At 38.8% G+C, this 144,179-nt stretch overlaps 7 protein-coding genes, 1 long non-coding RNA gene and 2 pseudogenes across 15 annotated transcripts; 9 read left to right on the top strand and 1 right to left on the bottom strand.

Moving 5' to 3' along the window:
* Window positions 1-29,889: 29,889 nt before the first annotated feature.
* LOC118809642 lies at window positions 29,890-33,292 on the bottom strand. Its single transcript, XR_005007379.1, has 3 exons — window positions 33,253-33,292; window positions 30,761-31,280; window positions 29,890-30,032 (listed from the first exon to the last, which is right to left on the bottom strand). It is a non-coding gene; the product is annotated as an uncharacterized LOC118809642 (long non-coding RNA).
* Window positions 33,293-36,790: 3,498 nt separating this feature from the next.
* On the top strand, window positions 36,791-106,544 carry LOC118811965 (UDP-glucuronosyltransferase-like). 6 transcript variants are annotated; one of them, XM_036576628.1, is made up of 5 exons: window positions 36,791-37,648; window positions 99,830-99,961; window positions 100,358-100,445; window positions 101,373-101,592; window positions 105,560-106,544. In XM_036576628.1, the coding sequence occupies exons 1-5, from the start codon at window positions 36,806-36,808 to the stop codon at window positions 105,837-105,839; spliced, it is 1,563 nt and encodes a 520-aa protein (XP_036432521.1). In that variant the 5' UTR covers window positions 36,791-36,805; the 3' UTR covers window positions 105,840-106,544. The 6 variants fall into 6 exon arrangements, with proteins under 6 accessions (XP_036432521.1, XP_036432512.1, XP_036432478.1 ...); XM_036576619.1 differs by lacking the exon at window positions 36,791-37,648 and adding an exon at window positions 49,778-50,665; XM_036576585.1 differs by lacking the exon at window positions 36,791-37,648 and adding an exon at window positions 71,975-72,923.
* Window positions 51,299-54,176, top strand: LOC118812028 (annotated as a pseudogene).
* Window positions 55,400-56,385, top strand: LOC118811997 (UDP-glucuronosyltransferase 1A5-like). The gene has a single exon (XM_036576642.1). It carries the CDS (start codon window positions 55,474-55,476, stop codon window positions 56,368-56,370), a length of 897 nt encoding a protein of 298 aa, XP_036432535.1. The 5' UTR covers window positions 55,400-55,473; the 3' UTR covers window positions 56,371-56,385.
* Window positions 59,245-60,197, top strand: LOC118812011 (UDP-glucuronosyltransferase 1A5-like). Its single transcript, XM_036576668.1, has one exon. It carries the CDS (start codon window positions 59,322-59,324, stop codon window positions 60,180-60,182), a length of 861 nt encoding a protein of 286 aa, XP_036432561.1. The 5' UTR covers window positions 59,245-59,321; the 3' UTR covers window positions 60,183-60,197.
* LOC118812023 (UDP-glucuronosyltransferase 1A5-like) lies at window positions 61,986-62,927 on the top strand. The gene has a single exon (XM_036576695.1). It carries the CDS (start codon window positions 62,067-62,069, stop codon window positions 62,925-62,927), a length of 861 nt encoding a protein of 286 aa, XP_036432588.1. The 5' UTR covers window positions 61,986-62,066.
* Window positions 67,659-69,461, top strand: LOC118812015 (UDP-glucuronosyltransferase 1A1-like). The gene has a single exon (XM_036576681.1). It carries the CDS (start codon window positions 68,601-68,603, stop codon window positions 69,459-69,461), a length of 861 nt encoding a protein of 286 aa, XP_036432574.1. The 5' UTR covers window positions 67,659-68,600.
* Window positions 77,343-80,204, top strand: LOC118812002 (UDP-glucuronosyltransferase 1A1-like). Its single transcript, XM_036576655.1, has one exon. The coding sequence runs from the start codon at window positions 78,870-78,872 to the stop codon at window positions 79,764-79,766; it is 897 nt and encodes a 298-aa protein (XP_036432548.1). The 5' UTR covers window positions 77,343-78,869; the 3' UTR covers window positions 79,767-80,204.
* LOC118812037 lies at window positions 85,482-90,261 on the top strand (annotated as a pseudogene).
* A 3,102-nt stretch (window positions 106,545-109,646) lies between the features above and the next one.
* On the top strand, window positions 109,647-120,968 carry prmt2 (protein arginine methyltransferase 2). Of its 3 annotated transcripts, none has more exons than XM_036576561.1 (9): window positions 109,647-110,073; window positions 111,648-111,824; window positions 113,150-113,335; window positions 114,009-114,173; window positions 114,619-114,794; window positions 115,916-116,045; window positions 116,992-117,128; window positions 118,923-119,094; window positions 120,510-120,968. In XM_036576561.1, exons 1-9 carry the CDS (start codon window positions 109,990-109,992, stop codon window positions 120,540-120,542), a joined length of 1,260 nt encoding a protein of 419 aa, XP_036432454.1. In that variant the 5' UTR covers window positions 109,647-109,989; the 3' UTR covers window positions 120,543-120,968. The 3 variants fall into 3 exon arrangements, 2 of the variants coding, with proteins under 2 accessions (XP_036432454.1, XP_036432462.1); XM_036576569.1 differs by having other exon boundaries at window positions 109,648-110,073; window positions 113,150-113,311; XR_005007515.1 differs by lacking the exon at window positions 120,510-120,968 and adding an exon at window positions 117,272-117,720 and having other exon boundaries at window positions 109,649-110,073; window positions 118,923-119,092.
* The last annotated feature ends 23,211 nt before the right edge of the window (window positions 120,969-144,179 follow it).

Genomic DNA, 144,179 nt, shown 5'->3' with positions numbered 1-144,179 from the left:
CATTTTCAGGAGATGTTTCTGAGGATATTAGATATAAGTCAGTCCACTTTCATAAGGAAGGAGAAAGTCAAAGAAAAGTAAGTGAAAAAACAGGACTTTTTCAAAATTGGAGTTAAAAAAAAATGATACAGAGAAAATGAAACTCCTAACAACCACCTGGAAGAGCTGGTAGACCCCAAAACTGCCCCCATCAGATAAACAGCACTTTAATCTTTGAGAGAGAGGAGAAAATCAAGCTGCTTCAGATCTGAAAACATCCACAGGTGTTTCTGTCCATCCTTCCACTGTGAGAAGACGACTCAGCGCTGTGGGTCTGAAAGGATGTGTAGCTGTCAAGAAGAACCTCACTGAGAAAAGGAGACGGACACATCAAACAAAGAAGCTGAACGATGGACTGACCACCCCAGAGTCCAGACCTCAACACCACTGAATGTGTTTGATTACTTCAGAAAATGATCAACCAGCTTCTAAGACTGAACTTTGCTCTGACTTATTCACAGCACTGTATATACAAACCCAATTCCAAAACAGTTGGGACAATAGGAAAATATATAAATGCAAACAGCGATGATTTGCAAACCCTTTTTGACAGAGATTCAACTGAAAGGACAAGTGTAAAGTACAAAGGCAGGTTATTTAACATTTCAGCTTGCCTATTTTTGTTTACATACACTCTTTATAAATTTGATGCCTGCACTGTGTTTGAAAAACGTTGACAGGTGCACAGTTACCACAGTGTTACAACACCTTTTCTTTTAACCACATTTATTAATCGTCTGCAATTGTGAAAGTGGAATTTTCCCCATTCTTGCTTGATATAACACTCAGCTGCTCCACAGTCTGATGTAGCGAAAATAGGTGACACATTAACCCAAAACTCGCATGTGCAAAAGTCTGTACATGTGCAGTGACTACACACGACTAAGCTTTCATAAGAGGCTGATGCTCACTTAGGTAGGGGTGCTAAACATGCTGTGGCTGGAAATGAAGATGTTCTATTGAAAGAATTCAGCCAGCTGACTTAAAAACACTCAATTCAAATCTTGAGGTACTGTTACCATTCTGAATGGTGACCACTGAGAATATTTTAACCCTTGTGTGGTGTTGGTGTGTGTGTTACTCAGTGGTCTGCTGGACCCACCATATTACTGTTTTTCTAAATCAATACAGCCATAATAATTTATGTAAAAATACCAGATTTTTAAAATATAACAAGTGTCCAGCGTAGGGTTCTCCTTTAGCAGCTGTAGCCAGTCAGCAGCCTGTCCATGTTGTCCACCTCACACACACACACACAGACAGACACACACTAACAGCAGGCCATGTAGGAGGAGAACAGAGTGAAGGACACAGCACCTCCACACTTTTACTCCCTGCGGGTTCACCCAACACCACATGTGTAATATAAATGTGTGGGGGGTGAACAGAGTGAAAACACTGAAAACGTGTTATTTTATATGTTCTTCACAGAAAATCAGCAAAGGACAGGAATCTGAGGTTGAAATAATAGTAAATTGTATCATTTTTTCTTTTGGTAAACATTGAAAATGGGTCCCACAGACCTGAACACCACAAGTCTGAGAATTGCTGTAACATTTCTTTATCTGTCATTTTTATTAAGCCAGCTGCCTGCCTGTGATTCAAAAGAGAAAGGAAATCTTTTAGCCACTGCAGGATAAATCACAACCCAGTCCACGTTAAAGGAGAGCCAGTCATCGTCTTCTACATGAGGTAAGTTCTGTTCAGTGAATAATGTGGAAACATGTTGGTTTTTCAAGGCAACATTGAGGAGAGATAAAGATCATTTCTAACTGCAGCTATCCTGGTCGAGTTATTCTTAGGTTATAGAAGTGTGTAATAAAACTTTGGGGTCGCAAGGGGACCCTGGCCATTTAAGGGGTTAAGGCACTCATGTTTCGTAGTAATGTTAGCAAAGTAAAATAATATATAGATCTCTTGTTTCCCTTTGAGCCTCACAACACACTCACTAAATCCTGGCATGAATACCAGGTTGCTAAACTAAACACTGAGACTATGTTACCATAGAATACATGGTTGTTTTCAGTTTTTCAGTGTTAGCTTTAAACATCTGAAGTTTTAGATGTGAAAAGTTGACAGTCTGAGATTCTCACATCAGTTCTTGACAGTGTCAACTACGTCCATTACATCAAAGTCTCCACAGTCCTATACCGCGCTTTATAATGCGCCATGCATTTTGTGCCATGCGCCAGTTTAGCACCTGCACTCTGCTGCTGTAACACATGCAGAATGTGGCTTAGCATTGTCTTGCTGAAACGAACAGGGACGTCCCTGAAAAAGATGACGTTTAGATGGCAGCAGGTGTTGCTCCAAAATGTGTATGTAACCCCTCCGCATTAATTATGCCTTCAAAGAGATGCAGATTAGCCACCATGACAGATGCTGGATTTTGAAATTTACACTGGTAACAATCTGAATGATCCATTTCTTCACTGACCTGGAGAACACAATGTCCATTATTTCCATAAACAATCTGAATAACAACTCTTATTTCAGAAGAGCTTTAGCCCAGAGAAGTCGGCGGTGTTTCTGCATGTTGTTGATACATGGCTTCTCCTTTGCGTATTAGGTATTGCATTTGTATATGTAGCGACAAACTGTGTTTACTGATAAGGGTTTTCTGAAGTTTTTCTGATCCCATGTTGTTACATTCATTACAGAAACATGCTGTTTTTTAATGCAGTGCTGTCTGAGGGGTCAAAGGTCATGGGCATTCAGTAGTGGTTTTTGGCCTTGCCCTTTATGCATTGAGATGTTGTTGGAATATACTGCAGGCATTAAATTTGGAATTAGCACATATTTAGAAAAAACAATAAAGTTGATAAGATACAGTATTAAATTTCTCTTCTTTGTGCTGTTTTCAATTAAATACCCATAAAATAACTATAAAATCACTGATTTCTGTTTCTATTTGCATTTTACCTTCTGACCCAACTTTTTTGGAATTGAGCTTGTAGATAATTTCATTGATTAAAGAATACATTTATTCTCTATAGGTAATGTATAGTTTAATATAGTTGCCCCGTCAAAATGAGTGATAATGTGATTCAACATGCATTCAGGTTGGAAACTTGAGAACAACTGTTTGTCTTCTACTCATAAGAACATTTTAACTCTCTCGCTCCCTCTCTCTGTATCTTTTTCCCTCTCCTCTTTTCCTCTCTCTCTCTTTCTGTCTCTCTTTCACCCTCTCTTCTTTTCTTTTCTCCTTGTCTCTCTCTCTGTATCTCTCTCTCCTCTTTTCCTGTCTGTCTGTATCTCCGTTTTTTTCCCTGTCTCTCTCTCCTCTTTTCCTCTCTCCTTTTTCTCTCTCTCCTTTTTCTCTTTCTCTGTCTGTCTCTCCCTCTCTGTCCTTTTCCCCCCTTTTTCCTTTCTCTCTTTCCTCTTTCTCCCTCTCTCCTTTTTCTTTCTCTCTCTCTTTCTGTATCTCCCTCTGTCTTTCTCCCTTTCTCCTCTTTTCCTCTTTTCTGTATCTTCTTCTCTCTTTCTCTCTCTCTCTCTCTCTCTCTCTCTCTCTCTCTCTCTCTGTATCTCTCTGTATATCCCTCTCTCTTTCTCCTTCTCTCCTCCCTCCTCTCTCTCTCTCTGTCTGTCTGTCTCTCTCTCTCTCTCTCTCTCTCTCTGTATTTCGCTCTCTTTCTCCCTCTCCCCCCTCTCTCTGTCTGTCTGTCTGTCTCTCTCTCTCTCTCTCTCTCTCTCTCTCTCTCTCTGTCTGTCTGTCTGTCTGTCTCTCTCTGTCTCTCTCTCTTTCTCCCTCTCTCTTTCTCCCTCTCCCCCCTCTCTCTCTCTCTCTCTCTCTCTCTCTCTCTCTCTCAGAGGGTATTTCATTAGTAATGATTCTCTGTCTCAGAGCAGATCCAGGCGGAGGTCCTGCGGGTCGGTGGGCCGGGGGGTGAGGGTGGTCCGTGCCGCTGCAGAATAGATTACACCCTGACGGCTCACGCCTCAAACCCATCGCTCTTCATCAGCGGCCGGCCGCTAACACACGGCGCCGGCCGGAGAGGATCAGCGAGGAACATCACGGCGAGGAGCCGAATTCTGCGTGCTTGAGTGTTTAATCTCCGCCATCGTTAACACCTGACCCACACACACCACCACACCACACACACCGCCTCACCACACACACCACCACACCACACACACCACCACACAGCCACCAGATCGTTAAATCAGCCGGTCAAATGTGCGGCCAGCGGCCAGGGGTTAAACGGATACGCAGGAATTAACGGGTCATTCAGAATGAGCGGTAATTACAGTGAGAGTGAGGAGTGAGTGAGGTTACATCAATTTCCTCACCACAAAGCACCTTTCAGATCCCCAACAGCACTAAACTACATTATTATACTGGAAAAATGTATTATACTATACAATATTATACTGGACAATTACTACTGGTCACTACAGACTTTTTTAAAGAAAAACACAAATACACAAATCACTGCCGTCCAAAAACAAAAACATTTTTATTATTATTATTTTTTTTTTGTTCATCATTTGAGCCCAGCAGCACATTGTATTTAAAAATTCATGACGAACAGACCAATAGAAATGCTCCAAAATTATCTGGAAAAAAATCACGTTACATTGACTTCCATTATATTTTACCTTCTCCTGTAAAGTTACCATTTTGGAGATGCTTGGGATGAAATATTACTGTGCCTGAAATATATAGACACCAAGAAATTTTCCACTGTGTAATCAAGAGGCCAGTTTATATATATATATATATATATATATACTACAACCCCTATTCCAAAAAAGGTGGGACACTGTGTAAAATGTAAATAAATATAAATAAAAACAAAATGCAATGATTTGCAAATCTCATAGACCGATATATTATTTACAATAGAACATAGAACACATATCAGATGTTGAAAGTGAGACATTTTACATTTCATGAAAAACATTAACTCATTTAGAACTTGATGGCAGCAACACATCTCAAAAAAGTTGGGTCGGGGCAACAAAAGGCTGGAAAAGTAAGTGGTACTAATAAAAACCAGTTGGAGGAGCAATTGACAACTAACTCATGACTGGGTATAAAAGAGCATTTTAGAGAGGCTTTCAGAAGCAAAGATGGGCAGAGGTTCACCAATCTGAGAAAAACTCCAACTAAAAATTGTGGAATAATTTCAGAAAAATGTTTCTGAACGTAAAATTGTGATTTTGGATATCCCACCATCTACAGTTCATAATATCATCAAAAGATTCGGAGAATCTGAAGAAATCCCTGTACGTAAGGGTCAAGGCCGACGGCCAATATTGGATGCTCGTGATCTTCGGGCCCTCAGGCAGCACTGCATTAAAAATGGGCCTGATTCTGTACTGGAAATCACTGCATGGGCTCAGGAACACTTCCAGAAATCACTGTCTGTGAACACAGTTCAATCCACAAATGCAAGTTAAAGCTGTATCATGCAAAGAAGAAGCTGTATGTTAACATGATCCAGAAACACTGCCGTCTTCTCTGGGCCAAAGCTCGTTTAAAATGGACTGAGGTGAAGTGGAAAACTGTTCTGTGGTCAGATGAATCAAAATTTAAATTCTTTTTGGAAATAATGGACACTGCATCCTCCAGAGTAAAGACTTCCTAGCTTGTTATTAGCACACAGTTCAATGCTGAACAAAATATAAACATATAATAAAACATATGCTGCCATCCAGACACCGTCTCTTTTAGGGAAGGCCTTTTTTGGGAGTTCAGTTAGGTGACCATTACAGTGATCAGTCCTGCTATAAATAAAGGCGTGGACGAATTTCTCCAGATCTGCTTTAGTCAGAACATCTCTGATCTTGCTGATGTTCTTAAGGTGATAAAAAGCTGATTTGCTAACTGCTTTGACACGACTGATAAAACTGAGATCAGAGTCCATCAGTACACCAAGGTTACGTACTTGTTCGTTAGATTTTAGGGCTCTCGATTCCAGATAGGTAGCTAGTCTTTGCCTGTCATTGCTTTTCCCAAATAAACTAATCTGTTTCATCTTTATTCAACTGCAGAAAGTAATATAATTAATATAGCCTTAATATAATTAATATAGACTTTTTAAACAACAGTGAACAAACACAATAACAGTATTTGTTTACTTTTTACAGACTAAATCTCTATATTTATGATCTCTGTATTTGGCACATGATGTTTATCAAATCATGTCTTAAAAATCGTGCCCTGCGTTTACTTACTTGGTGACCATTTAACCAAACTAAACCTTTTGATTAGTTTTTAATATTCAGACAAGATAATGACACTTTCTAATAACAGGATCTAAAAAACATAACATAATCATAATCTAATAGTTGGTTAACGACTGTTAACTGTCATAAAATTGTTACTTCTATCTTAATTAGAATTTTTAACCATTTACTTATTAACATTTAAATAATTAACAAATATATTGAACGATAAACATTAATTATAGCTTGTTGATAAAGATTTCATTACCTGGCTCTCATAATTCATAAACTATAGGACATATAGTTTATATTAAGCATTTAGTTATTTGCATACAAATAATCCCCAATTATTATCAATGACTACTTAGCATTTGTCTATGTCCTATTTTAAAAGATTATTGTAGTAATTCACAATGGTTAATATAAACTTTTGAAATATAATAATAATCAATAATCATAACCACATTCATAATGTTAACTATTACGTAATGATTAATTTGCTATTTACAGGAGCTTTTTATAATGAATGGTTACTACATTTTGACATCACTTTCAATGTGTTTACTTACCCAAAACATTTTATACATAAATTATATGATCTTATATAATTTTATATGTATGACATTATATAATTGATATGCCTTATTAAGATGGATCAGGCTCTGAACATGTGGTAACATCTGTCCAAATCAACAGTCTACAGAAAACAGAAGAAAAAGCCGCAGTAAGGAGTTCATCATGTCAGAATCTGTTAATAAGCATATCAGTCTAACTGATAATAAGGATGTCAGGAGCTGCTAATAAGAGCAAATGATCTCGTGTTAAAGGGCTCAGCCACTGAACAGGATGTGATTTTATTATACTGTAAATGATAACGTGTTAATAAAAGCCTCCTTGTGTTGAGAGTTAGAGGAAGCGCATGTGTGTGATGTTCTGAGCAGCACGTCTCTGCGATCCTCACTCAGCAGGTGGAAGCTATCTTCGCGTCAACACCTCCATAATCCCATTACAATGCTCTGATGAGCGTTCTGGCTGAGGTGTTTGACATTGGTTTCATATAACAACCAGGAAACAGCCTTGAAGATTCAGCAGGAAAGCAGCGACTGAGCTTTTCTATTCGGAGAGAAAGCTTCCTGAGCGCCGCCTGACTTTCAGCACTGCGTTCTGAAATAAACCACTGTCACTGTTTACTGTACGCTGCCCATCAACATCCAGTGAAGTACGATAAACTTCCTGTAAAGGTTTAGTTCATCATAAAGCAGCTCTGTGCTAATCATGTTCATCAGAGTCCAGATAGTGACTTCACAGTTTTATTTCCAAACTATTATTTGAAGTAAATTAAACACAACCAAAAACAATCAATTCACGTTCATGTCCTCAGAGAGTCAGCGCAATGATTAGTAATGTGAATGATTATCTGGGTGCCGCAGGTCATTTTAAAGCCATATTCAGCAGTCTGAAGATTTGCCACAAGGGGGAGCTATTACCATTAACTCAAATCACTTTTGTGAGCCTCACTGAAAGAGAAGAAACCCACATCAGCAGGATCTCACTAATTCACACATTTGTAGTAAGAATTTGATTTATGTAAGGTAAAACTGAATGTTTGCTGTTTTTAATTGCATGTATATGAAGTAAAAAATAGTTTAATTAGTTTAGATTTTTTTGTTTAGGTGTAATTATTTATTTAGCATTTTCCAAAAGAATATGCCATCTAGATATTATATCTCTCTTTCTCTCTCTCTCTCTCTCTCTCACTATATATATATATATATATATATATATATATATATATATATATGCAATTATATGCAAAAGTTTGTGCACCCCTGGGTAAACAGTGTTTTGTTGGTTTCTTGGTTTTCTAAATGAAAATAAAAATCACTGTGGAGAACACCTCTGCACAATTTAACTGACAATTACAACTTTTTCTACTTTTTATATTTTATTTGTTTCCAATATTCTAATCTCACCAAATAAGCACGTATTCTGTTTTTTTTTTTGTGTCTGTGTCTCTCTCCCTCTCTCTTGGTCTCTTCCTTCATAGAGATACCTGCTCTGGAACCAATCAGAGGCCTGGCTGGTGCAGTTAGGGGAGGAGCTTATGTTTTAAAAGAGGCCTTCAAGATGGCCGAAGAGAGAGGACTGATTATGTGTGCTGTTTTAGTTTGTGTTTTAATCTCTTGTGTTGGGGGTGCTTTGTTTTAGGTATTTTACCAGAGCTTCTTTTAACTTTAAAGTTTGTAAGATGGTCTTTTATGTTAGAGGAAGTACTTCAGCTGTGGTATCTTACCTGCACGCTTTTAACTTTGTTTTACAAGAGATTGTTTGTACCACCTGGGGTTTCAAACAGGTAAGAGGGGCGTGCCTATACATTTGCACCACATAGATGTCTACTCTGTCTAGCTCCCTAGGTCAGAGGGCACCGCCACATGTACTTTTGGTTACTGGCAAGGGAAGTTTAGAGTAGTTAGCTTTGGTTTCCTTTTTTTTAGATTAGCTAAATACTTTTGGTTTCAGAGTAGGCAAGCGTGGGTTGGTTTTGATATGTTCTTTTCTTTGGTGCCGTCCACTTTGATTCTTCCAGTGTGGTACTAGGTATCACAGCACTCTGGTTTTATTGATGTTTGTTTTAATAAAAATGGCTTTAAAAGCTCTATTTTTGTCTGTTCCTCACACTTCTAATCAATTCTCACCAGTTCAGTATTTTAATGCCACGTTACCGATCCCACATACCCTAGACAAAACGTGGGGTTGTAACAACAGAAATTGTCATATTTAGGTTTGTTCACAGTAGAGGACGTGTCAACTTATTTTTTAACACAAAAAGGTATGTGTACATATGTATATGTAATTTAATCAGGGATGATGAAACGTTTGCATATGACAAATAAATACAAATAAACATAAACACAGTTAAAGGTAACAGGAACTTCTTAATTTCTTATTTTGAAAAAAAAAAATAGTTGAAATACTGTAAACTAATTTGAAGTTTGGTTCCAGATTTTTCCGGACACCTCCAGACATCACTGATTTTTTTTTTTTATATTTTATTTTTGGCAACACCTCATAAAGCAAGTATTGAACAATAACTACAAATAATATTGCGGTTCCTCACTGATTTAAAATAGTGTTAAATAGTTCATAGTTATATACACAATACACTGTTTTTGCAAAAAAAAGATCTAAACTGGCTTCTGTTTAATATGTCTGTTGAAAATGCAGCCTGGTTGTGATGCCACGCCCATCAACACATGTACATATGACCACCCATCCAGTGAATGTCAGCTTAACCTCATTTCGCTTGTGGAGGGGTCAGCCAATCAGAACAGAGACAGAGATAAAAACAAACCGAACAGAAAGGAAACAGAAGAATGTGGTTTATGGTCTTTTTAAAAAACATTCCAGAAAGCTCCCCAAACTTTTGACAGGCAGTGTAAATGTGTGTTGGTGCACAGCAGCTGTGTGTTTGACGGTAATTGTGTTTTCACAGGTTCCTCCTCACTAAAGCCTGCACAGATACAGGAGTGTAGAACGTAAACTGAGGGTGATACAGCAGCGTGTCTGTCGTCGCGTCTGCTCTCAGATCTGACAGTAGAAATGTTCCCGTTCTCTGAACAGGCCCGATTCTGAGCGGCTGCTGGACATGCGGCGCCTTTTGAAGAACATCAAGCAGAAGAGGAGAAGCTTTTTAATCTTCCACTAGACAAGACGGCAGCTCCCGACACTGACGGAGCTCCATTCAGCAGAGCTACAGCGAGCGCGAGAGCGTGAGTGTTTCGTACAGTTTCAGGACAGAAACGTCCTAAATATGAAGAACAACACAGAACACACTATTTCTACACATCTGATTTAAATTGCACAATTATTTAAATGTAATAATGCAATTAATAGCATATTTATCTGATGAATTACATCCAGATTTGACTTACATCCTGCATGGAAAGGGTTGAGTATGCACAATTGTTCTGATGTCAAAAAATGACAAAAATAGCAAAAATGTAAAGGAGGTTCAGTCACTTTTAATCAAATTCAATTCATAATAAAATGTCCTTTTCTACATACAAACACTACAAACAAGTGTTCTGGATTGATAGTTTAAAATGCAGCAGTAATTTGTCAGGAGCAGCACAAACACCCTGACTCTGTAAAGTAGCTTTTAGATTTTTTAAAAACTGATAAAATCATTTGTTTTGGTTTTTGAGGTTCATATTAGGGTTATATATACAGATGATTCTACTGAACTGGTTCAAAGTCAGAGATGAAACACATTTGTGTTTAGACTAAAATCCTTTTGTTGCTATTTTATTAAAAGACTGAATATTCCATTTTGTCGTTACCAAAACAAATATAACATCACCAAAACCAAATGTTTCAGTAGTGACTGTTTCTGGGGTGACAATTTTAGCTCATCTTGAGCTCAAAAACTCAGCCAGTACATGACCAGCAAACACAGCTTTGAACAGCTGTTTACAGAAAATCTTTTTTTTTTTTTCATTAAAACACTAAAAAGTACTGAACCGCAGAAAATTTGTGTTTCAGTAGTGACAATTCTGAATGCTCCACACTGATTTTCAGACTTTGGGACACAAGACTCCACCCACAGACTAAACCTCTGTCAATTAAACTTATGATAAATCTAAATATTTAAGTTTCACTTTAAAACAAATCAAAAAATATTTAAAAACATAGAAAATAAAGTATATTCATGTTTGTAGCCCAACAAATCCTGACTGTTTTAGATGGAACTCATTCACATTTGACAGGCTACAAATTCTCCACAAGGGGGAGCCATTAGCAGTCAAACAGCTTCTGATGCTTCATAAGAGCAGCTTCACATCAGCGACACTGTGCGTCCTTGTTTGTACTTGTGGTGGCACGTCCAGTCAGATGCATACTGTTTCAATACGAATTCATCATTTCTCATCATGATATCGTCATCATGACATCGACAGTCAACAGCTTTTATCGAACATCTCATTTTATGTCTATATCATGCAGCCCTCGTACTACAGAGAGGAATTTGCACCAGATTGAAAAGCAGTCAGTACAGCAGACAAACATGAAATGCAGTGCACTTCACTGTAGTCGGAACAAAACCTCGTATCTGCAAAATGGTAACTTTACAGGAGAAGGAAAAATATACTTTACTTTTAATGTAAGTCAATGGAACCAGACTTTTTTCCAAGTCATTTTGGCCATTTCTGTTGGTCCATTCATCATTAAATTTACACACAATGTAAAGAACAACAGGTCATTTCAAAAGGTAAAAAATGAGAAAGATGGAGATACAAGGTTTTGTTCCACAGCAGCGAATTATTACATTAATTTTCCATATTGATATGCAGAAGTCATGCCAAAATGAAAAACAAACCTCTATTGCATTGTTTTCATGTTGCTTGACCTCTTTACTGAAAAACAAGGCATGAGGTTTTGCATGTAAAAATTGAAATGCTGCATTGCTGTTGATTATTTTGATTTAACTGTGTTTGAAGTACTGAAAGGCGCTCTTACATTACATTTACATCTGAAGGTGGACTGTATTTGATTCTGACACAAATCCAGCATTTCATTTTTAAAATGCAAATCCTCACCAGCAAAGAGGTCAAGCGATGTGAAAACAGTGTAATAGAGGTTTTGTTTTTCATTTTCGGCGCATTTTCAACATCACTATAATAATGTTGTGTGCACTGCGTTTCAGTTTTTCTCAACTGTAGCGACTGCATTTCGAATTTGGCCCTCATGTGGTGCAAATGTATAACCTCACATTCAGACCAGGTATAAAAACAAATGTCTGTGTGTGTGAGAGATAGAGGAGGCAGCTGGTGAATGGAGGAGCCTCATGAGTGGGTAAATGCATGAAGAAAGGATGATTATGAGGAAAACAGAGCAGATGATTAAGGAGAACGTGTACAGTTTATTCCTCTCTTATCTGCGCCGGTGCTGCGGTTGCGAATGCTGCAGATGTAATTAAGGAGGAAGGATGCTCCTGGCTTATCAGGCCACATACACCCACACAGGGAGCTGTCTCAGGCTCTGAATGACCACTACAGGAACGCCAGCGTGAGCCAAAAACAGCACTAAAAGCTCCGCACTTCTGCTAGATAAGGCCAACAAACACTTACTGCTGAGAGGGGCTTAAAACAGACACGGGCAGGGTGAAATACCCACAGAAGGGGGACTGACCACAGCACATGAATCACCACTTAACACCACTGAGCACCTGACCCGCTCACTTTCACGTTCATAAAATTTTGGTGGAATCGATAGAATAACTGAGATCAGCTCAAATATTTGTGATCTTGTTATTTTGTTATAATTGGGACAGAAAACTGGTCTGTAGACATGGCAGATGAGTGACCTTAGCTGAGTCAGTCTGATTATGATTCTTTAAGAAATGATTCAGTAAATCATGAAATCTTAAAATTGAACTGTGATTCAATTGAATTGTTTATGGTGCTGTTGAAAAAGATTCAAAACCTCATGGAATCTCAACTTTTATCCTGATTCAGTTTGATTATTTAGGATCCATCATGAAACATTAAATATCATTATGATTCAACTTGATGCAATTATGATTCTTTAGGAAATGATTCAATGCATCATAAAATCTCAAACTGCATCTTGATTCAATTAAATTTATTTGTGATTCTTTAGAAAATGATTCAATGCATCATGAAATGTCAAATTTCATTGTGATTCAGCTTGATGCCATTATGATTCTTTAGGAATTGATTCAGTGCATCATAAAACCTCAAATCTCCTTAAGATTCAATTTAATTTATTAATGATTTTTTAGAAAACGATTCAATGAATCATGAAATATCAAATTTCATTGTGATTCAGCTTGATGCCATTATGATTCTTCAGGAAATGATTCAGTGCATCATGAAATCTCAAGATTCTTTATGTGTTCAATCCGATTTATTTATGATTCTTTAGGAAATTATTCAATGCATGATGAAATCCCAGATTTTGTCCTGATTCAATTTGATTTGATCATGATTCTTTAGGAAATGATTCACTGCATCATGAAATCTCAAATTTTGTCCTGATTCAAATTCATTCATTTATGATTCATTTGAAAATGAATCAATTCATCTTAAAATCATCAACTTCACCATGATTAAATTCAATTTGATTTTACGATTCTTCAGGAAAAGATTTAATACATCACAAAGTCTTAAATTTCATCTGATGTGATCCAGAGTTGAAATACAATTCAAACACAAACTCAACACCAATCTGACTGGAGAAATAAAAATATACTGGATAATGAAAATAATACACCAAGGCTTTTTCCAAGTTCAAAAATGAAAATGTGTTTTGGCCAAAAATGAAGTTCATACCCAATTAAATATTATTATAATAGACTATAATTGATTTTAACATTCAAAAATCAATGCAGCTGAATCTCCACCTTCAGATCAATGATGCATCGATGTATTTTCACCCCCTCAGCACATAGTGGGCGCCAGAAAACACAGTTAAAAGCACAGTTAATGAACAGAAACAGAGCTGGTTATATATTCTCAGCTCTGTGTTATGTAGAGAGAAGGTCACACTGGGGATGAAATCATTTTTAAATCTACTGGACAGTCGTCTGTCACCGTATTTGTGCTCCAATTGTAAAAGTGCAGCCTCAGTTTCTGCTTAGCGAGTCACCAGAGACACAATCAGCAGCTCGTCAATTACAACGGTATTGATTCTGTATGTGTGGAGATGAACGGACACGGACATTAACACGCCAGGTGCTGAGGTCAATACTGTAACAGACCTGCACTGCAGGACGAAAGTTCAGGACCAACACTAACTTAAAATTAAACAGTTTTATAGTGAGGTAATGGACAGTATTATGTTTTTAATCCAGAGCAGTGACACTGGAGCTCTTATCAGATGCTGATTCACCCATTCAAATACTCCTTTTCCCATAGAATGTACTACAGAGCCGCAGCCAATGAGGGGAGCCCATGGGAGGGGAAGCCAATGTGGACCTCAAACATGTCCATAAATACTGATGTTACAGCAAAGACAATGTACTTTTTGTAAGGTGGACTTTTTGTGTTTTTAATTAGTTTTATTTAGATATGTTCAAAATCTACACGTGATGATTTTTCAAATGTTCTGCATAATCATATGGTTAAGATGTAATCAGAGCGGTTCAGAGTGGTTTGGTGTGAAACGCTCTGTTCTAGATAAACTTACCGAGTCAGAACTGTTCACAGTGGTGGTGATAGGAACCAGACGTCCACCTCTAAAAGCTCCCTCACAGAAAGTTACTACATGAAATGGTATTGAATTCACTGCCTGATGACTGAGACACTGTTTTATGATAGTGTTGAGAAGATTTTGGCCTTAAAATTATAAAATGTCATGTAATTTTCTTTTTTTTTTACCATATATATGAAGATTATGTACATAAACATAATTCTTAAATGATTCTTCAATAAAGAAAATGGTTCTACAGAGAACCATGAACACGCACAAAGAACTCTTTGGTTAAATGGTTCTTTGCACTGTGAAAGGTTTCTTCAGATTGAAGACCAAAGTGCTGCAGATTGTTCTACATAGCACCAAAAAGGGTTCTTCCATTGTTTCAAACTTGTAATAATAGAAGGATTCTTTTGGGTGCTATATAGAACCCTTCTATAAAGGTTCTATATAAAAACATCCACAGCACATTCTCCATCAGTCTGAAGAACGCTTTCATGATGCAAAGAACCCTTTAATCATGCAAAGGCCTATTTGAGCGTTCATGGTTCTGTATAGAACCATTATATATTATAATATATATATATATATATATATATATATATATATATATATATATATTAGTCACTGTCAGAACAAAATCCTTCATCACAAAAATGGCAACTTTACAGGAAAAATGGAAAAACATTCTTCACTTGTAATGGAAGTCAATGTAACAAAAACATCAATATTTTTATTTTTTTATGTTGCAAGGCAATATTAAAAACAATGATCATTTAGGAGTCAGTACTGAAGTCTTATTATTAGTACTCACATTATTTATGAAAAAATTAGGAACATTACAAAACCTCAGTGACAACAGATCAAATCCGAGGGAAAAATCTGAAGCATCTGAGTCATTTTACAGAAACAATAAAGCAAGTTCTCTATTGTCAATTTAAAAAAACGTACCAGCACTAACGAGGGTCCCCCTCCGTGACCCCAGGGTCAGCTCGCTGAGGAACCCACCAGCCAGAAGAGAGCAGGTTTCCATTTCTCAAGCCTTCTTTTCATTAATGTTAATATAAATAGCAGACGCAGAGTCACTTCACAGCCTCTCATTTAGAGCCATTCACCTGCAGAGAATGAGCGTCTGCCGAAATAATACAGACGCTTTTACACTATTGTGCTGCGTGAAAAGCAGCTGAGTGACGGCAACAATGAGACGTGATTATGCTTTACTTCCATCAGCAGCTTTTATTTCTGTATATTTCACAAACAATCCACACATTAAGAACCCAAAACCTGTTAACAAGCTCAGGAGGAAGCAATACATCACAGTATCACGATATCAGGTAATACTGAAGTCTGAAATAACAGAGTTACTGAGTGCTGCAAACTGCTCTATACTGTAGAAACCACTTATAAACCTGATTTAATCCGACTGTTTACTTCTTTTAAAGAGCTCATGCCACTAAAAAGGCAAATTCTGAAAATTTGAGTTTGATTTTGACATAGTATATGAATATTGTTAAAGTTGTCTCCACACAGTCCGTACATGAAAACTAAGCTCGCTTCAAATTCATTATTGTGATGTCACAAAAACCAACACATTTACATATGTACGTCTATTCAGCCTATATCATTTTAGTCCCGCCCACTCATGCTGAAGTTATAAGGAGTGTTTCAGCCTAGACTGCTTTTTGAAAGAAGCACTGCCAATCAGAGCAGAGCTCATTTACATATCAGTCTTGAAGGCACGGTAACAAAAACGCCTGTTAAATTCTAAGGGTATATAATATATAGTCATGTAAAATTTAATTACTACTAATATTGGTACATACATCAGGGGTGTATGATGATTGGAATCATATCCATGTTGACAGATAATTGCTTGAAAAACATTACGGGCATCGGAACGATGTTTGGATTTGGCAAATATTTGAAACCGATATTTGATGATGTATTTATCATTTAGGTGTTGCTGGGTTACTGCAGTAAAATATCAGCATTTTACTCATTTTACTGCTTTTGTAACTCAACAGAAATAAATGTAATATTTCTCTGCAGTGCTAATCCAGATAGATTTAGTCCCGATTTATACAGTTTATAAATGTTTATGTATCACCATCAGCAGATAATGTACATGAAAAAAGGAGGTGGATTTAGTGATTGAGAAAAGACAGGAGCGGCGCCCCTTGGATGCACATTTTTAAATTAGTCCCAACCTAATTAGGGAACCAGCCCTGTGACTGGAAGGTCGCCGGTTCGATCTCCTGAGCCGACAGTACTTGACTGAAGTGCTTTTGAGCAGGGCACCCAACCCCCAACTGCTCCCCGGGCGCTGTGGATAGGGCTGCCCACCACTCCGGGCAAGTGTCCTCACTGCCCCCTGGTGTGTGCATGCTCACTAGTGTGTATGTGGTGTTTCACTGCATGGAGGGGTTAAAATGCGGCAGTGAAAGTTCCTGGTTGTGGAACTAATAAAGGGTATCTTAATCTACACTGCAAACAATGATATCTCGACAACTGAAACTGTCTTAAATCTATACATCGATATACAGTCGTATGCAAGCATGACACCTTTTAATGATTTTCTAATTGAAAATAAGTGAACACGTCCTCTACAGACACACACCTCTGCACATTTTAATACACAATTACTGCTTATCTACTGAATTTAACATATTGGGGGGGCCACAAATGTGGCTCGTGCTAAAGTTATTCCACATTTTATTTTGTATGTTTTATTTATTTCAAATATGATACATAGCAATTGTGCACTAAAAAGTGTTCTCTGTGGAGGAATTTTGAGCTGCTCTTTCCAAACAACCTGAAGCATCCTTATCTGGCATCAGCGCTGATACACCGATATAGCCGATATATCGTCCAGCACCAGCAGACAGCGCACTGTCACAGCCTCACTGTCTGAGAGAGAAAGTGCAAAGTGACAATATCGTTTATGAGGGATTACGAAGCCTCTGGCAACCAAGAATGACCCCAATATGGGCCCAGATACGCATCACTGGTGTATAAGCCCTAATGCCACAGTAGGAGGATGGGCCGCTCATGTTTACAGACAAACTCACTTAAATCCGCATGTAATCTTTCCCGGAGGAGCGTCGGGGTGACCGGCCCCCTACGATTAACGATTCCGCTCCGGCTTTTACTACTTTTCCCGGCTTCTTTCTGCTCTACTGGCTCTGTCCATTATTTTTTCTTCCTTTTTCTGGAGCCCAATGAAAGTTCTCCTCTCGGAAAAATAAAAAAAGAGGCAAATCCAGTTTGGGTGTGTGTGTTGTTTGGTGAGACTCGGGCCGCAGCAGGTTCTGAAGAATATAAACAGTGGTTCTGTATTGTCCAGTGGGACGGCGAGCTTCTTATCGCCGCCCAGCAGTGCTGGAATTCGGCACCATGATAAAGTGGCGGAGCGGGAAACCTTACAAGTCTGGCACAATCCAAAGACGGATTAGTTTTTTTTTTTTCCTCTGACATAAGCTTCCAGAAGGAAAAAAAAAGAACTAATCAATCAGTCCGTGCTGCCGCATTATCAGAGCCATGAGATTAAAGCATTCCTCTTAATCCTGACACTGTACAATTTATTACGCCCGTTTTCCAGCGGAACGTGCAGCAAAATAATGAAATCAAACTGCGGCTGGACGCAGGAGAGAGCGGGCGGGCTCTCCGGAGGAAGTGGGCTCTGGCTTTGCTCTCTATAAACCGTTAAATGCTACACGTCCTGATGCACGGCGTGAAGAATCAGTCTGGGTACAGCTGCTTCCACTGAAAGGAATAAAACACATTTCCCTGTTAGTCTGGCTCGCTCCTAAAGAGAGGTCGCTCCCACTGGAAGACTGGAGGACTGGAAGATTATGGAATCTTCTCCAGTTCTGTTCATCGTTCTTCATACATTCAACCTTTCTGCATTTCTTCTACAGCTACTAATTAGTGGAAACCTGTAACAATCATTTCGGATGTGCATTAATCAGAGATCACCCTTTGATCATTTAATTTACGGTCAAAATGGCCATTGATTAAAGGTTTTCATTTTTTCGTTTTCAGGGAAAGCAGAATTTAATAATTCCATGTGAATCTGGAATCTGTGTTCTACTAACCAGCTCACAAGATATAAACTTACAAAAGAAACATATTGCTTTTTACTGACCATGTTTTTTTTCTAATCATATACAAAAATACACTTTCTACCAATAAAAATGATTTAAACCGAAGCCTGAACAGCTAAATCTACTCTCAGCTGTGTGAGTCAACGAGTCACTCTTTACCTTTATTCCAGCTTCCATTCTTTTCAGGAGACTCACTTTCAGTTCCTCAAAGAATCTGCAGACACACCTCCAAAGTTCAGTCTTAGAAGCTGGTTGATGATTTTCTGAAGTAATCAAACACATTCAGTGGTGTTGAGGTCTGGACTCTGGGGTGGTCAGTCCATCGTTCTAAAAACACCAGCGCAATGCAGATTTTGCTGTTGCAAACAAACCCTTATATTTTTATTGTTTTCACTCTGGTTACTTTTTGCATTGTGTTCAAATTTAACCAAGAACGGATCAACAGAAATGGCCCAAAAATTACTTGCAAATAAATTTTGTTAAATTTCCTTCCATTACAAATGAAAAATGTTTTTCCTTCTCCTGTAAAGTTACTATTTTAAAGCAATGAGGTTTTGTTCCAACAGTGACGATGAGTTTTAGGTTTGTTTGAGAGTTTTTTCCTCGACCACTTCTATTTTCTTTCTTACGGTTTCTCCCTGAAGCACTCCAGCACTGTTCTGAGTTTCTTTTACTGTGTCTTTACTGCTACATACTTAGAAAAGATGGTTCTTCAAGGGTTCTTTAGCAATGAAAATGGTTCTATATGGAACCATGAACACTCAAAGAACCCTTTGCATGTGTAAAAAGTTCTCTGCATGGTGAAATTGTTCTTCAGACTGATGGAGAATGTGCTGTGTATGGTTCTGAACAGCACCAAAAAGGGTCCTTCTATTGTAACAAACTTGATATTATAGCTTTTTGGTGATACATATTTTCAAAAAGGTTCTATAGAACCATCTACAACACATTCTCCATCAATCTGAAGAACGATTTCACCATGCAAAGAACCATTTAAGCATGCAAAGTGTTCTTTGAGTATTCATGGTTCTATATAGAACAGTTTTTTTATTAAAGAACCACTGAAGAACCATGTTTTTTTAAGTGTGTTCTGTCTGTTTGATGCATTTTGGAGAATAAACAACACAAATGCATTGCTTTAAACTTTATACATCTCAGTTATCAACGGTGACAACGAAATCATGCTATATTTTAATTTTTTATTTTATTTTTGTAGCTCATTGAAACCAGTGGAGAAACAATGTGGGAAGTGCAGATTCTAAACCTTCAGTCCAGACCACACTAGTGTTAGTCAGTAGAAGAGGAGATATTTCGTATGATTTGTGTTGATGAAAGATTATTGTTGTGTGTTCAGTCTTGTTTTGCATCCTTTACATTTTTGCCATTTTTTGATGCTGAGACAGAAACAGAAAGACTCAAATCTGTCCATGAAGAATATAAATCAAATATAATTCACTATGTAACTGTCATAAAGGATGTTATTACAGTTCATTATTCCAATAAAGCCATTAATCTCAGTATAATTCTTCATATACGGGGGGTAAAATGAAGATAACCATCACACAGTTACAGTAACAAAACCCAAAAAGGGTAAGGAGGGATGAAACAGAGAGGGTTATCACAGACACTCCACAGCGACGCTGTGACGGATTTCGGCTTCATGATCTCATTACAGCCTCAAAGCAAACACAGAGACCAAACATGAGACACAGAAAAGTTCCTTAAATAGAGCACCAGATATATTCCAGTTATATTCCGGCGAGTGTGATAGTTTAGCCATGCAGTCAGATCTGTGCTAATCTGTAGGTGTAAGTTTTCATTGCTTGTTCACTACAAACTGGTTGAATCTGATCTTTTATAGTCAAACTTTCGCTTTAATACAGTGTCACCAGAAGGCCTGCAGGCCAAAAATCCTGAGTATCAAAAAATTCATATATTTCAATACCAAGTTCAGTACATATCAGCTAAAAAGAGAGATTTACACTAATTATAAAGAGCCTGTAAACAACAACAACAACAGCAATCAGTATAGAAATAGCGTAAACTGTGCTTTATGACATCATCTTCCTTTATTTATTTTTAACAGTTGTCCATAGTTAATTCCTAAGCAGTTTATTTTGAGTAGGGCTGACTAATATGACAATATATATGACAATATATATGACAATATATATGACAATATATATCGTTATCATGATAGATTATTTTACAATATAATACAACATTCTTTTCTGAACATATGGTGTATATCGTCAGTGCTCATAGACACTGACCAACTGCATCTTTCATTATAAAGAGAGCAAAATTAGTCCCGTTTAACTGGATTTAGTGTCAAACATTGAATAAACATCACTGTGTTTACAGCACCGCTGTCTCTTTTTTCTCTGTTCCAGCTGATCAAATGTCTGAAAAATTAAATATCGGGACATATCGCTTATCATGAAAATGTCTTGAAGAATCGCAATATTGTAGCTTTGCCATATTGCCCACCTCTAATTTTGACCAACATATAAAATCATTCTGCTATTCCTTTTTTAAATTTCACTAAATTGCAAACTTTTAATCGACAGTTAAAGAACAACTTAAGTAAGTGAGATGTGTAAGTGAAGAACCTCCACATGATTTAAAAGGCTCTATATCAGAGAAAGGCCTTTTGCAGAGCTGTACATTCAAGCCGAGAACCATTTAGGAGCCTTTAGTGCACTGTGCTGTATGCAAAACGATGATCAGCGCTGGTCAATTGACGTATTTTATTGATGCTCTAAGAGCTGAAAGAATAATAGTTTTTATATCAAAATTGTAATTTGAAAGAGTGCAATTTTCAAATTGCAAAAGCTGTAATTTTAATTAAACCCTATTTAATCAATAACACCGTCTTATGTTTTAAGCAGATACATTTAACCTAATAACACTGAGCTTGTGAACCGCCTATAGATGAGTTCATCAAAAATAGCCAAAACCCCACACGCAGTGTATCATAACACCAGGCCTCATTCACCAACCATTCTTAAGAAGAAGTTTCTTCTTAAAACCCACTTACGCAGTTTTCACGAAGATTCTGACATTCAGTGTTTTCTTATTTGGGTTTTGTTCTAGGTAAGAACAGAATCTACACACTCGAGCAGAAAGGCGAGAACGGTTCTGCGCTTTAAGAACACAACATGAATCTGATGTAGACTTTTTCTTAGGATCTTTCTCAAGAACACACTTAAGAGCAAACTTAGGAAGATATTGGTGACTGAGGTCCAATATTGCAAATATGCCGGTCTGGCAAACTATGTTCAGAACTCAAGCCTCAAGACAGAAAAAGTGGATTTTTTGATCTTCATGGTTAAAAAAACGGGTCTGGGCCTTTAATTATAGATAATAATCTCAATTTATGCCGTTGGCCCAATACTGTTCTGAAAAATCACAGTTAGATATTTTCACCAAATCATTCAGTCGTGGGAAATACAGGCTAATTCAGAAAGATTCATTTTCAAAATGATTTATTTCACTTGTAAATTATTACAGATCAGTGCAGTAAACTGTAAATGGTCTAAATGAGCATAAAGTTTATTATGTAATTGTACAAGGTCTCAGTATGAACCTCCTCCAGCTGTACAGACAACATCAACACCATAGTCAAACTCATCCCATACTGGATTGAGCATGTCGGGTGTCGCTGCACTCACGGCTCTTTCAGTGCGATTTCGGAGATCATCCAGTGTTGTGGAACCAACGACGAACGCTCTGAGCTGTTGGAGCTTCACTGCCCACGAAAATCACACTGCACAGTTATGACGGATTCACTCTTATTGAAGTGGAGAACGCAGAATGCTTTCTGCTCAGGGGTCTCATCTCCTCTCAGACTGAAGGGAGCCATCTTCCACTGACAGTCAGAAACTCTATGACCCCCTCTTTCAATTGGATTGTGATTGGTTCCTAGACGCCTCACAGTTGTAAAAATATGGCGCTTTGAAATCGGATGAATCTTTTTCAATCACCTTGTTGTGACCCTGATACACACAAGAGTTCACACACAAGAACTTATACTGTGATACAGCCTTCATGTAGCTTACGTACTCCATTAGATGTAAACTATCTGACTAATTTACTGTAAAGGGGGTGTCTCACGTCTTCCTTGATGTATTATGTTTATTACTTGCTTTTTGGTTAAGTTGCTGTTTAGACAGGAACAGGGACTTTTAAGTTGGATATAGGGGCACGTAAGGAGGAGAGGAGGGGTGGCAGCCATCTTGAAGGAGACAAAGGCTGGAGGAACAGTTTGATGGGAACCTCAATGACAGTGTGAAAGGAATATAACTCTCCATTTCTTCCCTCTCTTCATTTCTCATCGTTGTTCTCGGATTCATTTTGATATTTGGGATCAAGCCAAGAAACTGGGTGAGACCTATCTCTCTTTTTTGCTATATTGGCCTGTCTTATTTTTTTTCCAATAGTCTGGGTTTTTTTGGCTTTTTGCTTGTTTCTGGCCATAGCAGTTTTACCGCTGGACGTGTGGACTCCTCTCTGGGGAGCTGAAGTCTCTCTGATAAAGGTATGGACATGTTTGGAGATAAGAACTTTGGTTTTCTGCTCATCCAAATCCAATCTAATTGTTGGGTTTGTATGTTTGGTTGGTGTGTCTGATTGTTTTGTTTTCTGTGAGTTAAAAAGGCTGCACAACTCAGTAAAGGTCAAAATTGAGTTACTCTGTTCTGCTTAACTTCTTTCCATTTTTTATTCCTGATTAATTTGCTTGCATCAACTTACAGTGTCTGAACTGGTAGTGACTGCTGACATTAGTTCAGTCTGTTACACTGTACTGTAAGTCAACACATCCTCTACAGGGAACAAACTTCAATATGTCATTTTTCTGCAAATTTCAGTGCACAGTTTCTATTTATTTGCTGAGTTTAACATTTTGGGAAAAATAAATTAATCATAAACTATAAAAGCTGCCATAACTTTTGCACAGGCCACATATAATGATTAATTTTTTTCCCAGTAAATAAACAGTAATTGTGCATTAAAACGTGCAGACGTGTGTCTCTGTAGAGGACGTGTTCACTCATTCACACAGCCATAATGCGCACTTCTAACTGCAATATGCAGTAATATAAACACGACCATGTTCCGTTATTCTGTCCGTATCGTTCAGCTGTTCGTGGATGTTCTGCTGTGAGCGGAGCTGCAGTGCTGATCCTCATAGTCCCGCGGTGTTAACGCGCCGGTGTTAATGCGCTGGCTGAATGTGGCAGATGTCTGGGTGTGAATACTTTGCCGTGACGCTCTGACCCTCTTATTGCTCCCTGAGGAGACACACAGATGCTAGACTGCTCTCCCTCCGCCTGCTTCAGTCATCACACACAGGAGCACATAAACATAAATAAACGTACAACAGACAGTATAATGCGTTTGTACAGTACTGTGCAGTTCATTTACAGTCAAAACAGACACTTTTTAATTTCTTTTAGAATCTGCATTTACACAAAACTTCTCCACTCGTTTCAACGAGCTACGAGCCAGAAAAGGTTCACATACAATTACTACATGACTTTATCACGAGTGATAATCAAGACATCTATGGGCTGAAGCATCCAGTTTGTATCATTTAATCTCCATAATTTAAGCCTCTTTTTTTTCCTGAAATTTACTTTTTTTTTAACTAACAGTTTTATCTTTGGGATCAAAATTACTTCATGTGGTAAGAAGTAAATTAACTGGTTTTATTCAACCTAAATGAATACTTTAAATAATTCTTTCAATTAAAGTAATGTTTTGAGTTAAATATAACTAGTTCAATTGTTTGTTACTACATGAAGTAATTTTTACAGTGAGTCATTTTTTACAGTGTAAAGCAGAAGGATGTTTTTAAAGATTATAAAATTCATATTATAGTGACTTCAATATCATCCCAAACTCTCTCTCACACACACACACGCGCGCAATCTAAGCCGCTTGTCCTTCTGGGTTGCGGGGGGAGCTGGAGCCTATCCCAGTGGTCATCAGGCAGAAAGCAGGAAACACCCTGGACAGGGCAGATACACAGACATACACATTCACACCTAGGGGCAGTTAAGCATGTCCAGTTGGCCTGACTGCATGTCTTAGGACTGTGGGAGGAAATCCACACAGGCGAATATGTAAACTCCACACAGAAAGGAGAAAGGAGAGGATAAGACGAAGGAAAGTGGTGGAGGAGAAACTCTTAAACCAAACCTTGCTGATATTGACAGATCCGTATCTCGCAGTGGGAATATTCAGGAGCGAGTCGGAGTCATAGGGAAATCTGTATATGTGGTTTATCTGAATCTTAATGAAAAGAAACCTCAGGAAACAGAAACCTGCACTCCTGTGGTTGGTTGTTTGGACATTTGGGGTCATGGTGGTGGAGATATCAAGAACATTCAAATAAAGAACGTGTTTTTTTTTGTTTGTTTTAAATGTCACTCAAATGAAAATGTTCTAGATTCAGTCTCAGGTTTCCACTCAAAACAGCCACTGAGCACAAGTTATTGATTTTTCAGGGGATGTTTCTGAGGAGATTAGATCTCAGATAATCCACTTGCATAAAGTCAAAGGAAAATGAGTGAAAAATACAGGAGTTTCCAAAACTGGAGTTCAAAAAATGATTAAAAACTACAGAGAAAATACAAAAAATAAAAAAAAAATGTTTTATTGTCAAAAGAAATGATCTTACGCGTAGTCACTATATGTAATATTTCTGTTGAGATTGTTGTAGAATATTATAAGACTATTTCACTTATTTCTAGACATTTTTACTTGTTTATCAAGTAAGTTTACCAAGTCAAATGATCTCACTATATTGGTGGATAATTTAATTTAAGAAATAAGTTTGAAACAAGCAAATTTATCTACCAGTACAGTGAGATAATTTCACTTGATAAAATTACTTAAGTAAGTTAAAAAGTTAAGAAATAATCTTATAATAAGTTTACAACACTCTGAAGACAAGAAATATTTGAGATATCGACTAAATTTAAGATCATCTGACAAGAGTAACAACCACCTGGAAGAGCTGGTCGACCCCAAAACTGCCCCCATCAGATAAACAGCACTTAAAGCTTTCATCTCTGAGAGACAGGAGAAAATCAAGCTGCTTCAGATCTGAAAACATCCACAGGTGTTTCTGTCCATCCTTCCACTGTGAGAAGACGACTCAGCGCTGTGGGTCTGAAAGGATGTGTGGCTGTCAAGAAGAACCTCACTGAGAAAAGGAGACGGACACATCAAACAAAGAAGCTGAACGATGGACTGACCACCCCAGAGTCCAGACCTCAACACCACTGAATGTGTTTGATTACTTCAGAAAATCATCAACCAGCTTCTAAGACTGAACTTTGGAGGTGGGTCTGCAGATTCTTTGAGGAACTGAAAGTGAGTCTCCTGAAAACAATGGAAGCTGGAATGAAGAGTGGATTATTGTTTACATTAAACTTTCTTCTTCATTTTGGAAGTGAATTATATCTAATCTGTGCAGAAATGAAAATGAATCATTTAATCATTAAAAAAAAAAAAATGTAATCATTTAAACCAAACAGCTGTTCTTGATGGAAGTTAAATAAATGAAGGGTGGTCTCAGACTTTTGCACAGCGCTGTATCTATGTGTGTGCATGCAAACGCAACATACATACACACTTAAAAATGATGGTTCTTCAAGAGTTCTTTAGTTCTTTAGTGGTTCTAAACAGAATCATTTTTATATTGAAATCGCAATTTAAGAGAGTGCAATTTTCAAACTGCAAGAGCCGCATTTTTTTCAGAATTATAGCCTACATTATCAAAAACATCTAGTTTTAAAAGGGGGAAATTTAACCTAATGTCACAAAGCTTGTTGTGAACTGACTATGGAGTTAGACCAATCAGAGGCAGCCAAACCTCCATCTGTTGTGACATCACAAACTCAACCTTCTAGATGTCTGGTACGCTACATTCAGGGGTCGAGCCTCAAGCCAGAAAAAGTGGATTTTTTTTTTCGTTTTCTTGGTTAAAAAAAAAAAAACGGAAACTGATGAAAAATAAATCACAGTTTAAATCACAGTCGCACTGTTAGTCAGAAAAACCGATTCCACATTTTCCCCAAATCGTTCAGCCCTAATATAGAACCATGAACACTCAAAGAACCCTTTCCATGATTAGAGGGTTGTTTGCATCGTGAAAGGGGTCTTCAGATTGATGGAGAATTTGCACCAAAAAGGGCTCTTCTACTGTTACGATGTCAGGCTTGTTACAATAGAAGAACTCTTTCTGGTGCTATATAGAACCCTCTTCAAAAAGGTTCTATATAGAATCATACACAGCACATTCTCCATCAATCTGAAGAACATTTTCACAATGCAAACAACCCTTTAATCATGGAAAGGGTTCTTTGAGTGTTCATGGTTCTTTATAGAACCATTTTCTTTACTAAGGAAGCCTTGAAGAACCATCATTTTTAATGTGTAGGTATTTATATGTTTGAGTATTTGTACGCATGTTTGTATTGTGTATGCGTGTGTGTGTGTGTGTGTATGTGTGTGTGCGCGCCCCAGAGAGCACAGACAGGAACAGCAGCCCACCGGGGGTCTCCCTTTAGAGGATAAGAGAGAGGTGAGGACGGTCTCTCTGGATTAAGGCAGTGGTAAAGTTGGTCCCGTAAGCGTGAATTCTGTTCCCCGAGGTGCTGATACTGACTTCAGCACCCAAAGACGCAATCTGCGCTTTCTGGAGTGTATCTTTCACACACACACACACACACACACACACACACACACACACACACACACACACACACACGTCCGTCTCACGCCAAACCCTGCAGTTAAAGAGCCCATACAGTGGAGAACGCATTGATTTTTATGCCTTTTCTACTTGGAGGACTTGTAGTATGTAAACACTGTTAAAGTTCCAAACGTGCCGTTCACTTCCGGAACATATCATCACTGTCCAAAGAAAAACAAGTATCCCCAAAATAGTAACTTTACAGGAGAGGGCAAAAACACTGACCTTTCAATGTAAGTCAATGTAAAGAGGTTTTATTCCCAGTGATTTTAGAGCATTTCTATTGGTCCATTCATCATGAAATTCTCACACAACATGAAGGACGGCTGGTGTTTTGAAATGATGTAAAAAAAAATAAAAATCAACAAAAATGGAGATACATGGTTTTCTTTGGACAGTGACGATATATGTGAACTACACTGTGGCCACTGTTTGTGTGACATCATACAAACCAGTGTATTTGCATATGTTCAGCCTATTCAGCTTACATCAGTTTAGCTCCACCTATTCTGATTGAAGTTATAAGGTGTGTTTCAGCCTGGACTGCTTCTTGAATGAGGTGCAGCCAATCAGAAGAGAGCTCATTCACATATGCTAGTCTTAAAGGGGAACTCCACCAAATTTCCTGTGTAATTAAATGGTTGAGATGTAAACAGAGTTATTCAGAGTGGTCTACTGTGAAATGCTCAATTCTACTCACTTTAAAATGACAGTTTTTCAAATTCTTTAGTAAAGTAAATGGTTCTATATAGAACCATGAACACTCAAAGAACCCTTTGCATGATGAAAGGGTTCTTCAGATTATTTTTCAGAAGAAGAATGTGTATAGAATTCCATGTAGAAAATGTTTCTATATAGCACCAAAAAATGGGTTCTTTTATTATTACAAGCTTGTCATCATAACAATGGAAGAACCTTTTTGGTGCTATATTGAACCCTTTTCAAAAAGGTTCCATACAGAACCATACACAATACATTCTCCATAAATCTCAAGAGCCCTTTCACCATGCAAAGAACCATTCAATCAGGCAAATGGTTCTTTGAGTGTTCATGGTTCTACCAAGTGTGTAGAAAAACTTAGAGAATTGTTCACAGTGGTGGTGATAGGAACCAGACGCCCACCTCTAAAAGCTCCCTCAGAGAAAGTTACTAGAAGATTTTGGCCTTAAACTCCATTCATGGTGGAGGGATACATCATATGCAGGGTGCTGTGAGGCAAAATAGTCCCCAATCACTATTTTTCCATCATCATCATTCCATATAAACTCAGAAGACTCGTGTAGGTTCACTGGTGGTTCTGGATAGTAAATAAAATGTCTATATCTGTGTTGTAGTCATGGCGACCCCTGGTTCCTATCACCACCACTGTAAAGAACCATTTCACACCAAACCGCTCTGAATCACTCTGATTACATCTCACACACTGAATTATGCAGATAATGAATTCCCATTAAAAGAACAGTAGCAAAAACAGCCTGTTTAATTCTAAGGGAAAATGAGAGGTTGTGTATTATGAATAAAATGAATTATGGCTAAAACCACACAAACGTCATAAGAGGACCTCAGGAGAGGAAATGAAACAAAAGAAGTGCCAATATTGAATATCGCTGCTGTCGGAAGAAAAACTTGTATCTTCATTTTTGTTGTTTTTTAGTTTTTGATAAAATTTGAAAATACCCGTCGTCCTTTACATTGTTTGTAAATTTCCGGCCCAAAATGACTTAGAAAAAAGTCTGGTTCCATTGACTTACATTAAAATTAAAGTATGATTTTTCCTTCTCCTGTAAAGTTACCATTTTGGAGATATGAGGTTTTGTTCCGACAGCAGTGATATGTTCTCTAATGCACAGTGTGACTTGGTATTTTAATGTAATTTAATTTGAAAATTGAAAATAGATTTTTGACTGAAAATTGATTTTTGATTGAAAATCAAAAATAATTCCCTCATATTTAGCCGGGCATTGCAATATTAAACACATTATAAAATGTACATTAATTTGAACTGACTGCTCCATCACTCGCTTTACTACACGGATTTCATCTCATTTACAACATTACACTGATCTAAAATGTCCTTTTTTAAAAAGTGTGCTGCTCTTTTCCTGAAATGTAAATGAGAGAAAGGGGTTCCGCTGCCTCTGTCACTGTTAAACGACCATGATATGCTTCATTTAGACGCAATTAAGAAATTTAATTGCATTCTGCATGTTCATTTAAACCATGGCATTGTCCTCGCTACTCAGCCCAATGAAATCAAGGTCTTTCAACTGGACTGAAACAGAGGATACTCCACGACTGTCCGTATAATTACACGCCTGTTATCATTTGTGGAGTGCGCGGCTTGAAATTTTCCCAGAATTTCAGCAAAATCAGACGCCTTACATCTCGACACGTCTGAAAACAGCCTTTAATAGCCCTAAAAAGCAGAAAAAGGGAAAAAGACGCACCCAGACGAGGCTTTAAAGACAATAAATCCGCAGCATGTCAGTCTCTTTCATTGCGAACAGCCCACAACTGCGTCCACATCCCTGGGATTCAATATAAACGAGTGTTTTTCCATCATATAAAAGTGAAAAAAGCGCACTCACCTTGTGCAAACAGAGCAGAATTAAGAAAGTCTGAAGTTTTCTCATCTTGGACGCTGGATTTTTCCCTCTGATCTCTTAAATAAGGCGGATGAAGCTGAAATCCAGATGTTTTGCAGGAGCATCAGTGCACACCATCGCTGTAACGACCTGCATTGAAGGGGAAAAACATGTAAACATAAACACAACGCATATAATTATAAAGCTAATCAGAATAATTATATTTCGCAATTAGTCATCAAATCAGATTGTGACATTATGTGCCATTCAGCCTTGAAAAAGCCATCAAGGTTCCTGGAATCCAAGGTTCTTGACTTGGACGTACGGTTCTAGGAAAGAAAACCTCTTAATTGGGATGTGGAGGTTCTTTAAACTTTTTAAAAGGTTTTTAAAACTCATGCATCTCATTATCCACTGGAGGAAATAAAAGAACTTGAGAACTGTGAACACTTGAAGAACCATTTGAATGGTTCTTTGCATGGTGAAATCGTTCTATGATGGAAAAACCAGTTAGAGAACGAATTTCAAAAATGGCTCTAAAAGGGTTGTTACAATAACGTTTTTAGCATTATGCAGAACCAGTTTTTGCTGCTTGAATTAAACACTCTTAAATGCACCAGCACCTTAAATACACCGTCAAAAAATCATGCACGCGCACATGTCACCTGATACCTGTCAATCAAAGCGTTTATCATTTATCTTAGCATAAATAATGAGAACGAGGCTGAAGTTAGTTGGCTTCTTTGAGGAATTCGCGGTTCCACCTTAAATGGCTGTACCATTTAAGGTGGAACGGGAAAATTCCAAATCAGAAGCTGGCGAATAGGAATCTAACTAAAGATAGATAAAAGATGAGTCCAAAACGAAGTCCAACTCACCTTCCTCGCCGTGAAACATCACTGAGAAGTTAGAAAGAGGGAAGCAGGGGGCTTTTATGGCAGCCCGAGCGGAGTCCCACTGGTGCGGTGCTGGAGGTGGCGAGTGAAGAGCCGGGTTCAGCGCGATGGGACATGAGCTTTAAAGTGGAAAACGCCGCTTCAGAGGCTTTTACATGCTGCCGCTGCCTCCCCTGCTGTCCTTGGCTCAGGAGACGGATGAAGGATCACTCGGAAGCTCCTACATAGTTACAGGGTCTGGAGGTCCTTCTGCTCTGGTCCCACCAGCCTGCTGGAGTGATGATGGAAGCGCAAGGCTGCTGTTCAGACTTTAGCGCCTGCCTGGAGCTCTGGAGCTCAGACACGCGTCAACTTTTAACCCGTTAGCAGCCTCGCTCTGACATGACGCGGACATGGACCGTCCTGCAGAGGTTTGGCCAAACCAAAGTGATTCCCAAGGGTGCATCCCCAGCACCAACCAGCTGATGTCCTTGATTGGCTGGTGGGGTTGGCTTGGGCACTACTGGGTTGGACCAGAAGACCATTCAGACTTCACTTTGGTTATGCTGGTTTATATGAAGTCATTATAGGTGATTTATGGTCATTTGAGGCACAATGAAGAGCACAGTGGGCTGGAAAATGTGCAAATGATTAAGGGATGTGGCTCGTTAATGCAAATAGGGCATTTATAGTTTGGTTTGTTTGTTTGTTTGTTTGTTTGTTGCTATTTGAGGCTTTAAAGGTGATTCATAAAGTTAACTTGAGCATTAAAGAGCCAAAAAGACCATACAGTCTTCCAACACACGGAACACACTGTGAACCACGTTAACAAATGTGTCAATAGCGCCCCCCTGTGACTAAATCCAAGACCACACCTGAATATCTTTCCTATTATTTGCTTTATTTTGCTGTGTGTATATATATATATATATATATATATATATATATATATATATATATATATATATATATATATAGTTAACGTGGTAATAAGCCATTAAAGTGGTTTAATAGAAACGTGCTATAATGGAAAATTCTAATAAAGATGATATTAATCAGAATATAGCACTGAAATATTTTATATAAACACTTTAAAATTATGGTTCTTGAAGGGTGCTTTAGTGAAGAAAATTTCAAAGAACCATTTTCATGATTAAAGGTGTTTTGCATCTTAAACAGGTTCTTCAGATTGATGGAGAATGTGCTGTGTATGGTTCTAAAAAGGGTTCTTTACAGCACCAAAAAGGGTTCCTCTGTTATTACATGTCAAGCTTGTAACAATAGACGAACACTTGTGGGTGCTATATAGAACCATTTTCAAAAAGATTCTATATAGAACCATATGCAGCACATTCTCCATTAATCTGAAGAACAATGTCACCATGTAAAGAACCATTTAATCATGCAAAGGGTTCTTTGAATGTTTATGGTTCTATATATAGAATCATTTTGTTTTCTAAAGAACCCTTAAAGAACCACTTTTTCTCTTCAAGTGTTCTTTAGAAAATGGAATGGTTCTATTTAGAACCATGAGTTCTATATAGAACAATTTGCATATGTAAATGGTCCTTTGTATAGTCAAATGGTTCTTCAGATGGTGAACATGTTATGTATAGAATTATATAGAACCAAAAAGGGTTCTGTTGTTGTTACAATATCAAGCTTGTATACAATAGAAGAACCCTTTTTGGTTCTATGTAGAGCCCCACTTTCTCTGTAGCTTTTAATGAGTTTTTGATCTCCGGTTTTGGAAACTCTTGTTTTCCCAGTTTTACTTTGACTTTCTCCTTTCTTACACTGTTAGTAATAAAGGTTCTGTTCAGGTACATTTTTCACTCATCAAGGTACAAACAGTGTAAATGTTCCCTCAAAGCTCCAACAGTGGTTTTAAGGTCTGATTGTGAACCTTAAAACAGTTTCTCCAGGTGAAAAGTTCGTATTTGTACCTTTTCATAACCGAATGTTTTAAACAGAACAGTAAAATAAAAGCCTGGAGACGAGACGGGGTGTGTGGAGTCAGTACAGCTTAGAACATATCATTTCAGTGGATTATGGTTCAGTTATGTTCCCTGACTAAAGGTACTGAGATGGAGCCTTGAGGGAACCACCCCAGTGATAGTTTAGTACCTTTATGTCTGAGAATGTATGCAAGTGAATTATCTTCTATCTAACTATTTAACAATATTAAAAATTAATAACTCGGAAGTTCAGTAAATCAAGGCAGGTCTCTGACTTTTGCACAGCACTGCAATATATATCGATATAGCAGCGTCACCATTTTATTTACCTTATTAAAAAAATATTCTTGCATTTTAAGGTGAAAAGACAGGAATGAGAACTCTGGGTGCATAAAAGCATGTAATGACATAATCAAACAGTGAGGCGCTGTGATACATCATTAATAGTGAATGGAGTAGTGGAATCAATAGAGATGCTAAAATCACTACATATAAGATGTGTCAATTACTTAATTCTGTGAGAAATAATGAACTTACGTTATGTCTGACTTGTTGGGCACCTTCTGATCCGAGTCTGAGTATTATCAGGGCATACGAGCACTCTCAAAGCCAAGTAAGCATGACCATGCACTTGTTATCAGCTATCAGCAGAAACTGTCAATCAAACTGTCCTCCAAAGAGCGAGCTTTTGTCAACAAGCTTGTCAGTTTCTAGATAAAACGCTTTCATGCCAAATCAGTACTTTACGAAATGCTTTTATACCTGCAGGTGAACAAAAAGCACTTTGGAGAAAAAAAGTGCAACACTGAACAAATTAGAGCAAAAACTCAGACAGAACCTTTTCATTAATCCAAATGCAGCCTTTTCAGATTAGATACACTATAGTTGTCCAAATGTATCCATACAGTCTTACTGATGAGTGATTTCAGCTAGTTTAAAGTTCACTCATTGGGCAGTTGCGCTCATAGAGCCTGTATAAACTCCATAGAAAAGCACTAAAGCAGCTGCACATGAGCAGCTGGTCACTATGCCCAACGTGGGCTAGAGGGGTCTAAAGGCCCCCCCAGCATTGGGCTGTGGAGCAGTGGAACTGTGTTCTCTGGAATGATGGAGCTCCATCATTGGGATGAGTTGGAGATCCAGAACTGACCATCCAACATCAGTACCTGACCTCACTAATGCTCAATCAAATCCTCACAGCAAAGTTCATTGTAGAGACTCATTGCAGTGGTGGTAATAGGAACCGGGGTCACCATGACTACAACACAAATATAGTCATTTTATTTACTATCTAAAACCACCAGAATGTTGATGATACATTGCATAGTCAACTAATAAAAGCGATTAATAAATCCACTAGTTGGCGCTAGGGGCAGCAGGACAGTGTCTGGCACAGCAGTGAACAGGCAGGAGGAGAGAACAGGAATCAGTTTTTCTGCTGAAGACAAATAAAAAGTGCTTTATTGGTGAGGAAACACTGCACAAGATGAAACTAGTTCCACTTTAAGGTGCGTAAAACTGCACTTAAATACAGGCTCGTAAGCCAGAGCTGGTGGGTTTTGGGAACCACTATCTCCGACAGGAAAGGGCTGTTTGAGTGCCACTGATAGCAAGTGGATAGTGGACCACTGTTGGCCTCCTGAATGCAAGGCTGGTGGTCCACTAGCATTTTGCTCAGCGTTTTCCAGGCAGCCCACCAGTGTTTAAGCAATTTACTGATTTTTCCTTCATTTCTTTCTTTAGTTACACTTGGTAAATTAGTTTAGTAGATCATTTTAATCCAGCACAGTGTCAGCAACAACATTTCTATAAAAATATTTTATATCAGGCCTCGTCATTATTTTTTTCACTCAGTTGTTTGTAGTGTTTGTCTCAGTTCATTTTCCAAAATAAAAGTCTCATTTAAAAGTGCATTTAAAATCTGTTTGAGGAGATTAAAAACTAGTTAGAGCTTGTATACCGGACAGTAATCTGGGTGGACCAGCAGTGGAAAACAGTCGGCAGGGAGCCAACATTATCGAGCCAGTGGACCGATGTATGCTTGCTATCTGGGATAGAACGCTTAGCACAATGTGAGCAACAAAAACAAACATCTACTAAATAAAATGGAGCATCAAACACATGAGGATATTTTGTTTACTCGCTACCTACAGCTTTAAACACAATTCAGGAACAACTTAAAAAGAAACGCTGGTTCAGAAACTTGGCCTGTATCTGGCTCTGAAAGGCTCATTGGTGAGTGGACAGTAGTAGACCTCTTGCTACTAGCATTTACCTTAATACACAAGTTCCTCCCCATCCAACTGATGCACAGAATCTGCTTACTGAATATGTACAAAAAAATGGTGAAAAATGGTAAATCTCATTCTATATGTAAAACCTGTGTATGTGAGGTTTACATGCAAAACTGTGTGTACGCATTGTTGACAAATGAAACTCCAGTGACCTGATTTATAAAAGCATGTATGGCTTTGGTCTTAAATGCCCACATTTAAGTATCAATGTACAGTGTGTGTTTTTATAAATTGATCTTAAGAAACACTTTAGAATGAAGGGTGTTTTCTAAAAGAGGCCCCAGGAGACGCTTATAGGTCACGCTTATTTTATAATAATTCAGATCAGACTAAGAATTTTAGTGTCACAATGGAAAGAAATAAATACCATCGTAATACATATGATATTATGATTCCTATTAATGATTAAGCAGGCTTTTGTTTTTGGTCCCTCCTTTTTTTCACAATCAGCTCCACAGCCTAGCAATGCTTTAACAACCTCCTGGGATACTATAGCAGTGACCTACCAACACCTTTGCAACCACCTGGGATACCATAGCAATGGCCTAGCAATACCATAGCAACCATCTGGGATACTATAGACATGGCCTGACAAAGTCATAGCAACCATCTGGGTGGGATAGCACAACAACAACCTAGCAGCACCTTAGCAACCACCTGGGATACCATAGCAATGGCCTAGCAACACCATAGCCACCATCTGGGTAGGATAGCACAGCAACAACCTAGCAGCATCTTAGCAACCACCTGGGATACCATAGCAATGGCCTACCAACATCTTAGCAACCACCTGGGATACCATAGCAATAGCCTACCAGCACCTTAGCAACCACCTGGGATACCATAGCAATGGCCTAGCAACACCATAACAACCATCTGGGATACCACAGAAATGGCCTAGCAACATCAAAGCAACCACTTGGGATACCATAGCAATGGCCTACTAAAACCTTAGCAACCATCTGGGATACCATAGATAGCACAGCAACAATCTAGCAGCACCTTAGCAACCACCTGGGATGCCATAGTAAAAGCCTACCAACATCTTAGCAACCACCTGGGATGCCATAGTAAAAGCCTAGCAACATCTTAGCAACCACCTGGGATGCCATAGTAAAAGCCTAGCAACACTTCAGCAACTACCATGCAAAACCCTGAAAACAAGGTGGAATAGCTTAGCAACTTCAAAGCCAAACTGCCCTGATTTGGTACATAAACCCAGTCAACAATGTTCTGCACCTGCTTTAAGTTTTGGAGCACGGTTAGCTGGATTTGTCAAGATAACTTAAAATGTATTTGTTTTGTGTTTAAATATTAACATATAAAGCAGGAGGCATTAATATGTTGGGTGTAACTGTTGGTGTACTTTGTGTACACAGTTCTGTGTTTGAATTGCTGTCTGTAAGCTTTAACCTCCCCAACTTGTCAGACCAAATTAGCTCTCCTTATGTAAGCCAGCATGAACTCCAACTCTGTGTAGTTGAGCCTATTTTGTAGAATTAAGTTCTAGGAATTCTTCAAAAATTAAAAGTCTCTTTAAATGGAAGAGAAATGCATTTTAAAGCAGAGATTTGTTCTATTTTTATTAAAAAAAAAAAACCAAAAAAAAAAAACCCTGAAGTTCAGTTGAGCCCAGTCAAAGTCAATTGAACTGCTGTAAACATTAGCTCTCTTGGTAGCTCCACCCCATCACATGCACCAGCTCCCCTTTGAAATAACACCCTTTTCTCACAATGGAAGGAAGCCAGATAATTTCCCCCTTTCACCACTGAGAACAAGACAGTGCATTGTTCAGGATGGCTGGCGTGCAGGTGTTGCTGAGTTTGCTCTGCTTGAGTTCAGCCCAGGCTGGGAAGCTCTTAGTGGTTCCAATGGATGGCAGTCACTGGATTGGGATGAAGCCTGTGGTTCAGGAACTGGGAAAAAGGGGGCACCAGGTGGTGGTCGTCATTCCAGAAGTCAGTATGACACTTGGGTCTTCAGAGCGTACCACCACTATCACCTATCCTGTACCTTTCACTGAAGAGGAGATGTATGAGGACTTTAAAGCTGGCATGGCTAAAATCATCAGCCAAAACCTTGTTACTGATCTGGACAAGCTCCGGAATTTCATCCTGCTTCTGGATATAATCAGTGAAGTTTCGGTTAGGAACTCTGAGAGTCTGCTCTTCAACAAAACACTCATGCAGAAACTGAAAGACTGGGAATTTGACGCTGTTCTCACTGATCCCTTTGAGCCAACAGGAGCCATTATTGCTGAATACTTTTCCATCCCGTCCATTTTCATACAAGTTAACCTTGCCTGTGGTGTGGACTTCCCAGCCACCCAGTGTCCAAGTCCACCTTCCTACATTCCACAACGTTATACGTTTTATACCGACCAGATGAGTCTCTGGCAGAGGACGGTGAACTTGATGAGGAACTTTCTGCAGCCGATGGCCTGTAGATACCTGTATAGCAGAGCAGACGAGATTGCCTCACGATTTCTTCAGAGAGAAACGTCCATGGTGGAGATCATGAGCCGTGCAACTATATGGTTAATGCGCTCCGACTTTGCCTTTGAGTTTCCTCGACCGGTGATGCCAAACATGGTAATGATTGGAGGAATTTCTGCTGCTAAACCCAAACCTTTGCCACAGGTAAGCCTTAGAAATGACACCAATGATTCCTTTTTGTAGCTGTGTTCCTTGGTGCACGACACTCTTCAGCTTTTTCTGCGCTCTTCAGGTTGGAGCAGTGTTTGGTCTCTGAAAACTAGCCAAACAAACCAAAAGTGATGACTTACTAAAGATTTTACAGTGAGATGTGGTGGGATGGTTAGTAAAAGCCTGGACGTCAGTGCAGAATTTCATTAGTTGAAAAGTGAAGATTTGTTAACTAGAAGGCATCATTCAAATCATAAATTGCTACAACCCAGTTGATTAATGGATTTTTACACATGGTGATGAATTACTGTCGTTCCCAGGAAACCATAAATAGCACAGGTGCATCCCTTAATCTGAACACTCATTAAAAATTTGAAGATTTATAAACATGTGCAGTTGTAAATGCCCTCATTGCCTCCAGGTTTCTGAACTCTGCCCCTTCTGTTCGCAACCAAGGATGCTTTCTAACTTGCTGAACAGGGAATAGACCACTGTAGTTGTTGTCATTCTGTAGTCCTCGTTATGCCCATATTAGGAACTCCGGGTCTGAGCTCCATTTCTCAATGGCCAGAATGAATAAGGTTTTTGAAAAATCGCCTCTATCTTACCCTGTGTTAAATAAAAATGTTCAGAACCCGATACGCTTTGTCTGTAGATCTTTTCAAATCAAGCTAAAAGGAAAGATCTATCGGGTTTCAGTGAGCATCAGGTGAAGAACAGAGAACTGCAGGGAAACCTGCTTCTTTTGTTGTGACTTCTTTTCATCTGCCCTCAGTCTGAACATGTAAATGTACACAGACAAAACCCGCTTAAGGAGGCTGCCAGTCTAATGACGTCAATTCAATGTGCAGTAGCTTTAGCTCACATGTAACAATATCCTTTTTTTAACAACTTCGTAATTCAGAGGATCCAGTGATATTTGGGAGAAAAATGTTCACAGGACAAAACGTATCGGGTTCTGAACATTTTTATTTAACACAGGGGGCGCTAGAGGAGATTTTTCGAAAACCCTACTCATTCTGGTCATTGAGAAATGGAGCTCAGACCCGGAGTTCCTAATACATGGTGCCGACTACAAAATGACGACACGACTGCAGTGGTCTATACAACAGAAACAATCAGCTCCTGCAGTGACATTAAAGATTAAAAAAATAAACTAGCAAAATCTTCAAATCTTCAGATTATGCTAGTGATAGCTAATGACTTAGCTCAAGACACCAAAGAATGGGTTAGATTCTGCTGATAAGGTTATATGTAATTCAACTTTCACTTATTTACTTTATTTACCTTTTCTTTCCCTCACAATCCTGAACAGTAACGATAATAAATCTAATTTCTTCTATTACCACTAAACTTTATAAACTGTCTCTGAAGCACTTTGAATTGCCATAAGTATGAAAACTGCCCTATAAATAAAGTTGTTGTTGTTGTTGTTGTTTTCATTATTATTATCATTATTATTATTATATAGTATCATAAAATAGTTTTTGTGCTTTAATGTGGAATGGAAAATTCAATAAGAAGCTGCTGGTGAAAAAAGTCCATTTCAGTTTCAGACAATCATCATCATTTTGCTGTCTTTTCTGCTAACGTTGTTCAGCTCAGTCATTTTGGTTTCTGTTGTTGTCTAAATTCTAACCAAACTGTTTTTAGTTTGCTGAGCTAGTTTTGGTGCTAAGCTAGTTTTTATTTCAATCCCTTGTGCCCATTGATCCCAAAAACTTTTTTCAAATATGATTTTTTATTTAGTTTACAAGTACTTTGAAAATCTTTGTAACGCTGCACTCAGGGGCATCACTAGCCCCCTAAATATTTTTAGCCCCGCTTGCTGAATAAATAAACATTACTTAGTCTGAATCATCGTTTTGTGTATTTTTATTTGTATATATGCCTGTAGATAGGTTTTTCTGTATATATTCTTCTTTTTATATTGTATCACCCTTATTATTATGTGCTGTGTGACTGATACTGGCTGCTAAATTTCGGGATCAATAAAGTATCTATCTATCTATCTATCTATCTATCTATCTATCTATCTATCTATCTATCTATCTATCTAATTGCCTGCCTATCTATCTATCTATCTATCTATCTATCTATCTATCTATCTATCTATCTATCTATCTATCTAATTGCCTGCCTATCTATCTATCTATCTATCTATCTATCTATCTATCTATCTATCTATCTATCTAATTGCCTGCCTATCTATCTATCTATCTATCTATCTATCTATCTATCTATCTAATTGCCTGCCTATCTATCTATCTATCTATCTATCTATCTATCTATCTATCTATCTATCTATCTAATTGCCTGCCTGTCTATCTATCTATCTATCTATCTATCTATCTATCTATCTATCTATCTATCTATCTATCTAATTGCCTGCCTGTCTGTCTATCTATCTATCTATCTATCTATCTATCTATCTATCTATCTATCTATCTATCTATCTATCTAATTGCCTGCCTATCTATCTATCTATCTATCTATCTATCTATCTATCTATCTATCTATCATTTCTTTTTTTTATTCACAACTTACTGTAATAGCAGGGCTCGTCCAATCATTTCAGACCTCATACGCTGTAAGCCAATCATATCCGACCTCATATGCTGTAAGCCAATCATTATCAGCCCTGGGGGACGGTCTCTGTTTATGCACCGCAAAGTTACCGTGGCCGAGCTGAAGGCGGGATTTTGGTTAAAATCTCACTAAAATAAACATCAGACCTCCTTCAGAATGTTTAATATACAGAGTGAAGCAGTTAAGCAGAGCTAACATCCACTACAATATGGATCTGTGGTCAGTATAGCTGCATATCTGGTTTTACTTGGTTGTTTGTTTACTGTAGCGTTAGCTAGCTAGCTAGTTAGCTGTGGGTTTAAGTGAGGTAAAGAAAGGAGGCTAGGCTAACACTGACTTAGCTAGCCTAGCTGACAAACCAAGGATAGAAATGACGTAGAGCTCTGTATATATTCTTTATTTTTAGGTTTCTCCTCAGTATTTGCCATATATATATATATATATATATATATATATATATATATATATATATATATATATATATATACACGTTAATATCAGTGTACAGGACGAGGCTGACGTTGCTTCCTTTTCGCCAAATTATTGTTCGAATTTTCCCGCTTGGAGGCGCCAGAACGTAACTGCCGCAGCATTTAAGGTGGAACGGAAAATTCTAGTTAACCAGAACCCGATTGAAGCCCGATCCCATTTCACCCCTCGCCTTTACCCATCCGTTTTCTGCATTGTCCTCCGAACGGAGGTTTTTCAGAGACTCCAAACAGAATGTTATGAGAAAAGGAGCAAGATGGCTGAACAAGAGACCAAAAACCCACAAATGTGAGAATTTTCTCCATTAAAAATTACAGTAACCACTGTTTTATCTTAGTTTAATGTCTTTTTAATGTATCATGGTCCTTTTCTTCGTAACCAGCATAAAATATCGCTAGTAGTGCTGATGTCTCGGTAGCTAGCTAGATAAATGTCCCGATCCACCTTAAACGGTGCTGCAGTTACACTCTGCGGCTAAACCGCGGCACCATTTAAGGTGGAACGAGGAAATTCGAACGATACGCTAGCGAATATCTGACTTCAGCTTCATATCACTGAAGAATTAGGGGTGGGTGATAATAAATAATTGCCCCCCTCTTTGAAGGCATATGATGCCCTAAATGTAACTAAAGCCCAGCAGTGAGGAGCTGAACTTTACCCTCCTCTGCTGTCACTGCAGACTGGCAGGGTCGCCTACAGAGCAGCGCTGGTAGCTGTTAATGAAGTGATGCTCTTTTTATTTGAGGGTCCCATTTCAGAGGGAAGATTTCAACCACTACCCTGTAACTCAGCTCCAAGAGCAAGGTGGCACTCAAAAACAAGAAGCAGAGGTGAAAATCAGAAATGGGATTGGGCCTTAAATTATGTGTGAAAAGGTCATCATAACAGTTTTTATCCCTCTATTTATCAACCTGTGTATGGAAATTACGAAGCAGCAGCTCCATCAAAGGCCAGTCAGATGAGAAGATTTTTACCAGTTTAAACAGAAATTGAATTGATTGATCATTATTTCCTTGGGTTCTTGTAAATCTGAGTTTAATAAAGTTAATGTATTATGGAACACAGGAAGAGAAGGAGTAAAAGAAGCAGAAGGAGACTGACAGGACTGAAGGAGCAGATCTGGTGGAGGTTAGTGATCAAGAAGAAAGTGAGGGAGAATTGTATAACCTGTCAGTTAAAATATAATATAATGTAATATATATAATAAAATATATTTGTCATAATGACCATAAAATTCTGTCGCCTAGCTTATTCAACATGCCTACAGAGCAAAATCACACTTTTTTCTGAGACTGAACTGAACTGTAATCTTTGAATAATATATTTTGGACCTTGCAGCTTAACTGAGAGAGAGGAGACAGCACTGCTTGACTTCAGTACCTTTTCTTGATCTGTGCCTGTGGTAAGTGGATGGATGTAGTGTTTGTTATACAAGCTCTTTACTGTGCCAATATGACCAAATAACCATTTCTTGATATAACCAACACAGCTGATGTACTTGACGTTTTCTGTCGGTTGCTGCTCTAAAAGTGCATTATAAACATTTTGGGACCATTAAAAAAAAGACCCCCATAGTACAGGCTTAACCTCCTATCTAGTGAGGCCTCTGGTTGCACTGCTCTTTGTGTATACCATTATATCAGCCATGGTTATCTGTGGACCATGGCTTTTGTATTTTGATGACCCATTTTTAGTTTCTTGGCAGAGGCTGACAGACGTTGATTTAAAGTGTCCTGGTATATCTTGGACTCTATGGTGCCATGTATCGTAACAAGGTTCCCAGGGCCTTTGATGGGCATCCTGTTCTTTTCAGTGTAGTCATCCTTCTTTTTACACCAAACCCATCTTGAAGGTTTGTGGCCAAAAAGCTCAATTTAGTTTATCTGATCGTAGAACACGGTTCCACTCAAAGTCCCAGTGGCGTTTAGCCCTCCAGGTGTTTGTTTGTGGTTAGATGACAAGAAAGCCTTTTTCCTGGCATGCTTTGACATGGAGGTGGCGTCTGATAGCAGTTTTAGAGGGTTGGTGTCCCAAAGATGCTACTGTTATCTGTAACTCTCCAACAGTGATCTTTGGGAATTTTTTTGCCTCTCTTACCTGCTCAGTGCGAGGGGGCAAAATAAACTTTAGCCCTCATCCAGGCAAGTTTGTCACAGTTCCAGTTGATTGGAGCTGTTTAATTATTGCCCTTACTGTAAATATGGGCATTTTCAGGCAGGTAGGTTTTTTTCATAGCCATCCTCTGAATTCGTAGGGGTGCTAATAATTGTAGCATATTTGGTTTTATTATTATTTTTAATCTTGCTGAGGGATTTCTTTTGTCTCAGAATAAATATACATCAATTAAATGTTGGAAGTTTCAAGTTTTTCAGTGTGAAATTAAAAGTAAAATTTCTTATAACTCTTTTCACTTATCTTTACCAGGGGTGCCAATAATTGTGGAAGGGACTGTATTCCATAAATTGCCTAGACACAAAGTATACAAATATTTGTTGTATTCTTGCTGCATCTTGGGTAGATCTTTCTTTCAAGAACTGTCCATAGCTGTCTTACTGAGGTTTCGACCCCAAAATCTTAATTTAGCGTAAAAGCAAAATGAATATTTTTAGATTAAGTTTCCATATTAAATAATGAGCTACTTAATACCAGTGATAATTGTTATGTATACTTTTGCACTATGTAATGAGTACCACCCCATAACACCTTATCAAAACCTGAATTATTTATATAGGATTCTGTTAAAATAGCTATACAATTGTGCTTAGCTGTGGTCTTAAACATTTCATCTTATTTTTGAATGCCCTTTATTCTGACGTATGACAAACAAATCTCAAGTCTTGAGTATAACAGCAGTACTGAGAACCATGAGTGATTTTTTGTAGGTGCTGTGCATGCTGGGGTTTCATCGTGTTCATTTTGATGCTTCATATGGTGGAGAAATGGAAGGAATTCCTTAAAGAAATTCTGTAGCAAACAAATGCTAATATCGCTTAACGAATTAAATTAAATACCCACCAGTTACTGTGATGCAAAAGTCTTCTAGATTCCATTTAATTGTTTAATAATAGAAATTCTCTTCGGTGTTCAGTGAGTCACTCTTTACCTTTATTCCAGCTCCCATTCTCTTCAGGAGACTCACTTTCAGTTCCTCAAAGAATCTGCAGACACACCTCCAAAGTTCAGTCTTAGAAGCTGGTTGATGATTTTCTGAAGTAATCAAACACATTCAGTGGTGTTGAGGTCTGGACTCTGGGGTGGTCAGTCCATCGTTCAGCTTCTTTGTTTGATGTGTCCGTCTCCTTTTCTCAGTGAGGTTCTTCTTGACAGCTATACATCCTTTCAGACCCATAGCGCTGAGTTGTCTTCTCACAGTGGAAGGATGGACAGAAACACCTGTGGATGTTTTCAGATCTGAAGCAGCTTGATTTTCTCCTCTCTCTCAGAGATGAAAGCTTTAAGTGCTGTTTATCTGATGGGGCAGTTTTGGTGTCTACCAGCTCTTCCAGGTGGTTGTTAGGAGTCAAAATTCCTCTGTAGCTTTTAATCAGTTTTTGAACTCCAGTTTTGGAAACTCCTGTTTTTCCAGTTTTACTTTGACTTTCTCCTTCTTTATGCAAGTGGATTATCTTATATCTGATCTCCTCAGAAACGTCTCCTCAATAATGTGTCACTTGGACATTAAATAAATGAAGAGTTGTCTCTGACTTCCTCACAATACTGTATTATGTATCAATTCACTGGAGTCACTATTTAGTTTATCTCATTAAAACAGTGTTGTCCTTGCATTTTAGAGCAAATAGTAGACAGAAATGAGAACTCTGGTTAAAAGCATGTCATGACAAGATCTATCCACAGGGAGGCACTGTGATAACTGTGTCTAATAGCATGTTAGAAACATAAATGCTTAAAATAGAGATGGCTTAATATTAAGTACAAGTCTAAATATACTCATTAATGTATTCCATTACAATACATGGAAAAACGTAATGTATTCAGAATACATTTACATTGCACTCCACAAATATTGGCACCCCTGGTAAACATGAGCAAAACAGGCTGTAAAAACATTCATTGCATTTCATTTTGATCTTTCATTCAAAATATTAACAACAGTCTTCTTTTTGGAAGTACAATGATTGAAAAAAAAAACCCTAAGTCTTATCAGGAAATGAATATTTTCCTAAAACTTGTATGTGCTACAATTATTGGCACCCCTTTAAAACTTTTGCAAAGATAACAGCTTTAATCTTTTCCTGTAAAGCTTAATGAGTCTGAAGAACACATTGCAAGTGATCTGAGCCCATTCCTCTATACAGAACCTCTCCAGATCCTTCAGATTCCGAGGTCCACCCTGTGGACTTTCCTCTTCAGCTCATGCCATAGGTTTTCTATGGGGTTTAGGTCAGGGAACTGGGGTGGCTATGGCAAAACCTTAATTCTGTGGCCAGTGAACCATTTTTGTGTTGACTTTGAGGTGTGTTTTGCATGATTGCCCTGGTGGAAGATCCAAACTATTACCCAGTTTGAGTTTCCTGGCTGAGGCAGTCAGCTTTTGATTTTATTTCTGCTGGTACTTGATGGAGTCTGTGATACCATGTATCCGAATAAACTATCCAGGGCCTCTGGAAGAAAAACAGCCCGACAGTGTCACAGATCCACCCCCATACTTCACAGTGAGGATGGGGTACTTTGCTGCATGGCTATCTTTGTGTCCACAAACTCACCTCTGCTGTTGCCAGAAACTTTTATTTTGGTCTCATCTGACCGTAGAACATGGTCCCACTGAAAGTTCCAAAGGCGTTTGTCAAACTGTAGACACTGTAGTGTGGTAGAGGCTTTCTTTTGGCAACCCCTCAAACAACTTATGGTTATATAGGTGGTTCTGACCCCAAGACCTGACTAATGTCTGCAGTTCCCTATCTGTGATCATCTGTGATCCTTGGAGATTCTTTGTTCACTTAAACCCTCCTCCTGACCATGCGTGAGGTCATTATAGACATACATAGACATGCGTCCTCTTGCCTGCAAATTATTAACACATTAAACTTCTGAATTATTGCCCTGGTAGTGGAAATTGGCATTTACAACTGTTTAGCTGTTTTCTTGTAGCCATTTCTTCATTTTTGCAGTTCAGCAACCTTTTGTCGCACATCATTGCTGTTTTTTCTGGTCTTTCTCACAGTGATGGATGACTGAGCGAATTTGGCTCGTGTTTCATCTCATATATTTTTCCCAGAGAGTAAGGAAGTCATGGCTGACTGTGATACTGGTAAGTCGTCTTGGAATGAGGACAGCGGGAGCAGGGAGGGGTGACATAGACTTTTCCTTTATTTTGACAAACTAACAAAGGGAATGAAAGCAACTCGGCTTATCAGCTCGGATAACTTGAATTCTTGGCTGGGACTTTTCAGTCTTCAGGTTTTCTTCCTCTGTGTCTTCACTAGTCTACTCTCTCTGTGGGCTTTTCTCCCAACTGAGAAGAAGTACAGCTATAAATAGGCTGGTAGAGAAGACACACAGATGAAGCGTATCAGCTAGTTAGTCCACTGGTTCGCCATGACTGGCTCTCCGTCTCACATGTGATTCTCGACCTCGCTTGTCAGTGTTTCTTTCTGTTCCTAATCACTCAGGTGAAAAATATGAATGGGAAGATACTTCAGTTAGCTTTCATTCTTAAAAATTTCTAGGGGTGCCAATAATTGTGGCACACAAAATTAAGAAAAGTATTTTTTTCATTACTAGATTTAAGTTAAGATTGTTTCATTGTTATACATTAAACAATACATATATACATAATACATAATACATAAATATACAATATTTTGAATGAAAGGTCAAAAAGAATTAGGTATTTATTATAGAATATTTTTATAGCTCATTTTGCTCATGGTTACCAGGCGTGCCAATATTTGTAGAGTGCACTGAGTTAGGCAAATAGGGACATTTTTTTTTTTAACTTAATTCATGCTGATCCTCACTGTTGGCAGTTTTCTTCATGTAAATATTTTGTTAACGTTTCATGATAAATTTGCTCATCATTTAAATCTTTTAAAGTTCCAAAAATTATGTATTATTTTAGTTTAATCATTCCTCAAATTAGCTCAGTAACACTGAGATTAATAACTGATCATCACATTGATTTATCAGTCTACTCGGGTTTTAGCAGAGCTCAGTAACGCTGAGATTAATAACCGATCACATTGATTTAACAGTCTAATCAGGCTTTAGCAGAGCTCATTAACACAGATTAATAACTGATCACATTGATTTATCAGTCTACTCAGGCTTTAGCAGAGCTCAGTAACACTGAGATTAATAACCGATCACATTGATTTAACAGTCTACTCAGGCTTTAGCAGAGCTCAGTAACACTGAGATTAATAACTGATCATCACATTGATTTATCAGTCTACTCGGGCTTTAGCAGAGCTCAGTAACGCTGAGATTAATAACTGATCACATTGATTTATCAGTCTACTCAGGCTTTAGCAGAGCTCAGTAACACTGAGATTAATAACCGATCACATTGATTTATCAGTCTACTCAGGCTTTAGCAGAGCTCAGTAACGCTGAGATTAATAACTGATCACATTGATTTATCAGTCTACTCAGGCTTTAGCAGAGCTCAGTAACGCTGAGATTAATAACTGATCACATTGATTTATCAGTCTACTCAGGCTTTAGCAGAGCTCAGTAACGCTGAGATTAATAACCGATCACATTGATTTATCAGTCTACTCAGGCTTTAGCAGAGCTCAGTAACACTGAGATTAATAACCGATCACATTGATTTATCAGTCTACTCAGGCTTTAGCAGAGCTCAGTAACACTGAGATTAATAACCGATCACATTGATTTATCAGTCTACTCAGGCTTTAGCAGAGCTCAGTAACACTGAGATTAATAACCGATCACATTGATTTATCAGTCTACTCAGGCTTTAGCAGAGCTCAGTAACACAGATTAATAACCGATCACATTGATTTATCAGTCTACTCAGACTTTAGCAGAGCTCAGTAACGCTGAGATTAATAACCGATCACATTGATTTATCAGTCTACTCAGGCTTTAGCAGAGCTCAGTAACACTGAGATTAATAACCGATCACATTGATTTATCAGTCTACTCAGGCTTTAGCAGAGCTCAGTAACGCTGAGATTAATAACCGATCACATTGATTTATCAGTCTACTCAGGCTTTAGCAAAGCTCAGTAACGCTGAGATTAATAACCGATCACATTGATTTATCAGTCTACTCAGGCTTTAGCAGAGCTCAGTAACACTGAGATTAATAACCGATCACATTGATTTATCAGTCTACTCAGACTTTAGCAGAGCTCAGTAACGCTGAGATTAATAACCGATCACATTGATTTATCAGTCTACTCAGGCTTTAGCAGAGCTCAGTAACGCTGAGATTAATAACCGATCACATTGATTTATCAGTCTGTTCAGGCTTTAACAGAGCTCAGTAACACTGAGATTAATAACTGATCGTCACATTGATTTATCAGTCTATTTAGGCTTGAGTAGGAACTTCAGTGTTTGTAAAGAGGATGTCAGTTCTTTTTAGAATTTGTCTAATGAGCATGTTTGCTATGTTGATATGCCATAGTTAATAATTGAACATGCATTGATGACATTTTGAATATTGTATGTTTTTTTTTTTTTATTTATTTTGTGAGTAACTATTCTAAAAGTGTTCTCCTAAAAATGTGTAAAAAAAGTAACTGTATTCTCAATTCTGCCTTTAGAAAATGCAACCTGGACTGAATACAGATACTCAATTTCTGTATTCCGTATTTGTATTCTTAATACTTGTATTTCATTATATCCCAACCCTGATTATAGCAATAGTCAGTGGAGTAATGGAATCAAAGGAATTGCAAAAAACAAGCACAAAATATAAATGTGTCACTTACTTAATTCCGTGAAAAAATATTAACTTAAGTTAGGTAAGACATGTCTGACTTGTTGGGCACCTTCAGAGCAGAGTCTAAGTTTATCATTTCACATGACCACGTTTAAAGCCAAGTAAGCATGACCATGCACTTGTTTTCAGCACTTGTTTCAAACTGTTCTCCAAACAGCGAGCTTTTGTCAACAAGCTTGTCATTTACTAGATAAAACGCTTTCATGCCAAATCAGTACTTTCCAAAATGCAGGTAATCAAAAAGCATTTTGGGGAGAAAAGTGCCACAAATTCCAACAAAAACCCAGATAAACATTTTCATTTACCCAAATGCAGCCCTTTCAGATCAGATACACTGTATTTGTTCAAAAGTATCCAGACAGTTTAAGCTGATTAAAGAGCACTGTTGTCATTTCCCGGAATCATGACAGAATAAAGATGCAAATGTTGCATAGTTGGATAGACAACATGAACACCAGAAGAGGTCACCATCTAAAGGATTTGAAGGTAGTGTTTTGTTTCACTCTTAGGCTGTTCATGACTTTGCTAGAGTGGTGAATGTTCTTTTTCAAAACTGGCCCTGATAGAAAAAATAAACTGATCATCAGTTGATCAGAGGAGCCTGAACCACCTGGCCTAATAAATGACTTCTTGGCAAGGCAAACAAGAATGTGCAATGTGCTCCTCAGTAAATGGAACTTAGCCCCATACCCCTTCACTCAGCCACTGATCATAGCAATCTCATAGCAAAGCAAGAGTAATTACCTGGATTTACTATAGAAATCAATTAAGTTAACAAACAGAATCAACAGTGTTCTGTACCTTCTTTAACTTTTAAAGCTTTTTTAGCTTTACATTCAGAAATTTTCCCTTTTCAATATTACTTTGTTTTTTTTGTTGCCCCCCCCCCACCCCCCCCCCAACTTGCCAGACTAAATTAGCTCACTTTATGCAAGTCATCATGAATTACAAAATGTCATTCTGATCCAGCTCTGTATAGTTGAGCTAGGGCAGTTCTGTGAATTCTAAGGGTAAAAGTGCAAGTGAACAGTTGTAAACATTAGCCAGCTCCACCTCATCATGTGCACAAGCTCCCCATTGAAATAAAACCCTTAACTCCCACTTTACTCACAATTTCTTTCTTTGACCACTGAGAACAAGACAGAGCATTGTTCAGGATGGCTGGCGTTCAGGTGTTGCTGAGTTTGCTCTGCTTGAGTTCAGCCCAGGCTGGGAAGCTGTTAGTAGTTCCAACAGATGGCAGTCACTGGATTGGGATGAAGCCTGTGGTGGAGGAGCTGGGAAAAAGGGGGCACCAGGTGTTGGTTGTCATTCCAGAAGTCATTATGGCACCTGGATCTCCAGAGCGTACCACCACTATCACCTATCCAGTACCTTTCACCGAAGAGGAGATGTATGAGGAATTTACAACCATTGTGCTGGATATCATCAGCCACAAAATCGTTACTGATCTGGACAGGCTCCGAAATTTCATCAAGGTTCTGAATTTGATTCGTGTAGTTTCGGTTAGGAACTCTGAGAGCCTGCTCTTCAACAAAACACTCATGCAGAAACTGAAAGACTGGGAATTTGACGCTGTTCTCACTGATCCTTTTGAGCCCACAGGAGCCATTATTGCTGAATACTTTTCCATCCCATCCATTTTCATGCAAGTTAACCTTGCCTGTGGTGTGGACTTCCAGGCCACCCAGTGTCCAAATCCACCGTCCTACGTTCCACAACGTTTTACGTTTTATACTGACCAGATGAGTCTCTGGCAGAGGACGGTGAACTTGATGAGGAACTTTCTGCAGCCGATGGCCTGTAGATACCTGTATAGCAGAGCAGACGAGATTGCCTCACGATTTCTTCAGAGAGAAACGTCCATGGTGGAGATTATGAGCCGTGCAGCTATATGGTTAATGCGCTTCGACTTTGCCTTTGAGTTTCCTCGACCAGTGATGCCAAACATGGTAATGATTGGAGGAATTTCTGCTGCTAAACCCAAGCCTTTGCCACAGGTAAGCCTTAGAAATGACACTCTTGTGACTGATGATGCCTTTTGGCAACCATAAAATTGTTTAATATGTTGATCTGTTACCCCCAGAAAACTAAAAAAAAATCACAGGTGCATCCCTTAATCTTAACACTCATTAAGAATGGGAAGACTTTATACATTTATACGAATTGTAAATGCCCTCATTGCCTTCAGGTTCACCACCAGTGGCTGTGTTTACATGCAAAGATTTTTGCCAATCCGATTGAATACAATCCGATTACAGATTCAGGCTGAGGTGTTTATATACACACTCTATTCAACAATTTGATGGAAAATCTTCATTTATATGCTCACTACAAGTAATCCGATGCAAAATAACGCGCATGCATGAAGTAGCGTTTAGAGTAAATGTTACCATGACAGCGAACATGTGAGGTCCAGTCCGCATGAGATGAGTTTCCAGTTGGCGCGCTGGAGTTTAAATTGCTTTAAAATGATGTCAGACCCAGGAAAACGTTCTTCACATGTCCTTATTAAAGAAGGCCGAGAGGAAGACGTCGTGTTCTGAGACACATAAGATGGACGTCCGTCCCACCACCGTCTTTTAAAGATCAAAGCTTCATCTCCTCTGCAGTCCAGTTTCTGCTCCGCCATGCTGAACGTTATAAACTTTCGCCATGACGCGACGCACATGCGCAGAACGTACTTACACGTTCCGATTGGAATGTAATCGGTTTCAGGCATTTACATGGCTATTATTCTTCTATTTATCGGATTATTTAGAGGTTTTCCCCATCTCGTTCAATTGGATAGAAATTGTATTCCGAATGGCCTCAATCGGACTAGACTATTCCGATTGAGGTGTTTACATGGACGTGTTCTATTCTGATTGAGCTATTAGTCGGATTATTAACGGATTATCAGGCTGCATGTAAACGTGGCTAATGATGCTTTTAAACTTTGCTGAACAGGGAATACAGCCCTCTTGAACATATTAAGCAAATGAGTCTTAGCACAACAGAAAAAATAAGTTCCTGCAGTGACATTAATTTTTGAAAAATAAACTAAAAAAATCCTCAAATCTTCAGGTTTTGCTAGCGCTAGATTATGATTTAGCTCAGCACACCACAGAATTGGTTATGGTCGAAATTGATTCTGGTGTTCTGTCACTCAAACCACAGCCACTTAGCGTCACTCGTTCAAATTTGAGTCTTTATTCTCTGTTCATGTTTAAGTGAAATAGTTTAATCTCACAATGAAAAAGTCCAAACTTTAAGTAAATTTATTCTGTTTACCAATAAAGCAATACTTCACAATGTAGCACATCTTAAGGTTTGAGAGTACCAGAGGTGTGGATTCAATTCACAAAATTGATGACCTGAGACTTGACTCGACAAAATCGTGAAAGACTTGCGACTTTGATTCAGCCTTGAGCCTCATGATTCAGAAAGACTCGAAACCCAAAGTGAGCGAAACTTGGAGAGTCTGACTGCAGACAGGATTCACAGCCGCTTACTTTTCCTGTGAGTGGAAAGAGCTGAAATTGCTGGGACACTCTGGACTAGTTGTCAGTGGTTTTAAAACTAAATCTTCCAGACTCGTAGGCATGTACAGCTCTTTTTATTTAGGCATGATGATACCACATACTCCAAAAAATGAACATATTGCTTATTTTAGGTGGAGAAATGCAGGAATTGGTATGAGGTTCTTCTGATCAAATACTTCGTCATACTTCAGCATCACTAGTGGCAAGAGCTACCTGCAGACCCTGCAATGAAATTTTGGGGTTTTTGGAGCCTTCTTTTAGCATCTTATGGTGACCTCTCAGATGAAATTGCTTGGGCTGCCTGGTCTGGACTAGTTAAAACCTTTTAAGGACCCATACAAACTTGCGGCAGACGGCGGCATAAAGCTACGCAAACATTGCCATGATGGCGTTGTGCCAGCGAAAATTGGTGATTTATCAGAGGACAGCTTTAGCAGTGTATACTGTTCATTTAGGGGAATATGCTTTGCACTTCTATTTTTGTTGTGTAATATTGTGGTCATTGGAATTCATCAACGAGACATTTGGCATCCATGGCTCCCCAAAAAGTGAACATATGGCTTATTCCACTGCTGCGATTGATGGCAAAAGTTGGGAAAACTGAACTCTTGATGGAGTGTTCCGCTCATCGTTGCCACTGCCAATGGCAGAATTGTTTGTTGTGGCTTCATTGAAAACAATGAATATCTGTTTTGCCGTCTATGTAGCGCAAACATGTTGACTGCAGCATAACTTGGTTAAAATAATGCATTGCAGTAATGTCATTATTCTCTCCCTGTAATGAAGTAGTGTAGAATATTGCAGTTTAAATTCTTACAATTCTATTTAAGATTATTCATTTTTACTGCCATTACTTTATATGTCTGTAAGAGAGCAGTACTAATTATGCTCTTTTATGCTTTTAAATTATTAATTTTCTCTGGGTAAGCATCTAATAACACTAATCTAATATGAAACTGATGGATAAAGATCCCTCTGCTGAAGGAGAGAACTTTGCAGACTAGACTCCATTTACCTTCAGAATGATTTACAGTTTATTCATAAACATTTTAATTTGAGGCAACTGTTTTAGAACTGTTTCTGACACTTTTGGGTACAGGGATATGAAAGACTGAAACACTAGTCTTTTTGGTAGTAAGTGTGAAATTAAATTGAGCTTGATTGTTAATGAGAAAGAGCAAGTGAACTGCTTTTAACATTTGCTTTCTAGCCAGCTCCACCCAGTTACGTGCACCAACTCCCCTTTGAAACTTCACTTACTGTGAAATCAAAGTTATTCTCTCCTTTCATCTTCTCTGTTCCACACTGAGAACAAAACATGGTGTACAATAACAGGGCATTGTTTAGGGTGGCTGGCGTGCAGGTCTTGCTGGGTTTGCTCTGCTTGAGTTTAGCTCAGGCGGGGAAGCTGTTAGTGGTTTCAACGGATGGCAGTCACTGGATTGGGATAAAGCCTGGGGTGGAGGGGCTGGAAAAAAGGGGCGCCAGGTAGTGGTTGTCATTCCAGAAGTGAATGAATCTTCAAAGCATACCATCACTATCATCTATCTAGTACCTTACACCAAAGCCCAGATGTTCGAGAGCTTTACAGCTGGCATGGCTGAAATCATCAGCCAAAACCTTGTCACTGATCTGGACAAGTTCTGGAATTTCCCCAAGCTTCTAGATCTGATTAGCGTGGTTTCACTTAGGAACTGTGAGATCCTGCTCTTCAACAAAGAGCTTGTGCAGAAACTGAAAGACTGGGAATTTGACGCTGTTCTCACAGATACCTTTGAGCCTACAGGAGCCATTATTGCTTAGTACCTTTCCATTCCATCCGTTTTCATGCAAGGTAACCTTCCATGTCCAAATCCAGCTTCCTATGTACCACAGCGTTATACATTTAAACCCAAACCTTTGCCAACGGTAAGCCTTAAAAATTACATTATCAAGGCTGTTTTTTTACACCAACTTCATGGAAGCTTCTCATAAATGTGAGGTTATTCTTGATCATGTTCTTTATGCTCTGTTGGTTTGGATCACAGGCATGGTGTGGGACTGACAGTAACTAATCTGGTCCAAAACATAACCCTACATCTGCCCACAAACTTTTCTATAACTCAAATGAGTGGTCACCCACCCTGCTCCTGGAGATTTGCCCTGCAGACTTCTAACCCTAATCAACCCAATGATTCTTACAAAATGCTTGATTAGCTGAATGAGGTGTGTTAGATTTGAGTTGCAGGTCAAACCTGCAGGAAGGTAGATCTCCGGGAAGAGCATCAATGACTGCTGACTTAAACATACCCAACCGTAAGTATATTCAGAAACATTGAAACATATCTCATGCTGTCTAAGGAAATGATTAGCATCTTTGCTAGTTTAATTAGATTGTTCAAAAAGTTCATATTAGTAATTTTTCAGCTATGTACAATAACATGTAGACCTCAATACTAAAAACTAGACACAAAACTCATCAGATCTGTTCAGTATTTTAAGTCATATACTCTGTTTACAGTAAACTTTGTCAGGTTTTCTGAGATTGTTGCTTTTGAAAATTGGGGCTTTCTAGATATTAATTTTAGTAGAACTTCATTCTGAATATATTTTTTTAGAATTTCATTTTGGAAGTCTATTTTATCATGTCATTATTATTATTCTGGATAATAAAGCATTAATAATTTAAGGCATCGCCAACCCTCTAACTTTGACAGCACAAAGCTTATTTAAAGCTAAAGTAAAAATGTAACCTGAAGACTTTTTATCTTGACACAGACATGTTTATTGTTATTGTGGTTAATGTTTGAATCCTCATTAGCTGCTATTCTATATATGGGCAAGCCACTACAGTAGGGTTTCTTCTTGAGCATTATGTTATATGTGTGAATTGTTGTCAAAGCACCTACGAGTTGGACCTTGTAGTGCAAATCAGCTTTGACTCTCTTACTGTCTTAAATGCGAGTGTTTTATTAATGTTTCTATGCATTTGTATACTGCTTACAAAGTGTGCCTGAATTTGAAAATGGATTTTGCTAGAGGTAAAGTGAATGTAATGTGAAGAATTTTGTCTCGTCTATGCTGTGGCTGTTGATCATTTGATGTCAGGTACTTTTTCTGGTTATAGTAAAAGCTGACCATTTGTATAGCAACCACTATTTACAAACTAAGCCCATCCCACATGATTACTCAATACACAGTTACACCTACTCCTCGAGATACATAGTGAACTTTAATCTATGTGGGACAGAGTCCAAGACTGCTTTGTTTTGGCATGATCTCTACGGCAGGTTTTGGGTTTTTTGATGAAGATGGCTGGCTTACAAATGCTGTTGTTCTTCTTCTGCCTGGGTTCAGTTCAGGCTGGGAAGCTGTTAGTGATTCCAGCAGATGGGAGCCACTGGACTGGGATGAAGCCTTTAGTGGAGGAGCTGGGAAGGAGAGGAAATCAGGTGGTGGTTGTCATTCCAGAGGAAAGTCTCAGTATGGGTCCTTCAGAGCATACGACCACACTTACATTTCCTGTACCCTACACTAAAGCTCAGCTACAAGAACAAATGTCATCAGGTATGGATTATGTTGTTAGTACAGACACGTCTGCTGATCTGGGAGGGCTTCTGGTTTCTTTCTTCAGTATGGAGATGCTCAAGACATTCACAGTACAAAATGCAGAGAGCTTACTGTACAGCAAGGATTTAATGAAGACACTGAAGGACTGGGACTTTGACGCCATTCTCACAGACCCCTATGAGCCTAAAGGAGCCATCGTTGGTGAATTCCTCAACATCCCGTCCATTTACATTTATGTTAACCATCCGTGTGGTGCTCATTTTTTGACCAGTCTGTGTCCAAGTCCAGCTTCTTATGTACCACAACGACATACTCACTATTCTGACCGGATGAACTTGTTCAGGAGGACTGTGAACACGGTAAAAGCTTTGCTGCAGCCCCTGGCCTGTAGACGTCTGTTTAGCCATGCAGACGAGATTGCCTCACGATTTCTGCAGAGAGACACATCCATGCTGGAGATCATGAGCCATGCAGCTATCTCATTAATGCGCTTTGACTTTGACTGGGAGTTTCCTCGACCAGTCATGCCTAACATGGTCATGATTGGAGGATTTTCTGTCACTAAACCAAAACCTTTGTCACAGGTAAGCTTTAAAAATGACACTGCCATGGCAGATTCTTCCAACAAGTAGGTTGGACCAGTCATGTGAAATCGTTAATAACTAACATTGTCTTTGGTCCAGAACTGCTATTGTTTCCTCCAAACATGTCCTTGGTGATTGCAGCCAAAGGCCTCCATTTTTACCTTATCAGTCCACAGCAGTTGTTTCAAAATGCCTCTGGCTTATCTATATGTTATTTTGTATATGTCAGACATTGACTTTTGTGATAAGGTCACAATGTTTTTCTTCTCATGAGACCTCCATGAAGATCATGTTTGGGCAAACAACTCTGTAGAATAGAACAGTGCACGTCCTCCTCTGTGCCATCTAACCCTTCCTTCCAGTCCTTTGCTGTCATATTAGCTTTGCCTTTGTGGCCAACATATGAGCAGTCCTATCAGAACGTTTTCTCGGTCCCCCAGATCTTGCTTTGACTTCCACAGTTCTCCTTAACTGCCATTTCTTAGTGGAAATTACTGTGACATGACACAGAAGCAGAGCCTGATTGGTCCTCTTGTGTGTTTGTAGTGCTGATTGGCTCACAGATAGAACCTTATAGAACTAAGTAAGGGGTTTAACTTTGGAGACGGAACCTTTTTGTTTTCTAGATAAAAAGTCCAAAAATGCACACAATTTAAAAACACACCTCACATAATGTTATGAGGTTGTCACAGAATTCGAATATGTGAATAACTTAATTATTTATTTATTTATTTTTGACAAAAATGTCACATAGAGCCTTACAATCCCAAGGCAATTCAATTTAATTTATACTCTGGATTTGTCATCAGCTGAAAATTCCTATTGACAATTCTTGACCTGCTTCCCCAGGACTAATGAGTTAATTAAGGCCTAGCAATAATAGTTTGCTGCGGGGGTTACGTTTACTACTTCTGACTTTAAAAATAATTAAAAAAAAAAAAAAATTGTAACTTACCCAGGGAATGCCAAAGTTTTTCATACATCTGTAACAACGCTGTTTCCACCAATCGTACACATGCTGGCTAAGTAACAGAATATGCTGTAGTTTGGGAAAATGCACCGTTTACTACAGTAACTACAGTGATGCTACAGAAGATGACAGTAGGCTTCTGACTGATGCTGAATTTCATCACAATGTGTTTATTACTTTCAGTAATTCCTTAACATTATTTCCACTGTGTGACCTGAGAACCTGAACCTGAACATGAAAATCACACATTTTCCAGAGTTAACAGTTTCCAATCTTCATCACTGACGTCCAGTTAGAGCAGCAGTGTCTGCATGTTCGAACTAATGAGTATATATATCATATGTCATGTATACAGGCAGTGACTGTTTATATCATATATATCATATATATAGCCAAAGAGTGTTTGTGTCATATGTATGTATCATATATACAGTCAGTGAGTGTTTATATCATGTATACAGGCCATGAGTGTTGGTCATATATACCATATATACAGCCAATGAATGTATAAATCAAATATACAGACACTGAGTGTATAGGTCATATATATTATGTAGACAGTCAGTGGTTTAGCTCCTTTGTGACCGTAGCCTCTCTCGTTCACACAGCTTGTGGATTCTTGTCTTGTGGAGGCTCTCGAGGGAAACTGGAGCTCCATTTTGCTGTTGCTCTTATTAGTTTACTGCTCACTGATTTATCTGTAGTTCTCACAGAAACACTGTCCAAACTAACTGTTTTGGGTGACAAACGAACTCAACAAGGCAATAAGTAGAAACAGCTATTATCAAGAGAGGCGTCAAAGGAGGCATTTCTCCTTCACCCTCCTGCTGTGCCAGAAAGCCTCAGCTGCCTGCCCCACTCACCCTCCTTTCTCAGAAAAATATACTAAACTATCACTGGGGTGGCACCTTCATGTTTTTCTTAATCTATTCATAATAGCCTGTTACCATGATAGGCTTCCAACAATAGACATTGTTTTCCATGGACATTGTTTTTCACACTCAGTTTCTAACAGTAGGGATTGGTCTTCATTGGTCAGTCTAAATAGTTCTGTTCAATTACTGGATCATTTCTCTATTCAGTATTCATTATTGTTTATTCATGGTCAGTTCTTCATTATTTTTATTGCTCTCTTTGTGTTTTGTTTTTATTCGGTGTCGTTCAGAGGAGGATTGTTCCCTTTTTCAGACTTGGTTCAACTGAAGGTTTCTTCTTTTTGCTTTAAGGTAGTTTTTCATTGCCTCTGTTGCGCTTGATGATGTTAATTAGGGTCTCGACCCGTATTGCTGTAAAGCTGCTTTCTGACAACGCTCATGCAAACTCCCAAAGTGCTATGCAAATACATTTGAACTGAATTGTATGGAACTTGCAGTCTTATGTTCAGTATTTGACCAAGAGTACTACAGTCACTGAGTCATCGTAGTACTATGTAAACAGCTAGGCATCAGCTTGCACTGATACTGATGGGTAAAAATATCAAACCAGGAAAATGTGTAAACAGCATTAAAAGATTGTGGTGTTAAAAATTGAGCTTTGCGTAAAGCACTAAAGCACAGGGTAATGTTGAAGTTTAACCTGAAGTCTTTTGCATCTGACACAGAAACATGAGTCATTGTGGTTAATGATCGATGACTCAAAGGTGCACTTTGTTAGGTTAGGTTGCCAAAACACCTGTTAGTTGGACTTATGGTGCAAAATGAGGTTATGCTCTCTAAATTCATGTCTTATTATTTTAATAAGTGCTGATGTTTTAATAGCTTAGAAAGATTTGTGTTTCTGTGTGTGCGTGTAATTTGAAGTTTGGTTGAATTCGTTTTCCACTAAAAGTAAAGTAAACAGATCTTGGCTGTTCCACTCTGGAGACTGTTGACAGTAGGCAGCTTTTTATATTTAGTTGAATATTAACAGATATGCTTACTAAATGCTGCATTTTGAGCAAAGGTTCACCTACTTGAGTGATACAATAGGCTTATCCTGCATGGGACAGAAGTCAGAATTACAAAGCTGAACACAAGGTATTGGGATTTTGATGAAGATGGCTGGAATGCAGATGCTGTTGTATCTTTTCTGCCTGGGTTCAGTTCAGGCTGGGAAGCTGTTAGTGATTCCAGTAGATGGGAGCCACTGGACTGGGATGAAGCCTTTAGTGGAGGAGCTGGGAAGGAGAGGAAATCAGGTGGTGGTTGTCATTCCAGAGGAAAGTCTCAGTATGGGTCCTTCAGAGCATACGACCACACTTACATATCCTGTACCTTACACTAAAGCTCAGCTACAAGAACTTGTATTGCCCTATATGGATGATTTTCTTAGTATAGACACATCTATTGATGTGGGAGGACTTCTGTTTTCTTTCATCACAGTGGAGATTCTTAAGACTTTTACAGTAAGAAATGCAGAGAGCTTACTGTACAACAAGGAGTTGATGAAGACACTGAAGGACTGGGACTTTGACGCCATTCTCACAGACCCTTTTGAGCCTCTGGGAGCCATCGTTGGTGAATTCTTCAACATATCATCCATTTACATGCAAGTTAACCATCCGTGTGGTGCTCACTTTCTGGCCAGCCAGTGTCCAAGTCCAGTTTCCTATATCCCACATCGATATTCTCAGTATTCCAACCGGATGAGCTTTTTCAGGAGGACTGTGAACATGGTGAGAGCTTTACTGCAGCCCCTGGCCTGTAGACGTCTGTTTAGCCATGCAGATGAGATTGCCTCAAGATTTCTGCAGAGAGAAACATCCATGCTGGAGATCATGAGCCATGCAGCTATCTGGTTCCTGCGCTTTGACTTTGCCTTTGAGTTTCCTCGACCAGTGATGCCTAACATGGTCATGATTGGAGGATTTTCTGTCCCTAAACCAAAACCTTTGCCACAGGTAAGCTTTTAAAAATGACATTGCCATGATTGATTCTTCCAACAAGTTCATGAAAGCTTTTCATAAATGTGAAGCTTTCCATGATTGTGTTTTCTGTGCTGTTTAGATTGGATCAGTTGTCGGGATGATTTGTCACTGACTTGGTCCTTGGTGCAAAACATAGGCTTAACCCCACATCTGTTCACACACTTTTATTTCACCTCAAACCAGTGATCACTAACTGTGCTCCTGGAGATCTGCCTTCCTGCAGACTTCCAACCATAAACCATCCCAACTGATCTATCTAAATATCTCCTTTCAAAGTCCCTGATTAGCTGAATGAGGTGTGTAGATTTGGGTTACAGGTGAAACCAACAGGAAATCAGGATTTGTGACTGCTGACCTAACCACAAGCATATTAACTCCTACATTAAACCATAACCAAAAGTACAACACATAATCACAAAATATCTTGTGGCCTTAAAGAAATTGTTTGCATCTTTAATCAAATTAGAGGTTTAGATAATCATACTGTAGTGATATTGTGCCACCACAAGTAATATTCTGTTATTATTTCAAATATTATAGTGAATTTGACATTATATGTCCTAATATGCTATCCAATGCCTGTCACTGTTCCTGGATGTTTCAGACATGAAGTTGTGCAGCCACTTCTCAAAAACATGGACATTTCTCAATTATTCCTCTTTAAAGTGCTTGGAAAATTTGTTCTTTCACATCTTTGGGCTCATTTGACTAACCATGGAAATTTCAAAATCAGTCTAGTTTATTTCAGTTTATTTTTCAGATATGAAGTCAATTAATGTATGTAATATATTTTTTAGAAATAGTCAATGAGTTTATACATTATACATATCAAGTACAGTCAATGAGTGTATGTATCACACATATGCCGATTATACCCTTTTGAAAATCAGGGCATTCTGAATATTGATTTTAGTAGAAATTGATTCTGAATATGCATTTTTTAGCACTTCATTCTGGATATCAATTTTATTAAGTCATTATTATAATTCTGGATATTAAGGCTTTAATAATTTAAGGTTAGAATGCATCCCGAAGACCTTTTATCCTGACACATCCACAGTTGTTGTGGTTAATGATTGAACCCTCATTAGCTGCTATTCTATATATGGGCAAGTCAGTACACTAAGGTTTTATCTTGAGCATTGTGTAATATATGTCAGTTGTTGCCAAAGCACCTACAAGTTGGACCTTTTTTGGGGAACCAGTTTTTACTCTCTGATTGTATTAAATGCTAGTGTTTTGATAGTTTTGAACTGTTAACTAATAATACTAATGTCAGACATTTTAACTAGACTTTTTTTGTGCTGTATTAAGTGAGGAGCAGCCTCACTTATGGGCAGTTGGGTCACTATGGCCTGTCTGATGCTTGTTATCTTGTCTCTGAAAAAAAAAGCAGTAAGTTCATTGCGCTTAGGGGCTGAGAGAAACTCAGGATCCAGAAATGTCAGGGGCTTTGTCAGTCTATCAGCAGTGGCAAATAGGGTATGGGACTTTTTTATGATTTTGTTTATAATGTCAGAAAAGACTTGTGTTTCAATGCATGTGTAAACTTGAACTGTGCCTGAAGTTGTTATGGACTTTGCTAAAGGTAAAGTGGATGTAATGTGAAGAATCTTGCCTCTTGTACTGTAGGGGCTGTTGATCACGTGTTTTGGCAGGTTCTTTTTCTGGTTATTTTTTAAAGCTGATTCTTTGTATAGCAGCCACTATTTACCAAAGCAAGCCCATCCCACATGATTACTCAATGCTTTTTTGAACAAAGGTACACCTGCTCCTAGAGATACATAGTGAACTTTATCCAACACGGGACAGAGCTCAGTACCGCTTTGCTTTCAGTGTGATCTCAATAAGGCTGGTAGCAGGTTTTTGATGAAGATGGCTGGCTTACATTTGCTGTTGTTTCTCTTTTGCCTGGGTTCAGTTCAGGCTGGGAAGCTGTTAGTGATTCCAGCAGATGGCAGCCACTGGACTGGGATGAAGCCTTTAGTGGAGGAGCTGGGAAGGAGAGGGAATCAGGTGGTGGTTGTCATTCCAGAGGAAAGTCTCAGTATGGGTCCTTCAGAACATACGACCACACTTACATTTCCTGTACCTTACACTAAAGCTGAGATAGAAGAAGTTATGTCATCAGGTATAGAAGATATTGTTAGTACAGACACATCTACTGATCTGGGAGGACTTCTGATTTCTTTCCTCTCTGTGGAGAAGCTTAAGACATTCACAGTACAAAATGCAGAGAGCTTACTGTACAACAAGGAGTTGATGAAGACGCTGAAAGACTGGGACTTTGACGCCATTCTCACAGACCCTTTTGAGCCTAAGGGAGCCATCGTTGGTGAATTCCTCAACATACCGTCCATTTATCTTCATATTAACCATCCTTGTGGTGCTCATTTTCTGGCCAGCCAGTGTCCAAGTCCAGCTTCTTACATACCACAACGATATACTGAGTATTCTGACCGGATGAGCTTTTTCAGGAGGACTATGAACATGGTGAGAGCTTTACTGCAGCCCCTGGCCTGTAGACGTCTGTTTAGCCATGCAGACGAGATTGCCTCACGATTTCTGCAGAGAGACACATCCATGCTGGAGATCATGAGCCGTGCAGCTATCTCATTAATGCGCTTTGACTTTGACTGGGAGTTTCCTCGACCAGTGATGCCTAACATGGTCATGATTGGAGGATTTTCTGTCACTAAACCAAAACCTTTGTCACAGGTAAGCTTTTAAAATGACATTGCCATGGCAGATTCTTCCAACAAGTTCATAAAAGCTTGTGAGGTTGTGGGTTTTTTCTTAATTGTGTTTTCCACACTGTTTAGGTTGGACCAGTCATTATGTGGGATGTTTATTAACTAATCTTGTCTTTGGTCCAAAACTGCTCATTTCTTCTCCCAACATACCTTTGGCGATTGTGGCCAAAGGGTTTAATTTTTATCTTATCAGTCATTTTATTTTAAAATGCCTCTAGCTTATCTAGATGTTAGTTTGTATATGTCAGACATTGACTTTTGTGCTGAGGTCACAGGCTTTTCTTCTTATTAACCTCCATGCAGATCATGGTTGTGCAAAAAACTCTATAGGACGCAACGGTGCACTACCACTCCTGTGCCATCTAGCCCTTCCTTCAGTTTGTTTGCTGTCATATTAGCTTTGCCATTGTGGCCAGCATACAAGCAGTTGCATCTGTGAGTTTTCTTAGTCCTCCAGATCTTGCCTTGACTTGCACAGTTCCCCTTAATTGCCATTTCTTGACATTTTGGACAGTGGACATTGCATGCTAGTAGTTCTTTGATATCTTTCAATAGTCTTTTGCTGCTTTGTAGGCTTTAATTAGCTTTACTTTCACATCCTGAGTAGCTGCTTAGAGGCGCCCATGGTTGTTGAGTGTTAGCACAAGTGTTGAAGTGTCAGACAGTTTGTTTTGATCTGGAATTGTCATCAGCTGACAATTCCTAATGAAAATACTTGACCTGCCTGCCATGCGTGTCTGCATGTTCCAACCAATGAGTTTATACACCATGTATATGCTATACAGTCAATGAGTATATTTCATATATATCATATATCAAGTCAATGAGTGCATTTGTCTGTGGTGTATCTTAGTGTATATCTCATATTTATCAAATATATGGTCAGTGAGTGTATATATCATATCTATAGTCAATGAGTGTGTATATCATATATCCAGTCAATAGGGAAGTTTATTCATATAGCACCTTTCATACACTGCTGTAATTCAAAGTGCTTTAAAAATGAGAAAATACAGAGTCATTTAAAGTAAAATAAAAGAGAATAGAAATTAAAAATATGATTAAAACAATGGATTTGAAAGAGAAAATCATTAAATTGAAAATGAAATTAGGAATTAGGATATTTAAAAAATAAATTAAAAGTTAAATTTGAATTTAAAAAATGCTGTGACAGAGGAGCAGGTCTCGAAATGCTAAGTGTTCAAACAAATAGGAACGTTTTCAGGCCGGATTTTAGTCTCCTCTGTCAGGGCTCTTCTAATGCTCTCTGTATAGTATCTAAATGCTGCTTCTCCATGTTTAATCTTCTCCTATGGTAGGACTAACTCAATATATTGCTGACAAGCTTAATTTGTGTGAAAGGCACAGTTGAATGTTTTCAGTCTATTTTTTAAAAAAGGTTAATATTCTGAGCACATCTCACAGCTTCAGGAGGTTTATTCTAACTGACGGAGGCATAATGGCTCAATGCTGCCTGAGGCTCACTTTGGGCCTTTATTTCACCAGCCTATCAGTAATGTAAGTAGGACCTTGTCCATGTAATGATTTATAAATAGGAAGCAGTTTTTGAGATCTGTTATGGATTTGATATGGCTGTTGAAGTGAGTTCTGAGTCAACTTGGACTCTGAGGTTTTTGACTTGTGTTTTTGCATTTAAAGCCTTACAACTTAGGCAAGCAATCACCTTCCATCCATCCATCATCTAAACCGCTTATCCTTCTGGGTCGCGGTGGGGTGCTGGAGCCTATCCCAGCTGTCATCGGGCGGAAGGCAGGATACAATTACAGACCAGTTACAGGAGTTCAAGCAATCACCTTCCTTTTTCCAAAAATTATTACTTCCTTTTTTTGTCTTTGTTTAGCCATTGAGGCACTTCCGGTTTCAATGAGTTTGATGCATGTACACAGAAAGTCTATAAGACTGTAGTCGTCAGGTGAACAGGTGATGTAAATCTGGCTGTCGTGCAATTTTATGGTCCTGCAGAATTTGGCCAAGTGCATTTTACTTGAGTCAAAGTTTAGACAGATGTCATTTAGGATCTTAACCAAAGCCATTTCATTACTGTGATATGGGTGAAAACCAGGCTGAAAATGATCAGAGCAGCTATTTCAGTTTAAGAAGTGGTTGAGCTGCATAAGTACAACTTTTTCCTGTGATTTTACCCTAAAAAGGGAGATTAGAAATGGGTCTGTAATTGCTAAGGGAACTGCAATTGCAGCGGGATCTAGATCTTCTTTAAAAGTGGTTTAAAAACTGGTCTTCAGTGATTCTGGAAAAATACCTGAGGTTGATGAGTTATTTACTATTTGAAGAGGATTTGTTTTCAAGCAGTCAAAAATGTCTTCGAGGAACTTTGCAGGTAAGACGTCAAGGCAGCAAGAGGACAGCTTTAAGTTTTCCTTGAGAATTTTGACACTGATAATACTAAATTCAGACATTGTAACTAGATTTTTTCTGTGCTGTATTATGTGAGGAGCAGCTTGATTTACTTGCAGTTGGGTCACTGTGGCCTGTGTGATGCCTGTTATGTTGTCTTTGAAAAAAGCAGCAAATTCAAAATTGCACTTAGAGACTGAGAGAAATGCAGGTTCCAGAACTATAGGGGGCTTTTGTTAACAGTGACAAAGTTCGAGTTATTTGTGTTTTAGTTTATAATGTCAGAAAAGAAGGACTGTCTGGCTATTTTTGTTTCTGAGTTGTAATTTTAAGGCTTTGTCTGTACATATCATAGTGAACGTCGAGGCTAGTTTTTCTCTATTTGCGTTTAGCTTTTCCGCATTGTGTTGTTAGAGCTTTCACTGCTTCTTCACCCCTCCAGGGAGACTTGTGAGATTTTCGTCTACAATAAGTGTATATATCATATACAGTCAATGAGTGTGTATATATTATGTATTGTACATACATCAATGAGTGTATAAATCATATAGATATCCTATATACTATCAGTGGTTCAGCTCCTTTGTGATTGTAGCCTCTCGCTCTCGGCCACACAGCTCATGAATTCCTGTCACAGTGGAGGATCTCGAGGGGAACTGGAGCAGTTTGCTTGTCACTGAAACACTGTCCAAGCCAAATCTTTTTGGTGATAAACAAGCTCACCACGGCAATAAGTACAAACAGCTTTAATCAAGAGAGCCATCAATGGAATGCATTTCCTATTCACCCTCCTGCTGTGCTGAAATGCCTTACCTAAATTATCACTGGGGTGGCACATTCATTTCTTTCTCAATCTGTTCATAATAGCCTGTTACCATGATAGGCTTCCTACAATAGTCATTGTTGTCATGGACTTAATTCTCAGTCACACTCAGTTTCTAACAATAGGGATTGGTCTTCATTGGTTAATCTAAATACTTATGTCCAGTTACAGGATCATTACTCTATTCAGTACTCATTATTGTACAACCCCAATCCCAGTTGGGACGCTGTGTAAAATGTAAATAAATATAAATACTCATTTAGAACTTGTTGGCAGCAACGCATCTCAAAAAAGATGGGACGGGGTAACAAATGGCTGGAAAACTAAGTGGTACTAATAAAAAAACAGCTGGAGGAGCAATTGGCATCTAACTCACATGACTGGATATGGAAAGAGCATTTTAGAGAGTCAGAGTCTCTCAGAAGCAAAGATGGGCAGAGGTTCACAAATCTGTGAAAAATTGTGGAACAAGTTCAAAATATGTTCCTCAGCGTAAAATTGTGAAGACTTTGGATATCCCACCATCTACAGTACGTAATATCAAAATATTCTGAGAATCCGGAGAGATCCCTGTACACGAGGGACAAGGCCGACGGTCAGTATTGGGTGCTCGTGATCGTCAGACCCTCAGGCACCACTGCATTGAAAACAGGCATGATTCTGTACTGGAAATCACTGCATGAGCTCAGGAACACTTTTGGAAATCACTGTCTATGAACAAAGTTCACTGTGCAAGCCACAAATATAAGTTAAAGGCATATCATGCAAAGAAGCAGCCATAGGTCAACACGGTCCAGAAACGCTGCCGTCTTCTCTGGGCCAAAGCTTGTTTAAAAAACTGTTCTGTGGTCAGATTAATCAAAATTTGAAATTCGTTTTGGAAACCATGGACAACGTGTCCTGCAGACTCAAGAGGAGAGGGACCATCGAGCTTGTTATCAGTACACAGTTCAAAAGCCTGCATTTCTGATGGTCTGGGGCTACATTAGTGCCTATGGTGTGGGCAGATTACACATCTGGAAAGGCTCTATCAATGCTGAACTGTATATAGAAGTTTTAGAACAAAATATGCTCCCATCCAGACAGCGTCTCTTTCAGGGAAGGCCTTGCATATTTCAGCAAGACAATGCTAAACAACATATTGCATCCATCACAACAGCATGGCTCCACAGAAGACTCTGGGTGCTGAACTGGCCTGCAGTCCAGACCTTTCACCAATAGAAAACATTTGGCACATCATGACACGAAAAATCCTGCAAAGAAGACCCAGGACTGTTGAGCAGCTAGAATCCTACATCAGACAAAAATGGGACAACATTCCTCTCCCAAAACTCCAGCAATTGGTCTCCTCACTTCCCAGACGTTTACAGGCTGTTGTTAAAAGAAGAGGGGATGCTACACAATGGTAGACACGGCCCTGACCCAACTTTTCTGAGATGTGTTGCTGCCATCAAGTTCTAAATCAGTTAATCTTTTATTTGATATGTAAAATGTCTCACTTTCAAAATCTGATATGTGTTCTATGTTCTATTGTGAATAAAACATGGGTCTGAGATTTGCAAATCATTTGCATTCTGTTTTTGTTTACATTTATTTACATTTTCCACAGCATCCCAACTTTTTTGGAATTGGAGTTGTAATCGATGCCTGGACCCATATTTTTTTAAAGCTGCTTTGTGATGACACTAATTAGAAATAGTGCTATACAAATGCATTTGAACTGAATTGTATGAATCTTCAATATTTAAACAAGTGTGCAACAGTCATCGCAGTGCCATGTGAACAGCGTGGCTTCAGCCTTCATTGAACAGATGGGTCAAAATATGACACTAGAATGTGTTAACATTATTAAAACATTTGTAGCCTTAAAAACTGAATGCATTGTAAACACAGTTTTGCATAAAGCACTAAAGCACAAACTAATGTTAAAATGTAACCTGAATTCTTTTCTGACACAGAGACGTGGGTTATTGCGATTAATGATTGATGACTGAATTTTGAAGTCTTATGTAATGTTTCTGAAATTTGTTGGGTTGCCAAAGCACCTGTTAGTTGCAAATGCAAATGAGCTTTAACTGTCTACATTCAGTCTGGTGTTTTAGTAGCTGAAAGAGATTGATGTTTCTGTACATGGTGGGTTAATTTTTTGCTTGAAGTAGACAAATCCTGTCTGTTCTAGTCTGGTGGCTGTCAAAGGTAGGATGAAGTTCACTATATATCACTGAAGTAGGTTTACCTTATCTCTAAACTCGGTGTTGAGTAAACGTGTGGGTTAATATACAGTTCATGTTAAAATGACTGTACATTAACCCACATGCTTACTCAGCACTGCGTTTTAAACAAAGGTACATCTACTTCAGTGATATATAGTGGACTTCATCCTATGGAGTACAGCCTAGGACTGCTTTCTGCATGATCTCCACAATCTGAACACAAGGTATTGGGATTTTGATGAAGATGGCTGGCATGCAGATGATGTTGTGTCTTTTCTGCCTGGGTTCAGTTCAGGCTGGGAAGCTGTTAGTGATTCCAGCAGATGGGAGCCACTGGACTGGGATGAAGCCTTTAGTGGAGGAGCTGGGAAGGAGAGGGAATCAGGTGGTGGTTGTCATTCCAGAGGAAAGTCTCAGTATGGGTCCTTCAGAACATACAACCACGCTTACATTTCCTGTACCCCACACTAAAGCTGAGATAGAAGAAGTTTTATCCTCCAGCCTTTACGATATTGTTAGTATAGACACATCTACTGATCTGGGAGGACTTCTGATTTCTTTCCTCACTGTGGAGACACTTAAGACTTGGACAGTACAAAATGCAGAGAGCTTACTGTACAACAAGGAGTTGATGAAGACGCTGAAAGACTGGGACTTTGACGCCATTCTCACAGACCCTTTTGAGCCTCTGGGAGCCATCGTTGGTGAATTCCTCAACATCTCGTCCATTCATATTCATGTTAACCATCCATGCAGTGCTCACTTTCTGGCCAGCCAGTGTCCAAGTCCAGTTTCCTATATCCCACATCGATATACTCAGTATTCTGACCGGATGAGCTTTTTCAGGAGGACTGTGAACATGGTCAGAGCTTTGCTGCAGCCCCTGGCCTGTAGACGTCTGTTTAGCCATGCAGACGAGATTGCCTCACGAATTCTGCAGAGAGACACATCCATGCTGGAGATCATGAGCCGTGCAGCTATCTCATTAATGCGCTTTGACTTTGACTGGGAGTTTCCACGACCAGTGATGCCTAACATGGTCATGATTGGAGGATTTTCTGTCCCTAAACCAAAACCTTTGCCACAGGTAAGCTTTTAAAAATGACATTGCCATGATTAATTTTTCTAACAAGTTAATGAAAGCTTTTCACAAATGTGAAGTTTTCTGTGATCATATTTTTTGTGCTGTTTAGATTGGATCAGCTGTGGTGTGGAATGATTTTTAACTAGCTGTGCTCTTGGTGCAAAATGTAATATTAACCCTATATCTGCCCACGCACCTTTACGTAACTTAAAGCAGCAATCGCCAACCATGCTCCTTTTTTTCCTATTTACAGTGCCTGACAAATGATTCTTTTGCATCTGTGGGCTCATCTGAGAAAAAAGGGATTTTTCAGAATATTCCAGTCTAGTTTTAACCCTCTACATAGTACAGTGACATTATCGGCCATAAGCTCCTCGTTAAGCGTCTTAAACATGTGTTGAGTTTTTAATGGAGCAGAGCTAAATTGGTTCACATCCTATCTTTGTTATAGGATCTTTGCAGTTTATGTTGTCGATTTCTCTTCATCTGTCTCTACCATCAGCTATGGTGTCTACTGTTGTGGTGAGTTATTAGCTTGTAGTGCTTAGGTGTTAGCATGCTATTTACTTATTTGTAGAGCTAGGCCTTCATTTTTTGCCATAAATGTCAAAGCTCGGAAACAAGGAAAAAACACTTCTACGATAATATACGTGTGTATATATATATATATATATATATATATATATATATATATATATATATATATATATATATATATATATATATATGTATGTATATATATGATAACTGGTACATGTAAGCTCAAGTATACATTAAAGTGTATTCGAGCTTATCTGTATCAGTTACAGTAACTCAGTAAAGAGTTCTGACATAGAGCTGCCGCCACTGTTTTCCATTCCTAACAACTAACTGAAATCTGCTCAGACCACAGTTCATATTCACTGTCTGTGACATATGTAGAACTTTCAGAAGACATGGATATTATATTTTTTCTCACAAAATTAGTCCCACCCATTGTAAATTAATGCCTGATTGGTTGATTCCTCTGCACATCCAGTTATGTTGGTAGTTAATCTAATTTGTAAGGCTTTCAGTTCAGTTCCCAAAGTCCCTAACCAATGGGAGAGCTTGCTTGACTGCATCTGTGTGGATAACATTAAGAAAAAATCCTGATTGGATCATTGTCCATTGGCAATTTGTTTTCCAACCAAAACTTAACAATGAAACAAGAGTATTGCTACAGTACTTGCAGAGTTTAAATACAACAAGCACAAAGATTCTATTTAATAAAAATGTATTTTTTCACAGAAATCATTTGGTTTTATCTAAAGGCCTAGAAGGCCCTGGCAGTTCCCCTCTGTTTCGTGTTGTAGTGCTGCTAAATACTTAGCGGTTGATGTTACTGTGCTGTGTGTGATTAGCATGATTTGTAAACTGTTTTATGTTTGCACGTGTTCTCATATTGATCACTGCCTGTGCTGCTGCTTTTGTGAATACGAAACAGAGAAAGGTAATTCCTCTACCTCACCCCTGTGCTCTGACCAGCACTTCAGAGTGAACCACACCTGTAGTACAGGCCTTAGAAACATCCCTAACTTAATCAATTTATTCTTTTTTTACTCCGTACATCTGGTGTGACGTCACTACGATGTCAACATCTTTGATGTATTAAGGGGTTGATTTTGTGAGGTATAAATGTATATATCGCTGTTGTCTGAAGAAAACCTCATATCTCCAAAATAGTAACTTTACAGGAGAAGGAAAAAACATACTCTACTTTTAATGTAAGTCAATGGAACCAGACTTTTTTCCAAGTAATTTTGGGTCGTTTCTTTTAGTCCATTCATCATGAGATTCAAACACAATGTAAAGACCAACAGGCATTTTCAAAATGTCAAAAACTGAAAATTGTGAAAAATGGAGATACATGGTTTTCTTCTGACAACAACGATATGTTTCTCATATAATAGCTGTATAGACGTGTATTGAGAAGTGAGAGTGCATAGGCACCTAAAGGTTTAATGTCTGATTGAGTACAGGATTGTAAAAAGTTAGTATTAGAGTATTACTGTAATAGGAGCTTATGAGGCAAAGTAAAAAATTGACCAGAAGGCTTTTTCAGTTTAACACAGATGTATTCATGGTTATTGTAGGTAATGATTGAGCTTAGCTGCTGTTCTATATATGGGCAGAACAGAATATTAGTGCTTCTTCTTGAGCATTATGTAATATGTCTGACTTGTTGGGAAAGCACCTATAAGTTGGACCTTACTGTCCAAATCATTGCCCTGAGTGCTGGTGTTTTATGTGTTGGTGGTGGTCTGCTGGTTTGTGAGTTGGTTTGAGTCATTTTTTGCTTTAGATAAAGCATATATAATGTGAAAAAATGTGGCAGATCTTGTCTGTTCTAGTTTGGCAGCAGCTGATTGCGTGCTGGGTCTGGTTTTTCAACTTTGTCCTCTCTCTGTCTTTTTTTTTTAAACTATGTGTTTGTATAGTAGCCCCCCCTACAATAGCAAGCCCATCCCACATGCTTACTCAACACCATTTCAGAGCAAATATATAACCACTCCAGGAGATATGTAGTGAACTTTATTCAACATGGGACAGAGCTCAGTACCGCTTTGCTTTCAGTGTGATCTCTATAAGGCCGGTAGCAGGTTTTTGATGAAGATGGCTGGCTTACAGTTGCTGTTGTTTCTCTTTTGCCTGGGTTCAGTTCAGGCTGGGAAGCTGTTAGTGATTCCAGCAGATGGCAGCCACTGGACTGGGATGAAGCCTTTAGTGGAGGAGCTGGGAAGGAGAGGGAATCAGGTGGTGGTTGTCATTCCAGAGGAAAGTCTCAGTATGGGTCCTTCAGAACATACGACCACGCTTACATTTCCTGTACCCTACACTAAAGCTGAGATAGAAGAATTCATGTCATCAAGTATGGAAGATATTGTTAGTATGGACACATCCAGTGATCTGAGTAAGTTCAGATTTTTTTTCTTTAGTCTGGATGTGCTCAAGACATTTACACTCAAAAATGCAGAGAGCTTACTGTTCAACAAGGAGTTGATGAAGACGCTGAAAGACTGGGACTTTGACGCCATTCTCACAGACCCTTTTGAGCCTCTGGGAGCCATCGTTGGTGAATTCCTCAATATACCGTCCATTTATATGCAAGTTAATCATCCCTGTGGTGTAGATTTCTTGGCCAGTCAGTGTCCGAGTCCAGTTTCTTATGCTCCACAGAGGTTTACTCACTATTCTGACCGGATGAGCTTTTGGCAGAGGTCTGTGAACATGGTCAGAGCTTTGCTGCAGCCCCTGGCCTGTGGACGTCTGTTTAGCCATGCAGACGAGATTGCCTCACGATTTCTGCAGAGAGAAACATCCATGCTGGAGATCATGAGCCATGCAGATATCTGGTTAATGCGCTTTGACTTTGCATTTGAGTTTCCGCGACCAGTGATGCCAAACATGGTCATGATTGGAGGATTATCTCATAGTAAAACAAACCCTTTGCCACAGGTGAGTTTTAAACGTTTTTTTATATGCTTGACGGTTAACTCTGCAGGTCTTTTGGCTATTCATCAGATGTATGAGCTTATCAACTTATTGATAAGATTACAGTTTATTGCAGTGGTTTGAATTAAAGGAGCAGGTGAAGCAATACAATGAGTAATAAAATTAGCTTTGCCATGTATCTACCTCATCTTGCTTTTCCAGTAGATTGATTTCTAATAAAAGACAAGACAATCATATAGTCAGTAACTTGTTTTGCAAGCTGAAAATAATGTCCTAACACTTTGATTTCCCTAGCTAAGCATAAAGCTGCATTAGCTTTACCAGCTAGCAGTTGAACCCCAAAGCTGTGTTTCTTAGGTTTGATTTCAGCTTAAAGGCATATTAGTTTCCGAATGTTTTGATTATTCCAGCTATACTGGAATTGGTAGGAGGGTTCTCAAGTAGTGATTCATGCCTTTTTACCAAGCAGTGAACTGTTCACCAATATTTATTGTGCATCCTACAGTTGTGAAGTGTTTAAACTGTGTAACTCAAACTTTTGCCCAAAAACTGTCCATATTATCTCGTAGTAAAAGAAAAAGAATAAGCATTTACGCTTATTTATTCTTCCGTTAGGCAAGTAAAGCGGTGCTCCCCTGCAGGATAAACACTACAATAGCCCAAAATAATACCAGTTAGTTTCTGCTTTGTCATTCTAGACTCTGAATGATTCTGGTCATTATTCTCTCTGTAGACTTGTATTCATTTCACAGAGTGAACAAACCAGTGTAGCACAAACTAACTGCCTTTAATCCACTGAAATCCTGTTAGAACATCTACCATGGCTTACCTCAAGCCACAGATCTTTAACTTATACATAGGGCAATGCATCTAGTGTAGTTAGCATGACACAGGAAAAAGTGCCTCGCTCCAAGGAGTGAACTGTTGTTTTTGGAGTAAATGTCGTCTTTATCTGGATTGTGGCAATAAAGTGACCTCGTGCACTTTGCTTTGACTCACTGCACTGGAAAAAAAGCTAGTGTGTTTAAAGCTTAAAGCTAATGTGTACATAATTTCCATAACTCTGTTACATCAACACAATTTATGCAAAAGTAAGTAAACTGAAAGACTGCAGTTGTGTTGATACATCATTTATTTTAGGATTATTGGGCACCATTTAGTTATTATTATTATTTTTTTTCAAAATCTTCTTGCTTTTCCAGTAGATTGATTTCTAATAAAAGACAAGGTACAGACGAATCTTGTAGTCAATAACTTGTTTTGCAAGCTGAAAATAATGTCCTAACACTTTGATTTCCCTAGCTAAGCATAAAGCTGCATTAGCTTTACCAGGTAGCAGTTGAACCCCAAAGCTGTGTTTCTTAGGTTTGCCATTTATCTGGGCAACATTGCTTTAAGGAGGGTTTGATTTCAGCTTAAAGGCATATTAGTTTCCGAATGTTTTGATTATTCCAGCTATACGTAAATCTCATTTAGCTTCACCAGCTAACAGTTAAACCCTTTAGTTATGTCTTTAGACAGTAGTAACTTACTGATGATTTGAGTTCAGATTTAAGGCAGAGTGCAAACTGGTCATCTTCTGGTCAGTGCAACTTTTTGCAAGCTTGAGGATTGTGAAGGAGTGCACTAATGCTGGGACTAGTCTTGCTAAACATAAAGCTGAATTAGCTTCTCCAGCTAGCAGCTGCATCACTTAGCTCCATCTTCAGGGTTGTCATTTTTACACGTACCAATGCTTCATTATATGATATTTTGATTTCAGATCACAGACGTAGAGCGGATTGGTGATCTCCTGGTCATTGGAACTTTTTGCAAGCATGAGAGTAACGCACTTCTGCTAAGACTAGTCTTGCTAATCATTAAAGTGAATTAGCTTTACCAACTAGCAGGTGCACGGCAAAACCATGTTTTTAGGCTTGCTATTCAACTAGGCACCGTTGCCTAGGTTAAAGTCTTGGTGCAGTTCTCCAGTTGGCATTTTTCTGCATGCTGAGAATAATTTCCTAATCCTGGGATTAGAATATACGTTGTTAGAGAACTACGTAGCATCTAATGGAAACACACATTGTGGATCTATCATTCATTAGATAACAGTTCTGTTTGTCAGAACGTGTACTGACTGTTTTTAAATGTAATCTTAACCTCTTATTCTCCAGGGTATATTTTGGTTTGTCCATCTAAATTTACATGACCAAATCGTAAGGCAAATTATTCAGTAACTGTATGAAATAAATGCAAATTTTTATTTTATTTATTTATTTATTTTTTGTAAAAGCTCCCCTCAAATTAACAGATACATGAGAAATATGTCCTGACCTCATCATTAATGGCCATGCTTATCAAGTAGCCCCCAGCAAGCTGATGATGCCCATTCTTGTCTGCCTCTAAACAGCCGTCAGTGTGTGTAACTCTAGTTGCCCTCTTTAACCTGAGGCAAATGTGAGGCAGGAGGGCTGCATGATCATTTTATATTTTATTGTTCCAAAGTTTACTTGTATCACAAAAAGCTGAAGAATACAATTGTATGAAAAACATCTACAAGGTATTCAGATCCAGAGGTCTGCTACTCGACCTCAGCTAAACTGGGCCTAACAAAATGTTGGATTTCTTCACATACAGCATCCAGCTTGGCTCAGGTTTGGTTTCCAATCAGTGCTTTTCCAATGTAATACATTTGGGTTTATTTGAATTACAACAAAGCGAGTCAGTCTTACTTAACTGTCCACCATAGACGAAATAAAAAGCTCACTAAAGGAGGAATGTTTAAAATTCCAAGCGAGATGGCGACCTGGTCATTACATCAGATAAAAAGCATGTTGGTCATGTACAGAGTAGCGTCTGTAAAGACGCTAGTAATCTTGATAGTATCTTGAGCTCTGATAGCAGGTAGGCTGGCATGTCCTCTCTTCAGTGGCACACTGGTGCCACCAATTTGCATATTGCTAACTGCATGTCCGTGTAGAATACACTTGATCATGTGGTTTCTGACACTGTATGACACACTGTTATTGATAAACATGGACTTAATTCTGGACACAGTTCAGTCTGCAGGACGGCTGCTGTTACTATTGTTAGCTCTGCAATGTGCTTTTAAAATTAGATCTATGGAGTGCTTTAAAAAGTGATTGGTAGGAGGGTTCTTAAGTAGTGATTCATGCCTTTTTACCAAGCAGTGAACTGTTCACCAATATTTATTGTGCATCCTACAGTTGTGAAGTGTTTAAACTGTGTAACTCAAACTTTTGCCCAAAAACTGTCCACATCATCTCGTAGTAAAAGACGCTTATTCATTCTTCTGTTAGGCATAAGAAAAGCATGAACCAAAGTAAAGCAGTGCTCCCCTGCAGGATAAACACTACAATAGCCCAAAATAATACCAGTTAGTTTCTGCTTTGTCATTCTAGACTCTGAATGATTCTGGTCATTATTCTCTCTGTAGATTCGTATTCATTTCACAGAGTGAACAAACCAGTTTAGCACAAACTAACTGCCTTGAATCCACTGAAATCCTGTTAGAACATCTACCATGGCTTACCTCAAGCCACAGATCTTTAACTTATACATAGGGCAATGCATCTAGTGTAGTTAGCATGACACAGGAAAAAGTGCCTCGCTCCAAGGAGTGAACTGTTGTTTTTGGAGTAAATGTCGTCTTTATCTGGATTGTGGCAATAAAGTGACCTCGTGCACTTTGCTTCGACTCACTGCACTGGAATAAAAGCTAGCTTTGAGTTTAAAGCTAATGTGTACATAATTTCCATAACTCTGTTGCATCAACACAATTTATGCAAGAGTAAGTAAACTGAAAGACTGCAGTTGTGTTGATACATCATTTATTTTAAGATTATTGGGCACCATTTAGTTTTCAAATTAAATTACAAATAATGTTGTAGAAAGGTTCATTCATGTGGCCAAGAGGCATAAAACCAAACACAAAATAACAATGTTTGATATTTTTAATATTTTATATTTGATCATTTGATTAATATCTATGTATTACTGCCATTTTTCATATGTATTTATTATCATGTAATGTCATATCAGGGTATCATATATTTAATAACCTGATAATACTTATTAACAGGTAGATTTTGTCATTTTGTGTGTAGTTTTGTATTTTTTATTTTTTTAATGAAATTCTTGATTGTCAATGTGACCTTTTTTTAATTGAATGCAGGTCTTGGTGATGATTATAGTGAGAGAGTGTAGAAATATTATGTCATCTCTTGTAGCACCATATACTGTCTATGTGCTGGACTAACTTGTTCATTCCAGTGATCTGTGTCACTAAAATCAGCAAGTCTGGGTGAAAAGGCAAAAATATAACATCACTGTTAGGCCTGAGTGTCATTCAGAATCTGATCCGATACCAGTTCCTGAACAGTCATATGTAAAATGTCAAAAAACCAAGAAAAACAAAGTTAACTTGAATCAAGCAAAATTATCTGTCAGTATGGAGAGTTATACTTAGAGAGATTTCTTAAAAGTATTAGTAAAAATTTAATTGGTTTAAGGTATAGTGGCTAGATTTAAGTAACACTATTTTGATCTGAGGTTGTAATAATTATCTAAATTTAACAAAAGTAGCATATGAGTCTTGTTTTAAGCATTTTTTGAAAGTTCATTTGGCTTGAGAATGCTTGAACAGCTTCAGCTCAAAACTAGAGAATCTTTGCTGTAAAATTCACAAAAATGTGCTTAAAAGTGCCTTGAATCAACTCTATAATGCTTAAAATAAGATTCCTGAAAATACTACTAAAAATGAGACATGCAAACTTTCACAGGAATGACAATAACCTGCTTTATTAGCTCCAAACAGATAAAAAAAAGACAGAATCTAATAATTCTTTTTGCTCATGTGGTGGCCCAGCTAACACTGAAATCCTTAAAAGCCAGAACGTCTTAAAAATGATTGACAGATCTTGCTTTTTTATTTTGAGATGAACAGGCAACACTAGATGTTGTACGTATGAGGTTTATCACTATGAAAGAGGAAATGTAAAGACAACTTCTGTCATTTTAAGAATGCAATGTTTTGGACGATTATAGAGCTACACATCTGTCCGGTTAAATTATGAAAATAAGTAAAGTTTTCTTGAAATTTATTCTTTTATAGTGTAGAACTTCAAAACTGTTCAGATCTCTCAAAAAGTTTCTCATTTCTTTTGTGTAAATAAGATAATTCTAGACAGAGATTCTAAAAGCTGGCTGATTAATCACATACATACAAATGTAGTCTAGAATAGTTTATCTTTGAATGAAAAAGCAGTGATTTTAATCATGAAGATTTCAGGTTTTTTTATTTGTTTATTTGATTTGTTTAGTTTTTGCAGTGTATGGACAAATCTTCCTTCTGGATTTTGAAACAAGCAATTTTACTGGCTCAATGACGCTAAAAAGGCCAGCTATTTAGGTTCTGAAACTTGGTGTTGAATGACAATGATTTTGGTGCTGATGTAACTTGGTACTGCAATTGTTGAATTTAATACTCAGCCCTGATCATGATACTGGAAGGCATTTGTGCAGTGCACAATATGGATCACAGTATATGTTTTTTCTGAGGTTTGAGGTCAAGTTGGAACAAACAGCAAAACAAAAAGACTTTGAAAAACTATGAGTTATGATTTTTAATTAACTCTATTATTCACTAACTACTATGGATTATTCAGTAGCCTCTATTAATTATTTAGGAAGAAAATAATGTGCACAATCTGTGGTTATGAGAGTGCAGTGTGGACCAAAGGGTCCTTGCAGTTCAAGGCACTGAAACTTCTCACCTATTTTGTGGACTCTGAACTATTGTGCGATGACACCACTGCACACACAGAATTATATAAGAGCTCACAGTCAGACCGAGTTGAGCTCAGTCTGCCTCAGTGTTGCTGGGCTGGGCCCTTTACTGTCACATTATAGTCCTGGCAAAAGGGGTTTTTGAGAGGCCTGGTAAGAATGCATTGTGTTACAGTTCTGGGGCTGCTGGCTTTGCTCTGCTGCTCTTCTATAGGGACAGTACAAGGGGGGAAAATAGTAGTCATGCCTGTGGACGGCAGTCACTGGCTCAGTATGAAGATTCTGGTGGAGGAGTTGTCTCAGAAAGGCCACGAGATGGTGGTTTTGGTTCCTAAGGCTAACTATCATATCCGGAATGGCAGCTACACCACTAGGACCTTCAAGGTACCCTACACAGAGGCTGATCTGGATGCTTCAATAGATATGATTAAAAAGTGGATGCTGAAGGCTCCAGGACTTTTCAATGTTCCAGAAATGTTCAAAATAGGTATGAATTTCACAGAGTTGCAGGTGAAAGGCTGTGAAGCCCTGCTGTATGATGAGTCTCTGATGAGGAGCCTGCGGGAGCAAGGCTTCGATCTCATGCTAACTGACCCTTTCCTGCCTTGTGGTACGATCATCGCTGATGCTTTCTCGATTCCTGCCATTTATTTCTTGCGTGGGATCCCCTGCGGACTGGACCTGGAAGCAGCCCAGTGCCCCTCACCCCCTTCTTATGTCCCACGGCTCCTTACGGGAAACACAGACACCATGACTTTCCCTCAAAGGGTTAAGAACATGCTCATGGTGGGAGTCGAGTTGATCCTCTGTCAGACTCTTTATGGCAGCTTTGATGAACTGACCAGCAGATATCTGAAGAAGGACACCTCCTATAAACAGCTTCTTGGTCATGGTGCGATTTGGTTCATGAGGCACGACTATACGTTTGAGTACCCTAAACCCCTAATGCCCAACATGGTGATAGTTGGAGGCATCAATTGTGCCAAGAAGAAGCCCCTGTCAGCGGTGAGTAGTGCTGAACAACATCTGTGTTTTTCTCTTTATAGTTTGATTTGATCAGAATTTGACTTAAAATGTCAGCACTGTGGTAGATTTAAGGCATCAAAAATGTTGAAAGAGTTACCAAACTTGTGTTGCATCCATGTGCTAAGAACAGACTCGGTGTTCGTCAGCCAGTGTTGACAAGTGCACCATCACCCCCTGCTCTGAGCTCTGCCTTCAGTTTCTCATGGTTTCCCCTGTGTTCTTGTTACGAGATCACGTCTGACCACATGAGAGAACTTCAGGGCTGCTATGAATTTCTAAAGGAATAGTTTGAAAAATCAGGTTTACACAGTTTTTAACTTACTCCAGATGTAGTCAATCAGCTGAGACCGGTTTGTCTCCACATTTCGCTTCTTTACTTTAGAGCTGTAGCTAAAACGCTAAAGTTGCTAACAAATCCTAGAAGTTAATAGTCATACAAATCTTTTCCTTTAATAGATCAACAAAACGTCTCTAAAAAGCACATCCAGGTCTTTTTTTAAGGTCACTCAGACTTTGGATGATTTGCTCCAGAGAATTTTTACAGTTGACAGTAATTGGAAAATTGTTGCCAAAGTATTGCTTTAAATCAGATGTATGCAGCACATTAATGCTTAGACTAGCTTTGCTGAGCTAACTTTACCAGTTAGAAGTTGCACCTCAAAACTGTGTTTTAAGGCTTTTATTTCAGATTAAAAATGTGGTGTAGTTTGTTTTGTTTTTTTTTTTGTTTTTTTTTTTTGCAAGCTGAGAATAATTTCCCAGTGCTTTAATTATTCTACCTAAACATAATTCTGAATTATCTTCACCAGCTAGCAATTGCACCATCTTCAGGCATGTGGGGCTCAACAACATAGACACTTCATGTATTTTTCTTTGTCACCTCTCTGTAAACACTATTGCTCTGCTGACAGTTTGAATTGAAGGCATTGTGCAAACTGGTGGTCTTCTAGCAATTCTTCTTGTAAGCTGGTAATAATGTTCTAATGCACTGATTAGAGAACCTAAACATAAATGCGATATTAGATTAGGGTTACTTGAGAGCTATGCAGCATCTAATGGAAACACACTGTGGATCTGATGTTCATTAGTTAACAATGCTGCCATTTAAGCCTGTTTGTCACCACGTGTGCTGACTGTTTTTAAGTGTAGTCCTATGTCTGAGCACAGCGTGCGAGATGCTTATCTTTGCTCAAACATGAGTCAGTTTGCTGAAATTACTGCACTGCATGAGCAATATTTCCTGACCTCATCATTAATGGCCGTGCTTATCAAATAGCCCTGTCAGCGAGCTGATGCTGCCCATTCTTGTCTGCCTCTAAACAGCTGTCGTTGTGTGTAACTCATGCTGGCCTTTTTAATCTTTTAACACAAGATCCTGAGGCAGATATGCTCCATCAGAAGTCACTGCCCGTTAACACCATCAGAGAGCAGGGCTGCGTGATCGCTTCATATTATACTGTTCCAAAGTTTACTTGTTTATCACAAAAAGCTGAAAGAAAACATCACACAAGTATTCAGATCCAGAGATCTGCTACTCGTACCTGACAAAATTATGGATTTCGGGCCGGCTATGGGGCCAATTTCAGCTTGGGTTCTCCTCAGATTTGTTTTCCAGTCAGTGGTTCTGTCATTCCACTCAGCATCTAAAGGAAATTAGCATAGTGCTAACTGCATGTTTGTGTGGAGATGTTCAGTATCTCTAATACCCTTGATTATTGGGTTTCTGACCCTGTATGACTCACTGTTACTGATACACACATACTTAATCATGGACACAGTTCAGTCTGCAGGACGGCTGCTACTGTTTTAGCTGTGCGATGTGCTTTAAAAATTGGATGTATAGAATGCTTTAAAAAGTCTTTGGACAATTCTCCAGCTGTGTTAGGATAAACGAGGGCAGTTTGGTCAACGTAAAAGAGTGAAGAGTAGCCTCATCTTTCTACATTTTCTCTGAAATGCTGCATCCTGCTGACGTAATCTTGTTATAATCAAAATCCAGACTCACTGGAGTCAATCGTGACTTTCTCTGGCTGATAATAAACAACAGATAATGCAAATTAGCAAATAGGCTACTTTTATCAGCTTTCTGTCCTCAGACAGACCAGTGTGATTGCTAGTTTGTCTGACCTTCACTCAGAGATTCACCTCTTTTCACTAAGTAGTGACCCGTTAACCAGTATTTACTGTGCATCCTACAGTTGTAAAGAAATCACAGCCAAAAGGTGCATTTACGCCTATTTGTTCTACAGTTAGACATTAATAAAGCAGGAACCAAAGTGAGGCGGTGCTCCTCTGCAGGATAAACTCCTACAATAACCTAAAATAATACCAGTCAGTTTCCACTTTCAGTCATTCTAGACTCTGAATTCCTCTGGTCATTATTCTCTCTGTAGACTCGTATTCATTTCACAAAGAGTAAACAAACCAATTTAGCACAAACTAACTGCCTTGAATCAACTGAAACCCTGTTAGAACATCTACCATGGTTTACTTTAAGCCACAGATCTTTAACTCTTGAGTGACTGTTGTCCATATATGGTAACTGGAATGCACTTAGTGTAATTAGCATGACACAGGAAACATCGCCTCATCCACTGTTGAGATCTAGATCTTGAAACAAGCAATTTTACTGACTCAATGATGCTGATAAGGCCAGCTACTTACTCCAGGTACTGAAATTGGTGTTGAATGACGGAATGATTTTGGTGATACTGATGTAACTCGGTACCACAAAATTATTGAATTTAATACTCAGCCCTAATCAGGATACGGGAAGGCATTTGTGCAGTGCACAGTCTGAATCACAGTGTCTGGTTTTTCTGCGGTTTGGGTTGAAGTTGGAACAGACAGCAAAACAAAAAGGTTTTGAAAAACTATGAGTACAATGGTTTTTAATGAACTAACATTAACTACTATGGATCATTCAGTAGCCTCTTTTAATTATTTAGTCAGAAAATAATGTGCATGTTCTGTAGTTACGACAGTGCCATGTGGACAAAAGGGTCCTTGCAGTGCAAAGGGTCCTTGCAGTTCAAGGCACTGAAATCTCTCACCTATTTTGTGGACTCTGAACTATTGTGCGATGACACCACTGCACACACAGAATTATATAAGAGCTCACAGTCAGACCGAGTTGAGCTCAGTCTGCTTCAGTGTTGCTGAGAGGATCCTTCACTGTCACACTGTAGTGCTTTCAAAAGGGGTTTTTGAGAGGCCTGGTAAGAATGCATTGTGTTACAGTTCTGGGGCTGCTGGCTTGGCTCTGCTGCTCCTCTATAGGGACAGTACAAGGGGGGAAAATAGTAGTCATGCCTGTGGACGGCAGTCACTGGCTCAGTATGAAGATTCTGGTGGAGGAGTTGTCTCAGAAAGGCCACGAGATGGTGGTTTTGGTTCCTGAGGCTAACTATCATATCCGGAATGGCAGCTACACCACTAGGACCTTCAAGGTACCCTACACAGAGGCTGATCTGGATGCTTCAATAGATATGATAAAGAAGGGGACGTTGAAGGCTCCAGGACTTTTCGATGTTCCAGAAATGTTCAAAATGATTATGAATTTCACAGAGATGCAGGTGAAAGGCTGTGAAGCCCTGCTGTATGATGAGTCTCTGATGAGGAGCCTGCGGGAGCAAGGCTTCGATCTCATGCTAACTGACCCTTTCCTGCCTTGTGGTACGATCATCGCTGATGCTTTCTCGATTCCTGCCATTTATTTCTTGCGTGGGATCCCCTGCGGACTGGACCTGGAAGCAGCCCAGTGCCCCTCACCCCCATCTTATGTCCCACGGTTCTTCACGGGAAACACAGACACCATGACTTTCCCTCAGAGGGTTAAGAACATGCTCATGGTGGGAGTCGAGTTGATCCTCTGTCAGGCTCTTTATGGCAGCTTTGATGAACTGACCAGCCGTTATCTGAAGAAGGACACCACCTATAAACAGCTTCTTGGTCATGGTGCGATTTGGCTTATGAGGTACGACTATACGTTTGAGTACCCTAAACCCCTAATGCCCAACATGGTGATAGTTGGAGGCATCAATTGTGCCAAGAAGAAGCCCCTGTCAGCGGTGAGTAGTGCTGAACAACATCTGTGTTTTTCTCTTTATAGTTTGATTTGATCAGAATTTGAGTGAAAGTGTCAGCACTGCGGTTGATTTAAGGCATCAAAAATGTTGAAATAGTTACCAAACTTGTGTTGCATCCATGTGCTAAGAACAGACTCGGTGTTCGTCAGCCAGTGTTGACAAGTGCACCATCACCCCCTGCTCTGAGCTCTGCCTTCAGTTTCTCATGGTTTCCTCTGGCGTTCTTGTTATAAGATCATGTAGGGCCCCACAATATAACTTCAGGGCTGCAATTTATTTCTAAAGGAATAGTTTGAAAAATCAGATTTACCCAGTTTCTATCTTACCCCAGATGAAGTCGATCAGCTGAGACCGGTTTGTCTACAAATTTCACTTCTTACTTTAAAGCTGTAGCTGAGAGGCTAATGTTGCTAACAAACCCTAGAAGTCAGTAGTCACCCAAATCTTTTCCATAAATACACAAAACGTACATCAACAAAACGTCTCTAAAAAGTGCATCCAGGTCTTCAGTAAGGTCATACATTGAAGTTTTTTTTAGTTTTTTTTTTGTTTTTTATTTTTTTTGTTGCCAAAGTATTGCTTTAGATCAGAAGATCGGATTTGGGCCACTTTTACCTGCTGTGTGAACAGAGCCGAAATTACAGCCAAAAGGTACATTTATGCCTATTTGTTCTACAGTTAGACATAAATAAAGCAGGAACCAAAGTGAGGCGGTACTCCTCTGCAGGATAAACTCCTACAATAACCTAAAATAATACCAGTCAGTTTCCACTTTCAGTCATTCTAGACTCTGAATTCCTCTGGTCATTATTTCTGTAGACTCGTATTCATTTCACAAAGAGTAAACAAACCAGTTTAGTACAAACTAACTGCCTTGAATCCACTGAAACCCTGTTAGAACATCTTTAAGCCACAGATCTTTAACTCTTGAGTGACTGTTGTCCATATATGGTAATTGGAATGCGCTTAGTGTAATTAGCATGACACAGGAAACAGGCATCGCCTCATCCACTGTTGAGATCTAGATCTTGGAACAAGCAATTTTACTGGCTCAATCATGCTGATAAGGCCAGCTACTTACTCCAGGTACTGAAACTTGGTGTTGAATGACGGAATGATTTTGGTGGTACTGATGTAACTCGGTACCATACAATTACTGAATTTAATACTCAGCCCTAATCAGGATACGGGAAGGCATTTGTGCAGTGCACAGTCTGAATCACAGTGTCTGGTTTTTCTGAGGTTTGGGTTGAAGTTGGAACAGACAGCAAAACAAAAAGGCTTTGAAAACTATGAGTACAGTTTTTTTCTATGAACTTCTATGATGTTATTCACCAATTATTATAAATGACTCAGTAGTCTTTATTAATTATTAAGTAAGAAAATAATGTGCACATTCTGTAGTTATAAGCGTGCAGTGTGGACAAATATGGGTCCCATTTAAATCTCTGACCTGCTTTGTAGATGCTGAACTATTGTGCAATAACACCACTGCATGGACAGGATTATATAACAGTTCACAGTCAGACTTGAGCTCAGACTGCTTCAGTGTTGCTGAGAGGGCCCTTCACTGTCTCACTGTACTGTTTTTGAGACAGGCATGGTGAGACTGCAGTGTGTTACATGATACTGGAAGGCGGGGGTGGGGGGTGGGGGGGTGGTATGAAAGTTTGTGAAGGCCTACTGTACAACAAGCCTCTGACGAAGAGCCTTCAGGAGCAACACTTTGACCTCTTGCTAACTGACCCTTTCTGGCCTTGCAGTGCAGTCATTGCCAATGCTTTCTCGATGGTTCCTGCCATTTATTATTTGCGTGGGCTACCCTGTGAGCTGGACATGGCAGCAGTCCAGTGCCCCTCACCCCCTTATTACGTGCCATGCTTGTTCTCAGGCAACACAGATGCCATGACTTGCCCTCAGAGGGTCAAGAACATGTTCATGGTGGGACTTGAGTTGACCCTCTATCAAACTCTTCACGGCAGCTCTGATGAACTGTCCAGCAGATATCTCAACTGCCTATGAACAGCTTCTTGGCCATGGTGTGATTTGGCTCATGAGGTATGACTTCACTTTTGAGTACCCTAAACCCCTAATACCCAACATGGTGATAACTGGGGGCATGAATTGTGACAAAAAGAAATGGTGAGGTCTGCTGAGCAACATCTGCCTGTCTTTATTGTTTGCCTACATTGTGAATGATTCCTGTTGAGTAAACAGTTTGTCCAACATTTCTTCCAAAATTAAGGGTATTAATAAGTAGTTTGTCCCCCTTTTCTGCATTAACAACATTTGCTCTTCTAAGAAAGCTTTCCATTAGATGTTGAAAAGCTGCTGCTGGAATTAGATTCCATTCAGACACATGATTAGCGAGGTGGGCTATAAGGTTTGGCTTACGAACACCCTAGTTCATCACAAATGTGTTCAGCGTATCTTTATCAATTCCCATGAATACGATTCCTGTGTCCCACAGTCAGTGCTGACCCATCTAGCTGACATTGTATGTCACTGTATGGTGATCTTGCGTTTAGCCAAGCACCAATTCTGTGTTCTCAGCATTTCTGTGAAGATTACATGACTATGTGCACATTTTAACAGGCAGTGAGTGAGCCTTAAAATAGTGATTATAGAATAGTTAATAGTTTGTATGACACTGTAAAGGTCTTGCTTATGTCATTTAAAGCCCTTAATGGCCGAGCCCTGGCATTTCATGCTGTTATTTAATTAAGACCATTGTATTTTATCTCTCCAATATTTTATTTACATTTCCATATAAAGCACTTAGAGATTTTGTAACTAAAATGAAAAATAGTATATACATATAGTTTTATTATTATTATTATTATTGCTTAGTTACTACAGTTACTGTGCAGTTTATGCAAATACTATTCAGTGTTTTGTTATTTACAGGCACTCAGTAATTGGTATGTCTGTTTAATGATTGTTTACTGTTCTAGAAGTAATCAGCACACTCATACTTAGAAAAGTTATTCCTTGTGCAAATGATATACAATTACATTTATACAATTTAGCAGAAGATGGTTTACAAAAGTGCTTTATTGTCTACTTTATTGAACTGTAGGCTGAAGTCCAAAGATAAGAGTTAAGGCACTGCCAGAAACAGCAGTCAGTGCTGCTACCTACATACACAATACACAGAGATTACAGAGCTTCTTAAGTGCAGGATTTAAATGCTAAATAGACAAGTCTTCAGTCTGTAGATTGACAAGTGTTCAGACAGCAAGGGACTCCAAGAGAAGTTGCACCACTTTGGTGACCAAAAAAAGACAAAAGTATGGGTTTAAGGACGAGCAGGAGCTCAACACCTCTGCCTTCTGTGCTATAGACTGGGGTTCAATCCCCTGCCTGGGCAAGCACCCTGCACTATACCAATAAGAGTCCTTGGGCAAGACTCCTAACACTACCTTCACCTTCCTGTGTAAAAATGATCAAATTGTAAGCCGCTCTGGATAAGAGTGTCTGCTAATTACCGTAAATGGAAATGAACTCACCAAAGTAACTTGACAAGTTGTGTTAGTATGAATCAGGGCTGTTTGAGTAACACTGAATAGTGAGGAGTAGCCTCGTCTTTAATAAACGTTTCTACATCTGCTCTGAAAACACTGCATCACGCTGACATAGACTTCAGTGTCCAGCCTCACTGGAGTCCAGTGTGACTGTCTCTTGCTGATAGGTAACAGAGAGCTCCCAAATAGACCACTTTAGTTGATCTTCCTTTCTCAGATTTGATTGCTGGTTTAAATATTGGCTCACTTTCATTCAGAGATTCATCTCTGTGTACTAAAAAAGAGCTATTGAATTAACAAACAGCTACATTTATTATCAAGTTATTCCATATTAAGGTTATGAAATATTAAATATTCTAATTATTAGCAAAGTTAGAAATAGTAATTTTGTGTGCTGTTTTTTTGGGGGGGCCTCAAGGCTGATTTAATGAATATTCTGATTTTAAATTACATTTTTACACTTGCACTGGTGGAGAGCAGTAAAGCTCTAATTGAGGCAGATTTATCAGCTTAAATCAGTTTGTGTGGAAACTACTGTAAAACTCATACTTCTTCCATTTCCCACGTAGTGAGGAATTATGGAAATATTATATCTTGCCTTATAGCCCCATCTACTGTCTTTTTGCTGAACTCACTTCTTCCATTGTCATGAGGACGTAACCTGAACGCTCTCTCAGTTCATGCCAGTGATCACACTTTACTTGAACCATGAACACAAACATGGCAGGGATATAAACTGCCCTGACATGACTTTTATGGCATGTTTATGGCATGGTTATGTCCATGTTCTGTTGCAGAAGCAAAGTGTAACCAAAACAACCACTATAAAATGGGCAATAGTTTATAGAGTTGTTATCAAGTGAGACCAGCAGCACAGAAGTACTGCATTTATGTAAAAGTTTGAAAATGCAATTCGAAAAATAGACTATTTGAGAATGAAGATGAAAAATGAAAAGAATTTTAAAATTAAATGAAAGAAATAAGATGATGTAAATATTGAGCTGCCATCCAATCAACTACTTGCTACTTTACAATGGTTGTCGTGTACAGTCTCCCTGTCGTGTACAGTCTCCCAGTCTCCCTCTTTTTTATGATGATCAATAAAATCAACCTAATAAAATGTAATTAACATTTTATGATGCGTAATTTCTGTACAAATACCAGCTACGTCATCATTCTATAACACATCATCAGACCAGCTTTTACCCACTGAATTCTAGACTCACTGTCCGGTTATTAATGTTAAGATTTAGTAAGATTTAATATTCAAAAATGAAGCTAATGTGCAAGTTCTGCATTTAAGCTGAGCTGTGAGGAGTTGAAGTGTAGACTGTAGCTGTAGATCAAAGATAATATCTATGGCTCTTACTAGCTTTTATCAACTAATGTATACAGCAGTGTAAAAACCCTCAGTGTCATTTTTGATTCTGCCCTTAAGTTTTAGAAGCGCTCCTGTGAAAGCCAGGAGTACTCAGATGCATCCTGTCTTTTAAAGAGCTGGAAACCATTCATCCAAATCATTCATGCTTTTATTTCCTCTTATGCAATTCGCTGACACCGTGCAGCCAGTGCTCATATTATTAACTCTAAGCTGGATTTATCTTTGGGGAAAATTAATAACACTTCCGAAAATCTCTGCTATTTCACTCAGTGGTGGGCAAAAATGTTACAAAGCCGACATATTTCCTGCGAATATTATTGGATCCTCTGAATTATGAGGCCATTAAAGACTCCAAATGTGAATATTACTACGAGCTAACACTGCTCTACACAGTCATCCACAGACTGACCTCACCATAATACCCCACACAAACCAGCAGGCTTTGTCCAGTGTGGTAGTTTGGAGGCTTTAGTCTAAAATTCTTTTGCATAAAGAGACCCTGTACCTTAATTATATTTATTTTATTTGAGAAAGTCATTGAACATTCAATTTTGTCACTAACAAACCAATAACAACGCTACCGAAACTTTGCCAAGCGTTCTCAACCACTGACCGGCGGACCACTACTGGGCTGAAAGGCAACTTCTGGTGGTCTTTGTTCCCACTGTGGTAGGGCAAGTGGTCTATAGTGAGCCAATAATGCATTTTGTAATTAAATTCTTTGAAAAAATGTGTTCAAATGATAAACAAGGTTAATACAAGCCCTGCAACAACAGTGCATGAAGCAGCTTCATCATTTTTTGCCCTTCAGTGTTTCATGAGTGGGGAAAAAATGCATTGCAAAAACCTCGTATTCAATTTAAAATCATTCCACCTACTGGGTGCCTAACCTTTTGGTATTTTACGTTCATGTTTTTCTGTGAGTCCTTATGCTTTCTGGTGATAAACAGCTGGGCCATGAGATGGAAAAGGATGAGAATTCCTGAAATAAGAGGTAGTGAAGCATTAAAACAAGGAGAAAGACATGTCCCAAACAGATGAAGCCAGTGAGATAAAATGTCATTTACTCAACAAGGTCGTACTGACCAAACCAACATTTTCAAGTAAATATCATGATATTTAATTGAAGCCACTCATTTTTTAATTGCATTAAAGGTTAATGATTAACAGTGCAGTTATTTTGAGTGTGGTGGTCAATAAAAACCAGTCTCCTGTGCTAATCTCTTCAGCTGCTAAAGGCAACAGACTAATAAACTAAATTTCAATGTGCTGATTCAACGCAAACACACCATTTAAATACAAGACATCATGAAAAAGTTACCAACAATTGAAAATAGTTGAATAAAAGTGGGATATATCCTGTTTGAAGCACAACCGACTTAATCTTTTTGCGGATGTGTTTTGTGATTCCAAGTGGAAAATCAATCAGACTTTTATTTGACTTGATTTGACATTGTTTCAGTGCTAATACTCTAATACTTTGTTTTAGACATATTGTAAAAATAGGTTTAACTCAATTAATCAGCATGCTTTGTTTTCTTAACACCTACAAGATCTAGTTTTATGCTTTTTGACTTGTACCCACATACAGACCACTAGACTTTAAAGGGTTAAAGTCTTTTGCCTAGTTTGTGGACTTTGAACTACTCTGAGATTACACCACTGCACATAGGTAGGAAAAGCTCACAGTCAGACTGAGCCGAGCTCAGTCTGCTTCTGTGTTGCTGAGAGGGTCCTTCACTGTCGCATTGTACTGTTTTCAAAAGGGTTTTTGAGAGAGGCCTGGGAAGAATGCAGAGCGTTACGGTTCTGGGGCTGCTGGCTTTGCTCTGCTGCTCCTCTATAGGGACAGTACAAGGGGGGAAAATAGTGGTCATGCCTGTGGACGGCAGCCACTGGCTCAGTATGAAGATTCTGGTGGAGGAGTTGTCTCAGATAGGCCACGAGATGGTGGTTTTGGTTCCTGAGGCTAACTATTTTATCCGGAATGGCAGCTACACCACTAGGACCTTCAAGGTACCCTACACCGAGGCTGACCTGGATGCCAATATTGACAAGTTTAAAAAGGGGACGTTGGAGGCTCCACAGCTTTCTAACATCTTTGAAAATATTGGACGGCTTTTGAGCTTCACAGAGATGCAAGTGAAAGGCTGTGAAGGCCTGCTGTACAACAAGCCTCTAATGAGGAGCCTGCGGGAGCAAGGCTTTGATCTCATGCTAACTGACCCTTTCCTGCCTTGTGGAACGATCATCGCTGATGCTTTCTCGATTCCTGTTGTTTATTTCTTGCGTGGGATGCCCTGCGGACTGGACCTGGAAGCAGCCCAGTGCCCCTCACCCGTTTCTTATGTCCCACGCTTGTTCACAGGCAACACAGACATCATGAATTTTCCTCAGAGGGTCAAGAACATGTTCATGACTGGGTTTGAGTCGGTCCTCTGCCGATTTGTTTATGCCAGCTTTGATGAACTGGTCAGCAAATATCTCGAGAAGGACACTACCTATAAACAGCTTCTTGGCCACGGTGCGATTTGGCTTATGAGGTATGACTTCACCTTTGAATACCCTAAACCCCTAATGCCAAACATGGTGATAATAGGGGGCATCAATTGTGCCAAGAAGAAGCCCCTGTCAGCGGTGAGTAGTGCTGAGTAACATCTGTCTTTTTCTTTTTAATAGTTTAGTTTGATCTCAGTTTGAGTAGAAATCACAAATGGTAGAACGGATAGACAAGGTTTAAACAAACAAGTTCTTATCTGGAGTAAGTCTTATTTGTTGCCTCCAGACACCAAATTGTCAGTGTAAAACAAATAAGAGTGCATTATGGTGTTCCACAAGGCTCCGTTTTAGGGCCCTTAATGAACTCAGTATAGTGATCTGGGTCAACATCAGTAGGCTTCCTGGAAAGAAATCATAGAATCCTTTAGATTTAGCAGAGTTTGAAGTCTGTTTGAAGTCAAGTTTGCAATATGAGTTGAGATCAATTGCTGATCATTCAAAATCACGCAGATACTGACTTTATGCATGTCAGATGGAAAGACCAGGGAATCCTCAAAGGAGACTATAAGATCCCAGAGAGAACATAGATTTCAAGCAGTTCGGCATTTCTTGATTATGCTTCAGCCAAGATGAGAGTAGAAAGTTGAGAAGGAAGAGAGTAAAGCAGGAAAAGAGAAGAGGACCTAGCACTGAGCCTTGTGGAACACTGGTGGAGAAACTGCACTGAGCCAGTGTGGATCTTCTCCATGTCACCTGATAAGAGAACCACTCCAGGTTGGACTCAAACAGCTGTAAGACAATGCCAGAGTTACTGCAGTGTGTGCCAGTTTTGGCCAACTTGCATCCTGGAGCTGGATCTGGTTGAGATAAAGAGACATCTGATTGTAGACGGCACATTCAAAGATTTTTGAGAGAAGCTTTGATAGCAAATGATAGCATGGAAATCTAGAAAAGAGGAGAAAAACGAGAAATTAAGAATTAAGACAGGATGAAAATGAAGAGTGGAGTCTGAGTTCGTCTTCAGTTTAAGCACTGAAGCTACAAGGCTAATGCAGCTAACCAGCTTATACGTCACAAATTACCATGGTGCTACCTGTATGCTAAATCTTCACAAACGTGCCTTAACGTGTGTGGAGTTGTTCAGTTTTTCTAGTAGACTTGATCATGTGGTTTCTGACGCTGTGACTCGTTATCTAGAGGACAAAATTATGGACTAAATTCAGGCTGCAGTGCTAGATGTGATTTTGCAATGCAACGCGAACTCATTGAACCTTTGTACTGAACTGTGGTGAAATCCTCTGCAAACAAGTATACAACCCATTTAAAATCCACTTCCATATTCCTCTAGTCTACTCTTTTAACATCCGAAACACAGGCTCTCTGGTGGATATATATATATATATATATATATATATATATATATATTACATCTCTCAGTTGATACTAATTCATGGACCATATATGTAGGTGGCGGTGTTAGTTTGTCAACAGTGGTGAAGAGCATTTGGCTATTGTTAATGTTATGGTCAGCCAACTGACACATTTGAATCACGGAAATTCTACGCTCCATTTCTTTTTCAGTTTACTATTAGATTATGTGATCAATTTTTATTTCAAATGAGTTTCAAATATCTCTCTATCTAGCTGCCTATCGCATTTTCTGTCTGCATTTATTTTGTATCAGGATATCAAATAAAGTAGATTTAGTCTCTTTTTTGTAGTTTGAGTGTTGAAGCTTCTTTGAGGAATCTCCAAATCTCTAAAGGCTAAACGACTGAATATGAAAAGTTCATTTGAAAAAAACAGATGAAGTCCATCCTTCAAAAAAAAACGAGCTGACTGTGGTGAGTTATTCTAACACACAACACATTTTGAAACCTAAACATGTTTAGGCACAAAAGCCTTAATTGTTCATTGTCCAGGCATCACAGGTTCACATTTTACAGCAGAAACGGTCAAACACCAGCATTGTTCTCCAGCAGAACACGATAAATCCAGTTCAGCCAATCAGCGCACAGTATTTGGATTCAGCCCTGTGTACACAGTTCATACCTGACATAAAGATCGATATTTGGGTGTAAAAGCCAAAATTTCCTAACTCACATAGTGACTATATAGGGAGCAGTGAGCCGTTTGAGATTAGGATTTAGGACTTCAGGACTTTCAGAGTTCTGATCTTATAGATGCTTAACATTGAACATTAATGGCTGTTTGTGTTGCAATTTTCACATCTTTACCTGCTTGTTTTATGGTAAAGATTGTTAAATACTGACTTTAAAAGGAACTTGTACCCAATAAACGGTGTGGTTAACATGGAAATGACTATCGGAGTTACCTGCTTTTGCCAAAAAATTAAATTGAAATGAAATAAAAATTCAATAGTTTAATTTTGTAAGTTACCTGTATTTTGTTATTTTTACTTAACACAACCTAACTGCAGTTTGATTAATAATAACCAGAATGCACAATAACAAAAACATGATTTATGAAAATCCATTAAAGATATCTGTTTGTGCAAATGAACTCATCTTGTTTTTTACAGATGACCTTTTGGCATGTATAAGTGCCGCTGTTATGAGGACCACAATGTAAATAAGCCTAAACCTCGATCATTTTTTAAAAGCTTTTAGGTTCTGTATGAATGCAGTCTTATGTATATTTTTTCAAATTATCTAGTAAAAAAGGGGTAAATGTGGTATTCAGGCTGAAGTAAGTAAACAGCTTAAATCAGTTTTTGTGAAAACTCACCTGTAAAAATAACCCCATTTCCCCATAACAAGAAAGTATGGACAGTATAGAATTTCTAGTCTTATAGCACCACCTACTGTCTTTGTGCTGGACTCATTATCATAAGAACATAAACTGAACACTCTTTCTCATTTCATTCTAGTGGTCAGTGGCATTTTTAAGTTCACACTTTACAATTGATAAAGTGAATTATATAAGATGATTTCACAATAATATTATTAATAATAATAATGATAATAATAATAATAATAATAATAATGTCACCTTTCATTCATTAAAAATGCAGCTCAATGGCTCCTTCTTGTTACTATGCACTTTGTTCAGTTACTATACACCATTTCTTGTCTACCATTGTCTTTGTAATTGGTCTCCCATTGAATAAAATGCCATCAGACCAGCTTTTAACCCATAAATCCTAGGCTTAAATACTCAGTTTTTAATTTTAAGATTAAACATTCAGTAACTACTATAATTACTTTACTCAGTACATGCTATGAAAAATATTCTGTAATTGTGAATTGTTCTGAGGAGTGATTATGACACTCGTATGAAAAACCATGGCCATTAATATGTAGCCTTCACTCTTCTGGGAAGCTTTCTACAAGATTATGTGTGTGTATGTGGTCAGTCATGTATCCTTACAGGATGCATGCAGACATGAAATTGTCAGTTTAAATGTTGGTTTTCTGAACATAAAGTGCAATATAGTGTCCCTCAAAGCTCTGTTTTAGGGCCCTTAATGTTTCCCTTTATTACAGTCCCTTGGACACATAAATTGTGAAGGCACAGTGTTGGCTTTAACGTTTAAACTGATGATAATCATTTATGTGAAGTGACACAGCCAGATTAGTGACACAGTTACACATCATGGATGACTGTGCTAAAGGCATAAAAGCCTCTCAGGTAAATATGATCGTGCTTTAAATCCAGATTGTGCTGATATGTAATGTAGACCATTGTATTTTATCTCTCCAGTTTTACTTACATTTCTGTGTAAAGCAGAGATTTTGTAACTAAAATGAAAAATACTATTAATACATAGTTTTATTATTAGTGTTTAGTTACTATGCTTACTATACAATTGCTATATCCTGTATGTTGTTATTTGCAGATTCTCTAAAATTATGTCTATATAATAATAATAATAAGAAGAAGAAGAAGAAGAAAAATGTTATATGGCGCCTTTCACAAACACAAGGTCACTTTACAGTGTCGGGGCAGGGAGGGTATTAAAGAGCGTGAAAGCATTCAGAAAAAAGGTAGGTGTTTAGCTGAGCATTGAAGATGGAAAGAGATAGAAGAGCAAATAGATGATGGTAAGGAGTTCCAGACGGTGGAGGCAGCAACACTAAAAGACCTGACCCCTATAGTGGAAAGCATGAATCTAGGAACAACTAGAAGACCAGAGTAGGAGGACCTTAGATTGTACAATGGGGTATGAGGATATAACAAAGCTGAGAGATGAGAAGGTGCAAGGCTATACGATGCTTTAAAGGTTAACACAAAGATTTGAATGTGTTCTGTATCTGGGAGCCAATAGTTGGTAAACCATAAAACAGAATTGTGGTGGTTTAACCCAGATGTAGTGTAAGCATGCACCAGAATTTTGGCATCTTTAAAGGTAAGCATAGGGCAAAGTCTAGCAATATTGCATCAGGAATTCAGTATGTGGAACAAAGGTGTGACATGAGTCAAGTAGGACATCAAGGTTTCATGCAGTAGAGGATGGGCTGACTAGAGTATCATTAATAGCATGAATGCAATCTGAATAGGCAGTGGGTAACTTGGTACCAACAATCAAAAGTTTACTGATTGTTTAGTGTTGTAGAAGCAATCAGCATATCCATGACGTTCTCTGAAAACCTCCCCCTTATGCAATCTTTATTAATAATTTAGCAAAAGATGGATTACAAAAGTGCTTTATTGAACTGTAGGTTGTCCAAAGATAAGAGTTAAGGCACTGCCAGAAACAGCAGCTAGTGCTGCTACCTACATATACAATACACAGAGTTTACAGAGCTTATGTGCAGGATTATTGTTCATTAAATGTTTTTCTAAAGAAACTGGTCTTCAGTCTGTAGACTGCAACGCACTCTAAGAGTATTTAGACAGCAAGGGACTAAGAGAAGTTCATTGCACCACTTTGGTGACCAAAAATGACAAAAGTCAAGTTTAAGGACGAGCAGGAGCTAAACTCGCCAAAGAAACCTGTCAAGTTGTGTTAGTATAAATCAGGGCTGTTTAAGTAACACTGTATAGTGAGGAGTAGCCTCGTCTTTGGTAAACGTTTCTGCTCTGAAAACGCAATGTCATGCTGACATAGACTTCAATGTCCAGCCTCACTGGAGTTGAGTGTGACTGTCTCTTGCTGATAGGTAACAGAGAGCTCCCAAATAGACCACTTCAGTTGATTTTCCACTCTCAGATTTGATTGCTGGTTTAAATATTGGCTCACTTTCATTCAGAGATTCATCTCTGTGTAGTAAAAAAAGAGCTATTGAACTAATGAACGACTTGACTTCATTAGTATATGAGTAAATGAGTACAGGGGACTCCCATACTTTGCAGTAGCTGCACTGAACTGTGCTTTGCTTGTACATGACATCAGTTATATCAGTTGGTTACACATAAAAGAAGTTTTACATCAAGACAATTCCAAAATTCAAATGCCAAAAAACAAAGTACTTCCACACATACAGGCCACTAGAATAATGTGTTAAAATCTCTCACCTACTTTGTGGACTTTGGACTACATTGTGAGATCACGCTGCTGCACAGACACAATTATATAAGAGCTCACAGTCAGACCGAGTTGAGCTCAGTCTGCTTCAGTGTTGCTGAGAGGGCCCTTCACTGTCGCACTGTAGTGCTTTCAACAGGGGTTCTGAGAGGCTTGTGTAGGAATGCAGTGTGTTACGGTTCTGGGGCTGCTGGCTTTGCTCTGCTGCTCCTCTATAGGGACAGTACAAGGGGGAAAGATAGTGGTCATGCCTGTGGACGGCAGCCACTGGCTCAGTATGAAGATTCTGGTGGAGGAGTTGTCTCAGAAAGGCCACGAGATGGTGGTTTTGGTTCCTGAGGCTAGCCAGCATATCCGCAATGGCAGCTACACCACTAGGACCTTCAAGGTACCCTACACAGAGGCTGATCTGGATGCCATTATTGATGAATTTAAGGAGGTGTCAATGAAAGGTCCAGAGCGTTCTGATATTTTACTGAACATGAAGGCGCTTACAAACTTTCACAACATGCAAATGAAAGGCTGTGAAGGCCTGCTGTACGACGAGCCTCTGATGAGGAGCCTGCGGGAGCAAGGCTTTGATCTCATGCTGACTGACCCTTTCCTACCTTGTGGTGCGATCATTGGTGATGCCTTTTCCATTCCTGTTGTTTATTTCTTGCGTGGGATCCCCTGCGGACTGGACCTGGCAGCAGCTCAGTGCCCCTCACCCCCTTCTTATATCCCACGCTTGTTCACAGGCAACACAGACATCATGAATTTTCCTCAGAGGGTCAAGAACATGTTCATGACTGGGTTTGAGTCGGTCCTCTGCCGATTTGTTTATGCCAGCTTTGATGAACTGGTCAGCAGATACCTTAAGAAGGACACTACCTATAAACAGCTTTTAAGCCATGGTGCAATTTGGCTTATGAGGTACGACTTCACCTTTGAATACCCTAGACCCCTAATGCCCAACATGGTGACTGTTGGGGGCATCAATTGTGCCAAGAAGAAGCCCCTGCCAGCGGTGAGTTTTGCTGAACAATATGCGTTTCTTCGTTTGATTTGTTCACAATTCAGGTAAAAACATCACCACAGTGGTAGATTCCAATGGAATTGTTTAGAAAATTGTAGGACCTCAGTGACACAACATCTGTACAGTCAGTGCGACAGCAAGGACGGACAACCTTAGTCAACTGCCTCATCACAGCTGAAGCTGGTATTCCTTAATGTCCGTAGTAATTTGGCATGAAGTTGATGCAGCTGCATTGGCCAGTTTTACTGGAATGTGAAGATGAGCTTTATGTATCTGCTGCTGTGTGTTATCCACTCTCACCTTAAATTATAGCTTTTAATTTTTGTTGTTCACTATTAAGAGTCTCAGTGAAAACTGCAATAATCCTGCTCCTTCATCATGACTTGCAACTCTGCTGAAAGATGTTTATCTTTAGTGAAACCTGGGTAAAGGATGAAGGACCATAGTCCAGATCTGACCAGCTGCACTGTTGTAAACCTAGAAACTAAGTGTAAATAGTGCCACATGTTTTGTGACACTTTTTTTAACCTTTTTAACTCCTTGAGACCACCGGTGGATCCAAAACGCATTGTCATATTCTTTACTTCATAACTTTCATATTTTATAAGCTACATTCTAAAGGTGGGGGTCATATGAGAGCTGTAACTGTCTTCTTTCCAGTCAGATAGATGGGTGATGTAATTTTAAAACTTTATAATAAAAGAAGCTGAACTCACAATTTTTTTTTCTACTGAAAGTCGACCCATTTTTCCACAAATCTAGGCTATAAACTATAAACAGATGGCGTCTCTTCAGTGATCTGCTCTGTAAAAATTATTTTTATAAAATAATACAAAGAGCGTCGAAGATTTTTGGCTTTCAGCATTAAATTGTAAGCATATAGCAATATGTGTATGATCATAAAACACTATATTCTGTTAATTTGAGGGGAGCTTTTACAAAAAAAAATTAGTTATTTCATGCAGTTACTGAATAATTTGCCTTATGATTTGGGCATGTAAATTCAGATAGAAAAAACAAAATATACCCATGAGCACAAGTGCTTAGTTTTATAAAATCTGGCAAAGTCTGAAAGGTCAGAAATAATATGAATTTTCTTCATGTGGTGGGGTTTGAGTCTTATTTTTTTTGTCAAAAACATTTCCAGATCTAAGATTTAAATCTTGGCAAGCACAGAACAGTTTGCAATTTGTGGAAAATCTCACTCTGGAACCCCCTGTGACACCACTGTTGGATGAGAATAGTCATGTTTAAGCACAGATGTAATCATTGTTATATTTTTCATTTTGATCAGAGGAAAGCATTACATGAACAATGGCTTCTGAGCTGTAACTTCGCCTTTCTGTGTCCCCACCTTCAAACACCCAGCATGGCCCAAAAGATGAATGGAGTTTGAATTTGTTGAATTTCAAAGTAAGCAAGAAAGCTTTACTTTATGCGCTCTAAAACACGGCTGTGGAACTGACTTTGACTTCATTTAACTACACTCTTAAAAAATATGGTTCTTCAAGGGCCTATTAGTAAAGAAAATGGCTCTTTATAGAACCATGAACACTCTAAGAACCCTTTGCATAATTGAAGGCTTCTTTACACCATGAAATGGTTCTTCAGATTGATAGAGAATGTACTGTAGATGATTCAATATAGAATTAATCGAAAAAAGGTTTTGTGTTGTACCAAAAAGCGTTGTGCTAATGATACAGCTAACAGTGGCTTATTTGTCTGGGATGTCCTTGATTCATTTTTTAACAACCGAAGAAATTGTGAAATATTTTTATTGTGCAAGTAATAAAAACAAAAGTGAAAAAAATGTATATAATATGATGATGATGCTCTCTAATACTAACCATGCAAAGGCTTTACTGGGCCTGACAAAACAGTGCTAAATGTTTCATGTCTAAACTTCTACAAGGCTGAAGTTGGCTTCTCATTCACCAGCTTCCTGTTCACATTTCCTGTTCCACCTTATATAGAGCAGCATTCACATCCTGGCACCTGTATTCCATTTAAGGTGGAATCTTTAGTCTACAATGTCACCTTTGGAAGAACTTGCACATCCTCATGAATCGAACACTGTCTGCCGTCCTTATTGCAGGATCTGGAGGAGTTTGTGAACGGCTCTGGAGAGCATGGCTTCGTCGTGTTCACTTTGGGCTCCATGGTGTCTGAACTGCCGGAGGTCAAAGCCAAGGAATTCTTTGATGCCTTCAGACAGATTCCTCAGAGGGTGAGGAGAAACATTTTATACACAACCATGCATCACTAATAAACAGATCAGTTATTGCACTGTATGTCCAGAAGTTGTCTCCAGCGTTTCTTCTGAAATGAAGGGTATTAACTAGATTGTCCCCTTTTGCTTCATAACAGCCTCTACTCTTCTGGGAGGACTTTACTAGATGTTGGAATCAGCCAATTTGGACACTTTAAGCTTGTACTTTAAGTTTTGCACACAATTAATGAGAAAAGACAAATTATTTATTGCAATTATTTATGTGTTAATTTGGCTAACATTTCTAAATTGTGACAAATCTAGTGAGAAACTGATTACTAATAAACCCAAAGAAGCCAATGAAAAACACTAGATGACACTTCACTAACGTAGAGGTTCCACTCTGATGTCCAGGTCCTGTGGCGATACACTGGAGTGGTTCCCAAAGATGCACCAAAGAACGTCAGACTGATGAAGTGGCTTCCTCAGAACGATCTCTTAGGTTTGTTTTAATCCTCATATCACGTATCTCATTAAACCCAAATGTCTCGAATCAGTTCTAGTGGAAGTTCATCTTGAAGATTCATCAAAGAGGCTCCTTAGGAAAGATCTGTTACCAAAATGCTCCATGAAGAGCATAATCAAAAGAGGCTCCTTGGAAAAGATCTGAGATGATAGTATACTTGTCAAAATAAGATGCGATGTTGGAGGAGTTCTTGCTTTTTTGCATGATCCATCCTAATGGCTGTGTGCATGGATAGAGGGCAGTTCCTCGCAGGCCAGCACTCTAGGATTCTGGAGTTTTTGCTGCATGGTTGTAAAGAATTAATTGGACTTAACACTTTTGATTGCCATTTTAATAATGGTCACTTTAAGACATGGGTGCTCAGTCCTGTTCCAGGAGATCTACCACCCTGGAGAGTTCTGATCCAAAACACATGGCTCTGATATTCAGATACTCCTGAAGGCCTTCATTAACTGAATTAGGTGTGTTTGATTAGAGGTGGAACTAAGCTGGACAGGACCAGGATTGGGCATCCCTGCTTTAAGACGTGAAGCACTTCATGGATTTTGCTTGGGACCAACTCACTCATGCCTTATCTGGCTTGAGATTCCCCACAAGGGCCACTATTAGCCATCTACCACTTTGTAGCACAATTGAAAGAGAGGAAACTGGCATGAACCCACACCAGCGGGATCTCACATATTTAAACAGTCATACGTTTTGTGTTTTCATGAAGTAAAGCATGCACAACCATCTGCTGCTGACAGAAACTACATGAAATGTTCACTCTGTCAGAGTAATGAGACCTCAGTTGGGCTGTGGAGATGACCACAGGCAAAACAAAACAGCACTAAAGCTTTGGAAGACTTTAGCTTCACATCAGTCACACTGTGTCACCTTGTTCATTTGATGTTTTTACAATAGCTCACCCTAAGGCCAAGGCTTTCATCACACACGGAGGAACCCATGGGCTGTATGAAGGGATCTGTAACGGAGTGCCCATGGTGATGATTCCACTGTTCGGAGATCAGGGAGATAACGTCCAGCGCATGGTGGCTCGCGGTGTCGCAGAAACCCTAAACATCTATGACATAACTTCAGAGAAGCTGCTGGTGGCCCTGAGAAAAGTCATCAATGACAAAAGGTACAGTAAACTGTTTATTATTAGAGTTGAAATGGGAAATTATGAACGCCAACTAGAAATATCAGGCCCAGAGACGGCGGCAGCGTTTCTGGATCCTGTTTACACCTGGACCTACAAACAAAAGAGCCTGTCAGTCGAGATTCATTGCAGATAATGCGGTAATGCAACAGAGAAGCCTGCTTAACCGGGAAATAACACCAGAGATGTTCAGTCAATTCGTGCAAGTTCAGTCTCGAGTCTCTGCCATGTGAATCCAAGTCAAGTTTCAAGTCCTTAGTAGAGAATTTAGTTTAGTCTTGTTATTAGTTGTAGGCATTGCATTTAAAAAAAAGTAAATTTGACAAAAAAACAGCTTTTAAATAATGAAACTTTCTTTATTGAAAAACCCTCTATAAAAATCTGACAGAACTGAAATGCTACGTGCAGTAAATGTGGTGTTTTAAAGGACAAAGGCAAAACTTATTGTTAATTATTAATTTAATAATTAATTAGTTGTTAAATTGTAGTTTATATAGCACATAAGCAACAACCCAGTGTGTAAAGAAGTTGGGACGCTGTGCGAAATGTAAATAAAAACAATGGAATGATGTGCAAATCATTTAAACCATATATTTAATTGAAAATAGTAAAGACAACAAATCAAATGTTGAAACTGAGAAATGTTATTGTGTTAAATATATATATATATTAGAGATGAAACGATATTAAAATTTCATATCACGATTATCATGACCAAAATGATCACGATTATCGGTATTATATTGTTCAAATGTGTTGAAAAGTAAAATAAATAAAAAAATAAATACTGATACACACACTGAAACTCGTTTCACCAACTTTTATATTAACACTAATAGAATTGGCAGCAATATGCACTTTTTGTTTGCATAAACATTGAAAATGTTTATGCAAACAAAATTATAAGGTCAGTACATTTTTAGTATCACTTTTGTATTACTTACAATACTTGTAATACTCTGTAAACAAAAGAATAGCAAATGTATTATTATTACTGTTGTTATTATTATTATTATTATTATTAATAATAATAATAATAATAATTATAATTATAATAATTACAATAACTAGGGATTTCCCTGCGTAGAGAATTAAATCTCCACCAACTCTGAGGTGGGTCTTAATGGAAAATTACTACTTCTAAGACGTGCTGCACTCGGGGGATTTCTGTCCGAACTGCAGCTGCAGCATTATTGTGCCGTTGTGGCGCTGAACCCCTAATCAATACAGCGCACCAGGAAAAACAGCCAAAATCACAGAGGAACTGCGTGACCGCGCTGTGAGCTGCAGACAGTGTAGAACTCACAGTGTGTCTTCACCTGTGGAGCTGCTTCTCTAAAAGCATTTTAAAATAAAACATAACTTAAAATTAACGCGCATCTGAGCTGCAGCAGAAACACTCCTAAAGTTTAATCTCTGAAACTCTGCTTCTCCTAAAAGCGGCACGCAGCGTTTACTCGCGCGAGGTCCCGTCTCAAAGCACACTATCTTCCCTATGTAGTGCACTTCGTGGATCATGAAATAGCAAATTCTTCACCCAAAGAGTGCAGGAAACGTTCGACCAAGTCATTTATAATCAACATTAACAACAGGCTACAAATCCCCTATTTAAAACTCAGCTGCTTGTTAATGATGATCATGTTTGAACAGTAGCGCACTACGTAGGGGACACTGAATGATTTGAGACGGTGTTATTCTCAGACAGTAAACACTGCAAGCGGGACAAGAAAGGGGAGCTGCGCAGATTGAACTTTTGTAGCGTCTCGTTCCAGAGCTCGTGTGACTGTTAACTCAGAGCTCATTTTGGAGACTCTGCTCCACAGAAATGTGTGTTAAAAGCTTTAGTTTCGATTCACAGTTGATTCACTGATTGTTTTTTTGGTTTTTTTTGACGCTAAAAGCTTCATTTAACATTATTAACGAACCATAAGCAAAAGTTAAACCACACAAACCGTGACATTTCTCCTATTTCGAAGTCCACGGACTTCTCCGTTAAAGTTAACCTTGCATTCTTGCAGGTAGCGGGTGGTGGTCGCGAAGATGACTCGTAAGGTTTGATGTGTTGCCCCCTTTCGCCGCTATTTTCTTTAGGCCTGTTCTGCAGACAGGGTGGTCATCTTCAATTAACTTTCCTTCTGCATCCTTATAAAACCCAAAACATGACCAAACGTCAGACTTGGTCTTCTTAGAAGGCTGAAATATCTCCGAATCTCCGAGTTTTTCACACCGCGGTAATCGACCGCGGTTTTAACGATACTTTAAAGTTCAAACGGTACTACTAACCGTCATTAATTTTACCGCGGTTTACCGTGAAACCGGTAACTGTTTCATCTCTAAAATATATATACATATATATATATATATATATATATATAATTTGAATTTGCGTCGTTAACTCGAGTCTCAATCTCTAAAAAACACACTTGAAATTTGCTAAGTTGCTAAGCTAATTTGGTTTGGTATGTTTAGTGAAATTGCACTTAAATCGCTGTATGTTAAAGTAATAAGACAGCAAAAAATGTGTGAAGTTACCTTTTGTATCCACTGGTACTGCAGGCTACTATTGTCATTAAGCTGATATATATTTTTTCTTTTCATTTTTGACGACTTTGATGGAACCAAAATGTTGGTCAGCCAACGTTCATATTTCGTCAACAAAGATGTTCAGTCCTTGGAAGGCAGCAGCATGGCATTAGTTTAGCCAGCACAACCACAGTGAAAAGTGCTTCCTCACACTGCTGTAGAATATTCTGATTGATTGATTGATTGATTGATTGATTGATTGATTGATTGATTCTTTTAAGCTAGACAGTGGATCAGGACTGATATAGAACATGGACATACAGTGAAAGAAATTGCATATTATGACACAGATGGGCTTTTCACACATCTTGAATGCCATGTATGTTGTGTTTTTTTGACTGCAAGTCACCCAGCCTGATAGCTGTTGTGATGGACGCAATCTACTGGGGATTCCCGATACTATTGACAGCGAGCCTAAGCCTAATAAAATGCACAAATGTACCTTACATATGGGCTGTAGAAAACAGACATTTCCAGAAAACAAGAAGTACAGAAGTTGCAGCCCAAAAAACTGCTTAATTAGTAATAGAACTGCTGTGGATCTTCTTAGTCCGGCCATTATCTGTCAGCACAGGAACTGTGATTGTTAGACTCTGTTCTTCTCTGTTTGGGTCCTTAAATAAAATGCTAAAGCTCCCAACCCGCCTTAAACGGGAGTTCCATTGATTTTTTTTTTTAAATTTCTGCATAGTTCAGTGTGTGAGATGTAAACAGAGTGATTCAGAGTGGTTTGGTGTAAAATGGTTCAGATGTCTTTACAGTGGTGGTGATAGGAACCAGGGGTCGCCATGACTACAACACAAATACAGACATTTATAGATATAGACAAATATAGACAAAAGCAAACCTCTGACAGCAAACGTGTGTCGGAGAAAAACAAAATTTCATCCAAACTTCTTTTTCAATGCCAGTCTTTGCTGCAGAATAGGATATTTGTAGTGGAACACTTACCAAAGTTCCATAACTCCCAAAATACTCCCCACTTTGCCCGGCGTCCTCCATCTCAGCAGTTTTTGGCCTCACAATGTCCTGTTTATGCCCCTCCACTATGAATGGGTTTTAATACATTTCAGACACAAACATCTTCTCAAAACTATCATAAAACAGTGTCTCAGTCATCAGGCAGTGAATTCATAACCATTTCATGTAGTAACTTTCTGTGAGGGAGCTTTTAGAGGTGGACGTCTGGTTCCTATCACCACCACTGTGAACAGCTCTGACTGTAAGGTTTGGTCATTTCACACCAAACCACTCTGAACGAATCTGTTTCCATCTTAACCACTTAATTATGCAGACAGCTTGAAAAAATAGTGAAAAAGCCTTTGTGCTCACTCTGATTAAAACTCTCCCCTTTTTTTCTCCACAGCTACAAAGAGAAGATGATGAAGCTGTCTGCGATCCACAGAGACCGTCCCATCGAGCCGCTGGACCTGGCCGTGTTCTGGACCGAGTTTGTGATGAGGCATAAAGGAGCAGATCACCTGCGGCCGGCTGCTCACGACCTGAACTGGGTTCAGTACCACAGCCTGGACGTCATCGGCTTCCTCCTGCTCATTCTCGTGACTGTCATCTTCGTGACCTTCAAGAGTTGCGTGTTCTGTTTCAGGAGGTGTTTGAGGAAGAGTCACAAGAAGAAGAAGGAGTGAAAGGAGACCAGTGAGTGAATCAGGTTTTCAGGGCTTTTCTCAGTGTTTCTGTAGGAATTCTCTGTTTGTAGTGCTGTATAAGGTGGACTGCAGTATCTCTTAAACACTTGAACACGTTCCACTACCTCCTTCTAGCACTGCAGGCTGTAGATGGATCACAGCGCTGTAGGTTGTGTTTTCTTTTTTTTTTTTAGTATTTGAATTTTTAGATCTTGACCATTTGGTAATGGTCTAATTGTGAGGGGTTTTTTTGATGACCATATGATTTGATGTGCTATGATCTGTATTATGATTCTGAAGACCCTGATTTAGTGAAATATTAATATAGTATAGATTGTATTAGATTTAAACTTGGGGAAAATGGAAGGGCAAACATTCCTATTTTTTTTCCATTTTTCAAAGATCGGGATATCTTCTAAACTTAGTTTTGGGTTTAGTTTTATTCTGGGCTGTGAGAATTCATAGAATCTATGTTTTTAACAAGTTTATACGTTTTAATGTTTATAGAAACATTTTAATGCATGGACTTCATTTCATTTACATCAAATTGCTCTGCTGACATTAATTTTTACATTTTTGTTTCATGACCACATGTGAATTAGACTTTTTTCAGAGAATATATATTTCAGAAATGGTTCACATAGATAGCTAGTTCTGTTCTGACTGTTCTCTGTACATATGCAAAAATAAAATGCTTATTTTTCAGTTTTGTGTATTATTTTGTGTGTTATTTGACCTGAACAAGGTGCTTGAAGTTTATTAATTACTAAATTCTGTTTGACCAATATTGAATTGAAAAAGAATATCTGATGCTTTATCTTATGAACTTCAATATTTCATGAGACTAGAGACACAACCTCATCCAGTTTTGAATGCAGAATTTTTTGGCCATTCTTCCATTATATACAATTATACAGGGCATTCTCTGCTGCAATTTGCACTAAATATTTTTTCAGTGGGAGACAGTTCTGGACTGCAGGCAGGTCAGTCTAGCTGTCACATTCTCTGATTATGCAGCCATGCTGTTGTAACATATGCAGAATGTTTCTTATTGTTGTCATGTTTAAATAAGCATGTCTGCCCCTGAAGAAGACAGTGTCTAGAAGGCAGCATGTCCTTCACAGTGCAAGTTACCCATTCTATGAGCAATATTACCCCCACGTACCATGACAGACGCTGCATTTTAAACTTTACATTGGTAACAATCAGGAAGGTCCGGAGAACACAACGTCCATTATTTCTATAAACAGCCTGAAAGGTTCTCATCAGACCCCAGTACACGTCTCCACTGAGCATCAGTCCATTTCGAGCCCAGAGAAGTCAGCGGCGTTTCTGGACCTTGTTTATATGTGACTTCTGCTGAGGATAGTATGGTCTGAACTTGCATTTTTGGTGTTTATTGACAGCAGTTTGTGAAAGTATTCCCGAGCCCATGTGGTGATCTCCATCACAGAAACATGCCTGTTTTTAATGCAGTGCTGCCTGAGGGCTCAGAGGTCATGGGCATTCAGTTGTGGTTTTTGGCTTATTTCTCTGGATTCAGTGAATTTTTTGATGTTATTATGCACTTTATAGGGTGAAATACCCAAAATCCTTGCAATTGCAAAAGGAATGTGATTTTGAAGATGTTGGATTATTCATGGATACATTTTTGGCAAGTTGGTGAGCCTCATGCAATCCTCACCCATAAAGGACTCAGCCTTTCCTGGATGTGAACTTCTGAGCTTTTTAGGACATGTTGCAGATGTCAGTTTCAGAATGAGCATAAATTTACAAAAACAGTGAAGATGATAAGAAACAGCATTAAATATCTTGTCTTCGTGGTACTTTATTTTAAATTTAGGTTAAAGTAGCTTTATAAATCACTGCTTCCTGTTTTTATCTGCAATTTTTAAAAAGTTGGTCCTGAATCTGGGAAGAAAGTTGCTTAACAGTTACAATACTGTCAAAGTTTGACACAACTTAATATCAAATCAAATTTTCAGCCAAAAATTGATAAAGAAATCATTTTAAATGGCTTGCTGCAGACCACCTATACAAAAAGGAAATATACTTCCCAATATTTTTTTAACCATGCAGCAACATTGTAATATTTTTCTATATTGCTGCTGTCTGAACATTTTTGCTGTTTTTGACATGATTTGAAAATTCCTGTTGCCCTTTATATTGTGTGTAAATTTCATGAAGAACAGACAAAAAGAAATGGCCCAAAATGACTTGGGGTGGGGGGGCGGGGGGGGGGTCTGGTTGCATTGACTTGCATTAAAAGTACAGTAGGTTTTTTCCTTTTCTTGCACAATTATCATTTTGGAGATACAAGGTTTTGTTCCGACAGCAGCGACATGTATGTGTGACTTTATATGTACATATTAAAAACTGGTACTATTACATATATTTCAATCTATGCACATGTATTGACATATACTGTACTTTTAACATGAGCAAATACATATATTTTAATTACATTGGAGTGATGAGTTTTTACAAAAGAAACTGAAGTAGCATGATTTGTTTCCTCTTTCTAAAACACTGATTGAATGTCTACAAAATACATTGATGAAATTTTATTCCAATTTTTAAAAAAATTAAATATATATGGAAGATCTTAATGAGAATAATGCATTGCTTGTGATTTAGTGTTTAAATGTTTTGTGCTTTACAATGTATAGTTTAATGTCATTTTAAATGTTCTAGATTGTGATCATTCCAGGATGAAGCTTTTACACAATAAATCGATTAATTAGAGAGATTATCAGATAATGGCCGTATTTGTAATAACAATCACAATGTTAGCTTTAGTCAATGTGATAAATACTCCTCATTTAAACAACATCAGATACATCTAAATATATCAGATATTTAATCTGATTCCTCTGTAACTTTAACATTTTTTTTGGAGATATGTTAGATTGTCTCCTTTTAAGAATATCACACGCGTTTATGGATTTTCATTCCTGTATTCTAAGGAAAATACATGTGCGTACACTGTAAAAAGTGTCTCGCCAGATCTGCTATAAAAAAATTGGTAACAATCGAACTAGTTTTATTCAACTCAAAAAACTACATTGATTGAAAGAATCGTTCATTCATAGTATTAATTTACTTGTTACCACATGAAGTAATTTTTTAAGTAGATCTGACGAGACACTTTTTACAGTGTGTATTTTATTTGCTCATATTAAAAACACTGTCATGTTTTAAAATCTGCTAAATACATTTAAACACATGCCAACATATTGAAATATAGATTAAATATATGTCATTCTTTGGTTCTTTTTTAATATTTACATGTACGTCAAGCATGAAAATGAGTTTGTAGGTGAATCTCGAGAACTTCAGTCAGAAATCCTTTTTTTTAATCACTAGACAAAATAATTTACTTAAACCTTCAGGTTAAGATTAAGACCAGGCAGGTTACACTCTTTAAAAATACGGTTCTTCCAGGGTTCTTTAGTAAAGGCAATGGTTTTATTTAGAACCACCAGTTCTACACACTCTTTAAAAAGACGGCTCTTCAAGGGTTCTTTGATAAATGCAATGGTTCTATTTAGAACCACCAGTTCTATACAGTCTTTAAAAATTAAGGTTCTTTAGTAAAGACAGTGGTTTTATATAGAACCAAGAACACTTAAAGAACCATTTGCATGATTAAATTTTTTTTTGTGGCATAATCATTCTATATAGCACAAAAAGGGTTCTGATTTTGTGCTATATAGAACCATTTTCAAAAAGATTCTTTATAGAACCATAGACAACACATTCTCCATCGATCTGGAGAACTATTTCACCATGCAAACAACCATTTAGGCATGTAAATGGTTCTATATATAACTTGTGGCTCTAAATAGAACCATTGCCTTAACTAAAGAACCACTGAAGAGGGATCTGTTTTAATGGTTTAGCTTTAAAATATCGAATAAAGAAACGCGCTGTACTGGTAAACCTGCTGGTTTTATATCTCTGATTCAGTGTTTTATTGTTTTTCTATTAGGTTATTTCTGTGTTTACCGTGGCTGTGTGCTGCAGTACCGCTTGTTGGCCGCAGGTGGCAGTAAAGGGCGACGCAGCTCCGTTGCCTGCTTTCGGTTTCCGTGGGCTATTCTAATTCGTCTCTTTTTGTTTGTTTGTTTGTTTGTTTGTTTCGCTGGAGATGTTTGAAGATGAACAGGCGGACAGTAAAAGCCCGGAGGAGTTTGTAGGATTAGAAGATTTCACAGCCAGCGGTGCGGAGCAGGTCTGTCTCACTCGAAGCTAACATACAGTTAGCTTCCTGCTCGAATCCCCCGTTCCACCTTAAATGGGGCGGCAGTTACATTGTAGTGCCTGAGACGCCATAATGGAACTGCCGCACCATTTAAGGTGGAACGGATGATTCGAACAGAAAGCTGGTGAATACGCTTACACTAACGTTTTAATCGGTTTAATCTGCCTCCCTGATAAATTAAACACAGTATATTAACAGCTTTAACCGCCGTCAAGTCCACAGGATGTAAAAAACAAACATTGTTCGTCTTTTGAGAGGCGTTTCAGGTCATATTGTGCTGCACGATATGTAGCTATCGCGATGTTGGCGTTTACAGTACCTGAAATCGAGGTCTGCGATACACAAATGAGCCTCTATCCATTTGTTTGGAAGGGGAGCTCCACCAGTTTTTCAAAAAAGTCTACATAATTCAGCATTTAATATGTAAACAGAGTCGTTCAGAGTGGTTTGGTGTGAAACGCTCTGTTCTAGAGAAACTAACTGGGTCAGAACTGTTCACAGTGCTGGTAGGAACCAGACGTCCACCTCTAAAAGCTCCCTCACAGAAAGTTACTACATGAAATGGTATTGAATTCACTGCCTGATGACTGAGACACTGTTTTTTGATAGATTTGTGGTAAAGTTTTGGCTTAAAATGTACAACAATTTCCAAAAAGGTTGTGAAAAATGTAAATGAAAACAAAATGCAATGATGTTCAAATAATTTAAACCGTATATTCATTTGGAAATAGTACAAAGACAACAAATCAAATGTTAAAACTGAGAAATTTTATTGTTTTTTGAAAATATATGCATATTTTGAATTTGATGGCATCAAATCACTCAGCTTGTTATCAGTGCACAGTTCAAAAGCCAGTATTGGCATGGGTGACGTGCACATCTGTGAAGGCACCATTAATGCTGAACGATATATACATGTTTTGGCAACATATGCTGCCATCCAGACGACGTCTTTTTCAGGGAAGGCCTTGATTATTTCAGCAAGACAATGTAAAACCACATTCAGCCTGTATTACAGCAGCATTGCTCTCTATTAAAAGAGTCCGGGTGCTAAACTGACCTGCCTGCAGTCCAGATCTGTCACCACTGATAACATTTGACGCATTATGAAATGAAAAATATGACAAAGCAGACTCTGAACTGATGAGCAGCTGAAATCCTGTATCAAACAAGAACAGGAAAACATTTCACTGTCTAATCTACAGCAGTGTCTCCTCAGCTCCCAAACGCTTACAGAGTGCTGTTAAAGAAGAGGTGATGAAACACAGTGGTAAACAGGCCCCCGTCCCAACTTTTTTGGAACGTGTTGTTGGTGTCAAATTCAAAATGGGCATATATTTTTCAAAAAACAATTAAATTTCACAGTTTCAACATCTGATATGTTGTCTTTGTACTATTTTCAAATTTGCACATCATTGCATTTTGTTTTTATTTACATTTTGCACAGCATCACAACTTTTTTGGAAATGGGGTTTTATTTTAAAAGCAAAAAAAAGTTCAATACAGTATAACCTTGTTGTCTGTCTGTTCTGATCTCCTCTCAGCTGAGTTTCTCAGCTGGAGAGAAGATCCTGGTCCATGACCGAAGCTGTGCTGACTGGTGGTGGGCGGAGGTGGGGGGCTGTTATGGATACGTGCCCTCCAGCTACCTGCACCAAGCAGCTGCTGAAGTGGAGGACGCCTGGCAAGATGAGGAGTATTTTGGGAGTTATGGAACTTTGGTAAGTGTTCCGCTACAAATATGCTGCTCTGCAGCAAAGATTAGCGTTAAAAAAGAAGCCTGAAGAAAATTTAATATTTCTCCAACACATGTTTTCATGCTGGAGCTATGAGGCTAATGTAGCTAACAGGCGATTAGCATGTCTAAATCATCACACACATTGCCTTAAACTGTGTGCAGCTTAGAGTATTCATAATTTTTGCATAATTAAATGGCTAGGATGTAAACAGAGTCATTCAGAGTGGTTTGGTGTGAAACGCTCCGTTCTAGATAAACTTACTGAGTCAGAACTGTTCACAGTGGTGGTGATAGGAACCAGACATCCACCTCTAAAAGCTCCCTCACAGAAAGTTACTACATGAAATGGTTATGAATTCACTGCTTGATGACTGAGACACTGTTTTATGGTAGATTTGAGAACTTAAACTCCATTCATGGTGGAGGGATACATAACATGCAGGACGCTGTGAGGCAAAATAGTCCCCCAAAGAAAACTTATTATTTCAGATTTTCCACTATTTTCCATCATCAACATTCATATAAACCCAGAAGACTCGTGTAGGTTCACTGGTGGTTCTGGATAGTAAATAAAATGTCTATATTTGTGTTGTAGTCATGGTGACCCCTGGTTCCTATCACCACCACTGTAAAGACATCTGAACCATTTCATACCAAACCACTCTGAATCTCTCTGTTTACATCTCACACACTGAATTATGCAAAATTTTGACGAATCAGTGGAATTCCCCTGTAAGTAATCTGTAATAGTCTTGCTGAAAGTCAAAGTGAATCAGAACACATTTTTCTTGGTTAACATGACGCACGTCTGAGTGAAACAGGCTACTCAGGCAGAAAATATGACATGATTTTATTCTTAAGGATATGAGTGGATTGAGTAAAGCGGCCGTTCCAAACCAAACGCAGAGTCAAACTCGACGGGCTGTTTTAGAAACAAGCCAAAAAAAAAAATAATAATAAGTACTCTAGTTTTTTGATGTCTGTTTTTTGTAGTTTATAGAAAGTGATTCATTATTTGTTAAAAGCCTAATTTTAATATGTATTTATTTATTTATTTATTGTTCACTTTTTTAGACGGGGAGAAATACCGGTTGGCAGGCTAACCTGTTAGCATCCACATTGCTCTCATTTTTCTTTCTTTCACCTCAGAAACAAGAGAAAAAGACTTCAGGAAAAAGTAAATTTGTGTACATGCATAATTACCTAAAGTTCTGCTGTTTATGCTACAAGTGAACCATTCAGATTATCCAGACTGACCTTCAGAGCAGCGTCATCAGAAGCTTCCTCCTTCTTGTTCCCTGCTGTTAGAGGCTTCACCTGGAGATGCTGTCGGACAGGCCGCGTACAGAGACGTACAGGCAGGTTATCGTGAGCAATAGCGCCTCCCTGAGGGGGAAGGTGGTGATGGATCTGGGCTGCGGCACCGGCATCATCAGCCTGTTCTGTGGCCGTCTGGCTCAGCCTGCAGCGGTAAATACCAGCAGAGGAGACACGGTAGAACTTCACAGCACATTTATATGGACCGTTCTGCTGAACTGTGTTTCTCTGTGTTATTCAGACCTTAGATATTTACAGTGATTGTGTTCTGATTTATTTAAACTCAAGACATTAATAGAGACAGTAATAAACTAAATAAATACAAAATCATCATTTATAGGGTGCTTTGTATTGGAAGGGGTCACCTATTCAGTCTACAGCAGTTTAGCTCCACCATTCAGCTACAGCAGTTTAGCTCCACCATTCAGCTACAGCAGTTTAGCTCCACCCATTCAGCTACAGCAGTTTAGTTCCACCCATTCAGCTACAGCAGTTTAGCCCCACCATTCAGCTACAGCAGTTTAGCCCCACCATTCAGCTACAGCAGTTTAGCTCCACCATTCAGCTACAGCAGTTTAGCTCCACCCATTCAGCTACAGCAGTTTAGTTCCACCCATTCAGCTACAGCAGTTTAGCTCCACCATTCAGCTACAGCAGTTTAGCCCCACCATTCAGCTACAGCAGTTTAGTTCCACCCATTCAGCTACAGCAGTTTAGCCCCACCATTCAGCTACAGCAGTTTAGCTCCAACATCCAGCTACAGCAGTTTAGCTCCACCGTTCAGCTACAGCAATTTAGCTCCACCATAAAACCCCAGAAATCACAGATGCTCCGCTCCGTGTTGCTGTAGGTGTACGCTGTGGAGGCGAGCGCCGTGGCCGAACACACAGAGAAGCTGGTGAAGCTGAACGGCTGTGAGGGAGTGGTGACCGTCTTTAAGTCCAGAGCGGAAGAGCTGACGCTGCCTTCGAAGGTGGATGTGCTGGTCTCAGAGTGGATGGGAAACTGTCTTCTGGTAAGTCCAGCTCCTTGTTTCTACACTCACTGTCCATTTTGTCAGCTCCACTGACCATATAGTGTCACTCTGTAGTTCTACAGTTACAGACTGTAGTCCATCTGTTTCTCTGATACTTTGTTAGCCCCCTTTTACCCTGTTCTTCAGTGGTCAGGACCCCCATGGACCCTCACAGAGCAGGTACTATTTGGGTGGTGGATCATTCTCAGCACTGCAGTAACACTGATGTGGTGGTGGTGTGTTAGTGTGTGTTGTGCTGGTGCGAGTGGATCAGACACAGTAGTGCTGCTGGAGTTAAACACTCTGTCAGGAGCTTTTCAGGCTCTCAGTAAATGACGCTCTGTATACGGTACAAACAGTGTGTGTATCAGCAGTAAGATGGATGAACAACTGGCTCCATGTTTTCTGACTGAAATCATCATGTTCTGTTGCTCTGTGTCTGCAGTTTGAGTTCATGGTGGAGTCGGTGCTGTGTGTTCGGGACCGCTGGCTGAAGGACGGAGGGAGGATGTGGCCCTCGTCTGCCTCTCTGAGTCTGGTACCCTGCCAGGCTCACCCTGACTACACACAGAAAATGGAATTCTGGGAGGATCTCTACGGCCTGGACTTCAGCTGCCTGCAGTAAGAACTGATTATTCTGTTAACTAACTAACTTACTTACTTACTTACTTATAAATGGACCCTGTTTATTCTGTGTCCACTCACTGTTTACTTTCTCTAAAGATAACTGATGTTTGTTGACCCAGAATAAAAGGGCTTTTACTCAGTGACCAGCTAACTCATCCACACTTATAGAACTTATGAATATGGACTTATTATACATTTTATTATTTTGTAAATATTTTGTGTTACTATTTCAAATTAATAACATTTTCTAGAAATTTCGACTTCTGATAATGATTTTTTTTTTCAAAATTCCGACTTGTCAACATGACTTATTTTCTCAAGATTTTGACTTATTATGGCAAAATAGCATACTTTCTAGAAATTTAGACTTTTCTCAAAATGATGACTAATGACTATTTTTAAGAATTTGGATTTGATATGTCAACATTTTTTTCTAGAAATTTTGGTTTATATCAAAGTAAAAACTTATTTCTAAATAATAACAAACGTAACTCAACGTAATGATTTATTTTCTCAGGATTTTGAGTTACTGTGTCAAAATAATGTTTTCTTAAAATTTCTACTTATTTCAAAATGATAAATTATTTTTAATTATAGTTATTAAGTCAAAATAATCACTTATTTTCTCTCAGTTTTGGCTGATCTCAAAATGATTACCTAATGTTAAAATACTGAGTTATTACATGTAAAAGGTTTGAGAAAATTGAAAATATTTTGTAATCTTTGTCAGTATTTTAAGATAAAGTCAGACGTCTGATAAACTCAGAGCCAGAGAAAACAAGACGGAGCGAGACAGAAATGGAGAGGAAAAAAACACAGAGATTTTCTTTCTCCTCTGCCTGGCAGGAATGATCTTCTATAGGTGTGTAAAGATTTAAAAACTACTCAGTTTAAGGCTGTTAACCCAACAGAGTGAGAGTCACGTCTTGCTTCTGTGCTTTTAGCCTGTAGTGTAACTGAACTGATGTACATTAGTACATAAACATCTTATCCTGTCAGACCAGATCATACAACACTCAACAACCCAGTTCAATTATAATCTAACGTTTTCTAACTGGACGTGTTGAGGGACGTTTGATTACAGTGCTTTACTGAAACAGTGTTTGTTGTTTCAGGCCGGTTGCGCAGGAGGAATTCTTCTCTAAGCCGAAATTCAGCCATGAGCTCGACCCTGAGGACTGTCTCTCCACCCCCTGTGATGTCATCACTCTTGACATGCACACAGTTCGCGTATCAGACCTCGAGGTGAGAACAGTTGTTAACATACATAGTTTAAAGTTTAAGCTTCAAAGGAACAGTTCTGCCAAAACTGCACAATTTTCCACTTAACTCTGAGGCAGATCAGCCAAGACGTTTAGCGTCCAAATGTCTCTTCTTTATTTTAGTGCTGGAGCGCTAAAAACACTAAATGTCAAAAGCCGTTTTTCCACTGCAGATATAGCGCCCCCTCAATGTAGCTGATCATCATAGTGATGGCGCATGAAACTGCCGAGACGTGAAGAAGATAAATGTTGTTCAGAAAACTGTGATGTATTTTTTTTTGCCAATCACTTATTATTATATGCAATTTTGAACACCACAGTTAAATAATGTTTCATTGATTTTCTAAGTGAAAAGAAGTGAACACTTACTCTACAGAGAATATCAAATATGCATTTTTTATGCACGTTTTAGTGGACAATTTCTGTTTATTTGCTGAGTTTAACATAGAAAAACATACATAAAGATACATACAAAAGTAAAATACATGTAAAGAGTTTAACAAAAGATTGAAAAACATGCATTTTAAATGTGTCATGACTTTTTGCACAGGCCACATTTTATTTTTTCCCCCCAAAAGTATGTTAGATTCAGTAAACAAACAGTAATCATGCATTAAAATGTGCAGAAGTGTGTTCTCTATAGAGGATGTGTTAACTTATTTACACTTACAACTCCAACAGCATGGAAAGTAACCAGGGGTGTGCAAATCTTTGCATACGACTGTAAAGTAAACAGTCAAAACTGGACGGTTGTAATTGAAAAGGTTGGAGACAGAAAAATGTGCACTATTTTGAAAGCTGGAAATGCACTAGATTCATGCATTAATGGGTTAATTTAAAAATCAGACACAATCCCGCCCCCCAGGACAAAAAAAAAGAAGGGTACCCCTGTAGAAGTCTGAGTGTTGTATGTTTTTGTTGTGTTGTAGAAGCTGAGAGGAGAATTCCGGTTCCCTGTTGAAAAGTCTGGAACGTTGCATGGTTTCACTGCCTGGTTCAGCACTTTCTTCCACAGTTTACACGAAGGAGGACCAACACTAGAGCTCAATACAGGACCAAACTCTGAGTACGTCACCCAGGGACTTTTATTCTGGTATTATTAAAGGGAAAACTGGATCTTTTAATAACCCAGATGATTCTATTTGAGTCAGTCAGCAGTGTGTGTGAGATAAATTAACATGGCTGCACTCTGTTCACTCTCTTCTCCAGCAGTGGATAGTAGAGTTTACTCTCTAGAACCATCAACATCACCAAAAGGAGGTCTATGACAGACTATAGTCTATCTTTTCATCCAGTGACACTGGCAGAAGTATATTTGGGGAGGCCAACTTGCTACATACAATTTCCAAATGCGCGAATGTCCTGCAGTGTCAGAACATCAGAAAGCAGCCTGTTCCTGACCGCAGTGCGGTCATCACCCTATTTACTCCAACACTATGGCAGTACAAAACAGTAGCAGTCAACTGGAATACTGGATTCACATAAACACAACCAACACTACGGCACCATTCTGCATAAAGCATGTAACTGCTCACCACAGACACGTTTGCCCGACAAGTTGAAATATAGACAGCTGAGATGGACAAAGAGGAGGAAAAACAACATAGCAAACCTAAAAACTCAAAACTAATCATCAAAGGCAAAAGGATGTTGCCATGGTGTGTATGAAGAATGTTTATGGTCTTTAAATGTCTTATCTTTGATGCATTGAAATAATGTTATATGTCAGCTTTGATATTTGCACAAAGTCAATGTCAGCTTTTGTAGTAAGTTTTGGATTTGGTGGGTAGAAAATGACTGGGACAGAATCTCAAATCTTTTAAACATTCCCAGTTACATCTTCTAACTGCAACTGCAGCTTAAAATTCAAACACTGGTGTGCTGATAACAAACCGAACGCTTGAGGCAATAGTGGATAGCAACAGTTGCTGTGCAGTGATTGGAGGGCTGAGAAAAGAAGACAAACTCGCAGAAAACAAATCACATTTTATTATCGTAAAAAATGCAGCTTAATAATTTTTCGTTCTCAATTTGATTGGAGAGACCTGTGAACAATCTAGGTACGCTCTTAAAACGGGCTGTTCAGCAAAGGAAAGGGTTGTAAATAGAACCATGGACACTCAAAGAACCCCTTCACATGGTTAAAGAGTTATTTGCAACATGAAATGGCTCTTCAGATTGAAGACGAATGTGCTAGATGGTTCTGCACCAACAAGAGTTCTGCTATTATTATGATACAAGCTTGAAACAATAGCAGAACCTTTTCTGGTGATACATAGAATCCTATACAACACATTCTCCATCAGTCTGAAGGACTGTTTTACCATGTAAAGAACCCTTTAATCATGCAAAGGGTTCTTTGAGTTTTCATGGTTCTTAATTGAATCACTGGCTTTACTAAAGAACCCTTGAACCTTTTTTTTTAGGTTGTAGCTATTTATAAAGCAAGGCAAGTTTATTTATATGGCACATTTCATACATAAAGGGAATTCAGTGAGCTTTACATATAACTGTAAAATAGTGTAAGTTAGATTTATTAAAAAGTGGCATAAATTATGTAAAATGTGTCTTATTCTCTGTGTAAATGAAATGTCAATTCTACTGTACCAAATAGTAAATTAAAATCGTTAAACTGAATTTAAATTTTCACTTTGAGCCCAGAATTGCATGTATGAGAGAGAAATTTAGATTCAAACATACAGACACATCACTGCTGTATGTTTTGGGTTTCATTTTAATTTTGCTGCTGATCTGTTCCATTGGGTCCTGAGATCCAGGTCTGGTCTCAGAGGAAAACAGTCTGTGTGGCACCGAAGCTTTAACCTTTAATAAGTGTGTAAATAATGAACTCTCTCTTCAGGCCAACTCACTGGAAGCAGACTCTGTTCATGTTGGACGCACCAATCCCAGTTGAGGAGGGGGACTGTGTTGGCGGAGCCATTGTCCTGCACAGAAACCCTGTATGGAGACGGCACATGGCCATCACTATAGAGTGGAGTATAAAAAGCAAAAACGCTGCTGTGTTCTCTGAGGTAACGGTTCACGTTATTTGACCTTCTATCTACTTCAGAGGAAAATAAAACTGCTCAGATAAGACAAACATTCAGCTTTAAAGCGTACAGTGAGGAATTGGCTCTGTAATCAAGAATTAATGCTGGTAATTTCATATAAACATGATTTTTAGTCATGTTGACATCGATTAAACCAGGGGTCGGCAACACACGAGCATGCGGCTCTTTTACTGTCCTGTTGTGGCTCCACAGCAGAATCAGATTTGTAGGTAAAAATAAAATAATCCTCCTTTACAGTAAAATAAAGCTCTGCTGATCGTTCAACACAGTTTAACAATAAATGGTCTTAAACTCTGGAGTTAATGTAGAACTGCTAATTCACCCTTTAACCCTGAAGATCAGCGCAGACTGCTGGTCACCATAGCAACACAGACAACAATCTCGCCTAGCTAGTAGCTAACGAAACGGCAAAGAGAGAGGTTTAAGATGAACATCGATAATTTGGAGATGAATGGACTGATTTGTGTTTATAATCACTCCAGCTGGATTCCTGATACGTTTAATCTGCAGTGAGAAACTGACAAACACTAAAAAGTCACTAAGCTGAAGTCGCTTCTTATTCGCCAGCTTCTTGGAATTTTCCTGTTCCACTTTAAATGGTGCAGCAGTTACATTTTGGCACCTCTGGCACTATTTAAGGTGGAACAGGAAAATTAGAACAGGAAAATTAGAACAAGAAGATGCAGGAAAAGCAGCTATAGCTGAGCTAAACTATACAGCACATCAGCACATCCCAAAACAGATTTACAGCCAAGATGGTAAAACTGACATAAAGTGTCTCCCAAGGTGGTTCAATTTTTGTTGAAAGGACAAAATGACTCTTCTTAACATTTGGGTTGCGACTCCTGGATTGAACAATGATAATTGTTCTGTATTTGGTTGAATATTGAAAACACTGAGTTTTCAAATAATGAATTTGTGTAAAATGATCCTACGGAAGGATATTTTGGAAGTTTCTTCTTAATTTCTGCTCAGTTTCAGTCATACTGTGTAGCCTAGCAACCCAACTTAACTAAGGCCCCAGTCTTTAACTCAAAAGTGGTGAAAAGCTGGAATCAGGACTGTGTGGGTGTTTTAGAGATGGTGTAAGTCCATGGCAGCATAAATAAACCCACAGCAGGTGGTAGGTTTTCTTTTACTTTATTAAACTTTTATTTTCTGGCAGAAGTCAGACTTTGAATCTGTGAGAAACATGGAATTACGGAAGTCTGCAGTGTTTGTAGCGCAGCCATCACGTTGATAGAAAATTTCTGCTTTAGCATGTTTTTTTTGTATTCTGTTCATTTTCAAAAACCTCAGACTACTTATTATAAACATTTAAAGCTTTATTTTCTGCGACTGTGCCTTTATTTTTGTCAATGTTTATGTTCAAACAGGTGAAATCTAAGCGCTTCCCCATGTGGAGGTGACCCTTAGCTGCCTGATCAGAGAAAAATCTACAACTCCAGCATTTGTTTACAGTTTTCATCTCCGTAACGTCCAGGATGGTGACTGGTAATGTCTAGATTCTGGTTAATGTCCGAAAAAGTCCAGAGGACTTTGTTTACACTGATTTACAACAAGAAACACGACCTGACAGCATCATGACACGACCATTACTGATTATTAATGAATTAATTTCTCTTGTCTACTTATTTGTAGTCAATTAGTAAAAATGAAACACTTAAATGCCTATGTTTTATGATAAGATCTGTATATAAGTCTTTCTGTTCTTTTATATTGTCAGTTTTTTACATAGGTATGAACTAATGTGTCTACAAAAATTCATTACAGTTTTCAGTGCCACACAGTCCTCCATTTACTTTTGGTCAGTACATAAAGTTTGTTTATTAAAACTTCCCTGTTCTTGTCCCATTTATTTTAATGTAACTAATTACACAAGGAGCAACTACTTCATCTCCTTCAACACATGCTGTGACAAACACTGAGCTACATGTGCTGTTAATGCATCTACAGGGCGCAGAAGTCCTGGAACACTGCCATCATTTGTTTTTCAGACTTGTTTAAATATGTTACTGTATGTTGATGAAATTGTCCTTTACTGTATTCAAAAGTATATCATTTCAGCTCTATTATGACTTGTCAGTCAATACTTTGAGTGCAATTGAGCAACAGCAAGCTAGAAAACATTTGTCCAGCCCCCCGTTTTACTGTGCTAATTCCAAAAGCACACATTCAAACCAGAGATCTCCAACATACCGTTCACACACCACACACCTCACACCTCACACCTCACACCTCACACCTCACACTAAACCTCAATCTGAAAGACAGCCAGTTCCAAACTTCTCTATACATAAACATCTTTATAATCATAAACTCTTTCCCCTTCATCACACACACACACACACACACACACACACACACACACACATATCGGAATTCTATCTCTGTACAACATTATTAATTCCCATGTCACAGACACTATTGGTGTTGTTTGCTTCTCATTAAGTCCTTTGCTTATTTTCTCTATTATATTTTTATTATTATTTTTTTATGTAATATTATCTTTTTTTCCTTCTCTTGCTGTTGTTTGTCCGTCTGTTTGTTTATGCTCATATGTCCTCCCTCACGAATACATTACAAATAAAAATAAAGTTGTAATAGTCCACTGATGGGGGGACTATTAATGTGTTTTAGGGCCACTGTTAATAAAAAAATAGTTCTCTGAGAATAAAGTCGTAATATTTGGAGGATAAAGTGGGCTAACTGTAGGGGGGCTAACTGTAAGGGGGCTGCCATAACGCGTTGGTGTCTCGGTTGCTGTACTGTAGGGGGGCTGCCATAACGCGTTGGGGTCCCGGTTGCTGTACTGTAGGGGGGCTGCCATAATGCGTCGGGGTCTCGGTTGCTGTACTGTAGGGGGGCTGCCATAACGCGTTGGGGTCTCGGTTGCTGTACTGTAGGGGGGCTGCCATAACGCGTTGGGGTCCCGGTTGCTGTACTGTAGGGGGGCTGCCATAATGCGTCGGGGTCTCGGTTGCTGTACTGTAGGGGGGCTGCCATAACGCGTTGGGGTCTCGGTTGCTGTACTGTAGGGGGGCTGCCATAACGCGTTGGGGTCCCGGTTGCTGTACTGTAGGGGGGCTGCCATAATGCGTCGGGGTCTCGGTTGCTGTACTGTAGGGGGGCTGCCATAACGCGTTGGGGTCTCGGTTGCTGTACTGTAGGGGGGCTGCCATAACGCGTTGGGGTCTCGGTTGCTGTACTGTAGGGGGGCTGCCATAACGCGTCGGGGTCTCGGTTGCTGTCCTGGCACCGGAGCTCCACTCACTCCTGTCTCTCTGTGGATCATTTTGATCATCATTCTCACTGTCTGTGAAACTTCATGCCCTCTTTGAATGGGGGGAGATGGAGCCCCCATAGCCGTGTAGACGACCCTGCCTGAGATTCTCCTTCAACAACACAGACAGACAGTTTCCTCCGAGTCCGTCTGGCTCTTTATTCTAGATAAACACAGTTTCCTGCTCAGCCGTTTCAGTCGGTTCTTATACTAATAACAGGCTGGTGCTGCTTTTATTCTCGAAGTCTACTATTTTTATTTTTATTAACAGTGGCCCTAAAATGCTGTCGTACTTTGCAAAGCCTTTGGCCACAATATTGCAGTTTTTCCTGGTATTAATGCCACTTTAATGTCATAATTCTATGACTTTCTTTTCTCAAAATTTATGCTGTCATAAAAATGTGTCTTGGTAATGAAATGACTACATAAAAGATCACAGATATGCCAAAAAATCCAAAATCAAGAGTGAAAAATGTGCTGAAGTGGTGAAAAGACACCAGACGTGTCCAAGCTCTGACCATCATGGATACATCCGGTCTCTTTCCACCACTTGACGTCTGATGAGCCTGGCTGAACATCAGCTGCTCCATGACTAGAAGACATTAAACTGTTCTCCAAAAGAAGAGACATGTAACAAAACACTGAGCTAAATAAAATAATACTGACCTACATAAAGGACAGAGACACTAATGTTTGTCCTGCTGATGTTTCAGTACTTTTACTGGCCTTACTTAAATTTTTAGTTCATTTCCAGGTCATTTGGAGTTTCAGTCTACAAACCTGGTAGTTAACTTTTCTGATGGATAGAATGAAGAAATGGCTGAACATCAGCTGCTCCATGACTAGAAGATGTATCAATCTCAGAAAGTAAGATATACATTGTGTTCAAGACTACTTTCCAGCACTGTGTTAGAAAACTGAATAAAAGTTGGTGTTTATTTGTGCTGCTTTAGTTTTCTGACAATGAAATCAGGCCTTAAAATAATGTTTAGGAATGAAGGACTTTTATTATGACACCTGGCTTTTGGCTGGGAAATGGAGAACAGGAAATATGGAGGGCCAGTAGTGAGAAGGGAGAGTGAGAGGTGGCAGCAGGTGAAATAAAAAAATGAATAAATAAATAAATGAATTGAACACTGGAGCACTTTTGGACCTGGACGTGACTCGTGATTTTGTCCAAGGCATGTTTTGTTCTGAGAAACCACATCAAGGAATCCTCAGCAGGTCTGTGGAGAACATGATCAACCAAACAGCTCCTTCAGTGAGTGGAGAGCTACTGAAGGTGAGGTTGTGGATGAGCTTTTTTTACCTAGGGATCTTCAGAGACTGATGAGGTTTCTGCTCTTATGCTGTAAATGTTTCTGTATTTTGAGGTCTGAAAGCTAACTGAGTGTTTGGATGGCTGTGCATGCTGGGTAAAACCCTGGACGATGATTGGATGCTGAAGTGTGCTGGTTCCTGGTTTTGGTTTCTAGCCGGGGTCTTCTACTGGTGGACCCAGCGAAGCATTTCAGCACCTGAAAAAGTTCTGCAGTAAAAATGCTTGTATTTCAGTGATTTGCATGAAGGTGAAGCAACATGGCTTCTGCAGCAGAACAGCGTTAATAAATTCACAGGCATTTATCTAAACGACCAGTATCATCAGAACAGACATTACAGGGTAAATCAGATATCAGGTCAGAATTAATAATTTCACATATTTCATAGAGTTTTCATAGAAATGTGGTTTGTTAACAAAAGGAAAGTCGACATCATAAGTTTAAAAATGAATGAACGGAAAACCCAATGACAGCTGGGATAGGCTCCAGCACCCCACCGCGACCCAGAAGGATAAGCGGTTTAGATGATGTATGTATGAACGGAAAAATTTGCATCTTTCTTCCCAAAACGGATGAGTCTGATCTGTTCAGAGTCTGCGACGCTCATCAGGAGTGGAAACGTTAAATGAATCACTTTGAATTGACCAACCGGCATAATTCGGTTCTGAGGACCAATAAAATAAACCCAGAGCTCAACGTGAAAGACCTACCAGAGCCATTCCTGACAGTGCAAAAGCATCATATGCTCATAAGAGCCTTTACTGTTGTTTATTTTAATTTTGTGTTTAATTTATTTGATTTTCCTTATAAACATGCTTTGCTTTGTCCACAAAAGGACTGTTTCCTTTCCAAAATATTTTCCAATGTTAAAATACTGATTAGATCACAAAGGAACATAGAAAATAAAGCTGTTTATGTCGAGACTACTCGTTAATCGTTGATATCTGTAGAGATATCTGTATTTGATTTGTTTTCTGTGAGTGCTGTTTCTGCATTATGGCCAATCAAATCATTACACTCTCCATCAAGCTCCGCCTTCTTTTCCTCAGCCTTCCCCTCAAAGCAAATGTCTAGCTCATGTTAACGGTACTTCAGTGCATCAAAGGTAAGACATGAATGGATCATAAACATTGCTCATGCCTGCCTTGGCAGTAGGTCTTTGCATTCAGTGATTCGGTTTAGGTTTTCAAGTTTGCTATGTTGTTTTTCCCACCTGTCATGTCGTCTTCACTGGGCAAACGGTGGTGAGTGGATACAAGCTTTATAGTGAAAGGTGCTGCGGTGTTGGTTCTGTTTAGCTGTGTGAATCCAGTTTTACGGTTGATTGCAATTGAGTTGTATCACCGAATGGGTGTGGTGAATGGGCTGTTACCTGATGTTATGAAGTTGCGGGACATTAACATATTTGGAAATTATATCTAGCAAGGTGGGCTACTCTAATTTTCACAAGCCTACCAAAACATGTTTTTTGCCTATGTCTCTGGATCAAATACTGGACTAAAACACAGTTGCACGCAACACATTCCGTTGCTCCACTGATCAGCCAACTTAGCAGCTTCTATTTTTGGTACATCGCATTATTTTCACTGTATCAAGTCATCCAACAAGGTGTTGTTTACATATTTGCAGCTTCTTTATAGTCTTTGCATAACATTAATTCTGTGACTACAATTCTTTTCTACATCTATATTGTAGCATTGGTGCTACAAGACCCAGAGTCAGCCATTTTCTGCTTAAGGAAAAAAGCTCTTTATTGAAACAAGTGGCAGAGGGAGCTCTGACATACGGATGAGGGTCACCAACAGCAAAGCATCACACAAAGAGGGTGAACACTTCAACCACTCTAGTTAAGCTGGACGGGACTCAATAGAAACCAAACAAGACGTAACCCATATCACAATCGATAAACATCATCATTTAGAACATTAAATTGAACTACATACAGGCTGCAGAGAGGCACACGGCATTCTGGGAGTCCTCTGTGTGCTCCTCTCCCAACTGGCCCAAAGTCCAGGGGCAGGGCCACAGTATATTTGTCTGCTTTTACTGCACATTTCAACATCTGTTCTGTGTGAGTTTCTTTAGCCTTTGAAAAAGAGGGTTTTAGTAATTATATCATTCTGTCCAGAAGCACTGAAAGCTCAAGGACCACGTATTGGTCTCCCCTTTAAAAACTACCGTTTGAATCTCAAACGAATCTGCGCTCTGTGCAAAATTAGGGGGCATTTAGAGAGGAGAAAGTGAATCAAGCTACGTAGATCACGATAATAGCAGCTAAGGAAGAATAAACAGTGGCACAAGCAGCCGTTTAACCAGCTGTTAGCGTTAGCTGGTTAGTTAATGCAGCTGGTTACAGAAACATCAGCTCTGAGAAGCTCGTTTGTTTTTCAGGGTTCAGGAAAATTACAAAACTACCAACCTTGAGTGAGTCAGGACCTCATTTTCAGTTGACCAATAAACCATCTTCCATTTCGTGATACAGTAAAATCATTTGGTTAAAAATAATGTATCTTGATATAATTACGTGGCACTTGTTTCACAAAGTTGATAGGCTTGCAACTGTTGCGGCTGAGTTTCACATGAGTTGCAGGATGTTTTATGTTATGCAACTCAAATGCAATTTAGTTTCATGTAGGTTTCAAGCAACTAAAGTTGCACTGAAGTTTCACCGTGTAAAGCCAGCCAGCCTTAGGACTTGCCGAGACTACCGTATCCCTAAAGTGATGAGCTGTCCACAGGCTGAAACCCAGCCGCTGCCTCCTGCTCAGCACTGTGTTTGATTACAACACGTGTCACACATGGAGAGCAGGGACAGGAGTGTCAGATTTACTGGAAGATAAGCACAGCTATAAACTGCAGCGCAAGGCCCCAGAGCGCCATCATTAGGAGGTGATTGGATTTATCAACATCAGCCTAATGTGTTCCTCTTGTCAGGCTGATGGATAGTGTGGAATCACAAATGGACACACAACTGTAGGCCACCATCATATCTCTCTCTCTCTCTCTCTCTCTCTCTCTCTCTCTGGTAATCTGAATATGCTTAGTTAATGAAAGGCAGTTGAATTTTATTAAGAAATGTTTGAAATATGTGAGGCTGCAGCTGTTCCACTCCAGCAGTGCAGGTGTTATGATGAGACAGACAGATAGAATATTGAATGAAAACTGTTCTAATGAGGTTTTATTTAACACTTTAGCAACACAGTAGAAATGCAGTTCCAGTTACTTTCACTTCCTCTGAGGTTTTCTGGTGTCTATGGTGATCATAAAGAGTGGAAACTTCACCCTCACTGTTCTTCATTACTGTGCAACTTCACAGCCGTCAAATCATCAGTATGGAGCTGTAAATGAAAATGAAGTAGCGTTAGATTGTCCAGAATAGGGCTGGGTATCATCTGAAAATGTTTGATACTGATTCCTTCTACGGTCTGACTAAATGATTAATTGCAGCCCAAATTTCTAAACTTGGACCAAGCGTGGCTGAGTATCTACACCTGAATTAACTGCTGCCCATGATTTTAAATTTGTGGCCCAAGTATCTAAAGCTGAATTAATCAGGGCCCGAGTATCTAGACCCGAATTAAATATGGCCCTACATTGTTGTAAATAAAGGTTCTGTTCAGGTACATTTTTCGTTCATCAAGGTACAAACAATATGAATGTTCCCTTAAAGGTTCGACAGTGGTTTTAAGGTCTGATTGTGAACCTTAAATAAGTTTCTCCAGGTGGAAAGTTTTTGTATCTTTTCATAACCAAATGTTTATGTCACTTAAGTCTTGAAACAAGTACAATGAATGGTCAATAAAGATTCCAGCACCTTTTGCTTTCTGTAAAACGAGTCATAAAAATAACCCCAGGTTATAATAATCCAGCACGAATCAACATTTCGGTAAAATGCTACCATGTCCTGTGGAAATGGAGTTTCTGAAGTATGGATACACTAAAATCAGCTTCTTATTCACCACCTTCTTGCTCAAATTTTCCCATTCCACCTTAAATGGTGCAGCAGTTGTTATTGTTATAATGCCTGAGGGTGCCTGAACACTAGAGGCTGATGCAGTGTCAGAAACGCAGCCCCCCAGTGTATTTCAGTTAGGACGCTCTGTTGGACTACAAACGTGTCTGTATGCAGTGAAAAGTCGCTTTGTTGAGCTTCGAAAAACTGTTCAACTGTTTCAACTGTTGCTGCAACAGATTCTGACATGGAGGCCTGTCAACCAATAGAAACGTACAGGCAGAAGATGCATGAAAATCAAAGATGGAGGACAGTAGCGATGCTGTGTATTCTTCTCCTGTGTCCTGTGTCCTCTTCTTCACCACCGAAATTTCTTTCCATGGTCCATATTTCTTTGTTTCTGGTCTAAATGCTGGATTTTGGACTGTATAAACTCTGCCCGGGCAGCACGGTGGCGCAGTGGGTAGCGCTGTCGCCTCACAGCAAGAAGGGCCTGGGTTCGATTCCCGGCCGGGTGACCAGGGTCATTTCTGTGTGGAGTTTGCCTGTTCTCCCCGTGTCTGCATGGGTTTCCTCCGGGTACTCCGGTTTCCTCCCACAGTCCAAAGACATGCAGTCAGGCTGATTGGACGTGCTAAAATGCCCCTAGGTGTGAGTGAATGTGTGTGTATGTCTGTCTGCCCTGCGATGGACTGGCGACCTGTCCAGGGTGAATCCTGCCTTCCGCCCAATGACAGCTGGGATAGGCTCCAGCACCCCACCGCAACCCAGAAGGATAAGTGGCTTAGATGATGGATGGATGGATGGATGGATGGATAAACTCCGCCCCGCTCCAGCCATGTACAAGCCTTCTAGACGGACAAGACCTGCATGCGTATGCGTCTACAGCTCTGTCCTTGCGTTGTCTAGTGTGTAGACAGCCTGAGGTTCCCAAACGTAAGTGCTGCATCATTTAAGGTGGAACAGCAAAATTCAAACAAGAAGCTGGAATATATGAAGCCAACTTCAGCCTCATTGTTCTCTGTGGCTAAAAACAAGCCGATATGTAACGCCACTGTTCTCTCTCGCATGAACAACTCACGCAAAAAATTACAGAAAAGTTTTATGTGCTGAAGTTGGCTGTTGGCTGTGAATTCCTGAGCTAATGGTGATGCTAATGATGCGGTGCATTCACTTGGTAAACAAAATAATTACTAAATTAAGTGTTTTAACACCATTTCTACTCTTTTCTACAGTGAAGGCGGTATGTAAATCGAGTAGCTGCTCCATCTCTGTCATTTATACTGAGATTTCTAATCCTATGTGATTTTGCTCATAAACATTAGACATCCTGAGGTAAACTGGCATCACCCACCTCCCCATGGAGAACTAATCCCATCCCAACAGGGCTTTAGAAACCAATTTTAAGAGCTCAAACGTAAGTTTAGATCCGAATATCTCCAGGATTATGATGAACACAGTTCAGTGAGGTGGGTTTAAACCCTGTGCTGTGCAGAGTTCTGTGTTCTCACTGCAGTTCTGTAATATTGAACAGGAGGCTGTGTTCTGAGTTCCCTGTTGAGCCGATGTGCTCTGTGCTCTCGCAGCCTCGCGCCGAAATGCATCAAACTGTTTATCTAAGCTTTCTAAAACTGTTTGACTAACACATTTTAATGGCAGCGCTGGCCTTGCTGCTGAGCCGCAGCGCTGTCCGAGAAGCTCAGCCCTTTTTTGTGAATTGCATTAGCATTCCGCTGATTCGGCAGATGGATACGCAAGTGCTGCAATATTCTCACTGTGAAGAAACACAGGGAGTTAAACACACACAAACACACACAAACACACAAACACACACGGTGATGAATGAAAAGGAAATAAAAAGAGATAAAAGCCTTTTCTTTTCCCCCACAGACTGGAGCGAGAATAACCATCGATTTGGTGCAGCTGTATTAAAAGTTTTATATTATTACTGTATTAAAAAATATTTTTTTGAAAGCTGTAAATTTTGTTTGTATTCTGAGGATCTTTTCAGTCTGGAAATGCAGCAGATGAAGTGAATATTTATGGAAAATGTTTCACTGAACCAGATGAATAAAAATTCATTGTTGGACGTGACTCTCCTGTAAAAGAGAATCTGTTTGAGGGTTTTTTCTACTTTAACACTACTTTAAATAACATCAACAATAATAACAAAGTCAACATCTTCATATTCATACAGATAAGGCTAAGTGTGCCTTCTTGTGCTTAGTATATTAAGTCCGTTTCCTAAAAAGGGGGAAATTGCAAATATTTTATCAAGAATTTCTGCATAATTTAGTGTTTAAAATGTAAACAGAGTTGTTCAGAGTGGTTTGGTGTGAAACACTCTGTTCTAGAGAAAATTACTGAGTCAGAACTGTTCACAGTGGTGGTGATAGGAACCGGACGTCCACCTCTAAAAGCTCCTCACAGAAAGTTACTACATGAAATGGTTATGAATTCACTGCCTGATGACTGAGACACTGTTTTAAGATAGTTTTGAGATGATTTTGGTCTTAAACTCCATTCATGGTGGAGGGATACATAATATGCAGGGCGCTGTGAGGCAAAATAGTCCCCAAAGAAAACTTATTATTTCAGATTTTCCACTATTTTCCATCATCAACATTCCATATAAACTCAGAAGACTCGTGTAGGTTCACTGGTGGTTCTGGATAGTAAATACAATGTCTATATTTGTGTTGTAGTCATGGCGACCCCTGGTTCCTATCACCACCACTGTAAAGACATCTGAACCATTTCACACCAAACCACTCTGAATCACTCTGTTTACATCTCACACACTGAATTATGCATAAATTTTGAAATATTGGTGGAATTCCCCTTGACATAGATATCTTATGTAGATTTTAAGACGTGGAGCTGTATTGTGGACGTTTTGTGTGCCAAATAACAGCAGTTGACTGCAGTATGAACACTATGTAGTTTCATATACGTCCACTAGGGGGCAGTAAATGCAAAGCTTTTGAATAAGAGCTCCTCAGTCGTCAGGCAGTTATATTGCAATGAGCAGAACAGAGGTGTAGACTGTAGCCTATTAAGTTTTCAGAGATGCTGTGTTGTAAGTAACTGAGCCCCATTCAGGTTAAATATGACGCCGCGTCGTATCAGATGTCCTCCGCACTGCATGCAGATCTGCATTGTGTTTGTTTTCTGGCTATTTATCACAGAACGGCATGTTGTTTTAATCCTTAGTTTGGCTCTCTGCAGATTTCAGTCATTATTTTTTCAGCGGTAAAGCCACAGTGGGCCCGCCGAGCGGCAGCGGCGCGAATTAAAGTTGTGCTTTGACCAAACGCCCGGCTGCTTATCTCCAAGCCTCTTTAATCACCCATTACCTATAAACATATCAGTCAGAGGCAGCGCTCCTGGGCCAGCAGGCAAAGAGCTCAGCGGGGAAATGATGTGGAGGGAGGTTCCGGCAGCAGTCTGACCAAACCGGCCCAAACAAGCGTGTCCGCGGGGTCATTAGGATTAGAGAGCGAGAGAGGAGGCCCTGTTTTTCCCCTGAATTCTAAATTCTGCCACACAGCTCAGTATTTCACATGCATTACAGCTACACCTGGGCTAAAATTCAAGGTTAGACAGTTTCTCCTCCCAAATGTAGATGATCAGCCAAGACACACCGACAGGCATAACATTCTGACCACCTCCTTGTTTCTACGCTCATTGTCCATTTTATCAGCTCCACTTACTATATAGGTGCACTTTGTAGTTCTACAGTTACAGACTGTAGTCCATCTGTTTCTCTGATACTTTGTTAGCCCCCTTTTACCCTGTCCTTTAGTGGTCAGGACCCCCATGGACCCTCACAGAGCAGGTACTATTTGGGTGGTGGATCATTCTCAGCACTGCAGTAACACTGACGCGGTGGTGGTGTGTTAGTGTGTGTTGTGCTGGTCTGAGTGGATCAGACACAGCAGTGCTGCTGGAGTTTTTGAGGATATTAATAAGACATTTAGTCATTATTTAAGTCAATATTTTCTGCATCTTTGAGTTTCGCTTAATGTACTGTCAGATTAAGTGACATGATAATGAAGTTTTTTCAGCGTAAAACATTCAGAGGTTTTTAATTACATTAAAAGACAATAAATACATAAAAGAAAACATCACGTCTAGCCTGTCACACAAAATGGGTAGAGAAAAAACTAATATATATATATATATATATATGTGTGTGTGTTTTCTCTACCCATTTTGTATTCCCACGTAAATATGGTCTACACATATGTATATTAATTACATTTCATGTAATATAGTGTTTAAAAACTCACAATGAAAGGTCGAGTTTGTGCCACACTACTTAATAGGTAGTCACGTGGTCAGTGCAGGAGGTGGGTTACATCTCTGTGTTACTGGACACAGAAACTGTCAGTTTTTTGTTGCAAAAACTTAGTTTTTGGTACAAAAGCAGCTCCACACAGTCTGAGCTGAGTGTGTGATAATGTAGACTCTATGCTAATTGGTGGGTAAGGCTTCCATTACTTGTTAGCTACTTTAGCCTTACAGCTCCAGCACTGAAACTACTTAAAAGATGGTTCTTTAGTAAAGGGAATGGTTTTAGAACCATGAGTTCTATATAGAACTATCTCATGCTTAAATGGTTCTTTGCATAGTGAAATTGTGTTGGTTCTATATAGCACCAAAAAAGATTCTTCTATTGTATACAAGCTTGACATCATGACAAAAGCAGAACCTTGTTGGTGCTATATAGAATCATATATAGCACATTCGCCATCGGTCTGAAGGACCGGTTCACCAGAAGTGTGGACTCAAGTCACGAATGTAATTACTTGAGACTCGACAAAATCGAGAAAGACTTGTAACTCGACTTTGACTTGAACATAAATGATTTGGACTCTGACTCAGACTTGAGCCTCATGACTCGGAAAGACTCGAGACCCAAACTGAGAGAAGTGTGGAGAGTCAGACTGCAGACAGGAATCTGCACAGCTGCTTAGTGTTCATGTGAATGGATTCGTTTCCTGTCGTAAATCTGATGTACAACGTCCTCAAATGTCTGTTACTCTGCCTACGATCGGCTTAAGCTGGAAACAAGCAAAGCATTAATGCAGCTCTTAAACTCTTACCGGAGAATCTCACCAGGTGAACTGACTGATCTCCTCATGGTAGCAAAGCTAAAGAAACACAGCATCTCTGTTCGGCCAGTTTTAACAGCTTCTGAAGTTAAAGCAAGCGAAACACTCACCACAAGGCTGAAGTTGAAGTTATTCGCCAGCCTCCTATTCAAATTTGCCGTTCCACCTTAAATGGTGCAGCAGGTAGGTGGCAAAATGAAAGTGCTGCACCATTTAAGATGGAATGGAACAATTCAAATGAGAAACTGGTGAATAAAAAGTCTTCAGCTTCTAATTCAGCATTATTTTACTGTCTTTTCTATAAACTGTGTTCAGCTTGTTTGTTTTGGTTTCTGTTGTCGTCTAAATTCAATTCAAACCAGTGGCTAGTTTTATTTTAATCCTGGGTGCCCAATGTTCCCAAAAATCATCAAAGATTATCTGTAAATATAGTTTTTGAATTAAGTTTATTGGTACTTCAGCATTTTTTCCATGTGCAGTGCACAACTACTTGTATATAGCATTATGTCAGTCATGGTTATCTGTGTACCATGGGTTTTATCATTTTTTAAAGGGTGAAAAACTAAAAACTAACATGCTGTCATTAAGACTGTATTACTGTTTCCATTATTTTTGGTGTTCAGTGTTAAAATGGCCTTATATTAGCTGAGGAATGCAGACTGTAAAAATGGTATTGTTTTAGATAGAATTATTTTAAATATAGTCAAAAAATCTGATATTTTTCTCTTGTTGAAATTGTTGTAAGCTTAATTTAAGACTACTTACCTTATTCCTAGACATTTTATACCTGTTAAGTAATTTTATTAAGTAAATTATGTATTAATGTGCTTGAAACCAGAAAAATTATCTGCCAATATAGTGAGATAATTTTACTTTTACTTTTAAAAATACCCAAAACAAGTAAATAATGTCTAGAAATAAGATAAATAATCTTGTAATAAATGCACAACCATCTCAAAATGGGAAATATTAGATACATCGACTACATTTAGGATCATTTCACTTGATAAGAGGCCATTTTTTACAGTGCAGACTGACTTGTTTAGGACCTGAAGATTAGGACTTGGGACTCAACTTGAGACTCAGCTGTCTTGACTCGGGACTCGAGTGTCAAGACTTGAGACTTACCTGTTAGTTGCAACTTTGACACTTGCTCCACCTGTGTTTCACTGTGCACAGAACCCTTAAAGCATGAAACAGTTCTATATAGAGCTCTTGGTTCTAAATAGAGCCATTCCCTTTACTAAAGAACCCTTGAAGAACCATCTTTTTAAAGAGAGTAAAGAAGCAAACCTCAGACACCAGACATGTCTGGGCTGCTTTGGGGAAACTGTGAGAATCAGGTTTGGTTTCTGCTGTAATGTTTAGTGTTTCGTGAGGAGTGAGACAGTGACAGTGACTCAGAGTCGGGGCTGATTTACTCCGAGTTCTCCTCCCTGCGGTATTTTAGGGGTTACAGTGCACTCGCCATTCATCATGAGCCATTTTTCTCCGTGTCAAATAAATCAGAAAGTTAACAGACAGTCAAATAAATAAACAAATGCAGCCTAATGTGTGCATGTCTGTGTGTATTAGCATAAAGCCATAAAGAGAGTGGTGCGCTCAGCCTCCTCGCTCAGTTACCGTCATAAATACTAAAGCAAATCAGTCCTGCTGATTTTATAGTGCAGTAAATTACCCACAGTTCTCTGTGCCTCTGTCAGAGCCACAGCCGGTCACCCTCGCTCAAAAAAAACCCCCGTTCCAGTAAGAACAGAGCGACGATACAAAACATTGAAAGGTTTTAATGCGGGAATGCAGAGTTTTCCTTTCTCCAAACATAGCGCTTCTCATTTGAACCAAAAGATCTCTTTGGTCTCATCTGTCCACAAAACATTGTTCCAGTAGCCTTCTGGCTTGAGTGATCTTTAGCAAACTGCAGACGGGCAGCAATGTTCTTTTTGCAGAGCAGAGGCTTCTCCTTGCAGCCCTGCCATGCTCACCATTGTTGTTCAGTGTTCTCCTGATGGTGGAGTCATGAACATTAACATTAGCCACTCTTAGAAGTTACCCTGGGTTCCTTTGTGATCTTGCGGACTATTACACCTCCTGCTCTTGGTGTGATCTTTGTTGGTCAGCCACTCCTGGGGGGCATAATGAGGGTCGTGAGTTTCCTTCATTTGTACACAGTCTGTCTGACTGTGATTGGTGGAGTCCAAACTCTTTAGAGATGGTATTGTAACCTTTTCCCACCTGATAAGCAGCTCTTCTTCTAAGGTCCTCAGAAATCTCCTACTTTAAAGAAAACAGGGTGGTCACTCACATCTGTTTGAAAACACCTGACTCTAATTTCACCTTCAAATTATCTGCTAATCCTAAAGGTTCACATACTTTTGCCACTCACAGATATGAAATATTGGATAATTTTCCTCAATACAATAATTTTGTCTCATTTGTCTTTATCTGCTATTAGGAGTGAAAATCTCATGAAGTTTTAGGTCAAATTTATGCATGAATATAGAAAATTCCAAAGGATTTACAAACTTAAAACTAGCATAAAAACCATATCCCATCTGTGAAATATGGTGGTGGTAGTATCACGGTTTGAGCCTGTTTTGCTGCATCTGGGCCAGGACAGCTTGCCATCACTAATGGAACAATGAATTATACCAGCAAATTCTAAAGAAAAATGTCAGGACATCTGTCTGTAGCTGAAACACAAGAGAACGTGGGTCATGTGGTTCCACTGAAGAATGGTTAAAGAAGAGTAAAGTTAATATTCTGGAATGGCCAAGTCAAAGTCCTGACCGTAACCCTGTAGAAATAAGAGTTGGAGCTGTTTTATATGGAGGAATGGGCTAAAATTCACATCAAATCAAGTTTACATCAAATTTATGCAGAAATATAAAAACTTCTAATGGGTTCAAAAACTGTACCACTGTAAATAAGCAAATCCTTAGTTGATTGGATAATTACTGCAGTAATTAATGTTTCAGCTGGCAACAATTCTTTTAACCCAAACGGATGCAGTAAATAACTTCTCATTTCTTGAACACCCTTATCGGAAGACGTATCCTGTGGTCGTGGAAAAGACGATACTGTGTTTCCAAATGGTCAAATCATTGGCCTGCAAACAACTGAGAAGACTGCTGAACTGGGTTAAGAACTGCCCGACATTATTAAAGCCTGGAAGGATATTGGAGAACCTTAACAACACAAGCTAGATGTTCCTTTGTAAAATGCTGTTACAAAGAGTTCACAGCCTCCTAAATGCGATAAACTTAATCCCACTCAAAGCCATGAAATGCAACATTTCTAACAATTCACAGAGTAAACAAAGAAACAGAAAACAATACAACAGCTTGACTTAAGTTTTCAGAGTTTTCATCGAGAACCTTTCAGTGAGTCCGTCTCCATAAACCGTGGTTTCCCTCTTTTTTTGCACATGCACAGCAACGTAAGACAGTACAGCACTCGCAAAATAAGTCTTCTTACATGCACACTGGAAGAAAATCAAAAAATAAATGAACAATTAAAAAAAAAAAGCCTCTTTTTTAGGGTCCAACGGAATATTAAAGCGTGATCTTTTTTTTTTTTTTGGCCAGGCAGTGTATTTATGAAAATAATCCTTAAATATCACCTTTAAATGGTGTGACGATGGCAGATTGAACACAAAAAGGCTATATATATGTATGTATGAGAGAGAGAGAGATTTTTTTTGTTTTGTTTTGTAGGAGAAAAGCAATTCATAACCCTTTTACACTATGAGGAAAAAAAGGGGGATAGACCATGAGCCAGCTCTGTTTAACTCAAAATAAAGAAAAGTAAAAAATGTCTCAAAAACAAAACAGAACTGTACATTTCCCATGAAAGCTAACGGTCACAATGTGTAGATTATTTTTTGCTCAAATCAAGTGTTTAATCATTAAATCAGTAATGAAATACGAGACATTCAGATGTACAGAAATTCACAGCATCGTAAACTTGGTCTGCTTCTGAGGTACCGCAGTTCAAAACTCTGCAGTCAGGCTGCCACACACCAGCAGGGGGCTCGAAAACACCATTACACCATAAAACAATGCTTAATTCCATGAAATTCAGCTAAAATAAGTGTCTGTTTTCTTTCTCTGTAACACATGCAGCTCTGAAACACTGCAGAGTCGGTCACAGAACAGCGGAGACAGTCGGAGGACAGAGACGCTCACACTTTAAATACAGTGCAGCAAAAACATTCAGCAGGAAAAGTAAGTTCAGTTTTGTTTGAGCAGGTAACTAACATCACTGTACGCTGGTGGGAATTAGAGTGTAACTAACATTTCACACAGTATCACCAGATATGACTGGTCACTGCCTCAGTTCAGTCCTGGCCGGTCAGATCAGATCTCTAACTAACCAGCCAAGCTGACCGTGCACTCTCTTCTCAGCTACTGTCAGTGTTTGTCCATCACAGACGTTCAGCTCCTTCCAGTTTCCTCCAGAATCATCTCGCTGTGCTGCGCTCTGCAGTGTTTTTCAGTGTGTGTTGGGTCTCCTGTACTATTGTTTGCCGTGTTGGTGGTTGGTGCTACTTTTTGACTCTGAAACTAAACAGAAGTGCAAACTCAAACCTGTACATACAGAATAGAAACTATATGGTTTGAGTTTGCATATTTCACTTTGACAGCCCTAAAATTCTTTTACTAAAGCTGACATTAATGAAAATACACTCTTAAACAAAAGATGGTTCTTCAAGGGTTCTTAAGTAAAAAAAAAATGTTTCAATATAGAACCATGAACATTCAGAGAACCCTTTGCTTGATTAAATGGTTCTTTCCATCATGAAAGGGTTCTTCAGATTGATGGAGAATGTGTTGTTTGTTTTTACCTTCTTGACAATGGTTCTATACATCACCAAAAGGGGTTCTTCTGTTGTTACAAGCTTGACATTATAACAATAGAACACTTTTTAGTGCTGTATAGAACCATTCTCCAACACATTCTCCATCAACCTGAAGAACCGTTTGGTAACACTTTCTATGAATGTCACCTTTGTAAGCATCTATAAACATATTTATAACATGTTATAATGCATTCATATGGCATTATAAACATGATTATAAACATTTATAAAAATGAATTACACTTTATAGCCATGTTTATTATACATTATGAATTGTTAATATAATGCATTATAAGTAGTGTTGATAACATGTTATACTGTCAGTGTCAAAGAAGTCTCAGCTTGGAGAGCGTAAAGAGAAATACCAAGCTAACGGTGGTGAACATTACCTTTCCCACACTGGGTAAAACACTGAGGGCAGCTCTAGTTTAAACTCTGATATTTGAAGCCTGTAATGTGCTTTACTGTGAATGTTTTAGTGTTTCAGTAAATCCTTCAGTAAATACTTCAACTTGAAGCCTCACTCTGAACACTGGAGGAGGCTTTAGTACAGTACACTTCACTTTACTTAGAGCGGACAAATACGACTTATGAGCTCTTATAATTTGTTATGAACAGTACTTATAATGCATTATGTTAACAATTCATAATGCACAATAAGCATGGCTATAACGTGTAATGCATTTTAATAAATATTTATAGCTATGTTTATAATGTCTTATGAATGCATTATAACGTTATGAATGTGTTTATAGATGCTTACAAAGGTGACATTCATAGAACGTGTTACCAACTGTTTCACCATGTAGAGAAACTTTTAAGCCTGCAAATGATTTTTGGAGTGCTCATGGTTCTATATAGAACCCTTTCCTTTACTAAAGAACTCTTGAAGAACCATCTTTAAGTCTGCACTGTTATCTTTTTGATATTGGAGTTTTTTCTTAAATGTGTTCTTGAGAAATATCCCAAGAAAAAGTCTCCGTCTGAGAACTGTTCTCACCTTTGTGCTCTTGAGTGTGTAGATTCTGTTCTTACCTAAGAACAAAACCCAAATAAGACACATTGGTGAACGACGAATCCTTGTTTAAACTCCGTAAGTGGGTTTTCTCCTTAAGAACGGTTGGTGAATGAGGCCCATTGTTCTTGTGTTTAAGTGAAGTAGTTAAGTGTGTGGAGCTGCTGTGCTGTCTGAGCTGTTTGAGGGTCAGTAATGAGGCTCTCCTGCTGTGTGGGGGGGTTTCCCTCACAGCTCGGAGCTCCAGATGTCGGAAACCAGTGAAGACAAACCCCTCAGGTCTCGTCCAGGTTCCTCCTCAGCACAGCACACACAGCACATCCTGTACAGTGGCTTTTTTAAAAAAAGGTGTTCATTAATCTCTAATAGACTCTGACTCTGTATGACTCTGTTATCTATAGACATGGACTGAAGTACATCAGCAGAGCTAAACACAAACTTTGGAAGTGTTTTGTCTTCACTTTGACCTGTTTTGTTTATCAAGGCTGTCAAACAATTCAAATAATTTACTATGATAACCCTTTAAATGGAGGAACCTTAATCTAAGAATAGCTCAGCCAGTTTGTATTGAAGTGCTGTAGTTACTGAATAATAAGCCTCAGTATGTAATAAGACACAGGTTTTAATGGATCAATTTTTCAGTGGATTAACGCCAGTATTAAAGTTAATAATAATAGGTCATAGACATTATACTGTCCTCCCTACAGATTATTCATGAGTCTAATGATAAAGCAGCACATACAGAGAAAATAATCAGAAATCAGTGATTCTTCATTAATGCAGTATTGAAATCAGCCTTATTTATTTGAGGCAATCTTAGGAAAGATGTTTTTTCCTCTAGGAAAGGACTGCACTATTTCGATGTAGGTGTTAAACAGTCAGGGCCTAAAGTTTTATTACACACTTCTATATCCTAAGAATAGCTCAGCCAGTTTGCATTGTATATGTAATAACCCTGAGATTTTAAGGGGTAGATATAATCAAAGGTAATGGTTTAATTCAAAATACAACTTAAATTAAAAAAAAAAAATGATACACTTCTCATTTACTTTAAAATAATAAAGTTCAAAGCTGAACTGAGCAGGGCTGCTGGAACCACAGGGGCAATTTGGCATTTGACCCACCACTTTTCAAAGAACTGGGGTGACGACCCACCACCTTCTGATTGAGTTCAAATCGCTTACATCATATAGAAATCAATTACACCAAGCTCTGACCAAATACCCACAAACAGAGAGAGAGTCAAACTCATTGGCAGAACCAATCAGAACCTCCATTTCAGCTGGGGGGCAGGGCATTTCCCAACCAGTAAAGCCTCTCTGAGTTGCTGTGCAGTGAGAGGAGCTGCAGCTCACTGATCTGGTGAAACTGTTTTTACTGCGATACTCGAGCTAAAGCACTGTCACAGTCTGTGTTACTGCACTGTGTGAATTTATGAACTGTCAGTTTGAATATTTCCTAAAGCTACGTTACTAAATTAAGAGCGCTTTCAGATCTACTGTGGCTGGTGTGGGCCTACTGAACTTCTATAGTTCAGTTAACACTTCACCTGTATTCAAGTCTGCACTGAAGAACTGAGTCAGGATAGAATTCAACACCAGAGCGCGTTTTCCTCAGTGCACATCAGCACCGCACTGTCTGCTTTAACAGTCACTCTGTACAGACGCTCATAACAGTCCTGCAGCTCTAGCTGCTGTTCATAACATAAGACAAGCAAGAAAACAATACACTGGAAAAAATGGCATCTTGTCAAGTAAAATTCTTAAATATAGTCAATAAATCTAATATTTCTCCTGTTGAGATTGTTGTTGATTCTAGAATTTTTACTTGTTTTAAGTAGTTTTATTAATTAAAATGATCTCATTATATTGGAAAATAACTTTGCTTGTTGTAAGAAATTTGTTTAAAACCATCAAAATTATCTGCCAATATAAAGAAACAATTTTACTTGATAAAATCACCTAAAACAAGTTAAAAAATGTCTAAAAATAAGCTAGATAATCTTAAGTGCACAACCATCTCAAAATGGGGAATATTAGATATATTGACTAAATTTAAGATCATTTCACTTGACAAGACCATTTTTTGCAGTGTAGATGATGCTTGATTTCAGCTCATGGATCACGGAGTATCAGTGACCTGATTGGTTACATTCAAATTGACACACCTATCATAAACAAGGAGATATCAAGTATGATATATTATATTGCTATGATTGTGATACACTTTTTTGTCTATTTTTTTTTTCTATTTTTAAGTTGTCAAATGTGGGAGTAACTGCGCTCGCTTCCCTGCAACATTGTACTTTAGAGAATGAGCCGTGTTTGAAAACGGCCTGATGTTCTTCAGAGATGTTAATTAGCAGAGTTTACTATCTGAGGCTGAACCCAGTGCAGGATCAAAACAAACGATGATCCTGTTCATAAATAGATTTATAGACATGCTATTAGCGTGACATTAAAGGTAGTTTTAGTCAGAGGCCTGTTTGCATTTCATCACTCAGGAGGAGTGTTATTTATTTATTTATTTATTTATTTATTTATTATTTAGTTTGGGATCAATAAGTTTCAGCCCACCACTTTTGGAGGTGTGGCATCACCCCTGAACTGAGGGACCAAAACAGTCTGCAATTGTGTTTCACAGCTACACTGCAAAAAATGGTACCTTACCAGGTGAAAACATCATAAATTTGGTAAATATTTCTAGTATTTATTATAATGAGATTGTTGTGACAATATTGTCAAATTGTTTATCCCATTTCTGAACTATTTTATCTTGTTTTATCTTATGAAAGTGTCTAATTCCATTTGCAGACCATTGTACTTGTTTAAAAACACAATGCAGATCATTTGGCTTGTTTGAAGAAATAGTGTTGTAAAATGTAAAAATCATGTAAAATGATCTACCAATGGAGTAAGACACTTTCATAAGATAAACTATTTAAAATATGTTTTAAAAATAAGTAAGCAAACTTATAATGTTCCTAAAACAATCTCATAATGAGGATTAATAGATATATTGACTTTTCATTTGCTAAAAGATCATATTTTTGCAGTGAATGAAGAGGCAAATATGTACATTAGTTTTTCCCCCACAGTGTTGCCTCAGTGCTGATTAGTTCCAGCCTTCACATTCCGAATGTGGTCACTGGTTTGGGAGGAAAGTGGAAGAGACCATCCTGAGCCTCAGTCTGGAGATAACTCGTTTAAAACCCTTAAATGTAAACTTTGTTATGGTTTGAAATTTCTTAGTAATCATAAAGTTGGTAGGAGTCATAAATAAACAAATATAAGCTGGTAAATAGAGCAGGAGGCTGAACTTTCCATCCATAAAAATGTTGGAGTCCCTCTGGAGGCTTATCTCTGCTCTGAGAGCGAGCAAACGCTTCCCGTCTGCAGCAGCACATAAATTCAGCTTTTAAACTCACTGAACGTGGCTGAGAGCAGACATGCACGGGGTCCAGGCTTCGGTACCGAGGACTTGATGGACTTATTCAAAGGCACAAGGCCAGTGGTCAGAGGAGTGGCTCAGCTTTCCAATGTTGTTACTTTAAAGATCTTTTTGATTTCTTTTAAAAATGTAGATTTTTCATGAGTGTAAATTTTAAATTAAAAAAGCCTTCAAAAAATGCTGTCCCATGTTTTCATGTCACTACTGAAACTGTAGGTGGAGCCTTATTTTAGCCACACCCCTGCATTTTAGAGCAGGAAGTGAGACAGCATCCCTGTCCCTCGTGGCCACATGGTGTCCCAAAGTCTGAAAAATGAGCTCAAATTTGGTAGATGTTTCAGTAGAGTTATCATTCTGGAAAATGTAATGTTTAATTATCTGTATTAATAAAATAAGAACCCTCAGCTGTGAAAAACAATTCACACCTTTCCACATCGACGGCCATCCAGAGATAAAATGGACAACTGCAGCTTTATTCATGTCAAACCATCCTGAGCAACTGACACAATTAAAACACAGCATTAAACACAATAACAACACTTTGTGACGGCTTTGTACACTGCAAAAAAACAATATTTTAGCAAGTGAGAACATTGTGAATGCAGTCAATAAATCTAATATTTCTCGTTAAGAGACTGTTATAAAAATATTATAAGATTTAGTAAGAATTGTAAGAATATTATAAGACAGTCTCGTAGTGAGAAATATTAGATGTTTTGACTACATTTAAGATGTTTACACTTGCTAAGATATCATGTTTTGCAGTGTATGAGTCAGATGCTCATAGTGCAGGCTGTGGTTAAAACGTTTAGTAAAGGATGATCCAAAAAAGTAAAACAAAGGGTCATACACAAATGGGGCAATACAGGCTAAGATAAGTCAGAGGGAAAGACGTGAATAAAAGGTCACGACACGAAGGAGGCAAAAAGAGTCAACAAGGGGTCAGGCGCGAAGCGTTAATGAAAAAAACGAGTGAGAAAACAAAACGAGAACTCAAACACCGGAGCAAAAGACTCAGTAATGCTCAGTAGACTGATACAGTACTTTGCAAGGAGACTATGGACACAATCAGGTTATATGGGCACGAACAGGTGACAGTTATCAATCAGGTGAACTGGAGCATGGATAGCTAGATAGCTGAGAGTCTGTGGTCACATGATCCCCCAGAGGATTCTGGGAGTTGGAGTTCTGGACGGGGTGAGGGGTGTTAGCCTCTGCTGAGCCAGCAGGAGGCGTTACACACTTTAATAAATGTTGACTCGCTCACGTACGAAGATGACAATCCAGTTTACTTCTGATTTTGTAAAACATACGAATGTCCATTGAAATATTTTCCATCAATGAAATATATTCCATTCCAATGTTAATGTTAAATAACAAAAAAAAGAATAAAAATAAAAATAATAATAATAATAATTCTACTGAAGGAGCTCCAAAACATGCATAAATTAAATTTTTTGGCTACGTTGTAAAGACATCTTAAGATCCTCAAAGTCCTTAAAATGGGTTAAATAGAGTTACAAGCCATTTTCAAAGTTTACTGACGATCCAGTCTTACATTCCCAATCCGGTAACTCAAGAATAGCTCAGCCAGTTGCTTTAATTTTCATATATTTACCCAATAACCACTTAAATGTCCAGGGTTCATCGGCAGGCCCAAAGTTCAGCCAGTTTGTATTGAAGTCCCTGTAGTTACTGAATAATAAGCCTTAGTATGTGAAAAGTCTGAGATTTTAGGGGTTAATGCTCTTTAGGGTGCTGAACTGAAGGGGTTAAAGTTTTTCCCACGCAGCACAGTTCGGAGCTACTCAGTGAGCTGACAGCTCTGCTGCACATTGTGTAAATTGTGCAGCACGATTGTTCTCACATTATTAATAAGCTCTAAAACAAATGTGGAGCGGCTCTTTAAGAAACAGGTTGTCAAGGAGTGTATAAATTATTACTGGCTTGCCCAGCAGCAGCTACCAAAGACACCCTCTCGTAGTTTTACTTCCCTGTGTTTTATTTATAGCTTACAGCCACGCTGCGTTCTGGGTGTTAACAAGAAAATCT

The sequence above is a fragment of the Colossoma macropomum genome, unplaced genomic scaffold (assembly GCF_904425465.1).
Source record: "Colossoma macropomum unplaced genomic scaffold, Colossoma_macropomum, whole genome shotgun sequence".
Classification (NCBI taxonomy): domain Eukaryota; kingdom Metazoa; phylum Chordata; class Actinopteri; order Characiformes; family Serrasalmidae; genus Colossoma; species Colossoma macropomum.
Note: the sequence above shows the minus strand (reverse complement) of the source record. Positions and strands in the feature narration are given on the sequence as shown.

Coding starts and splice junctions, on each gene's coding strand:
- LOC118811997 (XM_036576642.1), top strand. CDS start 55,474: ATGAAGATGGCTGGCTTACAAATGCTGTTGTTCTTCTTCTGCCTGGGT.
- LOC118812011 (XM_036576668.1), top strand. CDS start 59,322: ATGAAGATGGCTGGAATGCAGATGCTGTTGTATCTTTTCTGCCTGGGT.
- LOC118812023 (XM_036576695.1), top strand. CDS start 62,067: ATGAAGATGGCTGGCTTACATTTGCTGTTGTTTCTCTTTTGCCTGGGT.
- LOC118812015 (XM_036576681.1), top strand. CDS start 68,601: ATGAAGATGGCTGGCATGCAGATGATGTTGTGTCTTTTCTGCCTGGGT.
- LOC118811965 (XM_036576585.1), top strand. CDS start 72,009: ATGGGACAGAGCTCAGTACCGCTTTGCTTTCAGTGTGATCTCTATAAG. Junction 99,962..100,357: donor TCAGACAGATTCCTCAGAGG/GTGAGGAGAAAC, acceptor TCTGATGTCCAG/GTCCTGTGGCGATACACTGG. Junction 100,446..101,372: donor TCCTCAGAACGATCTCTTAG/GTTTGTTTTAAT, acceptor TTTTTACAATAG/CTCACCCTAAGGCCAAGGCT.
- LOC118812002 (XM_036576655.1), top strand. CDS start 78,870: ATGCATTGTGTTACAGTTCTGGGGCTGCTGGCTTTGCTCTGCTGCTCT.
- prmt2 (XM_036576561.1), top strand. CDS start 109,990: ATGTTTGAAGATGAACAGGCGGACAGTAAAAGCCCGGAGGAGTTTGTA. Junction 111,825..113,149: donor TTGGGAGTTATGGAACTTTG/GTAAGTGTTCCG, acceptor CCCTGCTGTTAG/AGGCTTCACCTGGAGATGCT. Junction 119,095..120,509: donor ACGCTGCTGTGTTCTCTGAG/GTAACGGTTCAC, acceptor ATGTTCAAACAG/GTGAAATCTAAGCGCTTCCC.